We start from the raw sequence: 126,584 nt of genomic DNA, 5'->3' as shown, positions 1-126,584 counted from the left end.
TATCTGAGTGTGGATGTGAGAGCTCGGGAAATAAAGGATTAGCTGGCTCATGAAATAGTGCAATGTTTGATGCTTCAGGATGTATGATCCTATTTTATTAGCACAACCTTGCTAGCTAATTAGAGATAGAGTTTTTCTTTTTAGAAAGGATACCTTATAGGTTCATAAAAAGATATTTACAGGAAGCAAAATAAATCTATTACTACTTTACCCCCTATCTTTAATTTGTATAATTTTTGTACTATATATCTATGTATAAATGTTTAGAATCTTCATTATGAAAATATCAATAAATATTTCATTAATTTACATTTACCTCTTTGTTATAAAATGAAAATTTTTAAAACCAATGAAATGGATGACTGCCCAGTGAAAGTATGTCAACAGTCTTAAGATCATTGCCAGGTTTCATAAAATATTTAATTATTTGGAAAAAGAAACAAAATGACTTCATACTTTAAGGAAATGAATACTCTGTAAGCCTTCTGTATAAATGTTGGTGTTTCATTGTTACACTACGGGGTTTTCCTTTTGCAATGTGACCCATGTTGGGCATTTTTATATAATCAACAGCAACGACATCTTTTGCCAAATGCATGCTTGCCTTTTTATTTTTTAATGTAAGGTAATAAAGAGCAAAACTGGCTAGATTTTTGCATGAAATGGTTCTGAAAGGTAAGAAGAAAGCAGACTTTGGAGGTTGTTTAGTTTTAAACTTGTGACAGATAAAGTAGACTAAAATATCTCATATACTGATAACTCAAGCTTTTCATTTCCTCATACAATTGTACGAATTTGATTGGGACCATCAGTTTTAAACTGTTGTTGAACTAACTAATGTATCATATGCTTTAAGACGCAAGATTCTTAATTAAACTTTATATAGATATAGAAACATCTGTGGTTTCTTTGTATTTCAGGAAAGGTGGTAGTAGTTTTATTTGATACTGATAAAATATTGAATTGATTTTTTTGGTTATTTTTTATCATTTTTCAATGGAGTAGTATAGGACTGTGCTTTGTCCTTTTTATGAATGAAAACAAATTATAAAGAAATAAATGTCTTACTGTTACCCAAAACATAATAACTGTCCTTTCAAATTACCAAGAGTTTAAATTCAGATTTAGAAGGTTTTCATTCTAAGTGCAATAGCATGGAATAAACATTACTTGGTGAAGCAACAATTCAATGTTGATACGGTTCACTGTTAAAAAAAAAAAAAGTATACACACACAGACAAAACCACAGTCAGCTTCATCGTTACAGTGAAATAAGATCACCTGGTAAGTCAGTTCAACTCTTGGAGGTGCCCATGAATGTCACTCAGGCAGCAGCAGAAAATAAGAGACTGGTAAGTCTTGAATGAGCTGAGACACTAGGAGGAATTTGCATGAAAGCATAAACCCAGAGGCAAGGAGTCTAAAACAGGTAGTCTTCCTCTGAGTTCTGAGCAGACTGGACCCAGAATTAGGAATCTCAGGGCTTCCTGAGCTCTGCCTTTTTCATTTTCCCAAGTTTCCCTATTGTGATTTCTCTTTGCCACCCTGACCTCCCTTCCTGATTCATGAAGCTTGCTTCACCGTGGATCCAGGTTTTCCCTTTTAAGCCCTTTGTTTAAGTTCCATTGCTTGACCCTAAGTATTAGGTTACTTCCTAATTCTAATATTTTGCTTCTGGTATTTGACCTTCACCTGACCTCAGCTCAAATTTTTCCCGGCTTTGGGAGATCAAAGCTTTCATTGAGAGTACCTTCCATGTAAGTATTTCTCAAAACTAGTTGCCCATCAGAACTTTCAAATTCTCAAGAAATTGAAAAAACAAAATGGACTCTGTTGCTTCAGTCTGAAATTTCCATATCAGAATCATGGGAGTGAGGTACAAAAAGCTATTTTGGGAGGCAATGTTCAGGACTGTTTGATAGGAGGTCAGGTTTGAGAATCAGATTTTTCATGATTACTATAACTTTGATATTTTTAACTAAAGAACATAGTTCAACATAATATATACATAATTTAACACACCTGAAGAAAAAAATCCATATTAACTTACCTAAAATGCTGATTTGCTTATGACTTGATCTTATCTTTACTTCTACATTATAAATATCAAAATGCTATATGTTTTCCATAACGAAAATATCCCTTAATTTGTTTATACCTGAAACACAGGCAACAAACTGAAATATTTCTCAGATTTCTTTTCTCAAGGAATGTGGATTTTCCTTACATTTTTTTCTTTCTCTTTATTTCCTCAATGATACTTGGATAATTAATTAAAATTTAATAATTTCCTGCGCCTATAATCCTCGGGAGTGTCTTAAAAACAAAAATAATGACAAAAGGTGCCCTATCCCCAACTTCAGAATTTGTTTTTCTCTGAATAGAAACATGGTGATTTTTAATAAGTTGACTTCATAAATTAGTTTATGGCAAGCCAAAATTACATTTCTACATTGTTTATCATATTTTAAAACAGATTCCTCATTTTGGTTACTAAGAATACATTTGATATTTGGGGTAATGTATACCAGTACTTGCAATACCATTACTGATTTGGATTTAGAATTCAGTGTGGCTGATTGTAAGGCAGAACTTTGAAGTAAAGGAACTTGGTCTTCTTCTGTCATATTTGCTCATTCAGACTCATTTGCTTTCCAGGATGCTGCCTTGAAATATTTCTCCTTTCCTCATTTTGAAACCTGTATGTGTGTCATACTCATTAATATGGATAAGATTGAAATGCTGCTCCAAGCACATTTTCAGAAAGCATTTATGTTGATAATGTGCAACAGTGTGGATGAATCTGAAATGTATTATGCCATAAAAGAAGTCAGATGCAATGCTATGTGATTCCATTGATGTGACATCCTGAAAAGGACAGAACTCTGGGGACAGGACAGTGGTTGCCAGGGTTGGATGTGAGAAAAGTATCTGCATATATGCAGCATGATAGTTGATAAAACTTGTGGTGGTGGTGACTCATACCTAAGCATTTGTCAAAAGAATGCACGGATAAGGTGAGCTCACAAAACAAGGCCAAGAAAAGTCAATCTCATCTCTATCTTGCTCACTTTCTCTCTGTGATTCACGGGATTGGCTAGACCTATTATATTATTCTGACTACCATTTATTACCTTACGAATATGAACAAGAAATGTAACATTTTGAGGTTGTTTCCTCTTCCACAAACTAGGGATATCACTTTTTATCCATTCAGGATTCTTTCAATTACATAAGTAATTACATAATAGACATAAGTAGTAAACAATAAGTTTAAGGGGAAATTAGGGAGTTTATTGGCTCAAATAATGGGATCTCCAAGATGGAATGGACATAGGGCTTATATAATATTCTTAGGGAATGACTTTTCAACCCACAGATTTTGCTTCTCTGACAGACTATCTCTTGTGACAGGAGTTATCCTAGTTGATGATCCAAAAGTAATAGATATGCATTCTTACTGATTTAGCACATATACCAAATCTTATCGAAGATTCATTTTATCTTCAAGAGTTTGGTATGTTTTATTTAGCCATCCTGGGTTTCCTGTCCACACTTGTGTAGTTGGAAGGTGGCAGGCATTGTGTTAGAAATCCCCACAAGGACCACATGGAGTAAAGAAGGGATAGTTTCCCCCAAAGAAAGGTGCCTTTTGGCACTGACACCCTCCTATTTCTAAACTTTAAATAAACACCATGCCTGGAGATGAGGGGTGAGGGGAAACCACTGTCAAGCAATCCATCCACACCATTGTCATTCTTTCTAAAAAAAAATTGTCTAAGAAAGAATGACATGAATATCAAGTACAAGTTTTCAAGGGACTTCAGAATTTCATTGGAAAATCTTACAAACATAGATAATCACTCCAATTAACACTGAATATGTTTCAATGTTGAAAACACACATAACATTTTAAGCTACCTGAATTAGCATTTAAGGACAAACAACCACAAAATATAAGTGGCATATTACAATAGACATTAATGACTCACATAGCTGGGCAGTAGTAAATAGATATGTTATTTTGCTACCTGAGCTTGGCTGCCTTATATTTAGAAATTGATGACTGTCAGCTGTTGGAGGCTGCCTTTAGATGGGGTCTTCAGGGCAACTTGGCTTAATTTAGTTTTCTTCCAACCTCCATAAGACTAATCCTGGAATGTTCCCATGGCAAAGACAGAAGTGCAAGAAAGCATGTGGAAACATGTATGCACTCTTTCAAGTCTTTGCTTGCCTCATGTCTGCTAACATTCTGTTGACCAAATTGAATAATATTATAAACACTGGTCCAAGGGCAAAGCAGAATACCCATATACACTGGTGAGCACTTTAAATATACAAACAAAGAATATAGATATATAGGAAAGGTCAAAAATATTGAAGCCAAGTCATTCAAACTATCACAAGTGCTTACCAAATTTCATTGGCTCTCAGAAAATATCAGTTTTCGATTAAAAAAGAAAAAAAATACTCCTAATTAAATTATAACACAATGATTGATTATCATGTAGGATATATATATATATACATATATATATATATATATATAGAGAGAGAGAGAGAAACAATTTCTACTTCAAAGACTCTTTATTATTTATTATTCTTACACATAGACAAAAGTGAAACTATCAATAAAATAATTCTATAAGATAACCCTAAAATTGTCCACATTCAGAATATGACTCTTCTAAATCATTTTAAAACTCTGAATAGTTGGTGCTTATATTTTGATACAAAATATCATTCTTTGGTACTAATGTGTTATTCATGATTTCTCAAAAGGATATTCTAACCTTTTTCTAAGTGACTGATGCCCATTATGCCTGTACTCTCTCAATATTACCAGGCACCAAAAGAAAGTTATTGTGGCCATTAAAAAAATATATGTCCACAAATTTCTCCACTTAATAGTTGGAACCTAATTCTATTCCCCCGAAGTATGTGCTGGATTAAATAACTCTCTCCTACTGAATAGAATAAAACAAGAGTGACATTGGATTACTTTGGAAATGGGGACATGAAAAGCCAAACATTTCCGTCTATCTTGCTTTCTATCATGTTCCTGGGAGAAGAAAGCATTCAGGTAGCCCTGTGGAGATGCCTACATTGCCCAGAACTGAGGCATCCTGCCAGCAACCTAGTGAATGAATCATCTTGCAAGCATATCCCCAAGCCACACCCAAGATTTCAAATGACTATACTCTGGCTAGAAGCTTAACAGCAATCTAATGAAAGGCCTTGAATCAGAACCACAAAATCAAACTGACCAAAGATGCATGACTCTCAGAATCTGTGTGAGATAATAGATATTTTTTGTTGTAAGCCACTATGTCTTGAAGTGATTTGTACTCAGTAACAGACAACTATACAATTAGTATACAGTGAAACTCTTACAGGATTTGTTAACAAGAACTTTAGGCAAATGAAGTCATCTAATCAGTTCAGTAAGAATAACAAATATATCCCTAGATGTCCAGCTAACTTATTTTGATGAATTTCTGTACATTAGAACTTTTTGTCTTCATGCTAAATCAAAAGATACTTTAAAAGCAGTTAAAGTCAACATGTGTTATCTTCCACATACTTCCAAATCAACTGGAATAATGACAATATAAACAGCTATGAACAAGGCCACATATGTGCAGGCAGTAACAACTATGTCATAGTTGTCTCCTTGCTGAGAGTGATTGAAAGACACCATTAATTATAAAATGCATTCTATTTTCCAAGATGTTAAAATGTAAAAAAAAAATGTATACTAGAAATATGATTTTTAACAGCTCCTATGGATGCTTGCAGCATCTAAGAGTAAATTTAGAGTAAAGGAGGTGAGGGTTATATTTAGATTAGGATGTTGAATGGTGTTTGGTTCACTGCGGAGGCAGGACTCCAGCTCAGCTGACTGGGATCCCAGTGGTTAACTGAGAGGAGCAAGGCTGCCAAGGGAAATGGTTTCTGCCTTTACATCTACTGTAAATGTAGCTGCTCAAAGCGTTCCATCTGGCTCACTGTTTCACCACTTCTTTTCATCTTTTCAGAGCAGTACAAGGCCTTGCGTGTAATAAAGAACCAAGTACATATATATCGAATGGATTGCTGAATGAAAAATAAAGCTTTTAGTTGTTTAGTGTTTTAGCACCTTTTCTAGAAATGTTTTTGTATTACTAGATTACTAATGTGCCTATTCCACATATTCTAATATTAGAAGAGCTCTTGAATAAAAGAAAAATATCAGTTCTACATAATGGAGTGTTTATAGGTCTGAGTTTGTAAAACCATTTGGGAAAAGGAATAGGTTCAATGAATAGTGGTCGCTGAAGGGGAAGACGTTTATTTACACTTGTACCTTCAGAAAACAGCCAGTACCTCCTTCTCCTAACATTGTTTCCATAATCCTTTCTTTAAATGTTGCATGTTAGGAACACATAATAAAAAAATACCATATAATTTGTGGTACCTATATATTATGCACAACATATCTTTTGTTTAATGACATATGTATTTATTTACATGTTGTATTGTGTAATTATCCCTTTAATTTCACCTTTGTTATGGTTTAGTTGTGAGGTGTCCCCCACAATCTCCTATATGAAACAATACAGAAAGATTTAAAGGTAAAAAGATTGGGTTATGAGCTTTAACCCAATCAGTGAATTAATTCCCTGATAGAGATTGACTGAGCAGTAACTGAAGGCATGCAGGGTGTGGCTGAGGGAGATGGGTCCCTAGGGGTGTTCTTTTGGGGTATATATTTTGTTCTTGAGGTGTAGAGCTCTCTCAGCTTCCTGATGTAATGTCCTGAGCCACTTTACTCCCTCACAGTGTCCTGTCTCACTTGGGCCTGAGGAATGGAGCCAGCTGTCTGTGGACTGAGACCTCAGAAACCCTGAGCCCCCAAATAAACTTCCTCCCCTAAAATTGTTCTTGTCAGGTCTTTTGGTTACAGCAGTGAAAAGCTCAGTAAAACAGACTTCAATATCATAGATTCCATATTTGTCCCCTAAATTCATCTTATTAATTTTATTTATGACCAAAAATTTGTATCATATGTGGTTTTTATTTACATAAATTGCACATTTTATTCCACATGTCTTATTCTATTTCCTAGCTCTCTCAATTAACTCCCCCCTAATCCACTCAATGTTGTTCTATAAAGACCTGGTTTATTCTTCTGGCTAATTTCATTCCTTTATTCCCATTCTGTTTTTAAATCTCTCCACCAGAGACTATTCCAAGCAAACATCTATTTAAATAATTTTTATGCCCCTCTGTGAGACTATTTCTGAGGTACATTTAGTAACAAAATTACTACTTTACAGTATGCATGTATATTTATTTTTGTTTAGCAAGGTACTTTTCTTGGTGTAGGAATGAACAAAATAAATCCATTCCAATTCGTAAAAGGTGATACCAATTTTCAGTTTGTCCAGCATTTGAAAGTCTTTATTTCCTCATCAAATCTTAATATATAGATTGAAAGTTTGGTCAATAGTCTGTACGAAATGTTTAAATTTACATTTTCTGATTTACTAAGTATCTCTTTGTGTGATACACTATTTGTATTTTTCTCTTCTATGAGTTGACTATTTATAACTAAACATTTTGACATTCCCTTAAAGATATGCATATTTTCTGAAAAAGCAGTTTCAATCCTAGAGAGATATGATAGAAAATTGTATGTATATGTGCACTAGGTATAAAAGTATTCAAGTCAGCATGATTTATAATTGTTCAAATTTAGAATCAACACAAGTTCCAACAATTAGTAGCTTAGCTAATTATACTGTGGCATTGTATTACTCAGCATTCTCAAGAGAAACTGAACCAAGGATTTATGATGAAGAATTATCTTATGTGATAATGGAGGTGGAGAAGTCTCAAGATATGCTATCTACAAACTGGAAGCCCAGGAAAGCAGGTGGTGTGGTTACAGTCCAAGACTAAAGGAGCAAAACCATGAGTGCTGATGTCAGAGGAGAGAAAGAGATAATGTCTCAGCTGAAATAGAGAAAATGAATTTACCCTTCTTCTACCTTCTTCTATTCAGTCCCTTGATTGATTGGATAATTCCATCTACACTAGTAAAAACAGATCTTCTATATTCAATGTATGAATTCAAATATTAATTCAAAAATACTCTCATAGACACACCCAGGAATAATGTTCTATGAGTTATCTGGGCATCTCTTAGCCTAGTCAAATTGAAACATAAACTATCAAAGGTATATTTAATATAATAGAGTATTATGCAGTGATGAATAAGAAAATTGTACTACTAAATATAAGTATAAATCATATTCATAAGATCAATGAGGAAGCAAGATTCAAAAGCCTATATGTTGTAAGTCTTTTTTTTAAGTTCATGAATAAGAGAAACTGATATATTTTGCTAGAAGTCAGAATCTTTGGGAAGATGGGTGCCTGGCAGGGAGCATGAGGATATTTCTATACACAGTAATAAAACTATATAAGAATCCATTAAGATGAAAACTTTAAACTTATATACTTTTCTATATTTATATTATGCTCCAATAAAAATTTAAAATTTTAGTAGCTCGATCTGTGCATAACCTTACATTTCCAATTCTATCCTAAAATAAAATTGCTAGTTTTCTCTCACAATAAACTTATTTTTTTCACTCTTGGTCAACAAGAAATACAGGTAATTAAAGAACAAATTATAATCAAGTGTGATAAATCTATAATAGGGAAATTTGAGATGATATAGGAGTAAAGCAGGCTTTACAATAGCTGTCTGGGAATCCAGAGAAGATTCTCAGAGGAAATAGTGTTTAAGGGGATACCTTGGGGAAAAAACTGGGTGTCACTTGGGGAACAATAAGGAAAAAGAAGGAGCCCAGCAAATGTGAAGGGACAGAAGTAAGAGAAACTGAAGTTGTTTTGTGCTGCTGTAACAGAATACCACAGACTGAGCAAATGGTAAGTTGAAGATTATTTGGTTCATGGTCTCGGAGGCTGGGAAGTCCAAGATAGATGGGCCACATCTTGTAGGGGCCTTCTTGCTACATCATGACATGGAGAGAGATTTCACGTGGTGAGAGAGAGATGGGAGAATGGTGGCCAAGCACCCCCCTTTATAACTAACTCCCTCCCACCATAATCAACTTATTCACTCATGAATGTTTCCATTGGCTTTTTCATTGCTGGGACCAAAATACACAACTAGAACAATTTTAGGGCAGTTTATTTGGCACTCATGGTTTGGGAGCTCTTAGTCCATAGACAGCTAGCTTCATTGCTCTGGAATCAAAGTGAGGCAGAAGATCATGGTAAGAGGGGTATAGTGGAGGAATGCAGCTCAGGAGCTGGCCAATAGGAAGCAGAAAAGAAAACTCCACTCATCAGGTACAAAATAGAAATCCTAAAAGTGCACCCTCGTGACCTATTTCCCCCAGCCACAGCCTACTTATACCACTTAGCACCCAATTAATCCACATAAGTGGATTAATGCACTGACTAGGTTAAAACTCTCATAACCCGATTATTTCACCTCTAAACTTTCTTGCGTTGTTTCACACATGAGCTTTTGTGGGACACTTCATATCTAAACCATAACAATGAGTGTGGACCCCCCATGACCTAGTCACCTCTTCAAGACACTCCGTCACAGTACCATCCAAATGTAATTAAATTTCAGCATTAGTTTTAAAGGAAACTTTCAAACCATAGTACTCAGTGAGGTTTAGAATTTGTGAGAAGGGCAGTATGGCTTGCATGTGACAATAGAGGTTTGGCAATAGCCATTTAGGAATCCAGAGAAAATTCTCAAAGGAAATGGTATTTAAGGGGATAGCTGACAGAAAAAAAAATTGAGTGTCACTCAGGGAACAGTAAGGAAAAAGAAGGTGCCCAGCAAATGGAAAGGCACTGGGAAGGGACAGAAACAAGAGGAAGCTGAAGTCTGCTGTAAACAAAAGTGGATCGTGAGGACCTCGTAATCCCTATTAAGAAAAGTATAATTTATTTTACAAGAACTAGGCCACGTTGGAGGCAGACAGTGATATAATAAGGATGGGCTTTCAGGACTAATTCAGACAAGAGCTTGGAGAAGGGCTTGGAAATGGGTATTGCTGAAGCAAGGAACAGTAGTCTGGGAGCAGTCACTGTGTTCCAGGGAAGAATCCTTTAGGTGGCTTGAAATTCTCTTATGGTTAAGTAAAACAAATTCCATAGACTTTAGAGATATTGCTCCAAAACTCCTGGATTGATTGGACACAGTGGAAAATTAAAAAAAAAATTGAACACCATTTATTGGTTTGTGCCTTGGCTCTTTTTCATAGAAATTAACCAGTACTCAAAACTGACTTCAGGACAAATTTTTGAAACTCCATAAGTATTTGCAGTGAATTTTCATAATTGTATCATTTCAATTATGCTTGTACTATTCATAGCCATGGCTAGGAAAAACAATGCAATGCCAGGAGGGCAGCTTAATGCGCATTAGTCTATAGAAGGAAAGGAAACAGAAGGGAAAGTACAAAATATCTTCCTAAGACTTAGAGAACTTGCTGAGGTAAGCAGAAACAATTCAGGTTGCTCAAAAGTTTCTCCAATGATTTTATAAATGAGATTTCTATTCCTTTTAGAGAACATGGTCACATAGACATTTTAAAAGGGAACAAGTTATATTCCCCTCCTCACTTACCCTGCAGTGCTGGAAACATTGGCTAACTGCTTAAATATTTGCCATTTACAATTATTGGAGAGACAACTGCTGGTATCCAGTGGTTTGAGTATTACCAAAGGGACCATGTGTCTGATACATTTTAATTATCTATATTATTATCTCCATTAGCTTAAAACAGTGTCCCTTAATCTTTTAGAATATGTAGCTAAAACAAAACCAATCAACCAAACAACAAGCTATCCATGCTGATTAAATTATTGTTAAAATGTTATTTAAAGATATTAGATATAAAATAAGTCAAAAACATCTCATTCTTGTGATGCATACATTTTAAAATAAAATAAATCTACAAGGCTAGTAATATTCAAATTAATAATTGATTTAATATGATCATTGAGTTTGTTTGGCTAAAATTAATTTGTTGCTCACAGTCCTATACTAGAAAACTGAACTCTTGTACCACATTCCTCTCTCCTAATTATCACACAATCTTTGGGCAGGCAGTGCTGACATTTGGGTGTCACTTAGTGCAAACTCATCATTCACCCTCAAGTTTACATGCACTTATTTCTTGTAATGTACAACAGAACTTGGCCCCAATGGAATTATAAACATAAACTCTGGGACTAAAATTCCAGAAAAAGCTTTCAATGTTTTTAAAGATATTATCCAAAGATAATCACCAAATGATCAATTGCTTTAAATTCTTCTTGAATTAAAAATACTAATTGGTGGGAAGAAGTTTCTTAGGCCAGAATTAGCTTGAGGAGCACTGAATTGATTTGATAGGCAAAAGTCAAGAGTATACATTATTTGTAAAGAATAGCACACAATTTTTGACACCTAATTCAAAATAATTTGAGTGGAGAAGGGAAGGGCCTTGAAGAAAAGGAAAGACAATCTTCTTTCTGAATGAGTTAAGGAGTTTGGAAGTGGTCAGAACTTTAACCATTTGTAATAATTATATGAATCTTTCAGAAGGTACTAGAAAGTTCTAGAAGGCTCTAGGCAACATAGTCCAATGAGGTTATCATCAGAATAAGAGCATGATGTAAAAGGATTTGAGGGAGAATGTAAAACATTCTTTGAATGTTAAAAAAATTGTTCATAACATTAATACATATTATAGAGGAGTGTCATTATTTTCTTCAGTTCAGCTGTGTTCACCTAGAGTTGTCATTCTCAGAAAAGAAAAGAGGCAGATTTTGAAAATGACATCAGTACTCAAAGGACTATTTACACTACTAACTCATGCAAACAAGCTTTTAGAAAAGATTTATGGACTGAAATTTTTGGCCAATGAGACACTATCATCGGTTCTCTATATTCATCACTTTCTTTCATATGAACAAAAATGTCTGTTATTTTTAAATTATCTCATTCTAGATTGACAGATTATTTACTTTAGAAAAAGTCTCATCTGGCATGAAATATAGTATTTTAACCAATTAAGTTTGGGGAGTGTTTTATGACTTGAAAATTTTGGGGAAACATAACAACTCTTTGAAAAAGTAATTTACTAAGTACATTAAACCATCAATTTGAATTTCAGATCTAGAGATACTGAGCTAGATATGTGATCCCTGTGAGTCTCACTTTTATCTACCATAATAGCAGGGAGTTGGCATCAATAATCATTGGCTCAACCCTCTGTATCATCAAATCATGCAGGAAGCAAAATTTCCTCTAATCTGCATCTTTAAGTATTGCACTACTAACATTAAACAACAATAAAAATGAATTATTTATAATTTTATTATTCACTTTGATCTCTGTTGTATCATATAAAAGGTATTTTCAGCTCACTCTGTATATGTGCATAGTCCTAGGAGCCTGTTAGCTAAGTCTTAACTGATAATCTATTTCTGTGCTTCATCTGCAGAAAGGAAGAAAAATATACTGTATTTTATAATACTTTCTTAAAATATTTATTAGAGTGTGGAGATTCCTCAGAAAACTGGAAATGGAACCACCATTTGATCCGGCAATTCCTCTTCTCAGTTTATATCCAAAGGATTTAAAATCAGCATACTGTAGTGACACAACCACATCAATGTTTATAGCAGCTCAATTCACAATAGCTAAACTATGGAACCAACCTAAGTGTCCCTCAATATATGGATGGATAAAGGAAATGTGGCATATATACTCAATGGAATATTGCTCAGCTTTAATGAAGAGTGAAATTATGACATTCACCAGTAAATGAATGGAATTGGAGAATATCTTGCTAATGGAAAAAAGCCAATCCCACAAAACCAAAGGCCAAATGTTTTCTCTAGTATGTGGATGCTAATTCACAATAAGGTGGGAGGCACTAGGGAAGAATATCATTACCTTAGATTAGATAGACAGAAGTGATGGAATGGGAGGGGAGGGGATGTGGGGATAGAAAAGATAATAGAATGGAACAGACATTATTCCTTTATGTATATATGTGACTACATGACCAATATGATTCTGCAACATGTACACTCAGAAAAATGAGAAATTACATGCCATCTATGTATGATATATCAAAGTGCATAAATGCATGCTACTATCATGTATAACTAAAACAAATATTAATATTAATAAAAAATAAATTATGCAGCTCAAAAATGTTTTTAGAGCATTATAATTACACATAGTATTTATGTTCATTTTGACAAAAATGATACATGCAAGGAATTTGATTTTTAGAATACGTTTTTATAATCTCAATTTCTGGAAAGAATAAATCATTTTAGCATTTCTTTCTACTACACTCAGGAACAGAACCTACCGCTAGGAATTTACAATGAATTTATTTTTCTGTTTCACACAATTACTCATCATCCAGAGAAATACTGCCTCCAGACCGATATATAACTATATGAAATCTCAAAATTTTAATGATCTTTCCAGGTTCCTGAAATGTTTTCTCACTGAGAATCTTGTTTATTATATTTTCCTTCTTCTCCCTGCCCCCTTTTCCTCCATAGTTGATTTTGTTGACTCCTGATTGACATAACAGCTTTCCCTAGTAATGACTCTTCAAGGCAAAAAAAAAAAAAAAAACAACAACCTAGATTTCTTTTCTTTCCATGGCATCCTCTGTTCTCTGGCACTCAGGAAAGCTCAAATTGGGTGGCCATTCTAAAGATACATAAAATGCCATGAGGGTGGGCGAGCCCCAAATCAAAGAGCTGTCTCAGACTTCCATCCCCAAAATAACCACAGGAAGCTCTTCCATCTCCAGCTTGTCTCATGTTTCCCCACCTTCTGCCACTGGGTGCTCCTGTGACATGGGTCCCTGAGCAGTAGCCTCTTTTATGCTCATTCTTCAGAACCTGATAAGGAAAAATGTCCTCAACCATGTCTGACATTGCCTTTATACACCCGAGTCTTCTGATGACACTCTGAAAGAACCCAGCTTTCCAGAAAGTTCTTATCAGATTTCTATAATTTCAAATGTTATTTAAATATGCAGTCTATGAAATAAACCGCACCACAGAAAATATGATAATTACTATTTAGGAAAAAAAATGAAAGATGGGTATTTGGACTCTTCTGGCTTTGAAAAAAATAAACCAGTAAAACAGGGGAAGGTAGAGAGGAGAGTAATGGAAAGCACCTGCTTCTTGTGAGCTGAAGGGCACCTGGCCACATGTGAAAGTCATGATGCAGACCTCTTTAAGGCCATTAAACTCTATTTTTTCAGTAACTATTTAAGGGATGATGATTAAAATCTTGGTTGTCAGTCAACTTGACTGAATTGAGAAAATTTATAACCAAATTTCTGAGAGTGTCTGTAAGGGTGTTTCCAGAGAAGACTGGCATGTGAGTAAATGAACTGAGTGTGGAAGACCCTATCTGAACATGGACCACACTTATTCTGAGATTCCGGATTCCTAGATTGAGCACATACTGGTTTCCACAGCTCCCCACTCCAATGATGACCATTGAGGGACAATCAACTTCTGATCATGTGAGTCAATCCATATATATATATATATATATATATATATATATATATATATGTTCATTCATTCTACTGATTCTGCCCTCTGGAAAACTCTAATACAAAGGGTCTACCAGATTTGACTTGGCTTAGGGTTCTTGTTACTGTCTCTGGGAAGTTGATTCAAAAGGTTTATAACAGATGTGAGTCTAAATATGGATTTACTTGTAATTTCTTAGTAGGTTTCTGCTTATCTTCTCTCACAATAAATGTCACCATAGAATTAAACAATTGTAGATCACATAAAATAAAACAATTCATTAAGTAATTTCTATTGTAGAATTTCTTAGGTGGCAAGTTGCTTTTATATCCCCTTTGATTACTGTATGAGTTTCCTGCGGCTACTGTTAACAAATGACCACAAGTTTGATGGCTTAACGTAGCAGAGCTTGTATTTCCTTACATTTCTGGAGTCCAGAGATCATAAATTGGTATCACTGACCCAACTTCAAAGTGTGGTCAGAGTGGTACTCCCTTGAGGCTTTAGGGGAGAATCAATCCCTGGTCTCTTCTAGATCTGATTGCTGACTTCTTTAGCTTGTCTTGATGATCACATAGCCTTTTACTCTTCCATATATAGTCAAGTCTCCTACCTTCCTCTTAAAAAGATACTTGTCAATGCATTAGGGCCAGCTCTGATAATCCAGGATAATATAGTCCCATCTCAATGTCCTAATACACTTGAAAAGTCTTTGCTGTATATATTAACATTTAAAGGTTCCAAGGATTAGGACCAATTTCTTTGGGGGCCATTATTGAGCCTTCTACAACAAGCCTGACTTCTGACTTATGTTTTACTTCTTGGAGTGATGATATCAATAAATAAATTCTCATAAGCAATTCAATTCCTTGACTGTTAATAAGTTTATGTCAATATTCTGAAAAACAAGGCATTTAAAATATGTACTATAAATTACCTGATAAACTTAAAACAGTTTCCTAGAGGTGTGGTTTTTGGAAACAGGCTTATTAACATCATTTTTTCACACCTGAATCAATATATTTGCCATATGTATTACCACCCCTGTAATTAGCATCAAAGAATATCAAGTGATGAGTATATGAAATTCCTGCTCCCATTTTCTTTTCTAGTTGTCCTGCATTTAGGTGAAAGAAATTACAAAACTTCACCCTTAATTTAATATCTATGAAATAGACATAATGTAATATGTATTTATTATATAAACATTAAATGTCCATATTCTAAGTCTGAAAATTTCCTAGATACTATTCTGAAATCCCATTCATCTCTCCTATACCACCCAAAATTTATCTCTTTCTAGTACCAGTATGCAAAACTTGTGTCTTTGCTCCTGTATGGAAACGTCAATATTTTTTTTATCTGCTACTCCACAAGTTGGTTTTAAATCCCTCTTAGACACATAAATGTTTTCATTGAGATTAGTAACTCCCTTTTCCACAGGGATGATACTCCCAAGGTTCAGTTTGGAGCAACCCCAAACACTCAAATCTGGCTCCAGCTGTGCCTTCCTTCCACTGCCTCTCTTCTTTCTTGCACCCATCCTTAGATATCTCCCTAACACACTCCCCAGAGGGAAACACATCCTACAAACTCTTTTGAAATTCTCAAGAGACAAAAATGAAATTCCTTGACTGAGAAGTCTCCATTTTTTGTCTATTTCCTTTCCATCTGACATGCACACTCTCTCTAAAGCTTTATCTTGTATTTTTCTTTGAGTGTTTTTTCTCCTGAAACAGTCCACTGACTCCATTTCTAAGGCACATGCTTAGTCAGGTGGTGATGACTCTCCAACATCCCTTTTCACACTTTCCTGGGCAAATCACCTCTCTTTGCTTCCCATGAGTCATGTGGGTTAGGTTCAGCTAAACCCACCCTCATTAAAGTAGAATCTGGTTGACTGAAACTAGTTCTATCCTGTTGGTTCTAGAGATTGCCCAGGGGTGCTATATGAATTTAGATATATTTGACTACAGCCAGCATAAAACTCATGAAATCAAACTTTTCATCATTATCTCATCAAAAAGTCCAGATGCGTGGTGTCAAGGTGTCTCAGCTGGTGGATGATTTCAAAAACATAGGCTTTCCTACATTTAAAATATAAGTCCCTTGAATCTTCCAGTTTGAAGAACTATGACAAAAATAAATAAATAAGCCAACATGTAGAACAAATAATATTGCATGTGCTTCACACTTTCAGCACTACCAGAAGACAACTAAATTGTGAAGTCTTCAAACTGATTGTAAATTGAGTAAAAGAAATCCAAATTACCACAGAGCTGCTGAAAACTTCTTGCTGCTGCAATTCTGGGGTGAGAAGAGTAAAGCAAAAGATGTTTAGAGAGGCCATAACTAACAGGAGATGAGAGCAAAGGCCTTAGATGAAGCAAGAACAAAATTACCCCCATGGAGAGAAAGTCAGCATTAAATGCCAAAATAACCAACATGTCAGAACTTGGTCATTCACAGCACTGGCTACAAGAGAGTCCGGAAAGGTACAAAACTAGAATGGCAGCACTGTTTCTATGGTAAAGTCAGGGTAGTCAGAAAACCTTGGCAGTCCAGGTTGCTGAGGTTAGACATGAGAGAAAAGTTAAAGATCTCACAGAGACAAGCAAAAAAAGATACACTTTGTCCTCCACATAAAAGAAACAGAAAACAGAACTGATGGGCACTGTCCTGATGGGTAAAGGTGCTCCCAAATCAGAAACCTTGTTCATGAAATAAAGAGAAATAGGGAAAAGCAAGCCACACTCACTTAAAACCTCTGTGAATAATTCAAAATACATATCAAAGCAATTCCACTGTGAAAGTTTCACCCCACCAAGGGTACCCTGGAATCAGTAGGTATTCTGCTAATATGCTGAATTATATTGATTGATTTTCAAATGTTAAATCAGCTTTCTACTCCTGGGATCATCTATTTTTTATATATTCCTCATTTGATTGATTCATATTTTGAGGGGGAGTTTTAAGTCAATGATCATGAAGAATAGAATAATATATATCATTTTTTTCTCTTTTAATATCTTTACCTGATTTTAGCGTCATGGTAATCCTAACCTCATAAAATGATTTAGGAAATATTTTCTCCTGTTTTATTTTCTAAAAGAATTTGTGTGGGATTGTGTTCCCCTGATTTTGCTTATTAATCCTGGAAAAATGGGGAAAAGAATATCCTCCCCTCCAAAAAATGTAATTAGTTTGAGTCCTTTCTTCTTTTCCACATGAGGATTTAAATTGATGAATATTTCTCTAACTATGTTCTAATTGCATCACAATGTGTAGTTTCACTATTATTCAGGTTAAATTTTTATAACTTGTAATATCTCTTTTGAACCATGTAGATGTATATTGTTCAATTTCCAAATATTTTAGGTTGTCAACTGTATCTTTTAGCTGGTTTTAACTTAATACTCTGGTGGCCTCTATATAATTTTAATTTTCTTTAATTTGAAATTTATTTGATTGTGTGGACAATGGCCCAACTTGGTAATTGTCCATGTGCACTTGAAGTTCATGTGCAGCTGCAGTTTGAGTGAAGATGTGGTATGAATGTCAAAAGTCAAGTTGGTTTATAATCTTCTGGCCTCTTTTATCAACTTTCTGTCATTTATGATTTACCAACAGGGGAGTTGAAATATCTAATAATACTTATGATTTTGCCTATTTTTCTTTTGCTTCTATCAATTTTTATTTTCTGTATTTTGCAGCTCTGTTATTGGGTGCATACAAGATTAGTACTCTTACATGTTCTTGATGAATTGATCCTTTTATTATTATAAACTGTGTCTCAGTATCTCTGGAAATATTTCTTCTCATAAAGTTTACTTTGTCTCTTACTAATATAACCACTCCAGGTTAAAACTGTTGTTCACATTTTAGTGTATCTTGTTGCATCCTTTATTTTTGACCATTTTGTCTTTATATTTAAAGTACATTTCCTGTTCACAGTGTATAGTTTTTTATAGTTTTCCCCAGTCTGTTATTAGCCTCTACCACTACTTTTTTCATTTTCCTGCTTTTGATTATAGAAACCTTCATACAAGTCAAAGAATTAAAGATGTTCTTGCAATTCATAAGAATGAGTAACAGGATTATATGATCTTCATCTCCTTTGAAGGCCTGGCCACAAGCAAAAAAGAACTTCTTAACAAGGATGAAAGATTTTTTGTTACTCAGAAGACATATTACATACGACCTATAATGCTACAGGAGGCAGAAGTTCCCTCAGATTTTTAATTTAGATTTTCCAATTGGCTTCCCAAGATGGAATAAGCTTCATTTGCAGATTTAAATGGTACAGCAATGTATTTCTTGCCCAGTAAAATTCTTAAGATCAAAAGAGGAGGCCTATTTTATAGTTTTTGTTCTGCAAAGTCTTGAAGAACTTGGGCTCATTCAAGGTCACCAATCTGTTACTCCCAAGGTGTGGGTCTTGTCTGTCTTCAAGGTCCAGGAGAGTTCCAGGCAGTGAAATGCAGGAAAGGGCAAAGAAGCAGAGGCAAAGGGCATTTTCTGACTGTTTTTATTGAAAATTTCTGAAATTAACCAGATGAAGTCTGAGCCCCAAGGCAATCTGTGAAATGTAGTCTTTTTTTCTGTAGGGAGCCATATATTCTCAAAATAAGGCTGAGATAAGAGTACTCTGAATTATTATTATTATTATTATTATTACCTTTGACTTACTTTATCCAAACCCAAAGTTGGCTTGCAAACATGCTTTCTTTGACTTGCATTATGTAACTTTTTAACTATTTGTCAATTAATTGCATGTAAAGTATGAGATTTATGGCTTTTCTTGAAAAATCAGACAGATATACTAACAATGGGATATGTGTCTACAAGGAAATAGCTGGAATTAAGAACCGTTCCCTCTGTAAAGGAGGCTTGCACTCTGCAGATGGCTGACCCACTGGCAAGTTTCCTGGCCTCAGAGACATTTGTTGATATTGAGAGTATTTGACACCACTTCCCCAAGGGCAAAGGCTGTCTAGTTACCTTTTTGCTTAACTGTAGAAGGTCACTATGGACATTCTTGAGTTACTGTAAGCAGCTTTGAACACTGAGACTTGCTGTAACTTGGTTTTTATAACATACCATAAATTAATTTCCCTTTCACTAAAAGATACTTGGGCTGCCTCCAATTTTCATTCCATCCAATTTTATATGTACCTTTAAATATATCTTTATACTATATATTTTATACATCCTACTACATGCACACATACTCACTGTGTTTACCTCAAATGGTGTTTCATAGAATACAGCTAGATAAGCCTTGTAAAGCACTTAGAGAGTCTATGATATATATATATATATATATATATATATATATATATATATATATATATATATATATGTGTGTGTGTGTGTGTGTGTTAAATGAAGGAAAATCTGAAAGATCAGTTCTCAGATTTTAAAAAGTATGGCATTACCAAATATCTATAGGTGATTATGATTATTATATGATTAAAACATATTTACAAATTCCAAGCTAAGTATTTTTTCATCTTTTAACATGAAAGATGTTAAAACCCCCAGACGGAATGGGGGTTTGGCTGATAGTTGGTGGTGCTTTATAATCAGTGTTGGACAGAAAGAATTTTTACAGGGGATAATCTTATCTGAGCACCTGAAAACTTGGTCATGATGTCAATATTGTCCTCACCACAGTTAAGAAGATAACACAGCTGGTAACATACATGTTGGATTTAATTATATTAAAACATCCTGATTATTTTATGAATGGATATTTACTGAAAAAGAATAGTGTGTTCAAAAAGTCATCAAAGCAGGCACAGTGCATACATTGTACATTAGTGAAGTAATATATTGAAGAGGGGACTATAAGCACACAAATTGCAGAATGGATGTCAGTAGCTTGAAAGAAAATAACTGAAGCTAAAATTACTTGATTAACCCCCTCATTTGTGACCTAGAGAACTTAAGAACAGTGAGTCAAAACTGGTTAAAGACATAACACCGAGTCAAAGCAATTCACAAAATGTGGAGGATTTAGGCATAACTTGGCCAATTTATTTTACTATTTTTTTTAATTTGCAAGAGTGATACTGTGACCAAAATATATTTCTATGTGCATGTAAGGAGCTCTTTTGCTAAATATTAAAGTGGGTGGGAAGAAAGCATTATCTGGGTAACTGATAACATTTTCTAAGTGATGTACAGTAATGGTGTCTCTTGCATGTATAGCATCTTAGATAAAAATCTAAAAATGGACAATTTCCTAGCATCCCAATATTTTTATATTCTGACTGAGATCAGAATCCAAGGAGAGGGCTTATGTATCCTTGCTTTAATCAGATGCCAATCTTTATCCTGGAAGAAAGAAGAGACACTTGATTAGGAGTTCTGATAGGATTTAATTCAATAAAGATGGGATAGATTTCGTAATAAATATTAAAATCCTATTACAAAAAAGAAAGGGACATTGGGCTGGGGTTGTGGCTTAGTGGTAGAGTGCTTGCCTAGCATGTGTGAGGCACTGGGTTCCATTCTCAGCACCACATAGAAACAAATAAAATAAAAAAATTCATCAACAATTAATACAAAATATTTTTAAAAAAGAAAGGGACATGGATTTCTGTGCAATCAATACAATTGGATAAAAAGAGAGATATCAATTTTGATAATAAGAAAACTGTTAAATAAGGAACAGAAGTAATTTAAATAAAGAAACATGAGAATATGAATTTCTCAACATCTTCAGCAACATGTGATAATGATCATATTCTCTCTCTATTTGATGAAGGATAAAAGATATTTCACAGTTGTCTAAATTTGCATTTTTCTTCTTACTAGATAAAGTAAGCATCCTTTACTTTTTTTTTTTTTGCTATTTGTATTTCCTCTCTTATAGATAACCTACTATGAAATTTGCCGATTTTTCTACTGTTTTGTCATTTTCTTATATACATGATAGAATATCTGATTATTATTGTTTGTTACATGTTGTTACATATGCTATCTCAGTCTTTGATTTTACTTTGGACTTTTATTTACATGATACTGTTTCATGCAGGTAATTGATAATCTAATGTTATGAATCATCCAAATCTCTCAGCTCATGAAGGAAAGGCAGTTAATATGTTGAAAATAACCAGTATAAGGGGGTTCTATGCAGCTCCACAATGGAGGCAGACCCTCCAGAAAAATGAATTAAAAAAAAATAATGATAGCTAAGAGCCTAGAGATCTCACCTTAGGTGCCAACAGAGGTCAGGCTCCCCCTGGGTCTCTGGACCTTCCTCACCTTTCTCCATTACAACCTTTTGTAAATAACGATTCATAAATGACAACCTCCAGTGGGTCCCTCTTGATCCTCAGGGATCCCGTATTTCTGGACAACATGGAATCCTTTCAAGCATCCAGTATTAGGCTAACAGTCCACATGTACTCCCAAATACTTTTGTCCAACACTAACTTGATCCTATTTTTTCCATGAGATATTTGGAAAGAGGGGAGCATGGGCATATGGAAACGAGATTTTTCTATTTGGGTTAATCTTCTATCTCAGCAATAAAGGCATAACCGTGTAAACACAGTATTTATCCAATTACTACTTATTAAATATTTTAAAATGCATGCAGAGGTGGAAATTTTATATATCCAATTTTTCAACTTACAAAATAAGACAAATAATCATCAACCAAATATTTTAACTTGATTTTTAAATATATATGTATATGTATATACATATATATTTATATACATATATATTAATATATATGTATGGTTTCAGGTTTTTTGTAATTTACAGTTGGTTAATGTATTTTAATCTATAGCAAACATTAGGACAAAGAACATAACTCCAGAAATATAATTAGAAGGCCATATTTTCATTCATAAAACAAAGATTAAACTGTATCTTTAGTCTTTAGGCTTCATGTTAGGGATGTGTTTGTGAGCACATAAATAAAAACTCCAAATATCAGGACTTCCCCCTGCAATTAAAGTCTCTCTTATTTGTGTATTTAAGCACTGATGGCCCTGGCTACAAAGTCACACAGCCTGTCTACTAATCCCTGCCAAGAAGCAAGAGAGGTGGGGTGTTGGCCTGGGTGGGTCAGAGTTCCAGCGGCCCTGCTGCTGCCTGGAGCCAGTGCCTAGGGAGTAAAGGCTCCCTGACCTATCAGACCTGTCATCTGCAGCAGCCAGGCCTTGGCACAGCAGGGAGGCCTGCTGCAGAAGCCCATGCCATGCATCACTGCGGCTGGGTCCACAACCTCAACTTCCCACTACTCAACCTCCATTGAGAAAATGGAAGTGGGGCAGACATGAATGAATGGTGGGAATATAGAATTGACCAATAGCATTAGATCATTTCCAAACCTGATTGGCCAAAGTCTGGACCAATAGCATTGGTACATTTTTCAAACCCTAATTAGCATAACTTTGAGCCAATCACAGTAACCCAAGGGCTATATAAGACCCCTTGCCAGACACATTGCTCAGAAGATTGAAGACAGCAGAAGAACACATCGGAAGAGGAGAAGGCAGCGGCAGAGGAGAAGGCAGCGGCAGAGGAGAAGGCAGCGGCAGAGGAGAAGGCAGCGGCGGCGGAGAAGGCAGCGGCGGCGGAGAAGGCAGCGGCGGCGGAGAAGGCAGCGGCGGCGGAGAAGGCAGTGGCGGCGGAGAAGGCAGTGGCGGCGGCGGCTGCGGTGGCGGCGGCGGCTGCGGTGGCAGAGGAGAAGGCAGTGGTGGTGGCGGCGGCGGCAGAGGAGAAGGCGGCGGGAGAGGAGAAAGCAGTGGCAGCGCTGGCAGAGAAGACGAGGGCGGCGGCGGCGGGCGGCGGCAGAGGAGAAGACGATTCTTCGTGTTTGTGGGAGAAGACCTTTAAAAGAAAAACACGTCAAGGGTGAGTTGCTCGGGTGTGCTGCTCTGCACAAAATACCTTATTTTATTTATTTATTTTTATGCGGTGCTGAAGATGGAACCCAGGGCCTAGCACGTGCCAGGTGAGGGCTCTACAGCTGAGCCACAACCCAAGCACCCCCCACCCCAAGTCTTGAACGTTCTTACAGTGAGTTTTTCCTCTTTGTAGTTGTTCTTGTTATTGACAAATCTAAACGATGTTTTTGTCTTGTGAAAATTGTTTTTCCCAAAATCCAGTATATCCATCGTTGAGGTATCTGAAATTAGGCTTCAGGATCCTAATGTAAGATAATATTGGGTAGCTAGTACTAAGTTCAGGAGGAACCAGGAAAAAATATGAAGGGAAGACAAAAAGAACCCCTGAAAAATGTAACCTGTCAGGTCTTGATTTACATGTGCTTGTACACAAAACACCATATGATTAAAATTTAATCCAAATATTTTAAATCTAGTTTTATCAGGATTTTTCCTCACAAGTTAAAGTATATCTTATTTGGCTTTGAACTTAGTCGCTGAATAATTAATGCAATAACTAATTTTGCTAGAAATAATTTAATATTTTCCTCCTTGTTTCATCTATTCATTTCATCATTTTCCGTGTCTTTTCCATTTTCCTTTACCTCATATTTAGTTTATTACTCTGAGAACATGAAGGAATTTTTTTCAAATACTTTATTGAATTATCACATAAGGTTCTCATGAATGGGATATGCCATTCTGACCAAGATTTGATAGTTTCAAAGATAAAATTAACCTGTGGCACTTGAGAAAGGTAGATGTCTATGCAGTTTCTTACTTTCCAGAATCTTGGCCTCTATTGGATAAGATTTAAGTTACTCAGCATTAAAAGAGAATAAAATTATGGCATTTGCATGTGAATGGATGGAGTTGGACAATATCATGCTAAATGAAATAAGTCAATCTCTAAAACCCAAAGGCAGAATATTCTGATAAGTGGATGCTGATCCATAGCGGAGAGGGGTTAGACATGGAAAAAAATGGAGAAATGTATTGTTTTTAACTTTAAAATACAATAATCATTTGTTGGCATTCATTCAATTTCTTTTATATATACAGTAACTTATTTTTGTAGTAGGCATTTTGGTAGATTTTGTCTTTCAAGAAATTATTCTATTTAATCTAGGTTTTCAAATTTCTGATTACATAATTATTCATAATATTACTTTATTATCATTCTAACACTCAAGAGAATATTTAGGAATGGCCTCTTTTTCATTTCCAATATTAGTAATTTATGATTCCTCTCCCCCCCCTCTCCTTTTAGCTACCTTGATTAGATTGTTACCAATTTTATCTTTTCAAAAGACCATTTTTTTTTTTATCAATTTTCTCTTTCGGTATCCTGATCTCAATTTCATTGAGTTCTGCTCTAATTTTAATTATTTCTTTTTTTTTCCTTTTATTTAAGATTTAGTCTGCTTTCCTTTTTCTGGTTTCCTAAGTGAGAAGCTTAGGTTATTGATTTCAGATCTTCTTTAATATACACATTCAACATTACCAATTTTCCTGCTGTTTTTAATGTTCCCCACAAATTTTTATAACTTGTAATTTGATTTTTGATTATTTTGAAATGCTTTTAAATTTCTCTTGATTTCATATTTGTCTCATGTCACTTTAGAAATCTCTCTTTTTTTTTTTTACCCTTCCAGTATTCAGGGCTTTTCACTATCTTCCTATTGCCAGTTTCTAGTTTATTCATTGTGATCTGAGATTAGGCATTGTAATTTCTACTTGTATGTTAAGGTGTATTTTATGGTCCAGAATGTGGTTTGATTTGGTTGGTGTTTCATGTGAGCTGGAGAGAAAAATGTATCATTGTATATATGTGAATTAAATACAGCTAATTAGTATTAGCACAATGGAGTCAGACTAATTAAAAATAAGAAAAAAATTATTTTTGCATTTTTCTTTCACTTTGTCTAATACTCATCATGTCTATATGTAGATATGTTTTCTGAGCTGTGATATTTTCTTTTCCTCTGAGGCATTCCTTTTAATTCTTCTTGCAGGGAAAGGTATACTGTCAAAGAGTACCTCAATTTTTGTTGATAAAGTCTTGATCTCTGCTTCACATTTGAAGGATAATTTTACTGAATACAGAATTTTAAGTGGGTGGTTTTTATATTTCAATGCTTTAAATATGTTGCTGCGTTTTTTTATTTGTAAGGTTTCTTAGCAATGTCTGATAAATTCCATGCTTGCTCCTAAGAGCTAAGGTGTTTGTTATTTTTTAATAGAACTTCTTTCAATTTATTTTTCTTTATATTTGGTTATCCACAGTTTGAATATGGTATGCTTAAGGTATTGATATTTTTTACATTTATACTGATCGATGTTTTATGAGATTTCTATAAAGATCTGATGAACATGGTAAAGAAAATTAAGATTTATAAGTTAGATATAAAGCTATCAAATAGATATGTTCCATGATGGAACATGGACAATATGTAATTTGAAATGTTCCAATTACTACGTGTAAAATGCTGGAAATCATAGTAACTATGAGTGGTAATGGCTATATTAATTAATTTGACCATGGTGATCAATACATGATATATACATGATATGTGCACATATGTGTATACATACAATCGTTTTGCATACTTGAATATATATAGATTTATGTGCTGATTAAACATTTTAAAGTAAATAAATAATAACTATCAACAAATTTAATTTTAATAATGTAATTTGACTCAAATATAAAAATTATTATTTCAGTACATAATCGGTGTTTGATGAGTAACTATATCCCTTCTTTTATATTAATTCTTTGGTACCTGTGGTTTATTTTGCATGTATGGTCCATCTTAACTCATACTAACTAGTCACACTTCAAGCATTCAATTATCATATGTGGCCAGAAGTAACTATATTGAACTGTACAGATCTATGAATTTTTATGTATTAAGAGTTTATAATTGTCATTTTGAAATATTTGTATTAACTGGTATTTTCTTGCTATATTCCCATGTTAAGTCAGGTTTGTGGGTGTTTACCAGAAAAATCTCAGATATAAAGTGTCATTTTCATACATCATATGAGTGGTACATATAGCTTCTTTGGTGTAACAGTATTGTTTTTTAAATCGTAATCCATTATTTAATATTTTGAAGAAAGTCACTGTACACAGTGGGAAGGTTTTGTTTAACTACAGATATGAAACTAATTTGGATTTCTTTCTTGCAACACTTTAGATGTTTCACTGTACTCTTCATTTGCTGGCATATAATTTTAGAGGAAAGAAGAAATAAGTTGAAATAATTCATCTAGTATTTTTTTAGTTATGCTGAGGGTCAAACCCAGGGCCTCAGATATATTAGGCATGTATTCTATACCCCAGTGAGCTATAATTCTTAATTATACTCCAGTCCCTATAATTCTTAACTTTGTTGTCCATATGTGCAGTATTTTTTCCATTAGACTTTTTTCAAGATTTTCTCCTTGTCTTTTGTTTTCTGTAGTTTGAGGTGGATATATGTAGGTGAAAAGTTTTTGATATTGTATCTGGCTGCTGGAGTTTAATCTCTGCTTAGATATAAGAGAGAGAGAGGGAGAATTTTTGAGATCTGATTTAGTCAGCAGTTTTTCAGCTATGACCAAAGGATCTTACAAGAACAATTAGTGGATTTGGGGGCTCACTGTCTCAAAGTACTCAGTCCAGGGGCAGCTGGCTCCATTCCTCAGGTCTTGAGGTGAGGCAGGACATCATAGCAGAAGAGTGTGGCAGAGTGAAGTAGCTCACATGATGAAAGCAGAGAGGAATGTCAGTAGCGATATACAAAATAATATCCCAGACATGTCCCAGGGACCTACCTCCTCCATTCATTCCCTACCTGTCTTCAGTCACCACCCAGTTAATCCCATCAATGGAATTAATCCATGGATTGGGTTAAGGCTCTCATATCCCAATCATTTCCTTCTTGCATTGTCTCACACATGAGCTTTTGGAGGACACCTCACATCCAAACCATAACAATTTCTGAGTTCACATCTCCATGCTCTGTTTTTGCATTTCTGTTCTCTGCGTTTTATACTAGAGGCTTTGATGTATCTGAATCTGGTTCTGCTACTTGCTTCTTCTTCTTCACACTGTAATTTATTTCTTGTCTTTATCCTTATTATACATTTTTTTCATTGAATGATGTAGATTTAAAGTAGGTACTTAGTGTGAACATTGTTGCTAGTCTTTCTCAGGCTTGGAATTTATTGAAGTTTTGTTCGCTGTCCATGCAAGGAGTTTAAGTTACTTCTTGGTTATTACCTTTGTATCCTGTCTTGATTTTGACCTCTTTTGAATATTCTTGTTCAGGGAGTCTGTATCTTTCAATCACTTAAGTTGTAGTCCACTATATTAGAGCTCTGTTTCTGTGATGGTAATGAGTGTGTCCATATCCATGAAATCTGACCTTCACACTATTTTTTCTTCTGTAAAGTGCAATAGTAATGTCAAAGGGGCTGAATGGAGAGAGTGCTCCTCTTCTACCTGAGATTTTGTGGCAAGGACAGTTTTTCCATTTTCTGTTCTGTTCTAACCAACCCCCTGCCATTCCAGTCCCTGAAGAGTAGACTGTTAGGGAGAACACTCTAGGGTAATTTCACAAGGATTTTTTTCAAAATATTTTCCTGTTAGAGCCATGAAGGGATCTTCTTGGATATTTACCATGAGAACCTCATAGAAAACATAGAGGTACAACCCCAAACCTTCAGGCTGCAGCTCCCAGGAGTTAGTCATCTCCTGATAGTTCACACTAAGCCTCTAGCAGTTTCTCAAAGTTGCTACTGAAATCTCTCCACCAGGTTATGGCTATAGTGACCTCTGCTTCAGATCTTGGGCAACAAAGTCTCCGTTGGGACTCTCTGAATCCCTGGCTTTTTCAGATTTGGGGGAGGCAGTTTGCCCTGGAAATTTGTTTTTCTGATGTGTGTAAGAAAAATTATTGGAGTTTATTTGTTAGTTGTAATCTGATTTTCCTCATTGTAAGATAGGGATGACAAAACACAGGATCTTTGTATATAGGAACTGACATCTTTAGATTCATTAAAAAACAAGAAACAAACAAACAAAAAACACTTATCTCCACTACTGAAATTTACTTTGGTGGAAGCATGCAGGGAGGACAGGTTTTTGTTTTTGTTTTTTAATCAAAAATCAAAAACTAATATTTAAGAGGAAGAGATTATTTTCCTTACTCTAATATAATGAGATAGGGAAATTGACAGAATAAGGTTGAATTTTCTCTTATGGAATTTTAATTAAATTCAGGAAGGTACATTCTTCAGATTTTGTAGGTACAAGACAGAATGTGAGTAGAAATTCATTTGACCTAAATTCTTTATATTTAATATAAAATTATGCATCTCTGTGTGTATGATCATTCTTAAGTCAAATGTTCATTACAATTATTTACTACAGTTTAAAATTTTCTAATGATCATTTCACTTTCCAAGTTTGTAATTTCAAATTCAGGGAATTTACATCATTTAGAAATATACTTTATAAAAGTATTCATCAAAATTAATCATAAGTAAATATATTCAAACCCTCACTGTTAAATTCCCTCATTTTTTTCCAAATCAAACAAAAACAAAGAAATTACCTTTGGGCAAAAACTGAAAATGGAAAATTTTAACCAAAGGGGAATTATTTAAAAATTCTCAAGTGTCCTCAAATCAAAGCTTATAGTGGAAACTCTTTCACAAATTTAATTATATTGGTCATCCTCCCCAATGTTTATAATGGGTTAGGATACCTAAACTGGATGCAAAAGCAAAGTAAAAAATCTCAGGCCTAAAACCACATAAAGGCTCTTAATATTTAGGATAATTTCTATTCCCCTTAAGGCATATGTTGTGAAATATGGACATCTTCTGCAAGTAACTGGCACAGCTATGTCCCCAAATCCTGGTAGAATTATATAGAAGTTTCCAGAATTAAAGAATTTCTCCTCTCTTCAATAACTAAAAGAATAAAATCTCGATTTTTCGTAAAAATTGGATGTGATAAATATTATGGGGTGCTTTAGTTTTGGAAATTGGATACTCTTGGGCCCATGCCCATGTATGTAGTAAAGTATATAAATTCAGATTACTTATTAGCCCAAAGAAGAAATGGATGTGAAGTGGGGGAGTATGTTCTTCACTCAACTGTCACCATTCTTGAACCTTCTTGGTTCCAATTCAGATGGATGCTTGAGTGCAGGAATCAGTTTTCAAGCTGCAAGTACATTTGGTTTGCAAAAGAAAGGTTATTGGATTAGTAATCCATAGCCATTTGTCATGCAGCTATTATCTGCCAAACACCAACCTGGTTTTCTTCCCAAAGAGGATACACATTATCCTTCTTCTCTAAATGCTATTATTAACTGGTGGAGTCTTTTAGACTGCTCTTCACTCATTGGGTATCTGTTCTAGTTGGGAGCAGAGATATCTGGGAAAAGAAAATGAGAGGGCTATAAAAAGGGAAATGGCCAATTCCAGGGGATAGAGGGCTCATTCTTCTTCCAGGGTCCCTTTCAAGGGAAGAAGCTGTTCAACCTAACTAGGTAGGCCTGCCTGGGGTTAACTCAGTCACTCAACATAGATTGAAGACAATCATGTGATCACACCAGAACCCTCTTAGGGGTTGCCAGGGCACTATATCCACCCTGAGTCAATTTTAACAAACTCAAGATTGCAATGGTTTTCTGAAGTTTTGAATATATAATATATAATCCTTCCTTTATTTCCTCATTGTTCAATGTTAACACCCTCCAATGGTTAGCACATTTTGAGATTTAGAAAATGTTCTGAAAATTAAATGTGGCCATAAAATTGAAACAGGAAAAGCTACTATGGCCAACTCAAAATATTTGACAGTCAAGAAAAGCATTAGAAAAGCTGAAAATCAATCCTGATTATTTCTGTCAACTAATATAATTTGCCTAAGGTCATTGCAAATTATATGACTTTATCAAAATCTTTGGGCAGTTCTACTACCTGCAATGAAAAATACAGTACACTCCTATAATTCATTCACTCCTGTAAAAACAATTTTGTTCTTAGGAGAGTTCTTCACAATACTCTCCTATTTTTTCTCCTATACACTTTTTAAAATCAACACTTTCCAAATCATCTCTTCCACTCTGGGCCTTTAAATACCAGAGATGTGCTAATCATTCTCAAGTTTACATGGGAGTATCTCACCTCTACCTCAGTGTTCCATACCCACCTTCTTACTGAGTACTTCTCTGGCTTTCAAATAGGCATCCAAATCTAGCAAGTTTCAAACTTCATTCTTGAGTCCAACACAAGCCAGCAGTCCTTGAAGTCCAAACCCACAGAATCACATCTCATCTCTCCTCATAACAAAACTCTTCAAATAAGCACCACCTCTGCCATCTCTCATCTGGACTTTGGCAGTAGTCTCCTGGTTGATTCTGTCTCCTCCACACAGACTGCAGATGCTTTTTGGTTCATGGGTTTATAAAAGAAAGCGAGATGGGAGGTGATGGATATCTTGTTCAGGTTATGCTGAGCCTGACAATTGTCCCATCATTCAGAGCAGAGAGCAACTATCCCATGCCTCAGAGGCCCTCATCTGCTACCTCCAGATTTGCTTTTCCTAAATGAAGAAGGGAGACAGGAGATATCAAAATGACTCTCTTTATTAGCGTTAGTATGTGCTTTGCTAATGGTGACCTCTGTGGGATCACGTTTTCATTTCTTAATTTCCACTTGGCCCTCTTCCCCCATGTGGAAAATGAATTTATTGATACTCCCTTCATGTTGAGGTTGATATGAAGATTAAATGAGATTTCAACTCAGGTTGACTGTATGGTCATTTGTATTCGTGGGATTCTTTTATTTAGGTAAATTCCTTGTAGGTTTGCTGCCTCAAGCATCACGTATAAGTGAGATAGTTTAATTCCCAAGAATAACTTATCACCTCATCTCCAGGTGCTTGTCATTCATCTTTTGTCATGGTTTGGATGTGAGGTGTCCCCCAGCTCACATGTGGAACAATGCAAGAAGGTTCAGAAATGATTGGGTGGTAAGAGTCTTAATCAATGATTTTATCCCCTGCTAGGGATTACCTGAGTGATAACTGAACTGGTAGGGTATGTCTACAGGAGGTGGAATTAGGGCAAGGATTTAGTGTCTATTTATATCTGGAAAGTGGAGTCTGTCTCTTTGCTTTCTGATCACCATGATGTGAGCTGTTTCCCTCTGCCACACTCTTCCATCATGATGTTCAGCTTCACTTTGCCTCCTGGGAAATAGAGCCAGCCTTCTATGAACTAAGACCTTTAAAACCATGAGCTTCTGAATAAGCTTTTCCTCTTCTATAATCGTGTTGGTCAGGTCCTTTAATCACAGCAGCAAAAAAAGCTGAATAAAACATTTTTTCTATTCCGTTGAAATGCTATCTCCACCATGTAAGTGTGACTTAATGACCAAAGTATTGAAAAGACAGTGAAGAAAAGGATATTATTTGTTTCTTAAGGAAGAAGGGACATTATCTCAGAAGAGATGTCAGACTTGAGAATGGAACACATTGGCCTTGCTGTTTCTAGGTTAGGTTACTGCATCTCCTTTGGGTGATATTTCCCAGAATCCATCCAGGGCTATACAGAGCTCAGATTTTTATCTCCTTACATTTCCAAAAATACTTAGACAGAAGACCATCTGGGAAGTTTTATTTTCTTACTTTGGTATCTTCATAAAGACTCAAAGTTGGCTTCCAGCTGAACCAAAGCTGCAGGCATCCATCAATGCCTGGGACCAGAGATTTTTTTCAGAAACAGGAGTTCCCAACAAGTCTCAGGATGAGGGACAAGACACCTGGAAGGTCTAAAAGCAGCAGGAACTTCTCCTCCATTTCTGTTCAGAGATTTCTGCATGGAAGTATTCCAATCATGCATTGTTTTATTGCTTCTCTACCAACTTTCTGTTCTCCAGCTTAATTCATGTGTAAATCACAAGTAAAAGTTGTGTATATTTAAGGCAGGTAACATGATGTTTTGACTTGAGCATAAGTGGGAATGCTGGGTCGTATAATAGGCCTGTTTTTAATTTCTTGAGGAACCTCCATACTGCTTCCCATTATGATTGTACCAATTTACATTTCCACCAACAGGAAGCAAGTGTGAAACTGGTGAAAACAGCTTCCTCATTCTTCTCAAACAGAATACTATAAAGAGGTAGAGAAGGAGGTAAGAATAAAGTCCACACAGACATCTAGCACCATGGTGAAACTCCAGCTGCCTTGCCAGGACACAGTTCCCTCAAAATTTATTTTTTCCCCAAAATTGTATTTTTCCTTTTAAGCAAAGAGAATTATTTTGAGAATTCATGTTTTAACAAAAGAACGTTGTGGATGAAAGCAAGTCAGGGAAACCTGATAATTGGGAGGCACCACCATTGAATAAGAACATGAGGTTCCTGAGTGCTCCCTGTGGAAGCAGCCCCATCCAGCCAGCCTTTTGGACCAGGAAAACAAAGCAGAATGACCAGGCCTAGCCAGGCACAGCACCCTCCACCAGCCATGAGCCAGCCTCGGTGTAGTGCTAGACCTGGATACTTCGTTTAGGGACCATCTGAGGAGCTACTGGGCAGCTTAGCAGGCCCATGCCCTCAACTCCAAATTTTCAGAGGGTAGCAGCAGTCAAGGCCACTGCTACTTTCTTTCCTATCCTGAAGAGGATTTTCTTCTCCTCCTGTCTTTCTTTTTCTTAATGTTTTAAAATTTAGTTTGTGAAAGCATTATTATTACTAATTATCCCATAGTAATTGGACATATGTTGGTGTTATCCAAAGGAGTTAGAGCAGTAGAGTTCAATCAACATGTACAGGGTCAAAGACCTCCACTCTTTGCCTTGGTGTAGGGACTCTTGTAGATGAAACTGTCCTCACAGTACTGGTGGTGATTAAAAAGTCCTCAAAGGATTGGGACAAATTAAAGTGGCCTTACTAGATTAGCATAGATTAACATGTCCTTATTGGATTTGTAAAGATTAATGTGTCTTTATAGGATTGGTTTAGATTAATGTGGCCTCACAGGATTCATATTGATTAAACTGTCCTCACAGGCTTATATATATAAATGATCTTTCTACATTGGTATTGATTAAGCTGTCTTCACAGGGATAAGACTGCATCACTTCTTGCAGTAGCCTTTTGTTTGAAGTGGAATGAGCCCTGTCTGTGTGAAGGGTTGATTCCTAGCCCCTCACAATTCTTACTTTGAAGTCCTAACCGAGTAGCTCATAATATGCCCGTATTTGGAGACAGGGTTTTTTTTTTAGTGATTATTAAATTTCATTATTCAGATGCAAGCAGTGTCCTTAGAGCTGAGAAAACTGGGCACAGATTCCCAGAGGTACCAATATAAGGACATAGGGAGGGAGGCCATCTGCAAGCTCAGAGAGAAGCCTCAGAGGGTACCAGCCCTGACCACACTGGTTGTCAGACTCTGGAAAGCCCTGAGTTGGGGCTACCTACCCCACATGTAGGTGGCTATCCTGCCTGTGTACTGGGAGATCTTTCCATATAATGTGGAGCAAAGTGCAGTGGCAGCTTGACCTTTCTGACCACCTGTCTCTGACTCTCCATAATCCCTCCCCCAGTTTTGTCCCTGAATTTTCCTCACCTCTTCTTCTACCCTCAGCACCTCTTCCTGGCTTTCCAATCAATCCTGAGGACAGCCCCTCTTGGCAACTTCCCTGAAGATGGATAACCCAAAGTGTCATCTGGGAGCTCTGAGTAGCTCTAGTCCTGTCCCATTCTGGTTAGAGTAATGTAACTCCATCTCATCTTCCACACTCTAAGATTACTCAAAGTGATTTCTCCCCAACTCTGCCTAGAATTTTGCATCATATATGATTATATGGGCTGTCAGCAGCCTCTTGCATTACAGCCTGAGTCCCTAGGCTCTGCTCCCTGAGGTGATTATTTGTGCACATGCTGAGTACCTCTGACTTTGGTCAGCTAAAGTGCAAGAGGATGACACTCCACCCCCAATACTGAATTTCCTGAATTTCCATTTCCACTTAGTGAGAATTCAGTTCCACCAATCTGATCTGTTTGACCTTAGATCTTTAAAGCATATCTCAAGGCCTTTTTGAATTTCAAAATTCTAGAGTGACACAAGTACATTTAAATGCCTTTCAGATTTTTTTTAGAAATGTATCCCCTTTAAAGTAGTAGTAAATCTATGAATATGCTTAAATTCTCAGACAGAAGTCTATGTAAATTTTTTCATTAAGCTGAATTTCTGAGAATGAGTCATTGTGATATTTTGTTTTGTCAACCACTTATTTATGAATGTGCAAAATCTGTGCACTCTCAGGAGCTGAGTGGCAGTGATGGAGAAGCACAAACCTCATCTCGGTGTAAGGGTCAAATATTTTGTCAGAGGAAATGACAATTTTTAGAGAATTTGTCTTTTTAGGGTCTTGGGCAGAGTTAGCCCAGCATGCTTTGGTTTCCTGGATAGTGTCTATTCCATGTGGCCATTGAGCTTGTGAATTGTGGCTGGGGAGACTTGGAAATAGACTTTAGGTTTTAATTATTTAGAATGAAAATAATTTCATGTGGCTGATGGCTATTTCATAGGCCTCTGGGGAGTTGAAGAGATTTGGACATCATGGATGCCTGCTTTCCTAAGAGAAGTCCCTGAGGGCCACCCAGGCCCTCATGGGGCAGGGATGCAGAATGGAGACAGATGACTTAGGAGCTGAGAGAAACATGGAAGACAGGACAGGACAGTATATTGTGCTGTGTGTTACCAACCCAAAGCCATCCTCACTGTAGAGGTTGCTCTGTGGGAAAAAGACCAGTCTGTCTGAAGTGGAGGTAGAATAGATGCAGGGGAATGGAGTGCTGGGTGCCCAGGATCTGTGGTCTCAAGGACATGTCAGATCCTCAGCCACTAACAATAGGCCCTTATATGCTAAGGACATTGCCGGTAAGTGGTGTGAGGCCAGAGGCCTCTCAAGAGCAGTGATGGGCACCTTGGTTCCTTGAAAGTATAGCCATCAGGACACCCACCAGCCTCAGAGCTTGGGAGTAAGACCTGAAGAAGCCCCTGGAACGCCTTGCCCCCAGGAAGAATGTCATTCCTCTGATTATCCTGCATCGCTGCTCAGCACTGACAGCAAATTCTCTTCTCAATGTCAATTCCATTAGTGTGCCTGGCACAGCTCCTTGGGGAAGCAACCAGAGGTCAAAAAATAGGTGAACTGGCAGAAGAAATCCCAGGGTAATGTCTGGTGTCCACAGTCATAGAAATAAAGCACAATGGATTCTTCCTCTTATTTCACTTGTAAGAGAAAATGAATGAGGTGGAGGGAAAGGAGGAGGCAGGGGAAGAAGACAAGGAAGAGAAGGAAAGAAAAGTAAAAAGTCATAGGATGGAAGGAACAGAAGAGAAGGAGGAGGAACAGTAAGAGAAAGTGAAAGAAGATAAAAAAAGGAGGAGTGAAGGAGGAGGAGGAGGAGGAGGAGAATTATTCCACATTGTGGACTATAGCAAATCAGAGAGACCCACTCTTTGCAAAGCACAACCATTGCATTAGAATATGGGGTCCCTGAGTACTCCCTGTGAAAGGAGCCCCACCCAGCCTGCCCTTTGGACCAGGAAAAAAAAATGCTTGGAGAGGAGGTTTCATAGGCAGGCCTGGCTAAGCACAGCAACCTTGCCAGCTATGAGCTAGCCAGGGTGTGGGCAGTCCTGTCTCCTTTGCTTAGGGACCATCTGTGTAGCTGCTGACAGTGTAGAAGACAGTTAACTCTGACTTAGTTTTCAGAGGGTGGCAGCAGTCAAGTCCACTGCTGCTATCTGAGATTCTCTTTCCTATTTTGGGGAGGATTGTTTCCCCTTAAGTCTGTTTTTCCTCCCCAGATCTTTAGTTGCAGATGAACACAATACATTTATTTTGTTTAACATTTTTTTAAATGATGTTGATGATCGAACCCAGTGCCTCATGCATGCTAGGCAAGCGCTTTACCACTGAGCCACTACCCCATCCCAAGTTTGTCTTTTTCTTAACATCCTAAGTGAGTTTTTTTTATTTAACTTATAAAAGTAATTTTATTCCTAATTATCACATAGTAATTGAACATATGTTGGTATTATCCTGAGAAGTTAGAGCAGAACAGTTCAACCACGTACAGGGGAAGTGTCCTCCCCATATTGTCTTGATGAAAGGACTCCTGTAAATGGGATTATCCTCCCAGGACTGGTGTTGAGTAAAAAGTCCTCACAGGATTATAGATTCAATTATAGATTAAAGTTGCCTTACCAGATTTGTATTGATTAAAGTGGCCTTACTGGTTTGGTATAGATTAAATTTGCCTTATTGGATTGGTATTGATTAAAATCTCACAGTATTGGCATAATTCAAAATGGCCTTACCATTTTGATATAGATTAAGCAACTTTTAGCCTAGGTGATACATGCCCGTAATCCCAGTGCCTCTAGAGGCTGAGGCAAGAGGATTGCAAGTTCACAGCCAAGAAAAAAAGAAAGAAAAAAGTCACTGCGGTCAAACCAAATGAAAAATACAGATGTAGCTATGGAAAATGTATGATGATGACAAGTGACTTATTGTTTTGATATAAGCCATGTTTTCATAGATGCTACTTCAAATAAAGTAATGATCATAGTTAAGTAGATGTTGATCAAGGAAATTGGGCTGCTTGTTGAGAGCCGCAGAGTTATGGATGGAATGTCCTACTCCCATTTTATTGTAGAATAAGAGCTGAGATATGAAAATACAAGCAAATTCCTTTCTTCAATGAACTTTTGTGTCTCTATCTAATCTTACACTCTTGCCAAGTTGCTACTGTTGTGTCTCCTTTTTCATTCATAAAGGAGACTAGCCTATTAATGTAAAAGTTGTTTTTGAATAAAAAATCATGTTTCTTTATGTAATGTGCAATGTGGATAAGAATGCCAAAGCTGAACCTCCTGCTATTTCCTTTTATCAGTGTTGGAAACAGTGGTTGTTTAATTCATTAAATTCTAAAGTTGCTTTAAAAATCAGGAAATACTACTTAAAGAGAAAGCCATAATGGAAACACAAGTCAGCCTCATAATAGCTGAACTGTCGTTCCTAAGTACGTGATCATCACCTGCCCATCATTGTTTTCTTTTCTTTCTTTCACTACTGGGTGTTGAACCCGAAGTTCTCTACCACTGAGCTGCATCCCCAGACCATTTTATAGTTTATTCAGGGTTTCCATAGTTGCCCAGGCTGACCTCAAACTTGTGATCCTGCTGCCTCAGCCTCCTGAACAGTTGGGTGTGCACCACTGTGCCTTGCCACATCACCTAACTTAAGCTTTCAAAGTTTCTTTAGTTTCCTGTGTCAAATTTAACATGTTGGTAGTCTTACATTTTTCTTAACCTTTTTAATTTGGGGGGTAATTTCATATTTATCAAGAGGTTATGAAGACAGTTGAGATAGGATATGTCAAGAGCTTTGTAAGGTTTTGAACAACTAATAAAAAAATAAAAATAAAAATGCTGCCCATCTTTTCACATAAAAAAAGACAGTTCAGGGTTCCTGTGTACTTTCTACCCATTTTCCTCCAATGTTAATATTATATATAAATATGATGTTTGTCAAGATTAGGCTTAATATCATTACATCACTATAAGTCAAATGGGAATTTATTTAGATTTCCCAACCTTTGCCTCTAATGTTCTCTCTCTTTTTGAGGATCCATCTAAAGATACCACACAGTAGTTAGTTGATGTCTCTTTACTGTCCTTTCATATATATATGGGTTTGTAGTCTTGTTTCTTAGGACTTTAATGGTTTTGCAGAATACTTGTTAATCTCATTTTTTAAGAAGCAAACAGAATCACTACAAGTTTAAAGTTATAGCATCCAACTGGGTATTGAACATTCTGAAACATTCTCTAAATGGCAGTTATAAATTATTTCAGACAGAAACACTCCACGTCCAAACTTAATGGATATAGCAAGTCAAATATTAGATGAGTAATAAAATGATGGGATGCAATTTAGAAGATTGGAGTTCCATCACTAAAAGCAAGGCAATCTGAGATAAAATAAGATTTATTCTTTATTAAATGAAAATGTCACAAGTTAACTAATTTAAAGATATAAGAACTAATGGAAAAATACTAAGATCTGTAAGAACCTCTAGTGAAATTTATCATAAACAATACTTAGTCTATTAAAGAAGATTTTGTTTTTAATTTTATAGATCCAAATTCTTTTTCACAAGAGAAATGTGTTTTTTACATTTGTTTTTGTTTTTTGTTTTTTTTTTTTTTTGGTGGGTTAATTATTTTCTCAGCTATGTTCATTTATCTTCAGGAATGTTTAATTCTCTTCACAAATATACATATAATAGAAGGCAGTTTTCTATTTAAAGTTGTAGAACCCAAGAAATTCTACTCATAAAGAGAAAAAAAGCTGTCTCCTGAAACATAAGTATTTGACAATTGTTAAAGTCTATTCTTAGAAAATAATAAATAGTATTTTAGAATGCTAATAAAAAGAATTTGCATGTGGAGAGCGTCCTGACCCACACATAGTATGTTAGATGGGAGCTCTGGCCAATGGTCTCCTTCATTCGTGGGATGTCTTTAATAAACCTATTAGGATAGCCAGCGTTTTATTACTATTACCTCTTAAACTATAGTCTCCAAAGCTATGGCATTTTTCATAAAATTAAACACCTGACAACCGCAGATGGGCAACATTTTTATTAACATGAAAACCAGTCATTGATTAAGAAATACTCTGTTGGTGATAATGTGGCATTTTTCCCTAAGCAAAAGCACCATCGATTTTCTTAATGTGACCAAGGACTAAATAAAATATAGTCCTGGGTCAGAATCATTCAATAGGCCATGTTTGTTCACATATGATTAAGAGCAAGGATCAATTCAATTTAACATTAATTAAGAAACCAGAGTAACACTTCCCCACATTTTAATAATAAATAAGTTTCTATTTCACATTACTTTAATCTCATTCTTTGATGGGTATATCTAAAGTTTTCATTTGTATGTTCAAATTGATAAAAAAGCTAGAAAATCATGTCTTCAAATATAGTGTATTTTAGGTCCTTAAATTACTTGCTTTCAATTCAACAGAGCCTAGGTCTGATGACTTTGATTTCCCCCTTGTACAAATTTCCTGTTAAGGATGACTATTTTCTTTATGCTATTCCTTGTTCATCCTTAGATATGGGTTTATATTTAGCCAATTAATACCCTGAGTATTCAAGAATTTTAACTAAATACCCACTATTGTATCCTAGAATTCGGTGGGACATGGATAGAACAGGATTTAAAATTACTGGATCTACTCATTGAAGTTGGAAAAGTACTGAGGTAGTCAATAACCTATAGAGGTCACTGATTAGGAAATCTGATGCAAGGGTTTCAGGAATCTCTAATCACAATCCAATTGGTGGTGGGGAATTGCATGAAGTAATATATTGTAGCAAAAAGTTCCAGTTCAATCCCAGGAAATTTTGTGGACAGGGAGCTATCCTTATACTGAAGATTAGTTAAGCAGACAATTTTGTCTATAAAGTCTGTACTTGAACTTAAAGACCTTAGTTATTATTAGTATATTGGGTTATAGTTGTTATCCTGAAAGTGACAACAAAGTACTAAGGCAGAAGTAGTTCAGACATAAGACCTGATGTCCTTAGGAAACAAATGACAAGAAGTTAGGGGTTGACCCCCCAAAAAACCAAAGACTGAATGTTTTCTCTGATATATGGATGCTAACACAAAATAAGGGAGGGTGGTCAGGGAAGCACAGAAGTTCATTGGATTAGACATAGGGGAGTGAAGGAAAGGGAAAGGAGATGGAAATAGGAAAGACAGTTGAATAAACCAGACATAAATTTCTTAGGTTCATATATGAATACACCACCAGTGTAACTCCACATCATGTGCAACCACAAGTATGGGAAGTTATACTCTATGTTTGTATAAAATGTCAAAATGCACTCTACTGTCACGTAGAATTAAAAAGAACAGATTATTTAAAAAAGGAGTTAGGGATTGAGAAGAAGGTAAGAATCCATTTTTCACATTTCACATGTATGCTTAGGACCTCTGAGAGACAGACATCAAGGTGGGGTTTAAAGTTCAAGGATTTTATGAGAAGAAATGTGTGAGAGAAAAATGGGGAGAGAGATGCACAAGTCTGGAATCTGACCCCTGACAGAAGGGGAATGGGAGTGAAGGTTGGTGAGAAGCCCCTTGGGCTGCTGTGCAACCTAGTAAAGGTTCTGCAAAGCTGTTTGGGAATTCCTGAGCCAGTGCCATTCACAAAAAGCCTCCCACTTCTCATAAGATGGGACCTGCTCAGGTATGCTCACAGTGTTCAGTCACTGGTTTGTAGTAGACTTGAGAAGCATGAATTTGGTGTCCATGTGGTAATGGATTTCAGAGCAAAATCAGTGAGACTCTCAGCCTTTTAATCTCTCTTTAGTTGGAAAACTAGTAAATACAATGACCACCTCTATGTATTTCATGAAGAATGATTTGATGTATAGCCCCAAACCATAAAACATTGGCTGTGATCTAAATTAGCTTTAGACACTTGTGATGGAATTGATTCTATAAGCGGGAATCAAGTGATACTGGGAAAAGGCGATTGATATAGATGAACCAGTTTTTAAGTTTGGATGCTACTTAGGGGTATCAAGAATTTCTGAGTTTTGATTTTCTATATGTATATAGACAGTTCACAGGTTAAATGGGTTTTCTATTTTGAAATGTATCATCAGTGTTATTTAAGATATACAAGATCTCCCTTCTTGTTTATTTTCTTCCCATTTTCAATCCAAAGTTTATGTTCTGTATAGTATTTTACGTATGATTACTTTTTTTCTTGTATCTCTTTATAAGATAGTTTCTCTAGATTTGCATTTTTCTATGAAAGCAGACTCAGACTTTTTAAAGTACACAGTGAGAGTAAAATACTCCTATTCTATACAGTGGACTCTTATCAGAAATTTTTCATGATAACTGTGTAACTTAACTGTGCCTATTAATTCTCACATATCATTCTGATGGCTATTACAATAAAATATTTAAGTTAAATATTAATAAAGAAAATCAGTGTTGAGAGAGGTTTTAATATGATTTATTTTAAAGGATATTGACTTTCTTCACCTTGTCACCTTGTATCATATTATATGGGAAGAATATTGAGAAAATGTTGTTTACCAAAATGAAGAAGCAGTCATATTGGCATAATAATACCCAGAACTGGCTTGAATAATAATGATAGCAAATGGCTTCTCTTGGCTTTTGGTTTACAGATTCCAATGTTGCAGTGTGAACTCATAAACTATATGGGATGAAGCTTTGTGAGAACCTGGGATTAGGAAAATATGTCATTTTGCCTTATGGTCCCCACTGACATCCATGACATCCATATTGCTAAATTTATCTTCTTAATATATTTTCTTGTTTAAAACGTTGTTTCTGCTCTTTTTAAATCTGCATAGCTTATTTTCTTCTCTCTCTCTCTCTCTTTTATTTAAATATATAATTGGATTCAATAAAGCAGTAATGAAGTCTAAAAGCTACCTACTTTGTCCTCAGAATGCTTAATTTCAGGTTTTGTTGATGAACTAGCTGCATCTTGGCAGACAGAAAAGACAGATTGGTTAAAAAGGCATGAAAACCAGTTTTTGTAAGCTTAGTTGATACAGGCTCCTTACATAATGTTGTTCTCAGGCTGCCTTTATTTTTCACATCTTTTCCTGTGTACTCTGTCTTTTGACATTCTTCTGTCTTCTAAGTCTGGGTAATAACGATTTTCTACCCACACATTTTTTTTTCCTTTTACCACAAAAGAGCTCCAAAGATTTATTTTACTTCTAGTCAACTTAGAGAAACAGACAAAGGAGATATATAATGATACAGAAATATATTTTAGAATTTTCCTAAATGCAACAGACACTCAATGAAGATGTTTTAATTTATGTTGTGGAAGCTTGAATCCTGGCATATCACTCTGTACTTTAGTTTGAATGGTACAGAATTTCTAACAAATATAGCTATTGAAATATGAATATTGGAAAAGAAGGCAATTTTAACTGTCTATTGCTTGTATTTTTGCCTGGATGCTATTTATCTCATTTGTGATGCAATTAACTCTCATAGTTTTTCTATTTTAAGATATTATTTAAGAATAATTTTTTAGTTATCTGATTATGGACAGTGTTCATAAGAGACCCCGATGACAGCATCCTGGCCTGGTTTTGTTCAGTTCTCTACAGACATAAATGTGACCAGTTCATTTTTGTTGTTGCTAGAAGGAAATTAGTGGTTGCCTGGCAACCGGTTGCCCATCAGTTTCCTAAAGCAGGAGAAGTTGCCAGGTAAGTCATCTGATATTTTGTTTCAGAAAAGATTGGTCTTATCAAAACATAGTCTTGACTTGAAAAAAATTATGGTAGACGACAAAGAAAATAAGGACATGACCTGATCTTTTCTCTTATTCTTCTATCAAAATATGGGCATACTTTATTTATTATTAAATGGCCGTACTTGGATCCACATGAGCGTTCTGTATCCCCAGCTATCTCATTCAATCTCCTGACTTCACACATACCTTCTACATTAACAGAATTAAGATATGAAATGATGAATTCTCCCCTAGGACTCAATTCCAGCTATTAAACATTTTAAGTATCGTCCCTGGAAACGACTATGCCATAGTGTTCAATTTTAGTTTTTATCAGAGTAATTGGTATAAGGACAGATGAAGTATGAAATAATAGAAATAATATGAGTCTATGAATAAGAAAACTGTTGTGTTATAACTTCATGACAAATTAGCTCAGTGTCATTGATATGGTCTATCATGTCCATATCTGGATCAAGAAGGATTGAGTTATGTGATTTATAGAGTCATGGTCAGTTCAAATACCTTAAATGATTTTAGGTGACAGTCTCCATCTTTCAAGTTAAGTTGCTTCAAAACTTACAAAATATGGGCTATTTGGGTAAAATAAAGCTCAAATTGCAGTGTGAGTGGGCAACATAAGAAGCAACAAAATAGACACCTTGATAGCAGAGGTGGCATAAAACTTTGACAGAAAACTTCTGTAGGCAGTAGAATAAAGAGAAAAAAAATGTGAGTGTTAGTTGTTGTAGACTGTTTTTATTGGGACAATATGTCAATCTGATGTGATTTTATAGTTGGACTTATTAAGGACTACTTATGAAATCACAAACTTTGTGGATAATAATTTAATCAAGTAATAGTATTGTAAGTGACTTTCTTCCAGAAGTGTGAATGGTGTATTTAATGATGTCTACATCCTGTCAAGAAACCTAGAAACAGAATAGAATATCTTTTCATTGTAAATGTTTGTTGGATAATATCTCTTGATTAATTGACTTAAACTAATAAAGCTACATTTAAAAAGACAGGAGGCTGTAAATTAGCGAAATGATGAGCTAGAGAGCTTCAAATCCTTGTTTTCCCCATGTAAGCCTAATATAACAGGCTGAATTAGCTCAGTGACAGTCAAAAGCCTAGAGTAACCAAGTATAGGTCCAATAAGAAAAGGTCTCAAAATGGAAGGGAATTTCATGGCAGATTAACTTACTTTGTTCCACCTATTCCCTAGTTTAGCCTGGTCTTGGTCTGGAGGAGGGAGAAAACTGGTTCCTAGATCCTTGACTAGAACAAGAGGAAGTAGAGCAGATATTATCTGCAAAGTTTCAGCATGCCTGGGAACGGCCTGGAGGACTGGTAGTTTTGTTGTTGCTAGAAGGAAATTAGCAATGTTTGACAAATTCAGATCTCAAGTGGGGAAAAGCAGCAGACACTTTTGAAAGCTGCAGTGATACTACAGACCTGCAGACTCTCTGAGACCAAAGATTACAGGTAGAGACACACACCAAACCATCTAAGGCACTAACGAGAAGCTGGGATTATGCTCTTTGGGAAATTAAGACATTCAAGAGTAGTGATGTGTGTAGGGAGTTGAGAAACTACATGTGGGTCCAGACAAGAATGCATACTCAGGGAAAAAACAACAACAACAACTGTGGAGACACTATTCCCTCATCTGGGACTGATCTCTAAGCTCCTAGCAAGTTTAGTGAAGGGTGTCTCTGGTACAGTATAAATCTGCAAACCAAAGAGATGTGACTTTTTCTTCCAAATGTCCTGTTTTCAAGAATAACATCAAGAAGAACAGATTTATGTACAAATCACAAAGTACATAAAATATCATAAAAATAATGGCTCATTCAAAGAAAAACAAAAATAAGTTGGCAGAAACTGTCCCTAAGTGATATTGGACTTACTATGCAAAGAATTTAAAATAGCAGTATTAAATAAACTCAAAGACATAAAAGAAAACATGAATAAAGGACTAATAACCAGGGGCTGGGGTTGTAGCTCATTGGTAGAGTGCTTGCCTGGCATGTCTGAGGCACTGGGTTCAATCCTCAGCACTGCATAAAAATAAAATAAAGGTATAAAAACATAAAACATAAGGGAGTAAAAACCAAGAAAGTGATATATAAATAAAATTAGAATATTAACAAAGAGAAGGAAAGTATACAAAGGAAATTACTGAAAAATACTGTTTGTCGATTGAAAATTTTACTAGAGGAGTTCAATAGCAGATTTGAGCAGGGAAAAGAAAGGATCCACAGCTCAGGGAGAAAACAATTGACATGCTTGAGTCTGATGTGACATCATCAAAGTCAACCAATGTGCACAGTGTAAGAGTCACAGAATGAGCAGACAGGAAGAAGAGAGCAGAGACATGATGGCTAAAACCCACATCTATGATGAACTACATGGAGGCCTAAGTTCAAGAAGCTCAAAGAACTCTGGGATGAATTCTAAGAGACCCATATTGAGTCACATTATAAACTTTGCAAAAAGCAAAAACAGGTTACTTCTCTCTTGTTGCTTTTAATATTCTATCAAGTGTGAAGAATCCTCAATAAGATCAAAAGTGGTTTTCTCATCAGAAAACTTCCAAGCCAGAAAGCAGAGGGAGGTAAAAGAAAAACGCCATTTATTATGTGTGTCGGTGTGTGTGTGTGTGTGTGTCCTTTAGAAATGAAGCCAAAATTAATACATTTCAGGATAAATAAGTGCTGATGTGGGGGAGTCCATCACCATTGGATGTGTTGTATGCAAAAATGCTAGAGAGTTCTTCATTTGATAAGATCTTTTTGTTACTGATTAAAACTTATTATTCATCTATCTCTTCAGAATTTTTATTTCTCCATGCCTCAGTCTTGGTAGGTTGTACATTTTTAGTGATTTACTTTTTCTAAGTTGTCCAATTTATTGGTATATAGTTTTTTATAGTCTCTTAGGACCCTTTGTATTTCTGTGGTATCTTTTATAATAATATTTCTTGTTTTGTTTCTGATTTAATATATTTGAGTCTTTTCCCTTAAGATTTGCCTATTTTATTTATCTCCAAAATCTCAGCTCTTAATTTGGTTGAATCATTTCAGATTGAATGAAAGAATGCTAGATAGTAACTTGAATTTACATGAAGTAAATATACAGGACAATATGACAAGTGCTATTATAATTTTGGTTTATAATAACACTTTCTTTCTAACAGAACTTATAAGGGAAATACATAAAATAATTATAAATCTATTCTAGTGAGCACACAATATGTGAGATGTAATTTCTGACATCACTAATATAAAGAGAAGCAGATGCAGCGTTATAGGAATGGGATTTTTGTATTCAATCAAACCTGAGTTGGTATCAAATAAATTACATTGTTTAAACTTTGAGATATTGTATTATAATCCCCTTGGTAACCACTGAGAAAATAACTATATAGAGTATACGTAAAAGGAATTGAAAGAGGAATCAACACTTGTCATGATTCCACCTCCATAAGGAAATTAGAATAATAAAATCCATAAGACAAAAGATAGGATGGTGATTATGAAGGCTTGAGGGAACAGAGCTATGAGGGCAGAGCTTCATTTTGAGATGATGAAAATGTTCTGGAGTTGTCCAGAGGTGATTGTTGCATACTAATGTGAATGTACTTCATGCCATGATTTTTTGTACTTAACCACAATTAAAACAGGGAGGGGAGAAGAAACAAAAGACAAGAAATGATGAGGGACCTAATTTAAGAGAATTATTTCTTGAACATTCATTATGAGTGCCACTGGGCTGACTACTTTACATATAAATACCTCATTAACTCAATTCAATAACTCCATCTGAGTAAACTAATAACTAAATCAAGACTCAAGAAGTTTAATATTTTGCTTAAAGTTAATGCAGGATAGTGAAAAGGGTGAAATTTATATCTATCGTTTTCGAGTAAGAACATATTCCCTTTGTATTTCATAGGAAAAAAAAAGAAATTAAAGATACTCTTCAGGAATTTTATGATGAAAGATGAGATTTATATATGTTATTGGAATATGTACAGAAATAAAGTTATAGCATGTCTTTAGAAATTCTATTTGTATACGGAATCATATATTCCAGTTTAATGTTCTATAAATAAGAGAAAATAACTTATTAATTTTATTAATAACTTATTAACTTATTAATTTTTTATTTATTTTACTCAAGGCAATGCTAATTCACTATTTGGTTTTAGGGAGTCCATTTCTTACTGAGGCAGAGGATCTCACACAGTCACTCAAATATATCCTCTCTTCTTCCTGTGTGCACAGCTAGACTATCTGCCTAGCTTCTCTTTTCAACAAGGAGTTAGTACGTAATCAAGTTTCTGACTGATGGATTGTAAAATGTACTGAATATTTGCCTGACCTCGAAAGTTTTTCAAGCAATCCTCTCCATTTCTTTATCCCTTTAGTTTTTAAGAATAGACATGATAACCAATGTGATCTTGCAAGTCACAAAAATGGCAGCAGGATAAGGATTTTCTATTTGTTCATTTACCTTATATTTTCAACGACTGATAAATACATTTTTGTTGTGTTTCAGTCTGTATAAACTTGTGGTCTTTTCTGAATAGAAGTCAGGCTATTATAACTAACAGTAATTATAATAATACCAGTAATAATTGGTAGTATTCTATTTGTTATTAGATTATATTCTGTGTTCTGTTTATACTCATAATTTTTTTAAAAAGGTTAGGACATCAGCAAGGTAGCAGAATAAAAGTTTTTAACAATTATGTCCCTATGGAAACTTCCATTTGAATAGCTATCAATGCATAAATGCTACAAATGTATAAATGCATTTGTGAGAGCTAAGGAATCAAAGTGAGAGATTAAAGCACCTGAATGAAGCCCAGAAATAAGAAAAGATGTATTGAAAAGAATGAAAGTTTCACATTAGCTGCATTATCCCTTCCCTGATCCTATGCAACACAGCACAGTGAGATACAACTTCTACATGGAATAAGAGAATGAAGTGAGCACCGAAATTTCTTTGCCATGAAACTAAGGACCAAGTTGGTCTGAATGACTTTTGAGACCAGTCTTTGAGGCCCCAAGTTCCAGATTGACACCTATGTACTAAAGATCTAGAACAGCTCCTGTGAACTTAGGCCTCCATGGGCCTGCTATAGTGCTAGGCTAGGCCCAAGGACCCAATTATTAGGCAAACCTTAGAAAACCAACACATGGGACCCACTTCAGAGCCAGGCAGCCCCTATGAACTCAGGCTTTCATATGATACCAGACTTTAACATGGATACTAGACAGTGACACTCAGTACTGGGGCCAACATCATTGCAACTGCCAGAGTTTGGTCCATTATGTTTTTGCTAAGCTATTCCATGAAGATGTGTTGTGCTTGGAGGTATTGGTGTCTGAAGTTCAGTTATGGCAGTGGTGGCAAAGGCAACTGAGGAGTCTGTAGGTGGCAATGTCAAGCCAGGCATCCAGAGAGTTGCATTCTCATCCTCTGGCAGTGGCAGGAGTCTGGTACCAGTGCAGTGATGGTGGCTGCACATCACTTGTGGCCCTGTGGGGACTCCAGAGGCTTCAGTGTGAAGCTCTGTTAACGGTGATGGTTACAGCTTGGGACAGTAGGCCTCAGAGTCAGAGGGTGACTGGAGGCTGTGATGACCTCTGCAGTGGCTCCTCCAGGCAACTGGTATTGCTCCTTGTAGGGCCTGCCTGCCCACAAAGCAGGGCGCAGGAGCCGATGGTACCCAGCTACCTGCTGAGGACCTTATGCTGCCCATTCCAGCAATGCCTGGCATTGGCCTTGAGTCCACCAGGCTGCTCACCTAATATTTGAGTTCACCCTGCCACTCCCTGAGTTGCAGCCTCTGAGGGATGAGTAGGGGTGCTGCCAGCTGGGGCAACCTTTGGAGAAAGCACCCACCCTCCCCAGGTACATCTCCTCTGTGCTGGGTAGCAGAGTGCAGAGGTGGGAGGTGGGGGGACCTAGAAAATCCTCACCCTCCAAGTGCATCCCTGGGGTGCGACAAGGGTATAGGGCACTGTGGCAGTGGGAGTCTAAGGGCAACGAGTTCTCTGTCTTGGTCTTCTGCCACTCCCAGCCACAGAAATGCACTTTTGGGGTGAAGATGTCCTAGGACCTCTGCTTTCTGCACCCACAGTCCACTCAGGAAGTGGCTGGGGATGGTGAGGTTCTCTCCCAAGACCGCCCCAACCTAGCAGACAACCTAGTTCCTCAGTAGAGAGGCTATACCAGGCGATGGGGTGAGCAGCCACACAGTGGCCTCATGGTTGAGACATGGCAGCTGTGGGAAGCATATGGTCCTGGGCATCTGCCTGGGTACGACTGCCTCCCGCATTCTTCTTCCTGAGAAGGCCAGATGACCAGGCACAAGACCAGGACCTGGAGTTTCCACCAGAGATGACATCCCAGCTACTGGTTACCTTATCACTCTGACACCCACTATCCCATGCCCTTGCTGCCATGCCAGCCTGGAACTCTTCGCTGCAGCCAACCAGAGTCCCCACATGGCCACTGGATGCCACTTTCACTGTCCTGCAGCTGGACCCCAATTAATTCTGCAGGATGAAGATGCTCCCTGCTGGACACTGCCTGTTGTTGCTGCCCCTGCTTCTGAACTCTTATGGTGCCACCACCATTGTGCAGCACTCAAACTTCCAAACTCCAGAAGGACTCCAACAATGCCCACCAAGGCCCCAATGTCATTGTACTTTACACCACACCTGCTGCATGACCCCTATACAGAGGATGGACCCTTGATGCATCTGCATGTTGCTCCTGCACCTGCCAGAGTCTGCAGCTCCACCCTGCTGCCACCAGACTTTAACATGGATACTAGACAGTGACACTCAGTACTGGGGCCAACTTCATTTCAACTGCCAGAGTTTGGTCCATTATGTTTTTGCCAACAAGTCTCTCTGCATAAAATAAAAATGAAAGGCAAAATAACAAGTGCTGATGTAGAAGCTCTTGCAAGTTCTAGAAGGTCTTGCTAAGCTATTCGATGAAGATGTGTTGTGCTTGAAGGTATTGGTGTCTGAAGTTCAGTTATGACAGTGGTGGCAAAGGCAACTGAGGAGTCTGTAGGTGGCAACGTCAAGCCAGGCCTCCAGAGAGTTGCATTCTCATCCTCTGGCAGTGGCAGGAGTCTGGTCCCAGTGCAGTGGTGGTGGCTGCGACATCACTGGTGGCCCTGTGGGGACTCCAGTGGTTTTAGTGTGGAGCTCTGTTAGCGGTGATGGTGACAGCTTGGGACAGCAGGCCTCAGAGTCAGAGGGTGACTGGAGGCTGTGATGGCCTCTGCAGTGGCTCCTCCAGGCACTGGAGGTATTGCTCCTTGTAGGGCCTGCCTGCCCACTAAGCTGAGCGCAGAAGCCGGTGGTACCCAGTCACCTGCTGAGGACCTTATGCTGCCCATTCCAGCAATGCCTGGCATTGGCCTTGAGTCCACCAGGCTGCTCACCTAATCCTTGAGTTCACCCTGCCCCTCACTGAGTTGCACCCTCTGAGGGATGAGTAGGCCTGCTGCCACCTGGGGCAGCCTTGGGAGAAGACACCCATCCTCCCCAGCTACATCTCCCCTGGGCTGTGGTAGCAGAGTGCAGAGGTGGGAGGTAGGGGGGCCTAAAAATCCTCACCCTCCAAGTGCATCCCTGGGGTGGGACAAGGGTGGAGTGCACAGTTGTCAGTGGGAGTCTAAGGGCTACAAGTTCTCTGCCTTGGTCTTCTGCCACTCCCAGCCAAAGAAATGCACTTTGGGGGTTAAGATGTCCTAGGATCTCTGCTTTCTGCACCCACAGTCCACTCAGAAAGTGGCTGGGGATGGTGGGGATCTCTCCCAAGACCACACCAACCTAGCAGACAGCCTAGTTCCTCAGAGAGAGGCTATATCAGGTGATGGGGTGAGCAAACACGCAGTGGGCTCATGGCTAGAGCGAGACATGGAAGCTTTGGGAAGCATAAGGTCCTGGGCAGCTGCCTGGGTACCATCGCCTCCCGCATGCTTCTTCCTGAGTAGGCCAGTCGACCAGGAGCAAGACCAGGGCCTGGAGCCTCCACCACAGAGGACATCCCAGCTACTGGTTAACTTATCACTCTGACACCCACTATCTCATGCCCTTGCTTCCATGCCAGCCTGGAGCTCTTCGCTGCAGCCAACCAGACTCCCCACATGGCCACTGGATGCCACTTTCACTGCCCTGCAGCTGGACCCCAGTTACTTCTGTAGGATTAAGATGCTCACTGCTGGACACTGCCTGCTGTTGCTGCCCCTGCTTCTGAACTCTAATGGTGCCACCACCTTTTTGTGGCACTCAAACTTCCAAACTCCAGATGGACTCCAACACTGCCCACCAAGGCCCCAATGTCATTGCACTTTACCTCACACCTGGTGCCTGACCCCTATACTGAGGCTGGACCCCTGATGCAGCGGTATGTTGGTCCCACCCCTTCCAGAGTCTGGAGCTCCACCCTGCTGCCACCAGACTTTAACATGGATACTAGACAGTGATGGTCAGTACTGGGGCAAACTTCATTGCAACTGCATCCAGACCCTTGTCACTATAACAGATGGAAACACTCATGGCTTGATGCATCTGTTGTTATAACCACTGTTTCTGGATTCTTCCACTGTCACCGCCACCATGAGTAGGATGCAAGGAACTCCCAAATCACAGCTGCATGCTGACACCCTCACAGTCACCCCAACCCCACGCCAATACTCAACTCCTGACTTTGATGCCTGATGCCCTATGCCCAAAACAGCTGGATGCTGCTCTTTTTCCTAAAGTGTTTGTTGAATCCCTACTCATGACAGGCACTGTTCTTATTGCTTGGAGGAAGCAGGCATCAGAACGCAGCTGCAGCCTCACGTGGTAACAATTTTCCAGGATGATTAGAATACCTTGAAAATGGGCTTGCTTACTGTTATAAGGATTCATGATAGTTTTTTTCTGAAAAACTAACAAATTAACACCACAAAATTGTTTTCAGGAAATTCTATGTGTGTATTAGTGTCTGCCATATTTGTTTATTAATTATGTTGATGAAACAATGGTTTAGGTCACTGCTTTGAATCTGCACAGTGACTGAAATGCTGGCCTTCTATACCCATATTTAGGTGGGACTAGGAGCCAGGAGGGACTTGCTGTGTCTGAATGGCAAAGCCACCTGGAGCACTGATCTAGCCAAGGCCCAAGAAGGTCTGCCCAGGTTGTGCAGTTCACAGCCCTTGATATAGGACACCTGCACAGCTCTGGGGGATGTCAGAAGTGCAGTCAGGATCCCTGCATCAAAGATGTTAATGGTCAAGTTTTCGGAATTGAAACACAGCAACCCAAACTAAGCACAAACACCTAAGGTCCATGATGGGAAAAACAATTATTTTCCTACTGGTCTCCTATGAAAGGTATTTGTTCACAGTAAAAGAAAAATGTGTGATGAGAAAATATCATTAGCAAAACCCCCAAATAAATAATTTTTTCCCAAATCTCATGTATCAAGCCAAAGACAAATAAGTAGTAAATTTTTCTGTGTGATGATTGTGCTTGAGAGCTCACTGTGAATGCCTATTGAGCTTCAGAAAGGTTTCACCTCACAAATTGGAAAATAAGTGGTACCCCACAAGTGTACACAATCAAATAAAATTTCAGTTTGTCTCCTGGGAATATTGAGATACAAAATGCTAAGGAAATCAAGGATAATATTTTAGAATAGGGTAGAAAATTTGATGTTCTCCAAACTACCAAAATGATCACTTGTGTCCAGACAATTTCAGAAACCCTGAAAAATTATACTTTCTGATTGTAGATGTTCACTGTCTCTTCCACCATGTAGTAAATGATAAGGAGGAAAAAAAAAGGAAAAAGAAAAAGAAAAAACTCACTGTTTTCCAGGAAAGGACCACAATTGGTGATGTATTAGATTAGCTTTACCAATATAATTGCTAAATTGAACCACACCAAATGTTGCTGGTAATTCAACCAATAACCTGCACTGCAATAAGAGAAACTAAAGCAAAAACAATGCATAGATTGTCCAAAAGAGTATCTATCTCTTCTTTCCCTGCTTTTATAAGGCAAAAACTACATCCAAAACTACATCCGCTCATTCCAAGTTATCAGGAAGTCATTTTATGAGCTAATACCTTCATACTTGTAGAATCTTGCACTAAAAGAAGAACCAGACTTCTCAAGGCCTCTTTCCCAAAGATTCCTTTCTTTTCAGGTCCCCATTAAGTCTTCTGGTACATATGCTGCTCAAAATATTCTACATTTTAAAAATAAAAACTTCACAAGAAAACTCTAAGGTTTCTTTTGGATATAAAGGTATTTATTTTACAAGGTAGAAAGAAGAAAAAAAGGAGACACAACCATGCACTGCAAAAAAAATATCATCTAGTGGAGAAGAGGGATATATATTTTGCAATAGAAACCAAGTGTCTCATTCATTCAATCAGTAGACAACTCATGATAGGCACTGAAGTTTGCCACTAGGATGCTCTTCCTCTCCTGGGCAGAGCTTAATGGTTCATAAGTTTTCAGTAAATGCATCTTGGCTGAAATAGTAGCATGCATATTTTACATTCACAGGGATGCCACTGATCTTTAGTGCTTTCCTGAAACTGAGGTAAGGATTTTTCTTGCCAAATTCCCATTTTATAGGTGTCATGCTGAGAAAGTTAGGTGATTCATTTAATGGTTGCACCTTCTATTTTCAATCTAGAAATATAATGTTTAATTCCATAATTTCAGACATTTAAAAGCCCTGGTTCACTATTAGGCATCACTATCTCCTCTGGTACTGGAGGGGAGGCCACACCTGAAACCTGAGCTTTCAGCACCCACACAAGCTCCAGTGATGATCAGGGAAGGAGGAACTGTGACAAGTGAGGATTCCTACTCGTCAAGTTTCCTGTTCTTTCTATCATACTTGACATGATGGGAGTAGCAATAGGGAGCATGCTGCCTGCCCAGCTCTGACAAAGGCACTGACAGTATGAAACACTCTGTAGAGACTTTTCATGGATCCAGAGCCTATGGAGGGGAAAAAGCTGACATGAAAGAATAATAAGTGAAGGCTCAAAATACCAACCAAGTGACTAAGTTGATTACCTTCAATTAACATAAAATGAGAAAGTAATTTGAATGGATTAATACAGAGCTCTGGAAGTATTTTGCCATTAATTTTTTTTATTTGTAAAAAGAAATGTTGAAAATTTATTCTAATATTTTCATTGCTGAATAAGGTGTATTAAAAATAATAATTGAATATAAATATTGCAGCCATTAATTAAAGATATATTTCCTTTCTTTTGCCTATTGTGCTTAATATCCACTATTGAATTTTGATCCTGAAGGTTTCAGGATCTGTTTAGCTTTCATTGCTTCAGTAAAGGAGATGAAATGAATGGCCTTGGTGTGTACTGCCACCTTCTGGACATTCAGGGAAACAATGCCTTGTAGCTTTGAAGAATCTTTTTTTTTTTTTTTTTTTCAAAGGATGATCATTTTAACAGACTTCATTAAACATGAACCCAGTCCTTTTTCTGGGGCAGGCGCTGGGATTTCCCACATGTCATTGAGTGACAGTTCTTCACTTGGCCATGAGTCAGCAACACAATGAATCAGCAACACAATGAGTCTATGTAAGGGGCAGTTAAATGACCCCTGGGTTTGGGGTCAGATGATAGAAACCAGATTTCCTACTTTGCTCCATCCTGAATATATACCACTGAGATTCATGATTGTGGATGTTGATTATTGGCTAGCTAGTAACTAGCTAAATGGTACCATACTCAATAATTTAACCATCATTAATCATATGGATTCAATAGTAGAGTTTCAACACAGAAAACAACACCTACTAGTAGTATGAGATCAATTAGCAAAATCACATTACTACTGGGAAGTTAACCCTACATCTCTCAATCTTTGATGGAGAAATTAGAGAAAAATTACCTAATCATAAGAGTTTGAATTGAATATGGTACTTACTATATGCACATAAAACTGCATGCAGGTTGAATATTCCTAACAATTCTGAAATCTGAAACTGAAAATGTTTGTTTGGTCAATATGATACCACAACTGGAAAATGAAACTTTTTTATGCCCCCAATTAAAAAAAATATTGTTTAAAATTACATTCAGGTTATGTGTACAATGTGCAAATATCTTAGGTCCATCCCAAAGAAATTTCACCATACCCCAAATCCAAACACTCCTAGTTCCAAATATTTTGAGTAATTTGCATGAAGAATGTTCAATCTTCACTACCAAATTATTACTCATCAGAAGTATTGGCCTACATGAGTCAGAATCTAGAATGTACTGATCATAATACTCTAAAATTATTCAGAGTCAAATGGGCAGGAAAATAGATTTACTCAAAGCCAGCTTTGAAGAAAGATAAAAGAAAACTTTTGTTTTGAATTTACATCTTCAGAAAATTCAAGGGCCAAGAAAGCTTTCATAAGAGGAGAAGGTGTTAAAGTGAGACAAGAGGGAGAGAAATATATATATGAAGGTTTAGCTAGTCCATGTTAGAGAATATGTCAGTGGGGCCTGGCCAGGGCAGGGGTAGTTTCTGTTCTCTACATGAGGAATTTCAGAAGGTGTGACAGTTTGGAGCTTTAATTTCTCTTAATTTTAAATGCATTCCCGTAATTTTGAAGGGAGTCAGTTTCAGATTCTCCTGTTTAGTACAGCCTTTAGTGTTGAGACAATTGGGGCTCCATCTTATCTGGCTGTCTGTCCATCATTGGATCAGTGTGCAGAACCTGAACATAAGGAGTCAGATTCTTATTCCTAAAGGAGGCAAGTTCTGAATTATTTAATAGCTCCAGCTAGGGGAAGGGCTTTACTGTTAGTTTGTGTAATTGCTCCTTCCATGCCTTCACAGATGTTTATTTTGGTGGGGTTTGACAGGTTGCTTCACGTCTCTGTAGTAACTCAATATCAGTAAAGAACAAATCATGTTTATCAATGTAGGAGGTTAGAAAGATTTGCAGGTCTATGAGATCAGTATTAATCAGATTAACTCAGGACAAACTCAAAACTGTAGTGTTTTGTGATCATTATTATTAGGAACCCCCACACCACAACCCTTCCTTTATAGCCTTCATCTTTACTTAATTTTGGTAGGGCTGACATGAGTGTACCTCTTAATTTACATTGAAAAACACAACATTGCTTTCCTTTTAAATGTCTGTGTAAGACTGTGCTTGGACTGTACTCTCCTGGCAGGTGTTTAAAACCAAGTTGGTCCAAAGCAACCTTGTTCCTATCTACTATTAAGAGTCAGCTGAGATTCCACAGAGATAACTTTTGGGAATCCATGTGAAGCCTCTTGGCCCCTTTAGTTTTCCTCTAACAGTGGTGCCATCTGCCAGGATTGGTCAAAATCTTGCTGATCATACGTGGCTTCTGTTAGGATTTGAGTTCTTCTTTTCATATGTGTATCCCTTTAATTTTTTTATTCTGTCTAATTTATCCAGCCAGTGTTTCAAGAACTATGTTAAATAGAAGTTGTGAAAGAGGGCATCCTGTCTTGTTCCAGTTTTTAGAGGGAATGCCTTCAATTTTTTTCCACTCAGAATGATGTTGGCCTGGGCTTAGAATACATAGCCTTTATGTTGTTGAGATATGTTCCTGTTATCCCTAATTTTTATACTGTTTTGAACATGAAGGGGAGCTGTGTTTTGCCAAATGCTTTTTCTGTGTCTATTGAGATGATCACATGATTCTTATCTTTAAGTCTGTTGATGTGAAGAATTACATTTATTGATTTCCATACATTGAACCAACCTTGCATCCCTGGGACAAATCCGACTTGATTATGGTGCATGATCTTTTGATATGCTTTTGTATTCAATTTGCCCTAATTTTATTGACAATTTTTGCATCTGTGTTCATTAGAGATATTGATCTGAAGTTTTCTTTTTTTGATTGTCTTTGCCTGGTTTTGGAATCAGAGTGATATTGGCCTCATAGAATGAATTTGTAAGTACTCCCTTTTTTGTTTGTTTGTTTGTTTTCCAAAATAAGTTGAAGAGTATTGGAATTTGTTCTTCTTTAAAGGTTTTGCAGAACTTGGCTGTTTATCCATCCAGTCCTGGACTTTTCTTGGTTTGTAGACTTCTGATGGCATTCTCTTTTTATCACTTGAAATTTATCAGTTTAAATTGTGTATATCATCCTGGTTCAATTTGGGCAAATTATATGACTCTAGAAATTTGTCAATGCCTTCTATATTTTCTATTTTATTGGAGTACAAGTTTTCAAAATAATTTCTAATTATCTTCTGTATTTTTGTAGTGTCTGTTGTGATATTTCCTTTTTTATCACATATTTAAGTTTTCTCTCTCCTTCTCTTTGTTACCATGGCTAAGGGTTTGTCAATTTTATTTATTTGTTCAAAAAACCAACTGTTTGTTCTATCAATTTTTTTCAATTGTTTCAATTTCTTTGATTTCAGCTCTGATTTAAATTATTTTCTGTCTTCTAACACTTTTTGTATTAATTTGTCCTTCCTTTTCTAGGGCTTTGAAATGTAGCGTCAAGTCATTTATCTGTTGACTTTTTTTCTTTTAAGGAATGAACTCCATGCATTCAACTTTCCTCTTAAAACTGCTTTCATAGTGTCCCAGAGATTTTGATATGTTGTATCTGTGTTCTCATTCACCTCTAAAAGTGAATGACATCTCCTCCTTGATGTCTTCTGCAACCCATTGTTTATTCAGTAGCATATTATTTAGCCCCCAGATGTTGGAGTGGATTTGATTTCTTATTTTATCATTAATATTTAATTTTATTCCATTACGATATGAAAGAATGCAGGGTAGTATCTCTAGGTTTTTATATTTGCTAAGAGTTGATTTGTGGTATAGTATAGGGTTTATTTTAGAGAAGGATCCATGTGCTGGAAGAAAGTATATTCTCTCATTGAAGGATGAAATATTCTATATATGTCAATTGAGTCTGTTATTGATTGTATTATTGAGTTCTATAGTTTCTTTGTTAAACTTTTGTTTGGAAGATCTATTTAGTGATGAAATAGGTGTGTTAAAGTCTCCCCAAATTATTGTATTGTGGTTTATTTGTCTCTTGAACTTAAGAAGTGTTTGTTTGATGATCATAGTCGCTTCATTGTTTTGGGCATATATATTTATATTTTTAAGTCTTGTTGGTGTATGGTTCCCTTGAGTAGTATGTAGTGTCCTTCTTTAATCTTTTTAATTGACTTTAGCTTGATATCTACTTTATTTGATATGAGGATGGAAACCCCTGCTTGATTCTACAGTTTCCATGTGAGTGGTATAATTTTTCCCATTACCTTCAGTCTGTGAATGTCTTTTTCTATGAGTCTCTTGAAGGAAGAATATTATTGGGTATTTTTTTTATCCAATATGCTATTCTATATCTTTTGAATGGTGAGTTTATGCCATTAGCATTTAGGGTTATTATTGAGACATGATTTGTATTCCCAGGCATTTTTATTTATTTTTGGTATTTAATATGACTTGGTTTCTCCTCTGATTAGATTTTTCTTTAGTGTAATCCCTCCCTCTGCTGATTTTCATCATTGTTTTTATTTCCTCATCTTGGAATATTTTGCTGAGCATGTTCTTTTGTGCAAGCTTTCTAGTTGTGAATTCTTTTAACTTTTGTGTGTCATGGAAGGTTTTGTTTCATCATCAAATCTAAAGCTTAGTTTTGCTGGATATAGGGTTCTTGGTTGGCTTCCATTTTCTTTCAGAGCTTGGTATATGTTGTTCCATGATCTCCTGGCTTTGAGGGTCTGGGATGAAAAATCTGAGATACAAATTGGTCTCCCCTGATATGTGATCTGATTTCTCTCTCTTGTGACTTTTAAGATTCTATCTTTATTCTATATGCTCGGCATTTTCATTTTAATGTGGCTTGGTGTATATCTGTTGTAATTTTGTACATTTGGTGTCCTGTAAGTCTCTTGCATTTGGTTTTCCAATTTGTTCTTCATGCTTGGGAAATTTTCTGATATTATCTCATTGAGGAGATTGTGCATTTATTTGGATTGAAACTCTGTGCCTTCTTCTATCCCAATAACTCTTATATTTGGTCTTTTGATGTTGTCTCATTATTCTTGGATGTTCTGTTCTTGGTTTCTTACTGTCTTCACCCTGTGATGAACTTTATTTTCCAGATTGTATACTTTGTATTCATTATCTGACATTCTTTCTTCCAAGTGATGTAGTCTGTTGATTATGCTTTCCATTGAGTTTTTTATTTGATTTCTTGTATCCTTTATTCTAAGGATTTCTGACTGTTTTTTTTTTTTTCAGTCTCTCTCTCTTAAAGTAATCTTTTGCTACTTGTATTTTTTTTTCTTATCTCTTTATTGGAGTGATAAATTTTGTCTATAATTGCTCATTCAGTTCATTTTTTAATTCACAGATCATCTTAATTATGAACTTTCTAAACTCTTCCTCTGATATTTTAGCATCTTTGCTGTCCATGGATTCTGTTATTATAGTATTCTGGTTTGTTTGGGGCATTTTCCTCTCTTGGGAGGAAATGGACATATTGATAGACTCCTCCACTTTGAACTGCTTACACAACTTGCCTGGACTATGTATCACTTGTATGCATTGTGCTCTATTTGTTGATACAGCCAATTGTGGTAGTGCTGAAATATCTTAGCTGATGTGTCACCAGTGTTACTGTTTTTCCTAAGGAGCCATCAATTGACTTGATGTCCTGGCATTTCTGTATCCTCCTCCCTTCTACTAGTGATGGTCTAATTTTGGGGGCCAACTGAGGTGAGGCAAAGAACCTCACCCCCCCACCGGCACCAAGGCCAAATTTGGGGGCCAACAGAGGTGAGGCAAAGAACCTCACCCCCCCACTGGTGCATAGGCCTATTCCACAGGTATGGCTATATACTGGACCGGTAGTCAGTGACAGGTATTGATTCGATTGCAGTGGTATCAACCTAAGCCAGGACGCTGATGCATAGAGGTCAGTTTTCCAATGACGGGTAAGAACCATATGTTGAATTGGACATACCTAACAGGCACGGTCCTTAGCCACATTGCCTGTTGCTTAATTAAACAGAAGGGGACAGATGCTAGGAGCCACAGAAAAAGTATTATAATACATGGCACCTTTGTTTTAGGTGACTGCCAGCTAGCCATTGAGATGATATGATTATGTTAAGATTTACATTCATTTGAAAATTGGACTCCTGCTGTTCACCTTGGCCTGTTACGGGACTCATGTTACGGGACTCCCGGAGAGTTCCCATTGGTTGGGGAAGGATGGTAGGAGGGTATTTCCGGGGAAGGTGGGGGGGGGGCCGGTTCCAGTAGACGAGACACGTGTGTGGACGGGCTCACTAGCAGGACGCACACGGGTCACTGGCGGCCTTTTTTAAATAAAACTTTGTTTCTTCTCCAACGGCTTGTGTTTCTGTGCCCAGCCGAGTTGCGGCATTGCAGGCCAGCACTCGTGAGCAGCGGCAGCACAAGCACCGAGGCGCCCAGCAGGAAGGTGGCGAGGCTGAGGCACGCCTCAGAGCCTGGCGGAGCCCGCGCCGCGCAGTCGCACAGCCTGCGGCATTTTGTTTTTTCGTGTTGTCTATGTGTCTTCCTTTCTTGCAGTGTGGATCTGAGATATTACACTTTATTCCCTATATTCTTGTAGTACCCATGCATATTGCCTGTACCTAACCTTGATTTTGGGCTTCCAGACCCTGCTGGTGTCCCTCAAAGTATGCTACTGCATCTAAAAGTGGTGGTGGCAATAGCTGATGTAAGTTGAGATAATAGTTAAGGTGCCCCAAGATGAAAGTAATGTCTTACACAGATGGCACTGAAGGTGAGAACCCCACAATCCCTTTGAGATGCCTGCTCGAAGATGTAGCTGCTTCTAGGCCCTGTCCATTGACAAAAAGGTAGGGACTACTATGTGGGGAAGGGTATTTTTCAGTTGTGGTGTCATAGTGACCAAAAAAACATTCTCAGATTTTCAAGCATTTTCAGATATCAGATTTGGGGGCTAAATATGCTCAAACTGCATAAAGTTTGATGTATATATAGTAAGTCATATATTCAATTAAATCCTCTTTTGTCTACTTTCTCCATCAAAGATTGAGAGAGGTAGAGTTAACTTTCCAGTTGCAATGTGATTTTGATAATTCTTCTCATAACTAGTAGGTATTATTTTATATGTTGGGACTCTATTATTCAATCCATGTGATTCATGGTAGACAAATTATTAAGTATGGTTTCATTTATCAATATCAAATAATATTTCAACAGGCCCCAGGTTCATCTTATACTCTCGTTTATCAGATGGGTATAATATCAAATAACGACTTTTTAAAACATTTCGTTCCTCCTACAACTTGCAAAGATTTATTTTAAACATTATTTTGAGCATGATTTCAAATTTGCACAGATTTTTTTTATTTTGTAGCATTAATTGGAACTCCTTTTACATTTCTTGCTTTTGTCAAAAGTCAACCATCTTATTTTTTCCTTTTCCAACACTCTTCTATTATTTTTTTAATTTTTCTCTTCTTAAATATTCTTTATTTGCTCTTATTCTAGTGATTATAATTTATACAATAGATAGAATTCTAAATATCTTGTATTTGTATTTAATATTTGTATGTATATCTTCTCAAGTATATTAAGACTAAAAGTATACCATTATGTTGGAATAACTTTCAGTTTACAGCTAGCAGCTAGCAGCTAGCAGCTAGCAGCTATGAGCAGCTCAGAGTGCTTAAAGAATCTACACTCATTCAGGCCTGATAGGAATGCCTGCAAGATGGGATGCTTTTTTGCTCTAGCGATACGTTAGTGAAACCACATCTTTAGCACTTATTTTTAGAGTTGCCAAGCTGCCAGACCAGGAAACCAATAGCTAGGAGCTTCGGGTATGAAACTCTTAACTTAGAAACCCACTCCCTTAGGGACAAAGACCCTTCCTGATGACAGCAATATTTAGAGCATCCTCATAGTGTGGTTACATTAGGCATAAGATATAGTAACTCTGAATGTTAATGGCTTAAACTCTCCAATAAAGCGACATAGGCTGATATCATGGATTAAAAAAACAAATCCAACAATATGCTGCATCCAGGAGACACATCTGATTGGAAAAGACATACACAGGCTGAAGGTGAAAGAATGGGAAAAAATATACCACGCACACGGTCCTCATAAGCAAGCAGGGGTGGCCATCCTCATATCGAATGAAATCGACTTCAAGACTAAGTTAATCAAAAGGGATGAAGAAGGACATTATATACTGTTGAAAGGAACCATTCACCAACAAGACATAACAATTATCAATATTTTTGCACCAAATAATGGCGCTGCGACATTCATAAAACAAATTCTCCTCAAGTTCAAGAATCAAATAGACCACAACACAATAATTATGGGTGACTTCAACACACCTCTCTCACCATTGGACAGATCCTCCAAGCAAAAGTTGAATAAGGAAACTATAGAACTCAATACCACAATCAATAATCTAGACTTAACTGACATATATAGAATATATCAACCATCATCAAATGGATATACTTTTTTTCTCAGCAGCACATGGATCCTTCTCAAAAATAGACCATATATTATACAGGGCAACCCTCAGTAAATATAAAGGGGTGTAGATAATACCATGCATTTTATCTGATCATAATGGAATGAAACTGGAAATCAATGATAAAAGAAGGAAGGAAAAATCCTACATCACATGGAAAATGAACAATATGTTACTGAATGATCAATGGGTTACAGAAGACATAAAGGAGGAAATCAAAAAATTCTTAGAGATAAATGAAAATACAGACACAACATATCGGAATCTATGGGACACAATGAAAGCAGTTTTAAGAGGAAAATTCATCGCCTGGTGGTCATTCCTCAAAAAAAGAAAAAAACCAACAAATAAATGAGCTCACACTTCATCTCAAAGCCCTAGAAAAGGAAGAGCAAAACAACAGCAAATGTTGCAGAAGGCAAGAAATAATTAAAAGCAGAGCGGAAATTAATGAAATTGAAACAAAAGAAACTATTGAAAAAATTAACAAAACTAAAAGTTGGTTCTTTGAAAAAATAAATAAGATCGACAGACCTTTAGCCATGCTAACAAAGAGAAGAAGAGAGAGAACTCAAATTACTAACATACCGGATGAAAAAGGCAATATCACAACAGATGTTACAGAAATACAGAAGACAATTAGGAATTATTTTGAAAACCTATATTCCAATAAAATAGAAGATAGTGAAGACATCGATAAATTTCTTAAGTCATATGACTTGCCCAGACAGAGTCAGGAGGATACACACAATTTGAACAGACCAATATCAATGGATGAAATTGAAGAAGCCATCAAAAGACTACCAACCAAGAAAAGCCCAGGACCGGATGGGTATACAGCGGAGTTTTACAAAACCTTTAAAGAAGAATTAATACCAATACAAAAGTAATTTCAGGAAATAGAAAAAGAGGGAGCTCTTCCAAATTTATTCTATGAGGCCAACATCACCCTGATTCCAAAACCAGACAAAGACACCTCAAAGAAAGAAAACTACAGACCAATATCTCTAATGAACCTAGATGCAAAAATCCTCAATAAAATTCTGGCGAATCGAATACAAAAACACATCAAAAAAATTGTGCACCATGATCAAGTAGGATTCATCCCTGGTATGCAAGGCTGGTTCAATATACGGAAATCAATAAATGTTATTCACCACATCAATAGACTTAAAGATAAGAACCATATGATCATCTCAATAGACGCAGAGAAAGCATTCGACAAAGTACAGCATCCCTTTATGTTCAAAACACTTGAAAAACTAGGGATAACAGGAAGGTACCTTGACATTGTAAAAGCTATCTATGCTAAGCCTCAGGCTAGCATCATTCTGAATGGACAAAAGTTGAAGGCATTCCCTCTAAAATCTGGAACAAGACAGGGATGCCCTCTATCACCACTTCTATTCAATATAGTTCTCAAAACACTGGCCAGAGCAATTAGACAGATGAAAGAAATTAAAGGCATAAAAATAGGAAAAGAAGAACTTAAATTATTACTATTTGCAGATGACATGATTCTATACTTAGAAGACCCAAAAGGGTCTACAAAGAAACTACTAGAACTAATAAATGAATTCAGCAAAGTGGCAGGATATAAAATCAATACGCATAAATCAAAGGCATTTCTGTATATCAGCGACAAAACTTCTGAAACGGAAATGAGGAAAACACTCCATTCACAATATCCTCCAAAAAAATAAAATACTTGGGAATCAACCTAACAAAAGAGGTGAAAGATTCATACAATGAAAACTACAGAACTCTAAAAAGAGAAGTAGAAGAAGATCTTAGAAGATGGAAAAATATACCCTGTTCATGGATAGGCAGAACTAACGTTATCAAAATGGCGATATTACCAAAAGTTCTCTATAGGTTTAATGCAATGCCAATCAAAATCCCAATGGCATTTCTTGTAGAAATAGATAAAGCAATCATGAAATTCATATGGAAAAATAAAAGACCCAGAATAGCAAAAGCAATTTTAAGCAGGAAGTGTGAATCAGGCGGTATAGCGATACCAGATTTCAAACTATATTACAGAGCAATAGTGACAAAAACAGCATGGTACTGGTACCAAGACAGGCGAGTGGACCAATGGTATAGAATAGAGGACACAGAGACTAATCCACAAAGTTACAACTATCTTATATTTGATAAAGGGGCTAAAAGCATGCAATGGAGGAAGGATAGCATCTTCAACAAATGGTGTTGGGAAAACTGGAAATCCATATGCAAAAAAATGAAACTGAATCCCTTCCTCTTGCCATGCACAAAAGTTAACTCTAAATGGATCAAGGAACTTGATATCAAATCAGAGACTCTGCGTCTGATAAAAGTTGGCTCCGATCTACATATTGTGGGGTCGGGCTCCAAATTTCTTAATAGGACACCCATAGCACAAGAGTTAATAACAAGAATCAACAAATGGGACTTACTTAAACTAAAAAGTTTTTTCTCAGCAAGAGAAACAATAAGAGAGGTAAATAGGGAGCCTACATCCTGGGAACAAATTTTTACTCCTCACACTTCAGATAGAGCCCTAATATCCAGAGTATACAAAGAACTCAAAAAATTAGACAATAAGATAACAAATAACCCAATCAACAAATGGGCCAAGGATCTGAACAGACACTTCTCAGAGGAGGACATACAATCAATCAACAAGTACATGAAAAAATGCTCACCATCTCTAGCAGTCAGAGAAATGCAAATAAAAACCACCCTAAGATACCATCTCACTCCAGTAAGATTGGCAGCCACTATGAAGTCAAACAACAACAAGTGCTGGCGAGGATGTGGAGAAAAGGGTACTCTTGTACATTGCTGGTGGGACTGCAAATTGGTTCGACCAATTTGGAAAGCAGTTTGGAGATTCCTGGGAAATCTGGGAATGGAACCACCATTTGACCCTGCTATTGCCCTTCTCGGACTATTCCTTGAAGACCTTAAAAGAGCATGCTACAGGGATGCTGCCATATCGATGTTCATAGCAGCACAATTCACAATAGCTAGACTGTGGAACCAACCCAGATGCCCTTCAATAGATGAATGGATAAAAAAAATGTGGCATCTATACACAATGGAGTACTATGTAGCAATAAAAAATGACAAAATCATAGAATTTGCAGGGAAATGGATGGCACTAGAGCAGATTATGCTTAGTGAAGCTAGTCAATCCCTAAAAAACAAATACCAAATGTCTTCTTTGATATAATGAGAGCAACTATGAACAGAGCAAGGAGGAAGAGCAGGAAGAAAAGACTAACATTAACTAGAGTCATGAGATGGGAGGGAAAGGAAGAGTAAAGGGAAATTGCATGGAAATGAAGGGAGACCCTCATTGCTATACAAAATTACATATAAGAGGTTGTGAGGGGAATGGGAAAATAAACAAGGAGAGTAATGAATTACAGTAGATGGGGTAGAGAGAGAAGATGAGAGGGGAGGGGAGGGGGGATAGTAGGGGATAGGAAAGGTAGCAGAATACAACAATTACTATTTTGGCATTATGTAAAATTGTGGATGTGTAACCTATGTGATTCTGCAATCTGCATTTGGGGTAAAATTGGGAGTTCATAACCCACTTCAATCTAATGTATGAAATATGATATGTCAAGAGCTTTGTAATGTTGTGAACAACCAATAAAAAAATAAAAAATTCAAAAAAAAAAGATGATTGGCTTATGGATACTATCTTGCTTATATATATGATTTATGGGCACACCCCACTCAAACCCTATAAAAATTGCATGTATTCTAAAAATAAACTGAGCTACTGGACAATGACTTGAGGTGGGTATCCAGCCAGTTCTCTCACCAGTTCCTGGAGTCTTTGTGTTGATTTTGTGTGTCTATCCCCCATGACTGAGGTAGCCGAGTAACTAATTGACCACATCAGTGACCAGAACCACAGCACCATTAACTATTTTAAACTGATATACCATGTCTTATAGGCAGCTTTTGATAGTTTACATACTGTTTGTTCTAGTGAAATTCATGGAAAATTGGAAATTTAGCATAAGGACATTAGCCAAACGTCAGAATAATTATGTGCTCATAGATATATACATGTTCTTGACCTAATGTATGTTAATTTTCTCTTCTTTCCAGCCCTCATTTCAGGTTGTCTTTTTTTTTTTTTTGATAGCTATGTTGTTCACAATTCCTTTCATTTAGGGAGGGTGGGTGCCACCTTCTATTGAGGAGTGAAAGGAGAAGTGATGGAACCTTCACGTTTTCATCACATTTTACAGTGTGCAGATGTTTTCACATTTCATTAGCCAGGCTTCACAAAAGTTCTAGATATTGTTGGAAGCCACCCTGAACAGGAGCTATGCACACATCTTTTGAGTCTTGAGTAAAGAGGTACTGAACTGGCATTGCACCCACTGTGATGCATGTGGACTTACCTTAGTGGGCCAGGTGAGGTGTAGCTCTGGGATTGGGTGTCACTCTGTGGGGCTGAGTTACACCCACCTGTTTGTTGTAATATTACCCTTTCCTTTTTTTTTGATGGAACATTCCATCAAATATACCTGCCCCCCCATTGATAAATTGAGCTTCAAAAAGTGCTCTCTCTCGCCCTCTCTCCCATCTCCCTCCCCTGATTTTCTCGCCTGCCTTGTGGGAGCTTACATCTGAAGTGGAAAAGCCTTTTTGCACCACCCATGAAAAACGTACTTTTTGTGTGTGTTTGCATGATTATTTCATGCTAACCCAAATTCACCTGAGTGACCCTGGTTTAGTAGCCCGTGTTGGATGAGGGCTACACAGTTGGCTCCTGAACAGGACACCTCAACATGAATTTGGAGGGTTTGGCTTTGGTTAAGTGCACTTAAAATTTCAGAGTAGTGGGTTGGTTTGTAAAAAAAGAGGTTGCAGCTAAAAAGTAAGGGGACAATAATCAGTAACATGGGGAATCCTTCCTCTTTGGAAGAGGCACTCCATTTTACAATCCTGTAAACCATAATGAGAGGTAGAGAGAAAGAAATTAGAAGAGCCCAGCTCACAACGTGTTTGGGTTTGCATTTATGTGAAAAAAAAAAAAGAGGCCAAGACAAGGACTTGTTCCAGGTAATTTATAGGCAGTTGATGTTAGAAACCTGTATTAGAAAATGAGATAGAAAAGGAGTAAAGGCCAATTCCCAGGGTCTGTGGAAGTTGACTCTGCAGGCAACCATCTAGATTCCTACTCTGACCACATGAAGGAAAGCATTCCATAATTTCCTGTCTGAAAAACATTGTGCTTTGACATTTCTGCTCGACCCTATTTCTGCTGGTTATGAGTTCTCAAGGGGTGTTGTTACCCTTGAAATTCCTCAACACATTTGCCTGCAAGCTGGGGACCTTACCACATAAAAACAGGACTAAGAGCAGAAACATGGAGAGAGGTGTGGTGCAGGGTGGAGAAGGGATGCTGTTGGAATGAGCTCAGCTCACATAGAACTGCCCACCACAGCTTCAACCAAAAGTGGATGTGCACAGAGATGTGACAGCACAACAGCACCTACTTCAGCCCACCCCTCACAAGATGCAGATCCACATATGTTCACTTTAAGTCCACTTGGACAGCTTGAGGGAGAGGCCACTTGTAGTTTCTAGAAAACACAACATGGAGAAGTGTAGAGGTTCAGTGGAACTAGCTGGATCCCATTGTTGATCATGATCATATTTATCTACATGTGTCTTCCGCCATCCTTTCTAGAACTTCCTCATACTTGGCCATTGCTTCAGCTGTACTCTAAGCTGCTTTCTGGTATACTTATCCACACCTTCACTCTGGAGGCCTCAGAGACTTGATTGCAGAGAGACACTGAGTTACTTCTGTGAATTCTCTGCCTATTATACGGCAGTAACCCCAGCCTTCAGGATTACAGGGATGACCAATATTATAACTCCTTTCTCTGCTGCTGTGACACCACTGTGGAAATCCCAAAGTGACTAAGTGGCAGACACTGTTAGATTTCATAGAAAATTGCCTGTATGCCCATGTCTACCTAATCTTCAGGATTCAGGACCTCTAATACATCAGGTCCTAAAGGTGCAGAGACCTAAAGCATAAATTCTGCAAATGAGTTTATGGAAATGATGCTGCGAGAGGCTGGTATTGCTTGGTTCATGGACCTGGGTATTCCAACTTTGGGGAACTGTTCCTGTAGGTTTAATGGAGGTTTCTGCAAACTTATATAAAGTGTCAGCAGATACTTTGGGCTTTGTAGGTGACAATGGTCTTTGTTTCAATGACTTTGCTCTCAAAGGGCAAAAACAGTCACAGCCAATATAAAAGCATCACTCCATGAGGACCTATATCCCAGTGCAGTCGTCCTCAAAGACAACAGGATAATCATTCAGTTTTTGCATGTCATCATTTTACCACCAAGTTTCTAGCTGACCCAGTCTCCTGGAAGGGCATTACCATACTGAAAGCTCAACATCAGCACCTGCTGCTGCCAGCTCAAGCAATAGAAGTGGCCCTCAGTAGATCTACCTTGCCACCAATCTCAGGCATTGTAGGATCCACTGACAAATTCCAGCCTTCCTATCCCCTTGACAATTCTCTTGTAAAGCCATTGAACATACAGTCACCAAAAGACGTTTCAAAAATCAGTATTATGCTTTTCAAATGTATGTAAATGCAATAGACTCTAATAAACTTGAGATCTAAGGTGCATGAGCATGACTTTAAAGTCAGAGAAAGTAGTACATGTACTTCATCTTTAATATCTCTCCAAATTACCAACTTTCCCCCCTTCTCCCTCCCTCCAAAACATATTGAGGAACCTTCCATAGCAGCAGTCTTCTTGCAGTCTTAAATGGTATCCCAAGGGAAATAACTAGAAAATAAATATCAACTGACATTTCATTTATTTCTGCATAATGTATTGGTTCCCTTCCATTATACATTAGTTCTGACATCCAAGGAAATAAAAGTAAATTACATATGTATACATACATGTTCTTAAGTAAATGTCTATAAACTAAAATTTAATTTTTCAGCTTATGAAAAATTAACCCACATTTTGTTAATGTTCCTTCAATTAAAAGGTAACAAGATGATAATTCTATTGTGTGTTTGTTGCCACAATAAAAATACATTAAAAGGCAGTTATAGTGCAAAGAATAAATAAGATATGGTCCCCTTTAATGATTAATAATTTTAAAAGAAGATATTGATAATTTGGGCTGTTTTATAAACTGGCAGGTGTACATTGTATATAAATATGGATATGCATTCTTTTCTGTTTAATGAAATGTGTAATATAGAGAACTGTATTATATAGATAGAGGAAAAATTATACCAAAAATAAAAAAAAATTAATTGACCTTGATATCTACATAATAACCTGGTAAAACAATGTTATAAGATGCATTAGTCTTTTTTTTTATAATAAGTAATTACAATAACAATAGTTTGAGTATGTATTTCTATTAAACTTCAGAGATCCTTGTGTTGAGCAAGGATCAAACATTTACAATGTCATCCCTTTTATCTGATGAGATACTTTAATTGTAACAGAACAAATAGTTCATTCTAACAAAGAGCTTCCATTCAAAATAGAATTGTGCCCTATCAAAGGCTGATGAAATGGTTGAGTCAAGGTGAGATCCAAACAGAAATCTGATAAACCACTGACCCTTGACTATCAAAGATGCCTAGGTCAATAATGCATGAGTATTAACCATAAATAGTGTAAAAATACAATGACACCACGGAATTTCAGTTAAAATGAATTAAGTAATAAATTGTATGACTTTTTGAGTGATAGCTCTTTCAAGTTTCTATTTTTTTTCTCTCAATTTGTGTAAAACAGTACAAGAAAAAGAAATAAAAGTGTAGCCAGAGCTTTAAAGATTGGCTGGGGTTTGATGCTAACATTGGAACTGAACGGAAATACCTAACAGAAAAAATGTATCTGGAAACAAAATTTGATACTAAAATTTGTGAAAGGAATTCTCCTTAAATGGTAAAAGAAATATCTTGTGATTACATGTGTAATACTAAATTATAATTGTTGTTATTGTGAAATTAAAGTTTCCTTGTATAGTTTAAAAAAAAAATTTGTGTATGTATACGTGTGCATAAATATTAATACAGATCCATGAAAGACAAAAAAAAAGATGCATTAGTCAAATTTTATAAAAGTAAATAATATTATTTAAATAAAATATAAACATCAACAGCCATGTCCCTAGATTGACATTGCAGCAGTATGTCAAGGTATTCAGTGGTAACTAAATGATGTTCCAAAACACCACAGTAGCAGGGGTCTACATCTGGCAATTTCTTAGATCCCATCATTCCTATATTTTCTTCTGAAAAGGGGAGCCAGACACATTGTGATATCCTGAATTGGATTCCAGAACAATAAAATAATATTTGTAAAAAAAAATATGGTGTAATCTGAAGCAACTGTGCAGTTTGATCAACAAGGATGTTTCAAGGTTCATTTCTGATCTTTGGTGAAGCTTGGAATATAAAAAGTTAACATTAAAGAAATCTGGGCAAAGGTCACATGTGGAAATTTTCACACTATCTTTGCAGCTTTTCTGTAAATATAAAATTATTTAAATATTAAAAGCTTATTTAAAATGTAATAGAGACTTAAGAATGTGCCTGTGCACAAAAAAAAAAAAAACCACAATCAAACAAACAAATAACCCACAAACCTGAGCAGCAGTGATGTTCTGATAACAAGAGAGGGGAACATACATGGATCATTTCAAAAGCCTGGCCATGGAAAAAAGAGGATGCAGTGACTGGGAAGGTGCATGCGGGGTCTTCTGTGCTGGTCACATTCTAATTCTTGACCTGGACTGATGGCTGCACATGTGCCTTATTTTGATACCAACTCAATGAACTGTACTTTTCTCTTTTACAAAGTTTTAAAGACACATTCATAGTACTGGTAAATAGTTCTCTACTACAAGTAAAGAATTAAGGGAGAAAACTGAAATAAATTCAGTGTGCAAATGTTGGGGAGATCTTGCGTAGATCTCCAAGTTATTAAACCATAAGCATAACATTTTCAGAGCTGAAAGAACATTGGAAAAGGTCACAATATGCCCTGACAAGTTCTTCATGGAGGCACCTCTGCAGGTGCTCCTGTAGTGGGAGGGGCAGGACCTGACATCTGTGTCTTAGCAAAGCTCTCAGGAGATTCTGATGCAGCCAGATTATATACCACTGAGACATGCAAGGAGATGAAGTGAATATTCAGAGGCAGAATGTTCCAGAAATGGCACAAGAGCCTCATCCCCAGACCCTGGCCCTCAATTCCACCTGCAGCCCAAGGGTTCCAGTTAAGATCCCTAAACCTTTACAATTCCACTATAGAATATCTGTAAGTTCCATCACCCTCAGTTACCTTATCCAAGACATGATTTTTTATCATCATGGATTTTTTTTTACTCCACAAGAAGCACTGATTTTCCAGAATAATTCAAGGTTCATACTTCTAATACAACATTTACACATTTTATTTATTTAATGGCAGAACATATAGATTCATAGACTATTAAAACTGGAGGGCTACTAACCTGCCTACTCATTTTGTGCATAGAGAACCTGATGCCAGAGATAATGGAAAGTTGTTATGAGTTTCTAGAGATAAGTTTTTCTTTTTCAGGTCAATAAATTAGCCTGAATTTTTCCTAATACTTACATTCTGGTGAGATAAATTAATACAATATGAAATAGCATTATATTTTGGTTTTTGTTCTTTGACGCATGATTCATTTTGTTGGTTTTTGATTTTCTGTTGAAAATAATTGTTCCTGATCAACAGTGAGATGGAACTGAACAAAAGACAAAAAATTATTAGATACTTAAAGTAAATTAGGATGCTTTTTAAATGTGAAAATAATTAGCAGTAAATAAAAGTGAAATTTAAGAATTTCTTTTAAGGTATAACATTCTTAGGTAGGCAATTATGAGAAAGATAAATATCAGAATATTTAAAGCCACATGATTCCTCCATAAGCCCCAAGGTGAGAGATCCATATCCTGCATTAACAAGAATTCTTCACTAGAACATCTGAAATTAAGCAGAAAATATAACTTTATTCCTGGCATCTGTGAAATTTTGGTCAATTTATTTGCTTTCCTTAAAAAAACCTATGGACTAACAATATTTTCAAAATTATTTCTTCACATACAATAGCTATCAGTCATTGAATGCAGTCATGTTACTTGATACTATGCTAAGCAACTTGCATATGATCTCTTATTTAATCCATAAAATGATCCAAAAAGGTATAGATATCATATTCATTTAAGAGGAGAGGAAGTACACTTAATGGGCTCAGTCAAGTTTACAGTCACAGCCCAAGGGACTTGCTGAATCTCATTGCAGAAAAAGGAAAATCCTTATGACACTGGACACCAACTTACATTACATAGCCAGGACAGTCATTGCCATTTGTTATATTGAGTGTTGGACAGAAGTTTCTTCCCCAAAACTCATTATGCTGCAAATCCTATGTAACACAAAAAGCAAGTCATGATGGTTTTAAATTTCAAAAACTTTTCGAAAAATTGTCACAATTGAATCCTCAAGTTTAGTCTTTATAGTAACTTTTGATTTGTTCTTTTTAGATATACATGACAGTAGAGTGCATTTTGGCATATTATACATACACAGAGTACAGCTTATTCTAATTAGGAGCCTGTTCTTATGGTTGTACATGTTCATAGTTACCTTGGTAATATATTCAAATACAAAGCTAGGAAAGTTATGTTCAATTAATTCTATTGTCCTTTCTATTACCATCTTCTGTCTCTCCTCTTCATTTCCATTTGTGTATTCCAATCGACTTCTATTCTTCACCCCTATTGTCCCTAATAGTGGCTTGCTATCTGCATATTGAACAGAACATTTGGCCTCTGCTTTTCTGGGGTTAGTTTATTAAACTTACTATGATATTTAAAGACAAACCAAGTTTCATTTTGCAGTCTGTCACAACAAAGTGACTGAAGTTGTTAATCAAGAAGTCCAGGGTTGGGATGTTGTTTCCAATTAGCCAAGAAGGAAGAATTCTTGCTAGATAACCTCATAGCCCCTCCATCATGCTCTCTCTGTGTAATCCTACAACCTTATAATTATAATGATACATTGTTGTTCATTAAATACTGAAGACTTGTTGTAATGACATTTCCTGTTCTTTTCATTAAAACCACTTATAATGATAGGTAATAGAATCTTGGTTACAATGTATTAAGGCACCATTTTTTTAGTTGAGTAGCTTGCTAAACAGGGTTGAGTGTTACATAGCCTTTGTTTCTCTTATAATTTCCCTTTCAACATGATCTATGTATTCTAGTCTCCCATCTTCTCATTTCTTTATTGAATAGAAACAATGTTTTGCATCAATCTTTCTGCTTTACTATGAGATTTATTCTCCCCACCCTTTCTTACCCTCAAACAACAAGAAGACAGAAGGAAAACCCCAGATGACTTCCTGACCTTGTGCTAATGAAGGCTATTAGAGATTCTCCATCTATTTCTCCTGAAAGGAAATACTTGGGTGGGAGATGGTCCTAAGTCATACCAGGGAAAGTAAAATGTGTAGGTTTTCTTTTCTCTGTTCCCATCTTGGAGACACACTCATAAGGGCAGAAAAGGACAGCTTACCATAAAGCCATAATAAGGAATGCTGAAGAAGTGAACCCATGAGAATTGAGGTGTCCTGATTCCAAAATACAATGACAGACCCAAAAGAATCTACACAGAGAAAAAGTATGAATTAGAACAGTTCAAGGATTTCAAGAAGAATTGTAAGAAGATGCGTTCCAAGAGCTCTACAATCTTCTAAACATTTCTGCTAGGAACAACTCTTGAAATTTTTGCACTTATTCTACACATTAACCTTCCTTTGCATGTTCAACCTCTGCATGGCTAAGGCTGTTTACTATTTTAAGTTAAGGAAAATATACTATTTTATAAACTATGTTGTATATTTCACTTATTTGGAAGATCCTTAATGGTCAATTCATTGTCCTCAACTTTCTCTGCAACTGTATATAATGGAAGATTAAGAGGTATACTTGTCTCTTGGTTTCTAGAGAGCCCAGGCTCAGAATCCATGCATACAGATACCCCAGCCTATAGATGCTCAAGTCCCTTTATTTTTAAATAGCATAATGCTTGCATGTAATCCCAAGTAAATTGTTTATATTTTAAATATATGTATCCTTTATATTTTAAATCACCTCCACATTTATCATATTGTGTAATAGCATAGAAATGCTATGTGGGTAGTTTTTACCATGTATGTATAACCATATATACTAAGTAGTTCAGAGAATAGTGAATAAAAATAGAAAAATTGTACATATTTAGTACACACACAATTCTTTTTCGTGAGTTTTCTGTTTGTAGTTGATTGCATCTTAGAATGCACAATGCAAGTATTTATGGGCCTTACTGTGCTCACTATTCTAATTATATCCCTACCATGTGTTGCCCCTAATAATCCTGAAAATCTAGGAACATATGAAGAATATTCCTGAGCATCACATACCCCTCTCTACTCCCATATGTTAATAAGTATTGTTATTTACAGTCTTTGCATTTTATATTCATGATGTTAATATTAAATTGGGCTTCAGAATTGCAGGCTTCAGGTTTTTCAAAGGCTAGAATCGATAAACTTAAAAATGCAGTGTAGTACACCAGAAAATATGGTAAATCCCTCTATTTAATGCTAGAAAAAGCAGTATAACAATGCTGACTCAGGAAGGAATGTTGAAGATGAATGAGAGGAAAGGCTGAGTTCCACCTCACTCTTGTCCTAACTGGGTGAGGTGTGCAGGAATATGCAAACCAATGAAAGTGTTGGTGTGCCTGCAAACATCAGACTTAACCTAAAAGTGTCTGATGAATAATATGGCCTCTCTGAATAAAATGTGATTTTATGACTGGCTTTTAAAATTCTACATGGAGACTTTTAAATAAAAAATCAAAGTATCAATAAATCAAACAAAACATCTTTTTTAATTGAAGTACATTTCCTTTACAGTAGATAAAATATAAATAAGACTTATCACTTCTCAATGATATTCATTGGTAGTTGCCAAATTCAGAAACAGAGAACGAAACTTTGGCAAGAGTATGTGCTAAGCCATGCTTGAATGATTATGCCAAAATGAACCCTAATATTATGAATAATTATAACTTAATAATAAGCAGTTTTTAATAGAGAGGATGTGCTTCATAAGTATCATTGGAAGACATCTCCTCCTACTATAATTTGAGCATGTCTCCATAGCTGATGTTGTAGTAGATGGAATGTGGACATTTAAACTGTATATCTGTTGATTCATTTATGTTTGTGCTAATTTTGAAAGCATAAATGATTAAGACTTAGTAATCCATATTTTTATTTTAAAAAGATGAAAGAAAAATATATTGATATAAGAGATTCTCAGGAACCAGAACAATGGATCCTGAGAATCTCTTACATGGACTTTAGAATTTCCAATAATTTTAAAACATTTTTAGCATGCGAGAGCATGGGAACTAGACCATTGTTATACTTCTCATGGAGCTTCACTTTCACCTTGGGGAGTAGTGAATCCAACCAAACCACCTTTGGTGCTTACACAGCCCGCAGTTCTCTAAAACCAGGCTGAAAGGCAGGCAGAGAGCTATGTCTTTGTGAGGGAATCAGCTAATTTTTCTGTTTTTTGAAGTTCTAATTTATCAAGGTTTCATAATATGTCACCAAAAAGTCTCTATTAAAAGAACATTAGTAAGAACATGGTGCCTAAATTAAGTAAGTACATTAGAAACAAGCAAAATAGAAAAGATAAGAGTAGGGAGGAAAGTGTTTTCTTCTCTAATGTAAAGGATATTTCAGTCTGTGGCCTCCTGAAAGTATGAGTCCTACCCACCAAATCCTCAAATATATGTTTACATGACAGGAAGTGCAGAAGAAACAGGGCAAAAATACATCCCAGAGAAGCACAGTACACACTCACCATCATAAATGTAAAATAGAAGTCCATGATACGGATTACTGTACTTCCGTCAGTGTGTCCTGCTACTATGGTCAGGGTCATGGAAATGGATGAAAAAGCCAATGCCAGGAGAGTTAAGAACATGATGAAGAAAGCCTTTACTCCTGGCTAGGATCCTTAAAAAAGAAGGGATTAGTCCAGTGTAGCTCCCTGTGTATTAAGGAATATTTATTGTGCCAATATCAGTATAACATTGAGAAAACAATACTAACAGGACTAAAAAGTCACTCACTATTCCAACACCATAGGTCATCAATTTCATTGCTTCCATCACATAATTGAGAGGGTGTATTATCAGATTTAAGTCCTTATAGACAAATTGCTGTAGGGTTCTATGGTTCAGAATAGGGCTGTTAAGTTTCTTAAACTATTTTATAATTATCATGAGTTAATATTCTGTGTCACATAATCTGAGGATTTGGGAACAGCTACAAGAACACGATGAGGAATCTAGGGCTCTAGATCCCGTGCCTAATTCTTATGCCATACATATTATTTGTTAAACAGAAGGTTGTAAACACCATCATTAGTTCAAATTCTACACTTTGTTGTCAAAGAAATTTCTGGTGTGTGAGAATGTGTGTGTGTGTGGTGGGGGTGGGTATTTATCTGTAAAACATATATAAATGATAATTCAATAAGTCTGGGGTGAAGCCAGAGAATTATGCACAAATGATATTGTCTACTTCATCAAACAAGTAATTTCATTAGATCCATAAACCCCCAAGTTACCATCTTCCTCTCATTTGAAAAGTGAACAGGGAGAGAATATATATGTATAAAGGCTTTTGTCCCTCTCTATATGTATCTACACATACTATAGATGTTACTGCCTATCTATATTTCATATTGATATTGAGATACATGTAGAGAGAGAAAAACAGTAGAAAAAGACAATAAATATTCCAGCTTTCAAATAGTTTTAAAAAGTCAGTCTATGTTTTTGTAAAACACACAGCATCTGTATTGTTTAAATAGTGGCAACAGGTAAATTATAGTTTTATAAGTAGTTTTTAAAGTTCATTTAAAAAAAGTCTAGAAAGGAATGTACATATAACTAGCTGTTTTAGAGAATATACAGTAGAGATGTGCTTTCTCCCTTATAGCTTGTTTTACAGTTCGGGGAACCCAAAACATGTTTGCCAAGCAAAGTTAACTTCTCCACATATCCAAGAGTAAAGACACCTCCTCTTTGTCTTGTTACTTACCGACCATGAAGTATAGTGTACAAATAAATAAAAATCTTGTCAAGAACATCACGAGTAGTAAATCAGACAAAAGACTTCCAAAGAAATAAGATGACACTCTGTAATACCCATTGGTGGACTCATGTCTATAGAATACAAATATATTCCAACACGTCAGGTTAGTTTACAAAGGCAGAGCCCAGAGGAGAGGCTGCTGTGCAGACTCCTGGTGCTACCAGGTCTAACCCTGCAGCTGCCCACAAGCCCTGGGCTGATTTCCCAGGCCCTTCCCCTCTCAGCTCCCATGGGGCATCAGCACCTCTCCTGCTGCTGCTCACTCTGGCCCCATATAACCCTTCTAGCAATGCAGAATCTGCATCTCCTCACTCTCCTCAGAGACTCTGCTTTCCCTCTGAGGCTGGCTCCCCGGGAAGAAAGAACTAATCTCAGTGGTACAAGGGACTATCTTCTCCTCACTTTGCAATGTGACAGTGATGTCCTTACCCTCCAAGCCTCCAATGTAGCTGAAGATCCTCCAAACTCTTTTCAATTCCATTCTCATGTTAAAACATGAATGATTTTCTTCTTTAGTGATCATGCTTTCCAACAATACATCCTTGTCAGATACCAAATCTTAATCTTTGCTCTTCCAAACACCTCTTTTTCCAAATTCCAAACCATTTTATCCCTGTCTTCATTCTTTTCCTTTCTGGTGATTCTTGTACTGGCACGTGGGCATGGGTAAGTCTCTTTCATCTTTGAACAATACAAGGAATAAAACCATCCTGCTCTTTCCTGTAAGGCTGCCCTCTGGCTCTCTCCACTCTGTGACCCACTCAGGGCTGTGCTTGGCTACATACTTTGTCATCTTCATAAGTCATCTCCAATTTGCTGCTTAATGCAACAGTTAAATGTCTACCAAATCTCCTGAATTTTTCTTGAGAGGATCCTTACTTTCTAAAAACAAAAGACACGTCTTTCTCTCTTTATTCCTCACTTTCTCTGCAGAATTGGGATTAGTCAACCACACCTCAACCTTGAAATTTCTTTTTCCTGAGTAGCAGCCCTCACATGTTCTTGATTTTCCACTCCATTTAAGACTGCTTTTCTCAGTTAATATTGGTAATCCTTGTATATACTTCAAAAGCTTGTGTTGTTCACGATAAATAAATACAATTTAAATTTCAATTTTAATAATAAGGAATGGAATAGTAATGAAAAAGAAAGAAAATTTCCAGTAATCCCCATTTTTAAATCCCTGGCCTAGTACAGGATGAAAATAGTTTGCCCACCAGCCAGCATTGCCCTTTCCCTGAATAGAGGCCAACTCACACAAAACGCTTCTTCTGGAGCACAACGTGCTGCACTGTCCATTTGCTGAAGTCACAATGGCAGGGTATTTGGTAGAAGAGCATCAGTGCTCTGTCAGGAGAGAATGGGAATAAAAGCAGCTCAGTCAAGTCACACTGTTAGGTTGGTTTCTTCCCACAGAACTCCTTCCAGAATAGAACTCTTCTGGTTTAAACAGACAGGAAAGCATCATCTCATCAGGTCTCTCCCTGTGTGTCCTCAGTGGTGCCCTAGTTACTCCACATGATAGCACATATTGAAATTTCTGTGTGGATTGCTGTGCACTGACTTGTATTCACTAATTTTTGTTTTTATTTATGTTAAAGAAATAACCCCCAGTACCAGAGTACTGAGAAGTATGTCCTTATGAGAGTATAAGGTTTAGATGAGGTCATGAGATTGGAGTCCCTGTGGTGTGATTGGTGCCCTTGTAAGAGGAAGGAGCCCCAGACACTCGGTGCTATGAGAGATACGGAGGGAAGCAGCCGTCTACAGGCAGAGAGGGACCCTCATGGCAGTCTGACCTGCTGGAAGGGGGCTCTGACCCCAGACTTCCAGACTGTACAATTGAAACAAAATGAAGGTTTCTCATGTAAGTCACTGAGACATCATTTTCTAGTAAAAACAATCAATCTCTAATCATATAATCATTAAAGGAGAGGTAGATGAAGCACACATAAAGGCCATTTTCACATAGTCCAAAATAAAAGAGAATAAAATCATGGCATTTGCAGGTAAAGACATGGATTTGGAGAATGTAATGCTAAGTGAAGTTACCAATCCCCAAAAACAAAATGCTGAATGTTTTTTTCTGATATAAGGAGGCTGATTCATAGTGGGTTAGGGAGGGCTACAAAGGGAGAAATAGATGAAGACTAGATAGGGCAAAGGGTTGAAAGGGTAAAGGAGGGGACATGAGGTTAGAAATGATGGTAGAATGAGATGCATATAATTATTCAAAGTACATGTATGAACACACCACACCGATGGAGTGAATATACTTTTTATACAAGAAGAGATGAATAATTGTGCCCTATATATGTAATATGAATTGTAATACATTCTGCTGTCATATAACAAATTGGAATAAAAATTAAAAAAAACCAATTGGCCTATATCTGGGGTTCACTTTAGGCATTCAGTAGGCATCTGGCTATTCAAAACCAGGGGGGGTATTTAAAAATGATTTTTTTCTTTTCCTTACTCTCTTACTTCTTGCCTTCCCTATCTATGTGGAATCAAGAATAACATTCTTCTTGTCTCAGGCATGGTTATTATGCTCATCAGCTTATTAATAATAAGAAAATCTGTGTCATTAAGATGTTCAGACCTGGGAACCAGTACCAACAGTTCTGACCAAAAGCTACCTCAATCACCATGTGTACATTATGCATACTTTTTAAGGGGCACATAATGAGTCTGTCCCAGAACTTTTCTTTAAAAGCCCTTTGTTTGACCTGTACAGAAGACAATAGCTCTGGAAATATTAGTCTAGTATTTTTCTCATATGATAGCAAAACAGTAAATTGATATCTTTCTTTTTCTCAAATTCTTCTCACTAGGTGTAATGGCCCATGCCAAAATCCCAATGACTCTAGAGACTGAGGAAGAAGGATCACAAATTTGAAACCAGACTCAGCAATTTAATGAGGCCCTAAGCAACCGAGACTCTGTTTCATAATAAAACATAATTAAAACATGGGCAGGGGCTAGGAATGTGACTCAGGGGTTAGGAGTCCCTGGGTTATGTCCCCAGTATAAAAGCAAACAAACAAACAAACAAAAAAAAAACAACAACAAAGCACCATCTCCTCATTATTTGAATTAGCTCCTCAGATAAAGACCAAGCTCACCTATTCTCAACAGTAAAATGGAGATGAGACCATCCACTCCTCTGGCCCTTGGACCTTGGGAGGTAACATAGCCATAATCGTGAAGCAGGGAGCCCAGTATCTAGTGAGGAATGGTTCTCCATACATAAATTATGAGAATCCTGAGGTCTGGGATATTGAGAATCTATTTAGAAATTGAGGCAGCTGTTGAAAATGTCTTCATGGGATAAGTTAAGGGCACATTATGACTGAAATTAGACAGGATCATAACACTGACTAGAGTGCTTTGCATAGGAGAATCAGGAACAACTCATTCCCATCCACACATCCTACACTCGCAAGTCACACAAAAAATGCCAAAATTAAGAAAACTGCCTGATTACCACCAAAGAAAACATATCAACTGGACTATTTTAAAATTAAAAACATCCTTGCACAAAAGCCTTATAATTGAGTAAAAAGAAACCCACAGAATGGTATAAAATATATCTAAACAATATATCTGAAAGGGATGAATAACCCCTAAATATAAAAACTTCAATCAAAACCAAACAAAACAATTTTAAATTTAGCAAAGGACTTAAACCAAACATTTCTCCAAAGACTCTGTGGATCTCTGTCTTTTAAAAAGAAAAAAAATTAGTAAGGTTTTGGTGAGGATGTGAAAAAATTGGAACTCTGTGTGCTGTTGGTAAGAATGAAAAATGCAGTAGAAAAGATTTTGACAGGTCTTCAAAAAATTTTTAAAATTACCAAATGATCCAGCAATTCTACTGCTGGGTATCTGCCTAAGACACAGTTGAAAGAAGGATTCACGTAGGTGTGTGTATACTTATAGCAACATCATTCCAATAGCCAAAAGGTGTAAGCAAGCCAGATTTTCAGCAATGAATGAATGGATAAATAAAATGTAGTTTATACATATATACAATTTTGCCTTAAAAGGAAATGAAATTAGAACATCTGCAACAATTTAGAAGAAAATTGAGGACTTTATGCTCAGGAAAATAAGGCAGTAATAAAAAAGAGAAGTATTGCATGACTTCACATTGGTGAGATTTCAAGAATGGGAACATTCAGAACAAGAAAGTTGCAGATGTGGCAATGATGGATGTGGGTAGTTACTCTAAGGTGGGTTGAAGATTCCACCTGAGAAGATAAAGAAATGGTTGGGAGTTGGATGGTGTTGACCAGTGACAACATGCATGTATTTGATGCCACTAACTCTGCACTCTAAAGTGGTTAGAATGTGCATGTAATGTGTGTAATTTACCACCACACACATATATAAATTTTGAAACTGAAAATTAACTCTTCCATTCAGTTGCAATCCACTAACTAATCTTACCCCATAATAAAACAGAAATGTTTACTCTGTATTGTCATAAATTTGAAATCTTAATGGATGTTCATGGGCTTAAATAAAGTGATGGCATTTTCACAAAATGAGATCCAAATTTATTTACCTATTATGGATTTCAGAACAAGCATCCCTCAGCAAAATGAACATGACACCTGTAACCAGTCCGTCAACAAATGAGGAAATTATCTATTCAAAAAGAAAAGTGAAAAATGAGAGGAAAGAGTTTCAATTACAAGTAAGGATTTATTACCTAATGAAATCTCTCCACTGAAATATACATATTAAAGAGATTGACCATAGTCACTGAGGAATTATCAAACAGTGATTGTTATTAGACACTTTATAAGTTAAATTGAAAATGTAAGGATTCTGTTTTTTGAGTACTGACAGGACAAGGGAGCAGATGACCAGACAAGCTAAAATTCTTCCCAGTGTCCACCAGGCACTGTCCACAAATGTCACATAGGTTAACAGCATGAGAAAGTAATTTGAGGAAGATGTTTTGGGAACAATATAAGACTTTTGACTTGAACTGAATTCTCATGTTTCATGCCAGTGAATGTGAACAGTTTAATATTTCAAGGAGTCCAAATTAAAACTGGATGACTTCACTATAATTGTTAGAAATAAATGAAATTTCAGGGATGGGTATGTAGCTAAGCTACAGAATGCTTGCCTAGCATTTGCCAGACTCAAGATTTGATCCCAATCACTGCAAAATGAAGAGATAAGTAAAATTTTAATGCCACTCAAAAATGTTATCAATGGAATTTTGAATGATAAGTAAGTAGTGATATGCACCTATTCAAACTGTTCTGAATTTCCACCTGAACAGGAAAAGTACATTGTCACAGTCACCAAAGCACATTACCACCTGGGGGCATCCAAGTGCTTCAGTGATTATTTTTTCTGACGTGGCTCATTTTTCAATACCAACCGTTGAGACCTTCAGTTAACATGGCATACCTGACCTGCCAATTCTTTGCCTTTATTTACCATCTTCATCTATTCAGTCTGTGTGAATGTCTCCCAGAGAAAATGGACCAACATTACATTTGCTCTTAGAATAAAAATATCTTAAGGTTGCTTCAGAGGGCATAAGGCCCAGGGCTATATTGGAGTACATGTGAGGCATTATTCTTATACATGGGTTAACTATAATAGTACAGAAGATGGGAAAGTAAAGAAAATAAAACACCCATCCAGTTATCTTGGAAATGTAAAAGTTTTTTAAAAAATCTCAATATTACAACAATGTCAAGCCATGAACTAATTTGTAATGGACAATTGGCAAAATGGCCGCCATGGTGCAAAGAAAAGAACCATGATCTGTAAAGAATAATTTGTAAGAATGAGATTCTGGAGAGAAGATCATTGTAATGTTTCACATATGATATATGCCTAAAGTTCTTTGCTAATAAGACAAATATTAGGGGTAGGTTTGGGAATCCATTCCACTGTCATATTTCCAAAACCCTCAGAATCTGCTCTTTCTTTCAACTAATCAATATTCTAAAATTAATGCTGATGGCTCTACAAGGTTCACATGTGTTGTTTATTCTTGCATGAAGTAAAAGAAAGCCAGCCATTGAGCAAACTGAATATTTCCAAACAGAGTAAATGACACTATCTATGAGATTTGTGCATCTGTCTTCTGGTCTCTGTTCAAGACAGGTAAAATAAAGAAATTATCCAACTACATTATTCTGCTGTTGTTCAGATGTATTCAAATAACATTTATCATGGTGTGTTCTAAGGGATGTTTGTAGCTTGTACTATAACAAATTAATAATTAAATGCATAGTCAAATGTTTAATATGCAAGTAGAAACAATGAAGCTTAGAGATATTAGTGATAATGTTGTCCAAGTAGATATAAATGAACAAAACACCTCACTTTTCAAGTAATCCATTCATTGCTATATCTTCCAACATATCATCTGGTTGAATGTCAAGTCGAAATCATGGCAATAAATAAAATGCAATAAGGCAATAAGTAAAGGATTATCAGCAGGAATTTATTAAAACTTTTAATAACTCCATTTACAAAAACTTAGAAAAATGAAAATTATACAATATTAGAACCCTATGTCAGAGCCAGACTCAGTGGCACATGCCTGTAATCCCAGCAACTTGGAAGGCTGAGGCAGGAGGATTGCAAGTTCAAAGCCAGCCTCAGCAATTTAGCAAGGCCCTTCCAAGTTAGCAAGATCCAGGCTCAAAATAAAATATAAAAGGTCTAGGGATGTGTCTCAGTGGTAAAGCCTCCTGGGTTAAATTCACAGTACCTTAAAAAAACCAAACAAACAAACAAAAAAAAAAAACAACTTACACCAAGATCAGAAAACTATGGCTCACAGACCAAAACCAGTCACTAATTTGGTTAAGCCCACAAGCTAAGGATGCTTTACCAATTTTTTAATACCTGGAGGGTAAAAGGTCAAGAATAATATTTCTTTCAATATGAAATTCAAAATTCAGTCTCCATGAATAAAATTTTAGTGGAATGCTGACATGTTCATTTGCTCACATATTAGCTGTGGTTGCTTTTATAATGAAGTGCAGAGTTGACCTTGTGAGAAAAACACCATGTGTGGTTCTGAAAGCCTAAAATATTTATCTTCTGAGCCTCTACCTAAAAGGGTTTGCCTGCTCCTGAGCTAACATTTCAACATTTAAAATCCTGAACAAGACTTGTTCCACTGAGCTCAGGGATCTACAAGTTTCTTCCCTTACAGTAGACTACTGCTTTGCTGAACATTGCTGGAATTGCTTTTGGAGAACCGAGTTCAATGATGAGACAAGTAGGCTGAATGTGCTACCTGGAGGCTCTGGGCCTACTGTTTGACTCTTAAGGGAGCCTAGGCTCAAAACACGCATACTCTGATGTAAAAACATCTGTGTTCTAATAACATCTTGCCCAGAAATACTGTATGTTTCTTAGATAAGACACTTAAACATCAGTTTTAGAGACAAGTAAGAAAAGCCTAATGAACAAATCATTCCGAAGAATCAAATTATCATAGCATCTTCCTGTTGAACAATGGGCTACCAAAATTAATGCATCTAATTGAACTAACGTTCTTTCAAATGATGTCAAATCTATTATCTAAGAATAATATATTGTCTTTGGACAACAGGACACTAAAGCACTTGAGAGAAATGCCAAATCACATGGACTAAAGAAATCTGAAGCAATAAACATCATCACTGTAATGGGGATGCAGATTCTCATGTACACATAGAAAGCAACAACACTTAAATATGAAAACTGTGCCACTCATGCTGAGAATTCAGTTCATTAAAGCCTGCAATATGTCATATCTTAATACTCCACAGAAATACAATGATTGACCATAAAAATAATAAACCACAATAACCAGCTGAATTGAATTCCCTACAAATATTGGACAAATGAACTAAGAGAACCAGTGTTTTGTGTGAAATAGGGGTTAACACTAACTAAAAACAAAAATAGGCTGAAGATGTAGCCCAATGGCCTAGTGTGTGTGAAGTTCTGTGTTCAATCCCCAGTATTGCAAACAAAACAAAACAAAACAAAATACAAAATTTGAGGATGATGAAAACTACCACAGAGTTGATCAAAAGGAAAATAGAATTTCATTGCATAGTATTTAAGAGAGTTAAAAACCAATGTAAATATCTGTTCAAGTATGGTTACTTTCTGTGCATAAAGTGCACATTCTTTGGTTGTGTATTGTTTTGCCAATGTTAGAATCAATCAATGAGCAGGGTCAATTATAAAGAAGAGCATTCTTCCTACAGTCTCTTCTCTCAGACAGTGGACAGAACAAACTACCATCAGGAAGAAAAAAAATGACACTAGGTTGCTTCAACACCTGATTTCAATGGCAAATCAACCGTCTTCTCCCCACCTCTAGCCCTCTCTTTCCTTCATTCACCTTTTCACTCCTTAAACCTTCTGCATAGTTCATTCTACCATCTCACATGCTCTGTATTTTCTTTATTCAGCTATCATTTCACTTCCTTCATAAGGAAATAAGATGCACACAAGCAGAATTTTTATTTTTAACCCATTTACCCAACTACTGTAGTAGAGTCTTCAAATGCAACACATGATATTGGAATGTATCTTTGGAATGAATAAATAAATGATAATGAACAACTACTAGAAAATGACACAATTGTTGATATTTTCTTGTCCAAACACTTTATAAAAATAAAATTTTGACTAACATTATCCATTAGAATTTGATATATTGCAAACATTTTTGAGTTATGCAGTCCAGGAAGCCACTTAAATTATTTATATGCATAGGAACTTCATTGTTTTTTACCACTGTGACAATATAATTAAGAGAACTAAGAAAGACGGTGTTATGATTTGGATATGAAGTATCCACAAAAGCTCCTATGATAATGCAGAAATATTCAGAGGTGAAATGATTAAGTTGTGAGAGCTGCAACCTAATTATTCAATACCAGCTGGAATTGACTGACTGGGTTTTAGCTGTAGGTAGGTGGGGTGTGGCTAGAGGAGATGAGTCACTGGGGGCAAAGCAGGGGTGACCTGAAAGCATTGTTCTTCCTGTGGTCCCTTCTCCATCTCTTTCTGCTTCTGAACCCCACTATGAGCTGGGCAGCTTTTTGTATTGGGCCCTTCCTCCCTGATGCACTGTCTCACTGTGGGCCAAGAGCAATGCAGTCACTTCTCTATGAATTGAAACTTCTGAAACCATGAGCCCCAAATAAATTTTTCTTCCTCTAAGTTGTTCTTGTCAGTATGTGGGTCATTGCTATGAAAACAAACTACAACAAGAGATAAGCTTTATGTTGGCTCACAGAGTCATATTTCTGTTCATAGTCTGATGGCTGAGTTTTTTTTTTTTTTCGGGGGGAATAAGGTGAAGCAGAACATCATAGCATGTGGATATGGAGGAGGAAAGCTGTTCACCTCATAGCAGCCAGGAAACAGAGCAAGGTAGGGGTCAGGGACAAGATACATCCTTCCATGGCATGCAACAGTGACCTACTTCCTCCCACTAGGCCCTGAGTGGTATAGTTTACATCATCTCCCAATAATGTCATCAAATTGTAAATTCATCAATACATTAATCTTTTGATGATGTCAAATGATATAGCCACTTCCAAAGAGCCCCACATCTCAACATTGCTCAATAGAGATCAGCCTTCAACCATGAACCTTTGGGGGACAATTCATATCCAAGACAATACACTGAATTGATTGGCTGTTTCCAAATTCTAACTGAGTGGGAATGACAAATAAATGGAAGGGTGAGTAGAAGATAAAAGAATCCTGCATAAGTCCATATTAGAAACAAATTGCTCCCACATTGGTATTTCATAGCATAATTGGGAAAACATGTCACTTACCAAAGGTGCCCAGTACTGGGGATTACCCATAAATTTTTGGAATGAACGCCTGATGAGGCCAATGAGCTGATGGCTGAAGGAAGTGACATAGGGAATCTCTTTCCTGATTAAGCATATTTTCTTCTCATCCTTTGAGCGTTCTTCCAATTCAGTTTTTGTGTTATTGTAGAAAGTGGACTTGGAAAAATTAATAGATAATTCTTTTATCTCTGAATCATCTGTCATTGAATGCATTTCAGTCTTGTAAGCTTCGGAATAAAAGTGGATAATAGGCCACAAATTACTAACTCATTATCAACAGATTACTACTGATTTCACAAGTTTTTCTGAGACCTCTTATTTGTGTAACAACTCCCACAAAAAGCTTTCGTACTCAAGCTTTAGAATTAAAGCTTGAGTACAAAAAATAATTCAGATGTTCATTCATAAATTAAATAAAAATACACACAGCACTCAGTTTCAACAAAGTCTATATGTTCATTACAATAACATGTAAATTCACAAAGTCATGTTTTAATAAGTCACCACATTGCTAAAACTCAGCCAAATTAATTGGGAAGAATTATGTTAATTTGAAAGGTTTACATACCTTCATAATTTTCTGAATCCCTTTTTATTACACCATCGGTAATATCCAGAAACAATTCTGCAGGATTATTATAGAATTTACAGGGAAAACCTACAAAATAAGACACCCAAAGAACTCAAGCTGGTAGTCTTGGAAAGTAAAGAAGACTCACATGCAGAGGACATTGGATATGAGGGTAGGGAAGACAGACTGAACAACTTTTTCCTCATCTTTCTGCTCTTTTCTGCCCTCACTAATTTATCCTTTCCTCTTCTTTATTCAATCACACAACATTTAGACAACTATCTGTGTCCCAGGCAAAACAAACAAACAAACAAAAACATTCCAAACCATTTTTGGACTTTTCAGAACATTTTACATTATTCTTTTTCTCTCATGAGTCTTCAAAACCCAAGCAGGTATCAGTATGCTCTGTTGCTTATCAGTACTTCTTCAAAAATGTAAATGTAGCTTCCAAAAAAGATATTAAATTTCTGGGAGCACTGTGCTCTCTGAATTCACCTACAGAATGCTGGAATGTCAGCAGGCAGTCAGCAGATTGCTTTGCAACCTACTAAATTCAGAGATTCAAATGAACACCTCCCAAGCTGTCATAATTGCAAATAGACAACAAATCTCGAGAGCAGCATTATCAAGAGAATGTGACCAGCACAGCACAAGTGACATCTTACCTCAACTTTCTGTGACAGAAGCATCTTAACTTGGTCTGACCTCTGATTATTTTTATTCCTTCTATTTAGTTTTACATGACAGTAGAATTCATTTTGACACATCAAATACATGGAGTATACCTTCTCATTCTTCTGGTTGTACATGATGTAGAGTTGTATCAGGCATGTAATAAGATATGTAAATAGGGCTAATGCCCAATTCATTCTATTATCCTTCATACCCAGTACCCCTTCCCTTTCTTCACTCCCCTCTGTCTAATCCAAAATATCTCTATTCTTCCTAAGCACCTAATCCCTTATTGTGAATTAGTATCTGCATATCAGAGAAAATATCTGATCTTTGCTTCTTTGAGTTTGAGTTATTTGGCTTAGCATTTATTCCATTTACTGGCAAATGCCATAATTTCATTCTTCTCTAAGGCTAAATAATACCCCACTGTGTATATATACAACATTTTCTTTATCCACCAAGCTGTTGAAGGGCATCTAGGTTGGTTTCATAGTTTAGCTACTGCGAATGGAGCTGCTACAAACATTGATGTGGCTGTGTCACTGTAATAGGCTGATTTTTAAGTCCTTTGGGTATAAGTCAAGAAGTAGGATAACTGCATCAAATGGTGGTTTCATTCCAAGTTTTCTAAGGAATCTCTATACTGTTTTCCAGCACCATGCACCAATTTGTAGTCCCACCAGAAATATATGAGTGTACCTTTTTCCCCACAACCTCACCAACATTTATTCTTGTTGGTGTTCTTGAAAATTGCCATTTTGACTGATATGAGATAAAATTATAGGGCAGCTTTGATTTGCATTTCTCCAATTGCTAGAGCTGTTGAACATTTTTTTTCATATATTTATTGACTGATTGTATTTCTTCTTCTGTAAAGTGTCTATTTAGTTCCTATGCCCATTTATTGATTAGGTTTTTTTGTGTTTTGGTGTTTAAGATTTTTGAGTTCTTTGTATATCCTGAAGTTTAGTTGCTCTGAGTTGCATGTGGTAAAGATTTTTTTCCCATTCTTTAGAGTCTCTCTTCACATTATTCATTCTCTCCTTTACTGTGAAAAAGCTTTTTAGTTAGATTTCATTTCATTTATTGGCTCTTAAATTTACTTTCTACGCTTTAGGAATCTCATAAATGAAGTCATTTCCTATGCTGACATTGTAGAGATTTGGGCCTGATTTTTTCTTTTATTTGGTGCATAGTCTTTGTTTTAGAGCCTAAGTCCTTGATCCTCTTTGAGTTGAGTTTTGTGCTGGGTGAGAGATAGGGGGTTAATTTATTTTTGCAACATATGGATTTCCAGTTTTCACAGCACCATTTGTTGAGGGAGTTATTTTTCTTCAATGTATATTTTTGGTGCCTTTGTCTAATAAGAGATAACTGTATTTATGTGTGTTTGTCTCTGTGTCTTCTAGACTGTACCATTGCTCTACATGTCTGTTTGGTGCCAATATCATGCCATTTTTGTTACTATGTCTTTGACGTATAATGTAAGTTCTGATATTGTGATGCCTCCTCTTCACTTCTCTTGCTAAGAATTGCTTTGGCTATTCTGGTTTCCTTATTTTTTCAAATGAATTTTGTGATTGCTTTTTCTACTTCTATGAAGAATGTTATTGGGATTTTAATGGAATTTGAGCTGTGGCTCTTTAGTTCACCTTCCCTGGACTCCCCAGACTCACATGTGTTTTATGTTTTTTTTTTTCCTGCTTTTTAAGTGACAGATATTCAATAAAAAAAAATAAGAAAGAATGATTATTAGAGGTGGACCTGAACCTGCACAGTGGTGCAGAATGCAGAGTCTTTGCTGCAGTCACCAGAATGAGCTCTGGCCACAGCACAAGGTCACCCCAGCATCCCCCACCTCACCAAACACCCAATGCAGAAAACAGATGGAATCCATCTTGGAGAACCATACTTGACATCTATTGGTGGGTGTGGCTACCAGCGCTGTTCTGTGGATAATCAGGTACCTGGTTTCTAACTCCCCCACCTCCAGCTGTGATGACTCAAACTTTTTTCTCACAATGTTTTAGAGGGCATAGCTATCAACACGGAACTGCAACTGTATAGGCATCTGGTTTCCAACTCAGACAGATTAAGAGCAGGGAGGATTCAGGTAGAAGCTCAAGCCCTCTCACACTGGCTACCTCCACCACCCTGAATTCAGAGACTGAGGCTTGCAAGAGACAATGCCACCTACTGGAAGAAAAGAAAACAAAATTCTGAGAGTTTTTTTTTCTTTCTCTCTCTTCTCATCCATTCAACTCTACCCTTCCCTTTTTAGTCCTCACAAACCCCAACATATGTGAAACCAAGAACTTTGCATGAACTGAATCACCAGAATAATATAATATAGAGACATTGCATATGTCCCCCTCCCCTTCTTTTTTCATTATTTACTTTCTCCCTCTCTCTTTATCTTTTCTTTCTTTCTATTTATTTTTTTTCTCTTCCTCCCTCTATCCCACTTTCAACCTCCTAACTTTTACTATTTATACTTCGGGTAATTTTCTAAATATATATAGGAGTTTGAATTTATACATTCTTTCGTAAATTACCCCATGTCTATTTATTAGAGTTCTCCTCCAAAGTTGCTAAGTTAGATTAACCCCATACCCTCACACCCTTCCCCCTTAATATAACATCCTACACCTGACCCTCTGTTCTCTATATGCTACCAGAAATGATATGCCTTTTATGAAACTAATGACTATACTTTAAATAATAATTGAAGCCAACATCTCTAGACATAGAGACTAACTTTAAACATATTAATAATGAAAATTTGCCATAGATAATATATTGTGGATATTGGGAACTGTTAACATTGTCTTTCCCCTCAGAAGAGAGGTTTCGGAACTATACCAGAGCAATATAAATCTATAGGGGAAAAAACATTAACATAACAGTCTAACAGAGCTGTAAGAAACATGAGCAACATGAAACGATAAGGAAAGAAAGGATCACAAACAATGCAAGACAATACAACATTGAAGAGGTAACATCTACAGCAAAAAAAATGTCAGATAAACATTTCAGGATACATACAGCAGATGTTCTGCAGTCTCAGGGAAGACATTAGACAACAAATGCAGATAATGAAAGATGACTTCAACAATGAATCACATAAACAAATCCAACAAGCAAAAGATCAACTCTACAGGAAGATAGAGGTCATAAGAAAACAAACAAACAAAAAAACAGAAATCTTAGGAATAAAAGAAATTATAAACCACATTAAAAACTCAAATAAGAATATCACCAGCAGAGTAGACCACTTAGAAGATAGGACATCAGACAACGAAGACAAAGTATATCATCTCGAAAAGAACATAGACAGCACAAGGAGACAGATAAGAAGCCATGAGCAGAATATCTAAAAAATATGGGATAGCATAAAAGGACCAAATTTAAGAGTTATTGGGATAGTATTGAGGTCCAAACCAAAGGAATGAGCAATCTGTTCAATGAAATAATATTAGAAAACTTTCCAGAATTGAAGAATGAAACAGAAATCCAAATCCTATCAGCCTACAGGAAGCCAAATGTAAAAAATCACAAAAGATCCACACCAAGACACATTATAATGAAAATGCCCAACATACAGAAAAAGGAGAAAATTTTAAAAGCCACAAGAGAAAGGAAGCAGATTACATATAGGGGTAAACCAATTAGATTAATGGCTGATCTTTCAACACAGACCCTGATAGCTAGCGGATCCTGGAACAACATATTTCGAAGGCTGATAGATAATGGGTTCCAAACAAGAATCTTGTATCCAGAAAAATTACTTTTCAAGTTTGAAGATGAAATAAAAACCTTCCACAATAAACAAAAATTAAAAGAACTTGCAGCTAGAAAACCAGAGCTTCAAAACATCCTTGGCAAAACATTTCATGAAGAGGAAATAAAAAATAACAATGAAAACCAACAGTGGGAGGTAGTACAGTAAAGGAAAAACTTACCAAAGAGGAAAATCAAGGGGCTGGGATATGGCTCAAGTGGTAGTGCGCTCGCCTGGCATGCATGCAGCCTGGATTCAATCCTAAGCACCATATTCAAACAAAGATGTTGTGTCTACCGAAAAAACTAAAAAAATAAATAAATACTAAAAAAAATTCTCTCTCTCTCTCTCTCTCTCTCTCTCTCTCTCTCTCTCTCCTAAAAAAAGGGGAAAATCAAGTCAAGTTAAATAACAAAAATAAACAAATATGGCTGGAAATACAAACCATATCTCAATAGTAACCCTAAATGTTAATGGCTTAAACTCACCATTCAAAAGACATAGGCTAGTAGAATGGATTTAATAAGATCCAACAATATTCTGCCTACGGGAGACTCATTTGATAGGAAAATACATATACAGACTGAAGGTGGAAGGTTGGGAGAAATCATATCGCTCACATGGATCTCAGAAGCAAGCAGGGGAAACCATACTCACATCAAATAAAGAAGATTTTAAGACAAAGTTAATCAAAAGGGAAAAGAAGGACACTACATTCTGCTCAAGGGTGCCATACAACAAGAAGACATAACAATTATTAATATATATGCCCCAAGCCATGGTGCAGCTATGTTCATCAAACAAACTCTTCTCAAGTTCAAGAGACAAATAGAGCACAACACAATAATCATGGGTGATTTTAACACCTCTGTCTCACCACTGGACAGATCTTCCAAACAAAAGTTAAATAAAGAAACTATAGAACTCAAAAACACAATTAATAACTTAGACTTAATTGACATATATAGAATATATCATCCAACATCGAGCAGATACACTTTCTTTTCAGCAACACATTGATTCTTCTCAAAAATAGACCATATATTATGCCACAAGGTAACTCTTAGCAAATACAAAGGAGAAGAGATACTACTATTCATTTTATCTGATCATAATGGAATGAAATTGTAAATCAACGATAAAATAAGGATTCTCTACATCACATGGAGAATGAACAATATGCTACTGAGTGATCAATGTATTACAGAAGACATCAAGGAGGAAATTAAAAAATTCTTAATAGTAAATGAGAACACAGACACAACATATGAAAATCTCTGGGACACTATGAAATCAGTACTAAGAGTAAAATTCATTGCATGGAGTTCATTCCTTAAAAGAAGAAAAAGCCAACAAATAAATGATCTCACACTATACCTCAAAGCCCTAGAAAAAGAACAAACCAGCACCACCAAATGCAGTAGTAGGCAAGAAATAATTAAAATTAAAGCTGAAATCAATGAAATCAAAACAAAAGGAACAATTGAAAAAATTGACAAAACTAAAAGTTGGTTCTTTGAAAAAATAAATAAGATTGACAGATTCTTAGCCATGCTAATGAAGAGAAGAAGAGAGAGAACCCAAATTACGAGCATATATGATGAAAAAGGCAATATCACAACAGACACTACAGAAATACAGAAGATAATAAGAAATTATTCCAAAACATTATACTCTAAAAAAATAGAAGATAGTGAAGGCATCGATAAATTTCTAAAGTCATGTGATCTGCCCAGATTGCGTCAGAAAGATACACACAACATAAACACACCAATATCAAGTGAGGAAATAGAAGAAGCCATAAAAATATTGCCAACCAAGAAAAGCTCAGGTCCAGATGGATATAAAGCCAAGTTTCACAAGACTTTTAAAGAAGAACTAATACCAATACTCTTCAGTCTATTTCAGAAAATAGAAAAAGAGGTAGTACTTCCAAATTTATTCTACAAGGCCAGTATCACCCTGATTCCAAAACCAGACAAAGATACCTCAAAGAAAAAAATCTTCAGACCAATATCTCTAATGAACATAGATGCAAAAATCCTCAATAAAATTCTGGAAAATCAGAGAAAAAAACATATCAAAAAGATCGTGCACCATGATCAAGTGGGATTCATCTCAGGGGTGCAAGGATGATTCAACATACAGAAATCCATAAATGTAATTCATCACATCAATAGACTTAAAGATAAGAACCATATTATCATCTTGATAGATGCAGAAAAAGCATTTGACAAAATACAGCATGCCTTTATGTTCAAAACTCTAGAAAAACTAGGGATAACAGGAAGTTATCTCAACATTGTAAAGGCTATCTATACTAAGTCTCAAGCCAACATCATTCTAAATGGAGAAAAACTAAAGTCGTTCCATCTAAAATCTGGAACAAGACAGGAATGCCCTCTCTCATCACTTCTATTCCACATAGTTCTTGAAACACTGGCGAGAGCAATTACCAGATGAAATAAATTAAATGAATAACTATAGGAAAATAAGAACTCAAAGTAGCACTAATTGTTGATGATATGATTCTATACATAGAAGACCCCCAAAAAACTCCACCAGGAAACTTCTAGAACTAGTAAATGAATTCAGCAAAGTGGCAGGATATAAAATCAAGACCCATAAATGAAAGGTATTCCTGTATATCAGTGACAAATCCTCTGAAAATGAATTGAGGAAAACTACCCTATTCACAATATCCTCAAAAAAAGGTTATTGGGAATCAACAAAAGAGGAGAAAGATCTATACAATGAAAACTACAGAACCCTAATGAGAGAAATAGAAGAAGACCTTAGAAGATAGAGCTACCTTGCTCATGGATAGGCAGAGTTAATGTTATTAAAATGATCATATGACCAAAAGCACTATACAGATTCAATGCAATTCTGATCAAAATCCCAATAATATTCCTTATAGAAATGGAAGAAGCAATCATAAAATTCATCTGGAAAAATAAGAGACCCAGAATAGCTAAAGAAATTCTTAACTGGAAGAGTGAAACAGGTAGTATTTCTATATCAGACCTTAAACTATACTACAGAACAACAGTAAAAAAAAAAACAGCATGGTACTGGCACCAAAACAGGCTCAGCTCATAGACCAATGGTACAGATTAAAGGACACAGAGACTAACCCACAAAATTACAACTATCTTATATTAGACAAAGGTTCCAAAAGCATGCACTGGAGAAAGGATAGCATCTTCAACAAATGATGCTGGGAAAACTGGAAATCCATATGCAACACAATGAAACTGAATCTTTATCTCTCACCATGCACAAAAGTTAACTCAAAATGGATCAAGGACCTAGGAATTAGTCCAGAGACTCTGTTTCTAATAGAAGAAAAAGTAGGCCCTAATATACATCAAGTTGGTTTAGACCCCACCTTCCTTAATAAGACTCCTATAGCACAAGAATTAAAACCAAGAATGAACAAATAGGATGGATTCAAACTAAAAAGTTTCTTTTCAGCAAAAGAAATAAGGTGAACAGAGAGTCTACATCCTCGGAATAAATTTTTACCCCTCACACATCAGATAGAGCTTTAATCTCTAATGTATATAAAGAGCTTAACAAAATAAGAACCAAAAAAAAACAAATAATCCAATCAACAAATGGGCCCAGGACCTGAACAGACACTTCTCAGAAGATGAGATACAATCAATCAACGAATATCCGAAAAAATGCTCACCATCTCTAGCAATCAGAGAAATGCAAATCAAAACTACTCTATGATATCATCTCACTCCAGTAAGAATGGCAGCCATTATGAAAACAAACAACAAGTGTTGTTGAGTGTTTGGGGAAAAAGTTACACTCATACACTGCTGTTGGGACTGCAAATTAGTGCAGCCAATATGGAAATTCCTTGGAAAGCTGGGAATGGAATGACCATTTGACCCAGCTATTCCTCTTCTCAGACTATACCCAAAGGACCTAAAAACAGCATACTACAGAGACACAGCCACATCAATGTGTATAGCAGCATGATTCACAATAGCTAAACTGAGGAGCCAACCTAGATGTCCTTCAGTGGATGAATGGATTAAAAAAATGTAGCATTTATATACAATGGAATTTTACTCTGCACTAAAAAAGAATAAGATCATGACATTTTCAGGGAAATGGATGGCATTAGAGAAAATTATGCTAAGTGAAGTTAGCCAATCCCCAAAAAACAAATGTCAAATGTTTTCTCTGATATAAGGGGGATGACTCAAAGTGGGGTAGGGAGAGAGGGCATGAGTGGAAAATTACCTCTAGATAGGGAATAGGGGTGGGAGGGAAAGGAAGGAAAAATGGGAATAGCAAGGATAGTGGAAGTGGACGGTCATCATTATACAAAATTTATGTATGAAGATGTGAGTTTGGTGTCAACATACCTTATATACAAACAGAGATATGATAAATTGTGGTATAAAGGTGTATTAAGAATTGTAATGCAAAAATATGAATGTAATGCACTCCTCTATTGTGATGTATATAAGAAATTAAAAAAAGAATGACTATTTACAACTTTATTTGGGGTCTTGGGGAAGCATCTACAATCATATCCAAAAAGCTCAAAATTTAAGCAGATAGATAAGTTGTTAAAGAAATCATAGTATTCAATCTGAACTAAAAAGAACAAGGCATTCCAGAAATTTTGGCCCATTAAGTCTGATTCAGGACCAGCCTTTCTATTGAGTAATGGTCACTTATACCATTCAAGACATAAATCTTCAATCTAATGTTACTAGAAAATGCAGCAGTATCTCCATGAACCCTCACAAAGGCAGAACAAGACCATGTATCAGGAGAACTACTGGGAAACACAATCTGTTACATGATCTAAAAGACAATATTTTGGCAAATAACCCAAACAATACATGGACTAAGGAACTGAACAGACACTTTGGAGAAAAAAATAAAGTCAACAAATATATGAAAAAAAATGTTCAAGATCTCTAGCAATTAGAGAAATGCAAGTCAAAGCAACTCTAAGATTTTATTTCACTCCAGCCAGAATGGCAGTTATCAAGAATACAAACAACAATAAGTGTTGGTGAGGATGTGGGGGGAAAAGGTGTACTCATATATTTAAAACTAGTGGAACATGCTGGAAATAAGTATGGAAATTCCTTAGAAAACTTGGAATGGAACCACCATTTAACCCAATTCTTGCACTCTTTGTTTTTTACCTAAAGTACTTAAAATAAGCATACTACAGTGACACAGCCACATCAATGTTTGTAGCAGCTCAATTCACAGTAGCATAACTATGGAACCAATTCAGTAGCCTTTCAGCAGATTAATGAATATAGAAAATTTGGTATATATACACAATAAAGTATTACTCAGACTTAAAGAATGAAATCATTGTATTTTCCAGTAAATGGATGGAGTTGGAGAATATCATGCTAAGTAAAATAAGTCATTCCCAAAAAAACAAACTCCAAATGTTTTCTCTGAGATGTAGATGGTGATCCATAAAGGGGTGGGGGCTAGGGAAGAATGGAAGCACTTTGGATTGGGTAGTGGGAAATGAAAGAAGGGTGTGTGGGGAAATAGGAAGGATGATGGAATGAGTCAGATATTATTACCCTAGGTACATGTATGATTGAATGAAGACTTTGAATCTGCATCATGTCCAGCCCGAGAAATGAAAAGTTTTGCTCCATTCATGTACAATGATTTGAAATGCAATTCTGCTGTCATGTACAACTAATTAGAACAAATTGAAAAAAGGCAATGTTTTGAAACTTTTCAAAATCTTCAACTGACAGAATAACTAGCTGTGAGTCCAACATTCTAATTATTGACCTTTCAGGGAAGGTCACCATAACTGGGAAGGAGAACAGATAAAGGCCCATGAGAAATTCACACACACACACACACACACACACACACACACACACACACACACAAAAGCACACACACCATGCATATTCAAACTCGAGAGGAGAAGAAGAGAGATGTGAACAATAAGCAAGTGATGCATAATAAAAAAAGTTCTGGTGCTGAACTGACCAAAGATGTTTTACAGTGTAGTCACCCCAGTTAATTCTATGTAAGATCAAGGAACATTCCTGTAGCACTCCTCTGGACACCTCTGCTCTTCCAGAAGTCTGTGTATGAAGAATCTAGTGCATTAAAAGGTTAATCGCACCTGCTGATTGGAAGTACTACAAAGCCTTCTGGGCAGGACCATGATACATTAGTTCCCCTGAGGCCAATATGGTAAGACTGTCAAACAGCTTAAAGATGGAATAGAAAGGCTGATGGGTGGTAAATATAATTGTTCTCCCCTGCTGAGAAATCCTAAGTGAAAAAGGGAAATAATAAATCATTAAACATCTGGACCTTGCACTTCTTGGTAAAATACTTACTTCTGCCAGTAGAGCTTTTTCTCTCAGTTCAACTTGATTTTCTTTTACAAACTTGTAATCTCAACTCATTACATACTTGGTAGTTGACAAAAATAAAATTCAATGCTTTTATTAAAAGACAAAATATTCTTAAAGTTTGGTGCATCAGCAGTCTAGAATTGTCTATAGAGATTGAGAGAAAGTGCATTTTCCTAGAGTCTAACGAGACAGTGAATTCAGTGAAGTTGGTACACAATCTCTGATTGTTGAAATAGGGAATCCATGTTATTGCCAAGTATCTCACATAATCTCTTGAGTACACCCACTTTCAAAAACTAGTTAATGACCTGTGAGACTACAAATAGTACAGTATGGAAAACTCTACAAATAAAGAGAAAAAAATGTATATTGTTATATTCCATCTTCGTTATGTGTAGATTGTTCAAATTTTAATTCTTATAAGTCATTGTCCTGTCTCATGTTGGTCAATGTCTTGGTAATTTAATCCTTTTAATACAAATTTTAGTGAATACATGAAAAAAAGAACTAGTTAATGATTAAGTATTAAAAAGATGGTCATATAACCAATTTTCATTGATCATTTAATTATGCTGAATCTTTAGTAATTGGTTTTCATCCTACCTTGATAATACATTAATATTATTTAGCACTTAGAATGCCATATAGCACTTAATTAAATGTTTCAGAGATAAATCTTTATTTTTATAGTAAGGCTGTTATGATACTAGTATTTCCTTCTTTTTACAGATAAGGTCTAAATGTTAAGTAACTGGCTAAGCCCTCACAGTTACTCAGGGGCCCTGTTGGGATCTGAGCTCTGGTCAGATTTTATGGTAGAAACAGTTCTAAACTGCCCTTTATAGGAGTTATTACTTAAGGTTAGAAGAAACAAAGGCCAACATCATCACTTTCCCAATTTTTAAAAAGTATTTCAAGAAAAGAACCACTTCAATTTAATAATTTGATAAGCACCTCATAAATCTATTGTATGCAAGGAGGTTCTGCCTCATGGAGAAACAGGAAGTAAGATCTATAATTTTAATCTGGCTCCTTGTAAAAAAAAAAAGGAGAGTGATAACCTGTCTGAAGGTGATATAGGTAGAATATCCAAAATCCCAGTGATGGTGAGCTAAGAAAAGAGATACAGTAAAAGAACAAGGTGAACAAAGTGAACAAGTCTACTCTCAAAATTGTAAGAAGCAGTTCCATGTAACACGACAGGCAGTGTTTATGTGTTTGCTTGTGTTGGTGTTGTTTTGGGTGAAGAAGATAAGTAAGAGAGATGGCAAAACAGGCCTATGGGGAGCACTTCAGAAAAAGATGGGAATTCAGTCAACAGGCAATAGGAGCTGGGAAAGGACTGGAAGATGGACACGTGGTTCCTGAGAGCTCTGACACTCAAAGTGTGCTCTGAGGACTACAAGCATTAGTGTCAGTAATTCTTCAAATCTCCTGTGAAAAATTTTTAACCCTTCCTGAGACCTATAGAAACAGGATCTGCATTTCAACCAGACCCCTGGTGATTAACTTGCACAGCAGTGTTTGGGAAGGACTGATCAGAGCTCTCTGCATTAGGAAAGATGCCTGTGTGCTAAGCAGAGCAAACCACAAAGAAAATTTCTATGAATCTAAATATCATACATGGGTTCTGTATTGGGGCCTGAACTCCAGAGCCATGACTGGGCATCATCACTTATATGTGCAAATGGCATTTTAAATTTGTGATGTCTAACTCATAAATATCTTTCTTTCTTGCTGTTTCCTCTCTTCTAGCATAGAGACTTGCTCATAGGGTTATGAGATCAGAGGAAGCAAGGTTGTGACAGAGAGGGGAAGCCTTGAAGATAGTGTGATTGACACCTTAAAACAATGAGGCAGAGGAGTTTCTAGAGATGGTAAAGGAAGAGACTGGAACTTCTTGGAGACTGGTTCCAATAAACAAATAAATTACATCAGTAAGCAAGTAAGCAAATAGTATGAGATAATGGGAGCCTAAACTCTCCCTGTCTGAAGTCAGAAACATGAAAATAGCAAAGACTAAAAGTAAGACAGAGGTGTTAGTTTGGAGTCAGAAATATTATTATGAATTCATGGGATTTTCAATGTATATACAATAACAAAACAGCAATAGTTATAGATCTCTGTTCGTGCACATATTTTTTTAGTAAATATCTATGTATACATATATGTGTACCACAATTAGATGATAAAGGCTGACATTACCTGTGCAGGTTGCATTCTCAGGTGTGTTGCACTGAGTACTCAGCATCCTTTCATTCTTGAGCATCATGCAACACTCACTGGGATGGACCCTGCAGGGGGTCACACCATGAATTGCTCTAGATTGTAAGAAGACAGGAAAAGTGTATTTCTGGAGAGATATTGACAGACAGGAAACAGTCACAGTATCTCTGATTGTATCCTAGCAACAGATTTGAGTAGCCATGATTGGATCCTGGCAAAGAAAGGCTTATTGACTGGGAATTTAAGATGATGGTGTGTTCTCCTGGATTGGAGTTTTGGTAGGAAGTATTTGGGATGAAAGGGCATGATGGCAGAAGAAACTACATGGGAAGTAGCAGAGAGGAAAGGAGGGGCTACAGATACAGTAAAATGTAACAGAGGGAAATACAGGCGAGAAAAGTAGAATTTCATTTGTATTATTCTTGGATATTTTCTTTCAGTTTGAAATATGTTACTATATTTTTAAAGATGATGTCTAAATCTCAACTATTGAAAAATTTTCTATAAACATCCATTCACATTTTTCTTTCTTTATAAAAAGAAATGCATTTGTCTAATTTCATTCTTCCACTTTTTGAAGCCTCAAATGTCAGCAGTCATTGTCTCAATCCTCCCATGACAGGTGGAAATCCTGAGCTGATCCTGTTGGTTCCCTTGAAAACAGATCTAGAATCCACCCTCTGCTCACCAGGACCATCTTTGTCGAAGCTTCATCATCTTTCATCAGCTCCTTCACTGGATCTTCCCTCATCCTTGCCTAACTGCAGTCTTTCCACAGCCATTGCTATGCTCCAAAACTCTCAAAAACCTCCCCATTTCCTCTAGTGACAGGAAAAGCCATACTTCTTACATGACCTCTGCCACCAGCCCAACTCCACTTAACATCCTAATCCACCTGTGAAGGGCTAAACTGGGTCCTCCTCAAACTCAGATATTGAAGCCCTATCCCCCGGGGCCTCTGAATGTGGCCACATTGAACACAGTGCTTTCAAAGAGGTCTTTTAAAATTTAAATGAGGTATTGATGGTTCTCATCTGACTATGTCCAGTTAGGAGTTGATTAAGACACAGACATACAAAGGGAGAAGGTGACCATCTGCAGCCAATGAGAGGCCAATGAAGAAACAACCCACAACATACAATTTTTCAAATTTCTGCCTTCAGAGTCATGAGAAAATTAATTTTTGTGTTTAAGCCTCCAGTTTGTGGTATTGTGACAGTTCACCAAACGTCACTCCTCATAGTCTCTGGGTCTGTCCCTCTGGACTTGCTAGTTTTCCCCACACATCAGACATGCTGTGCTTCAGAGGCACTTGGCTGCCTTTTCTAACCCGAACTCTCTTCTGAATTATAGCACATCTCACTCATTCTCTCCCAGCGTATGTGTCACATGATTGAGGCCTTTTCTGATCCTTCTAATTAGAAAGCTCCCTGCCTTCACCTTAGCCTTCCTTTCCTATATTCTTGCTTCATCTTTCTTGAACCGCTTCTTGTTTATTGACTGTATCCTGATAATTAAGAAGAAACATTTAAAAAAAAAACTTCTAAATCTCCTGCACCAGAAATACCAGTAAAATAGAAGTGATCAAAGAGTAAATGAATGAAATAAAATGTTGCCATAGTTTTTACCTTTTTAGAAGTGTAAAGACATCATTAGCTGTTCTCCCATCTAAGCCAGTTGTGGGTTCATCCAGGAACAAGATGAGAGGATCAAGGATCAGCTTCATTCCTATACTAGTCTTTTTTCATTCTCCTTTAGATTCCACCTAAAACACGAATTATTATCTTGTTCAAGAATTTCCATGGTCACTGCTATTTGGTGAATTAATCAGTACCATTCCTGTTAGAGTCATTTTACTTCATATTCCTCATCATTCTGGACAGGAAATAAATGACATCTGGGGGAAAAAAGTTTTTCTCTAACCCCATGTGTAAGCTAAGCCTCAATGCAGAGCAGTCACCTGATTTGAATCTCATTCTTTTAATAGTCCTGAGCATGCCTTGACAGTCAAATATTTTAAGAGAGTAAGTTAAAACACTAAAAAATCAAACCAAACCAAAAAGAAAACTATGATGTAGGGAAATATATTTAATAAAGGAGAGCCTGGCACAGTGTAGTATGCCTGTAATCCTAGTGGCTAGGGAGGCTCAGGAATGATGTTCTCAAGGACAAAGCCAGCCTTAGCAACTTAATGAGGCCCTAAGCTACTTAGCGAGAACCAATCTCTAAATAAAATATAAAAAGGGGCTGAAATGTGCCTCAGTGTTTAAGCATGCTTGGTACCAAAAAAAAAAAAAAACAACAACAAAAACAACAACAACAACAAACAAAACAATAAAACACCAAAAAAAAAAGGAAAAGAAATAAAAACTACTTACAATGATCTTTTAGTGTGTTCTGAACATCCCATACAGACACACCACATCTACAAAATATCCCAACTGGACTGAAAAGAAGATAGTCATCTTGGAGCCAGGAGCATATAATTTCCAACATACTATATTAGCATCCTTTAAATTTCATATTTTCCCCCAAATGATTTTTTCTATATGTAACTTACCTCAGAATTGCTCACTCATCTTTTCAGAAAAATCCAGAACAGGGGATATTTCACAAGGTGAATGGCACAATATTTGCAGCCAGTAAATGTGTGGGGAGGGGATAAAGAAGATTTAGGGGAGGTAGGAAGTAGAAAACACACAATCCTTGAATGGTTTCTATAAAGAACTGATCTTTAAAAGACATTTGGGTACCTGATCAAAGTATTATATAAATATATGAGTATGGCACAATGAAATATATTATTTTATACAATTATTATAAGCAGAGAAAAAGGCTTTTGGGAACAATTAGGGACATATTAATAAATATAAACATGTAACAGCTCATAATATAGAGACCTTGTTCCATTTGTTTTATAATGGTATCAGTAAGGTAAGATATGTGCTCATTTCCTTAGGTTATTGTGGGAGAAAAGGGATACAAATGACCATTGAAGGGAATAGTAGTACTCTATAGAGACAGTAATTCAGTGTTAGGTTATCCATCATATCATTTAGGTAACCAGACTATTTGTCTACATTTTTTTTATGTTAAAATATCATAAAGAGCTGAAAAAATTACTTAAATCAATGAGATTATATGATTCTAAGAAGCCAACAATTACCTTTATACATTTCCCCTGGAAATCCAAGAAAGCAACACACTAAAGTGCCTGCTTGGAACTAAGTAAAAGAAACTGTCTCCCTGGAAAGATAAAATCATTTTGAAAAGCAGCCCCAATCTCTCAACAACAACAACAACCAAAGGGGGTAAAAAGTGTCTCCTGTGCCATTGTAACTCAGGAGAGATCCACAGGAAAAAAAATGATGTTTATCTGCTACCTGTCCAAGCCCCATTGATATCCCAACCAAAATTTAACAAGATTTTCCTTCATCTTGGCATGGTTTACTATGAATAACTCTAACATCAACTATGATCATTTACATAACTCTTTAGCATGAATGAGTGTTTTAACCCCAATAGCCAACATTGTCCCTTCAATCCATTTGAATGTATTTTATCTAATGGTTTAAAGTATTATAAGAATAAATCTTCTTATATTTGTTTTCATATCTCTAGTTTATACTTGTTCCTCTTACCCCTGATTCATTCTCTTGCATTATCTGCTACTACCTCACATATCCACTATCCATCAATTTTACCTTTGTACCTTAGTGCAAATTATCTTTTCTCTATCTCTTAATTTTTCTCTTTTCCAATCATTTAGGGCCTACATTCCCCAATTCCCCACCAATCCCTCATTTATGATTACAGTAATTGTACTAAATTTAAAAACTATTATTGGAGCTATTCCAGAACACTTTTAAAGGTTTACATATGTATTTGGGAAACTGTGGAGAAAAATAGCAACAAGTTTTTCTTTCTTATAAGGTTGAATAATACAAGCCTTGGCTCTGGAGTAGTTATAGTAAATAGGATTCAGTGGCATCCTTGAAACTGGTGCTGATATTAGGATCAGCAGAGGTCACACATTGACAAAAATTTAGCATCTGAATAGGAAATCATCCCAGGGCTCTTAAGAAAAAAAAAAACTCATAAGTAGTAATTCTCTTAAAAAAGAAGTGAGAACTATACCAAGAGATGTGCAGGCATAGAATTGCTATGAAAAAAAATCAAGAAAAAAAATCATCCCAAAGTCCCTCCCTAATATTTCAATGACTGACTCCATAGACACTACCATAGAGAAAATGTCAGAAAAAATAATGGAAAGTTAAAAGATAAAATATTATATAACCTAAAAAGTTATAAAATTGAAATCAGAGAAAAAATACAGAAAGTGAAAGATTACTTCAATAAAAATAAAGGAAGTCTAAAAGGGAACCAAATAGGTATCTTGGAAGTTAAAGACTCAGAAACCAAACTAAAAGCTCAATGGAAAGCAACATGAATTGATTATATCACTTTGAAGATAAATCTTTAGGTCTTGAAAACAAAACATATAATCTAGAATAAAGATTGCATAAAGAAAAGATGTTAAGAATGAATAGAAAACTCAAAAAATATAAGATATCACTAAAACACCAAATTTAGTATCTATTGGGCTAGAATAAGGCTCTGAAATATAAGCTAAAGGCATGCACAATTTTTTAAATAAAGTGATATTAGAAAATTTTCCAACCCTTAGGAATGAGAGAGAAATTCAAATCAAAGAAACATATAGGAATCCATGTATACAAAATCACAATAGATTCACACTAAGAAACATTATAATGAAAATGCCTAGCATATAGAGTAAGGATAGAATTGTAAAAGCTACAATAAAAAAGGGCTGGTCACATTTAGAACTAAATCAAAACAGATTCCAACTGATTTCTCAAGTCGGAATCGAAAATCCAGAAGATTTTGGAGTACTATAAACAAGGTTCTGAAAGAAAATGGTATCAACAAAGAATTTCTATACTCAGCATAATTAAGATTCAGAATTAAAGATGAAATAAAAATATTTCATGAAAAACAGAAACAAAAGAATTCATAACTAGTAAGCCTGCATTGTAAGACATATTCAATGAAATTTTCCATAAAGAACAAATGAAGAGTGAAAATGAAAAGAAACATAGGAATGAAGTCCCTGAAATCAAAGTCAATTAAAGGAAAACAAGTCTGCTTTAAACATTAGAAATAGATCAAATGTTTAGAATTATAAACCATCTCTCAATAACAACATTGAATGTAAATAGTCTAAAATCTTCAATCAAATGACAGATTGGCAGACTACATTAAAGAACAAGACCCAACAATAGTTGTCTGCAAGAGACTCACCTCAGAGGTAAATATATCCATAGACATAAGGTAAAAGAATGGGAAAAAATATATCATTAAAGTATAACCATGAACAATCAACCATAATTATTCCAATATCAGATAAAGTAGATGTTAAGACAAAATTAATCAGAAAAGACAAAAAAAGTTACTTCATACTACTAAAGGGAATCATATATCAACAAGATAATGATTGAAAAGATCAATGCCTCAAACAACAGAGCATCTAAATACCTGAAACAAATCCTTAGCAATATTAAGAATCAAATTGACCACAATACAATGACACTGAGTGACTTTAAATTTTCTCTTTCAACACTGGATAGATCAACCAAACATAAGATAAGTAAAGATTCTAGTTCTATAGAGAACTAAAAAATACCATTAATACATGAACCTACAAGACATCAACAGAATATTTTAATTCATCAATGACTGAATTCACTTTCCTCACTAAAGCACATGGAAAATTTTCTGAAACAGACCACCTTTTCAGTCACAAACCAAATCTTTGCAAATACAATAAAATGGAGATAATATTTTGAATTCTACAATAACACAACAGAATGAATTGGAAATCAGCAATAAGGTAAAAAGCAGAAACCACTCTAACACCAGCAGATAAAATAATACACTTTTGAAGATGAATGGATAGAAGAATACCTTGGGAAAAATTTAAAATTTGAGAAGTAAATGAGAAGAGTGATAAAATATATCAAGTTCTCTGTGACAGTATGAAGACAGCTCTAAAAGGAAATGTTCATAGCATTGAGCTAATACATTAACAGAATAGAAAGGTAACAAATAAATATCTAAAATTACATCTCAAGCCCCGAGGAAAACAAAAACCAACAAACCAATGCCCAAATCATTAGACGATAGGACATAATTAAAGTGAGAGCAGAAACCAATAAAATTGCAAATTCAAAAATTTTCTATAAAATCTTAAAGATATTGACATATACCTTTTATAATGTTGAGATAAATTTTTCTATCTGTATTTATATGTGAGCAACGTAAGGCCAACATTATATTAAATGAAGAGAATCTAAAAGCATTTCCTCTATAAACAGGAACAAAACATGCCCTCTTTTCCCACTCCTATTCAACATAGACCTTGAAAGTCAAACCAGAGCAATCAGGCAAGAAAAGGAAATTGAAGACATGCAAATATGAAAGAAGAGCTCAAATTATCTCTGTTTAATGATGTCATAATCCTATATTTAGAAGACCCAAATAACTCTAGCAGAAGACTTCAAGAGTTCATATGTGAATTCAGCAAAATAGCAGGATACAAATCAGCATCCAGGAATTAACCATATTCCTATAATCCAATGATAAATTGGCTAAAAATGCAATTAGAAAAACAACCCATTCACAATAGCTTCAAAAATCAATCTGAAAAAAAGAGACAAAAGAACCTCTACAATGAAAACTACAGAACACTAAAGAAAGAAATTGAAGAAGATCTCAGAAAAATGAGAAGTTATACCCCATTTGATTCAAAGGTATGATATGTCAAAAAAAAAAAAAGAAAATGGAAAGACCTTCCATGTTCTTGGATAATCAAAACTAATATTGTCAAAAATGGCCATTCTACCAAAAGCACTGTTCAGATTCACTGCAATTCTCATCAAAATTTTACTGACACTCTTCAAAGAATTATAAAAGACAGTTATGAAATTCATTTGGAAAAATAAGAGGCACAGAATAGCCCATGAAATCCTGAGAGAGAAAAGCAAAGCACGAGGTATCACCATATTGGACATTAAATAATACTTCAGAGCTATAGTAACAAAAACAGCATGTTACATGCACCAAAACATCTCACTCACAAACTGCATGGGGAGGGAGCGGGTAACTATGAGAGGTGTGGACCAGCTGGAAATAAAAGCTAGGAAAATAATATTAAAGAAATAAAAACAAGAGGTAAGATGGGTGATGGGTGGAACATACCTGATGGGGTCTTATCCTAATAAAGAGAAAAACCTGTGCTTACTTTATGTATAGCGGTAAAGACCAAAGGGCATAGTAAATAATTTCATCAGGAAAAACAGGATAAGTGTGGGGGAAAACAGGTTGTTTAGTGCTTAGGTGGTTAAGCCCACCTCCTGAGGGCTGTGTTTGATCCTATGGCTGTGAGCTAAAGAAGGGCACCAGCATGATCTGGGCTTTCTCGAACTAAGGAATTTCACCCAGGAGTTCCCAGAAAAGCAGCTTCCCTGCCTTATGCTGGCTCAAACAAACACAAAAATTTATCATAATTTATACATGGCTTCCAACAAAATCAGATATAAAGACCAACGGAATAGGAGAGATACAGACAAAGCCACAGAAATACAGTTATCCCATACTAGAAAAAGATGCCATAAACATATATTGGAAAAAATAAAATCTCTTCAACAAGTGGAACCAAGAAGACTGGAAGTCCATAAGGAGTAGAATTAAATTTAGATCCTACCTCTTGCCCTGCACAGATCTCAATTCAAAGTGGATCAAAGACCTAGATGTTAGATTAGAAACCCTTCACTTGCTAGAACAAAATGTTGGCCCAACACTCCAATATATGGCACAGAAAACCTCTTTCTTATTAAGACTCCTAGAGCACAAGAAATAAACTCAACATCAATAAGTGGGATGGCATCAGATTTAAACGTTTCTGCACTGCCAAGAACTAAGAATTTGAAAAGAGAGCCTCAGAAAGGGAGAAAACATTTCTTACCTACTTCTCAGATAGGGCATTAATTTCCAGAAAATACAAATAACCCCCCAAAAACACCAAATAAACAAATGAACCAACCATTAAATGGGCAAAAGAATTAAATAGACACTTCTCAAAAGAAATAATACATGAAAAAATGTTCAATATCTGTAGCAATTAGAGAAATGCATATTAAAACTACACGGAGATTTCATCTCATTCTAGTCAGAAAGATGATTATCAAGAATAAACATAACAATAAATGTTGGCAATGATATGGGGAAAAAGGTGTGCTCATACATTGTTGGTGGAACTCCAAATTAGTTCAACCACTCTGGAGTATGGAGATTTCTCAAACAAACTAAGAATAAAACCACCATATACCAGCTATCTCACTCTTTGTTATATATAAAAAATTAAAATCTGCATATTACTGTGATGCACAGCAATGTTTATAGCAGTATGATAACAATAGCCAAGTTATGGAATGAAACTATAAGCCCAGGCTCTTGCCCAGACAGAAACAGGGGAAACCTAAAAGGCAAAATTGCTAATACCTGGAAATCACTAATACCCTTTAACAATTAATGGGTAAAGAAAAAATAGTATATATATATATATATATATATATATATATATATATATATATATATATATATATATAATGGAGTATTTCTCAGCTATAAAGAGAACAACTTTGTGGCATTTGCCAGTAAATGGATGGAGCTGGAGAATATCAATATTGTACTAAATGAAACAAGCCAACCCCCCAAAAGACAAGGGTTGATTATTTTCTCTAATATGTGGAAGCTAATTCAGAATAAAGGGTGAGGGGATAAAAATATAGAAAAATTCAGTGGAATCAACAAAGTGGAATGAAGTGAAGGGTGGGAAAATTAGATAAGGAAAGGCAATGGAATGAATCTGACCAAACATTTTTTATGTATACACACACACACACACACACACACACACACACACACACACACACAAGAAATAATGTTAAAAATACTGTAAGTAAATAGACAGATCAGCAGAGTAGAGGAATAGGAACAGAGGAAGGAGTGAGGGGAAGAAAAGGGAAGTACCTGGGAATGAACCAAAACAAATTATATTCTCTGCTTTTCTAATTATGTCAAAATTAATCCAGTGTTACATATAACTAAAAAAACAATTAAAAAAAGAATACTTGGATTCTTTTCATTTATAAAATCCAGAAGTATACCTCAAAAAACATGTAACAATATTTCCTGGAGGAAGAGTTGGAGAAGAGCAGCTAAAAGAGGAAAAAGAAGAACAAGAAAAATCAGTGCAAAGACATCAAACAACCTGTGTCTTGAACAATGGGGGTGGGAGGACCATGGAAACGGCCATGTGAGGGGCTCTCTCCACATAGACCTACTCCTTCTTCAGGACTAGACCACAGTTAATATTGTTCCCCACATATTTCCCTCTTCATACTATGTAACTAGTTACCTTTCTCATCACTACAGAAAGCAGCCAGTTTTGACACCATACACATTAGGAAACTTCTGAGCTCCTCTTTCCTGGTTATGACTCTTTTAGATTTTACACATTACCTTGGAATCTGCCACTTCCTCCAGACCTAACTCTTTAATGATGTTGTTGATCCTCTCCTTCTTTTCCTGTTTTGTCATAGTTGTTGGAAGCCGAAGAGCTGCTGAGAACCATAAGTTTTCTCTCACCGACAGTGTGTGCATCACAACATCATCCTGAAGGCAAATGTGATTTCATTGAGAAACACTGAGTTTTTCTAAGACCATCACTTCTGTGTGTATAACTTAAAATATGAAAATAATAAAACCAGGGCTGTGGTTGTGGCTCAGTGTAAAGTGCTCGCATAGCATGTGTGAGACATGGGGTTCAACTCTTAGTACCACGTATAAATAAATAAAATAAAGATTCATCAACAAATAAAAAAATAAATAAGTAAAATAAACCCAAAGGAAAGTTCTAGTTATTGTAAAGTTTCAACTCTAAGGATTTCAGAAATTCTACACAGACAGTTTTAGAGCCCGAGGGAAGCTATTTGCATACTCAGATGGAGCACACATAATTATGATAACTTCTAGACATTTACAAAATGCTTTCTATGAGGAGTTGCTAAAGTCATCCTTTAGGAGAAGAAGAGAGGTGAATGAAGAGCCAAAAAGACAACAGTAGATGGTTTTGGAAATGATATAAAATCTAGAATTGATACTACTGCCTAAAAGTCTAAATTCCAGGTTCTTTCTGCCTCTCCTTTTGACTCCTACCTCAATCTTAAAGGAGATTATGTAAAGGTGGTATAAATAAAGTTGGTACTGAGCATCTTCAGTTGGACGCATGCAAAACTATAAGCCCAGTCTCTTGCACATACAGAAACAGGGGAAACTTAAAAGGCAAAATCACCAATACTTACCTGTACCACATACCCTGTAGTATGTGGTATATTGGAATCCTCAGGTACTTCAAATACCCCAACATCTCCAGATATACCACTTGGATCCTTCCTTGCAGCCAATATATCTAACAACCTATAAAAAGACACACATGTTCAGAGATTTTTCCTTCCTACAAAGGCCACATCTCTTACCTACTCAGAATCCAGATTCTGTTCAAGTTAAAAACTGAACTAGTCAAAAATTCTATGGTTTAACCTATGTGTGTGTTTGTGTATGTGCACGCACACACAGAAATTCTTAGCGTTCTTTTCTTCATGTGCTACAAGACATTCCAAAATCATTAAAGCAAAATATTATTGGCTTATCCAGTATAGACTCCCAGTGACCCTCACCTTCATGTTCCCAACCCAGGCAACAGTCTCCTTTATGTCTGATGCATGATCTCCCTGAGAACTTCAGTTACTTCTGTTCACTTTTAACATTATTCCCTTATCTTCTTTCCACATTAGTTCATAATATGATGGACTGCTATATTGTAATAACTTCATCATGCCATATTGTTAAAGCTGAATTTAATAAGACTTCCTGGTCCTTGGATTAAAATCATATGCTAGTCTAAATTGATTTTATCCATAGTACCTAGCATCAGACAGGAAATGCACAGCAAATTCACGTGATTTTTTTTGTGGGGTGGAGGCCAGATACCAGGGATTGAATTCAGTAGTACTTGACCACTGGGTCACATATGCAGTCAGCTTTTATATTTAATTTAGAGACAGCAACTCACTGAGTTGGTTAGCACCTCACTTTTGCTGAGGATGGTTTGAACACATGATCCTCCTGCCTCATCCTTCCAAGCTGCTGGGATTACAGGAGTGCACCACCATGCACAACCAACACATGTGATTTTCTAAAAAGCATACTAAAATGCAGCCAAAAAGGCTTACTTACACCTTCTTTTGTACTCACAAAGTATTGCCTGAAACTGAGGGTCCCACAAAGGCATTAAGGTCAGGGTTCATGATCCCAGTGTAAACACAAAAATATACTGATTTAGTATTTTACTTTATAAAGAGTTCCATAGGTTTAGGGTCTACACTGAATGCATTTAGGAAAGTTTGATGAAATTACAGATAGATAAAAAGCACCAAATATTAATGTAAAATATCATTGATTACTAGAAGTCTAGTCAGGACCTATTAAAAATGTCTGAGATCCCTCAAATATCTTGAAATCCCTAATCTCTTTGGGGGAAATGACATATTTCATGTTCAGACCACAAAGTAAGTAGCGATTTTTTTATGAATAATCTGCATTACTCTTACTCCTTTTAAAACAGTTTCTAAATCATGGTTAATGATCAGCCTCTTCAAATCCCCTCACCTGCTTCCCAGTCAAGTTAGACACCAGTAATGAACACTGATTTGGAGATTGATCAGCAGTAATGTTCTCACTTTTAAACTCTAGTCAGAACAAAAATTAGCTATCTTCAGTAGAAATCAAATAGTGGAGCGAAGTACTCCAGAGTATGAAAAAATTGCGTGTTCTTCACATTAACAAAAAGATCTTACCAATTAAAAAAAAACCAGGGTAGATGACTCACTGCTTTGTTAAGTATCTGATTAATTGACTGAAAACGTTCTGTTTAGTATTGGGTGACATCCCTGTAGTATGGACATCCTTGTGAGATGCACAGTCAGAAAATGGATATAAGTATGCTTCAATCAAATTAAGTGTATTCCTGAGGGTAGTAAACAATCAGAGTAGAAGAGGATGATTATGGAAGTGTTGACTGTGCTAAGACCCAAGAAGTCAATTTTAGGCTGATTATTATCCTAAACATAAGAGGTGAAACTACTAGGAAGAATTTAGTGGAGGAAGAGAACTAAAGGCAGGGCTACTGCAGGGGCACAGGAGTGCACAAAGCAGTCTGGCTTCAGGCATTCAGAAGTCTGGTGTGTATGCCAGTCTCTCTTTTGAATTGCTAGACACATCAAGATGTGTTCTACAGTGGAATCAGTATCTATTCCAAGCACAGGATCAAAGCCAACAGCTATGTGCCCTCACATACTGATACCCAGGGCGGTTGATCCTATGATTGTATAGGTGTCATGAAATATGAAAGTACCAGCGCAACTGCCCCACAGCACTCATATCTAGAATGATCTCATCTTTCTTAGCCTGTAGCACCTGATCTTTAACAAACGAAACCAGGGCTGCCAGAGGCTGAGGTGATATGTACCATTCACTTTGTTTATTAACTGTGGAAACTCTGAATCACTAGACTATTGAGAGTGTGGTAAACTGGGATTCAGAAAATTCTTAATTCATTTGTTATCCTTCCTCCCCCAATGTAAAGACACACAAATGACTGGGTATATCTGGGGGTGTAGGTCAGTGCAAGTGAGGGTATCTAGCATGCATGAAGTCTTGGGTTCAATCATTAGCAATAACCCAAGTTCACATTGCTTGGGCAAACTCTCAAAGTGCATTTGTCTACAGTTCTTAATGCATCTCCCTTATTAATATCTACCTAGAAACTGCTTCAGAAATGATCAGTAAAATCCTTTTTATTTCCTAAGTTTTTATTGCCTAGAAAATTTCCCATGTTTTCAACATATGTAGTCAAAAAAAAAAAAAAAAAAGAGAGCAAGCCATCCTGAACAATTCAACCAGAAAAACAAATGTGAATATAGTAAGGCAAAGCATTTCAAAAGTCCCTTTGTTGGTTTTTTTGACAATGTTACAGAAAACATCAGAAGGTAGAAACCCAAATGCCACAGTTACTATGTAGGACACTGACTAATTCCACATCCATTCAGGCAACACAATTATGCCGTGTCTACTATGTACGTACAAGATACTATTTTAGGACATGGGATAGAGGTGAGAGCAAATCCAGTAGATAAACAAATGGAAAAACAAAGTCCTAGCCCCCTGAAGTTCACACTCTAGTCAAGGGAATGAGCACCTACAGGTGGTCAACTATTTTCTATTTCCCAAACACCATGAGTAGACAGAGCCATGCTAATTTGTTTCAATAGAGTCTGGAACTACACTCATGTCAAAAATTCAGTTAAGTCCTTCACCTTTTCTGTTCTCCCCATCTTCACCTCCACCTTTCTCTCACCCCTCACAAGCCATTCCCCTCTTATTTCTGCTTTACAGCATATGAATCCCTCTTAAAACTGTAAAACTTTGCCAAGAAGACTGTGTCTTTCTGTAACCTCGTCTCCCTCCTGCCCTTCTGCTGCACCCTGCACTACTATTAATTCAAGTTTCTATACTGGGCGGTGAGGGTATGGATAAAAGACAAACAGACACACAAATAGAGAAAAAACTGGGGCCTGGTAGATCACTGTACATTGATAGATTAATAGTGACCATGAGCAGGCTCAGCAAATTCATTATACAGGTTTAAACAGCAAAAGGAACAATTGTGAGAAAGTTTCTTCAAGAAAAGCAAAACTGGGGCTGGGGTTGTGGCTCAGTGGTAGAGTGCTCACCTAGCATGCACAAGGCACTGGGTTTGAGCCTCAGCACCACATAAATGTAAAATAAAGATACTGTGTGGATCTAAAACTTAAGAATAAATATTTTTAAAAATGAAAAGCAAAACTGAAAATTTGAATATAAACAGCCCAATTAGAACTATCAGCTTACACCCCTAATTCTCTTCCCCCAGGCAGCTGGTATTTGAACCTAGGTGATGAACTGATAAATCCATGGCTAGTATGGAATTTCCCTTTGAACAGATTATCACTAAAGAAGTTCTGTGGTCTCCAATTGGCAACTTAGGCCCCTAGAGTTTCTAGGAGGGGCATCTTTTCTGAATCCGTACAGTTCAAAGACCATAATTCATTTACTGCTCTTGACACCTTCCCTCATTAGACATGGAACACTGAATCCCAAATACTGACTCTACAACATGAAAAGACCTGAAGGATTCCTGTTGGATCTACTACACATTATGAGATTATGGTGCACCCTTTGGTCTTGTTTTGTTTATAGTCAAAGAAGTTAAATGCCATTCTGGGACATGGTCAACCTCCCTGTCTCTCTCTCACTCTGTCTCTTTCTCTCTCTCTCTACATACATACACACACACACACACACACACACACACACAAAGAGTTTTCACTTTCTGTATCTCCATGTGCCCTCCAATGGAGGATGAGGAGGTTCTGTATTGTCTTTGAGTACTTCAATCAATCACAGCAAAAAAAAATGCAGGAAAACTGCTCTAGTTTCATAATTCTTCCATCAGGTTTCTATGAATAAAGGGCATTTCTGTAACTAGCATCTTTAACAACACCAGACACCTACTAGGATCCCTATTTGGTTGAATAAGAGAATATCCATCTTAGTTTATTGAGTGCATAATTAACTAGTTAGAAGGGATAAGTGAGGTAAATGAACACTCATACAGTGTGTGCTTTATAGTTGTTTAACTTGCACATATTCAAAGCATGGTACCTTCTACCTCGTTCATCAAAAAATTTTTAGGGAAAATAATTTCATAATTACTGTGTTTCACAAAATGCTTGTCAGCTTTTCAGTAGTCAATCTATCTAATCATATAGCAAAAGATCAAAGCCTTACATCCACTATTCCTCTCCCTATTCTAGTCAGGATTACTTAACCAACACAAGAGAAAAATTAAAAGTAGGCAAGAGAGCAGGTATTCCTGCATGGACAGAGTTCCAGTCCTGCACAGCAGCCCTTGCCTCAGCCCAGTCAGCCCTTAAAATCTTGCTATTTCTTTACCTTCGATGACTTAAAAATTTCTATGCTATTTTGTCAATTCTTTGATTTCTAAAGGGAGTTGGCTGGCATTAACTGAAAGTGTAAAATCATATAAAAATATCAAGAAAATGGAACAAACATCTACTTCCATATAGATCTGCAGCCACACTGAGTCAAAAAATATTTTGTAGCCACTCTTCAGCCTTGAAAAGCCAGTTGAGGGTGCTTACTTTGACCAGGGATGATTATTTCCCTTATTACAGAAACAAAATTCATAGGCAATGGTATCTGAGCAAAGCCAAATTACATCATGACTCCATAGAAGGGAAGTAGAGCCTCACAAATATTACAAAAACGCTGACACTCCTGAGGCCAGCATCATAGAGGTACCTCATAGAGGTACCTCATAGTAATAGGTTCTATGATAACACTCATCTCCTTTCAGCTCTAGATCTCACTTCAACACCACACTTTGAATTCTGATTATGTTTCTGGATAAAAAGAATAAAAATAAAATTAAAATTATTAGGTACTCTATAAACTACATAACATCAGTGAGATTCTAGGGATCTTATATTTGTATATGTTTCATCTGTCTTCATTATTGTAATAAATAAACTGTTATAGAATGTGAAAAATAATAGACCATTCATTTAAAACAGGTCTATTTAAAAAGAAAAGTACTTTCACAATATATTCTCATTTCAACCTCCTTGTTGTAGAAAATAAAGGACATAAAGTGCACAAGTACCTAAAACCAATATGTTTAGAAAGCTCATTTGAGTAGTGAAATAGAAATATTGGCCTATTTCAATTAAAACATGTGGTTGACTTATGAAAAACTAAAAGGCACATTAATTTGTCAGTTTCTCAAAGATTGATACACATGGTACAATCACTTTTACAAATGGATTGTTAGTTCAGTTCCTTTCAAAGTTAAATATATACACTTAAGAGATCATCTCACTCCTACTTTAGACAAAAGAAATGAAAGCATTTGTTAAATATCTAAAGATTTGAACAGAAATATTCATAGAGTTTATTGGTAATACATAAAAGCTAGAAGTTCATTGTAGGTCAATAAAGTAGTCTTTAAAAGGTCATGCACAAGACAAGTGAGGCTGGAGGTATTTCTGTTCCAGACCTCAAACTATACTACAGAGGAATAGAAACAAAAACAGCATGGTATTGGCACAAAAATAGATCTGTAGGCCAATGTTACAGAATAGAGGACACAGAGTCTAACCCACATAACTACAGTTATCTTATATTAGACAAAGGTGCCAAAAAAATACACTAGAGAAAACATCGCCTCTTCAAAAAATACTGCTGGGAAAACTGGAAATCCACATGTAACAAAATGAAATTAAACTTCTATCTCTTACCATGCTCAAAACTCATCTAACTCAAAGTGGACCAAGGACCTAGTAATTAAACCAGAGTCCCTGCACCTAATGGAAGAAAAAGTAGGCCCAAATCTCCATCATGTCCGATTAGGCCCCAATGTCCTTAGTAAGGCTCATATAGTGCAAGAAACAAAATAAAAAATCAATAAATGGGATGTATTCAAACTTAAAAGGTTCTTCTCTGCAAAAGAAACAATCAGTGAGGTGCATAGAGAGCCTACATCTTGGGAGCAAATCTTTACCACAAGCACATGGGATAGAGCACTAATCTCTAGGATATATAAAGCACTCAAACTCTTAACATCAAAAAAACAAATAACCCAATCAATAAATGGGCCAAGGACCCTCTTCTCAGAAGAGGATATACAACCAATCAACACACATATGAAAAAATATCCAACATCTCTAGCAATTAGAGAAATGCAAATCAAAACTAGTCTTAAGATTTCATCTCACTCTAGTCAGAATGGCAGCTATCAAGAATACAAACAACAATAAGTGTTGACTAGGATGTGTGGGAAAAGGCGCACTCATACATTGCTGGTGGGACTGCAAATTGGTGCAACCACTCTGGAAAGCAGTATGGAGATTTCTTGGAAAACTTGGAATGAAACCAATATTTGACCCAGCTATCCCACTCCTCAGTTTATACCCAAAGGACTTAAAAAAAGCATCTTACAGGGACACAGCCATACCAATGTTTATAGCAGCACAATTCACAATAGCTACATTGTGGAACCAACCCAAATGCCCTTCAGTAGATGAGTGGATAGGAAAACTTTGGTATATATACACAATGTAATATTACTCAGCATTAAAAGAGAATAAAATCATGGCATTTGCAGGTAAGTGGATGGAGTTCGAGAATATATTGCTAAATGAGGCAAGCCAATTCCTAAAATCCAAAGGCCAAATGTTTTCTTTGATATGAGGATGCTGACTCACAATGGCAATGGCTGAGAGCATGGGAGGAATGGAGGAACTTTAAATAGGGTAAAGGGGAGTAAGGGTAAGGGAGGGGGGAAGGGGATAGGAAAGATGGTGAAATGAGTTAGACATCATTACCCTAAGTACATATATGAAGACACGAATGATGTGAAAATAGTTTGTGTACAATCAGTGACTTGAAAAATTGTGCTCTATATGTACAATGTGAAATGAATCACATTTTGCCATCATGTATAACAAATTAGAATAAATAAATAATTTAATTTTTAAAAAAGGTCATGCACATACTTGATATCTGATAGTATCCTTTTCTCAGTTATTTTCTGTTTAAATAGGAAGCCTCTCTTCTCTTTTACATGATTACAGATGTTGTAGAAACATAATACAAGTCCTTTCTGGTCACTGGAGGTGGTCCCAAGGAAGCCATCAGAGTTTATTGGGAGTAAGTCTATTGAAAGTGAGTCCTTATTGGCAGATATCTGCAGAGTTCTGTTTTTCTGTAGAGGGAAAACCAATAGTAAGTTGATAGTTCAAGTAATCAAGATTTTAAACACCAGATAAGAACCTAAACTGTGCTGCAGTGAGTAGGTTCTTTCCCAAAGAACAGCCCACATGATTGTGATAAGAACAGCATTAGAATCTATAAACAGAGGCAGATACAAATTAGAATACTGGCATTCCAGTTAGATATCACATTCCCCAATTCAGGGGTCCTAAAAAGTAAAAATTATGAAAATTATGCAAAACCCAGAAAGGAAGTAAAAGGCAGATGATAGTTATATCTTGTCTGACTTGAAATTCACACTATGATACAACTTGGTGTGCAGCGCTCCCACCTGCACCCAGGTTGCAGGGGTCACCCCTGGATGGGAGAGTGCCCTTCACCCTGGTTGCGGTGGCTTGTGGAGTTCCCCCTGGCACCCAGTGTTGATGGGTCTCCTCCCTGGAGGAAGGAGTTTCCTGGAGCCTGAGTGAAGCCATGTGTGGAGCTCCCCTGGCACCCAGATTAGAGGAGTCTCCCCATTGGAAGGGGGAGTGTCCTGGATCCTGGCTGCAGTGGTGTGCAGAGCTCCCCCCTGGCACCCAGGTTAAAGGGATCTCGCCCGTGGAGTGGGGAGTGCCCTGGACCCTGGCTGAGGCCGCTTGCAGAGCTGCCTCAGGCACCCAGGTTAGAGGGGTATTGCCCCTGGAGAAGGGAGTTCAGATCAACCGTGGCTGAAGAGGTGTGTTGAGCTCCCTCTGGCACCCAGGTTGGAGGGGTCTCGCCCCTGGAACGTGGTTGCAGCAGTGTTCTGGTGTGCGGAGTTCCCACTGGCACCCAAGGTGCCGGGGGTGGGGGTGGGGGGCTTGCGCCTGTAGGGAGGAGTCCCCTCCATCCTTGTGAGGAGGTGTGTAGAGCTCCCTCAGACACACAGGTTGGAGGGAATCTCTCACCTGGAGACGGAGTATCCTTGACCCTGCCTGGGGCAGCATATGGACCTCTCCCTGGCAACCAGGATGGAGGCTTTCTGCCCTGGAGGAGGGAGTCCTCTCGACCCTGGCTGCAGCAGGGTGAGCACCCAGGATGGAGGGGTCGCCCCTGGAGGAGGGAGTCCCCTTGACCCTGGCTGCAGTGGTGTGCGGAGCTCCCCAGGTACCCAGGGTGGAGGGGTCTGGCTCCTGGAGGGAGGAGACCCCTCAACTCTGCCTGCGGTGTGGCGTGCAGAGCTCCCGAGGTACACAACGGTAAAGGAGTCCCACCCCTGTATGGGGAGTCCACTCAACTCTGGCTGCAGCAGCATGAGGAGCTCCCCCTTACACCCAGGGTGGAGGGGTCTCGTCCCTGGAGGAAGGAATCACCTCGACATTGGCTGCAGTGGTTTGCAGAGCTCCCACAGGGACCCTGGGTGGAGGGGTCTCCCCCTGGAGGGGGGAGTCCCCTCGAGCCTGAGTGCGGTGGAGGTGGTGTGCCGAGCACACCCTGGCACCCAGGTTGGAGGGGTCTCCATTTTGGAGGGAGTAGAACACTGAGCCTGGCTGCAGTGGCTTGGGGAGCTACCTCTGGAACCCAGGTTGAGGTGTCACTCTCCTAGAGGGTGGAGTATACTTGGCCCTGGCTTTAGCTGCATGTGGAGCACCCCTGGTCACCCAGATAGGGGGAGTCTCACCCCTGAGAAGGGAGTGCCCTCGAGCCTGGCTGTGGCAGCGTGGTGTGTTACCCCTGGCACCCAGCATGAAGGGGTCCTACCTCTGGAGAAGGCAGTCCCCTGGAGTCTGGCTGCAGCAACGTGCTGAGCTTCCCCTGGCACCCAGGTTGTAGGGGGTCCTGCCATTGAAGGGGGAGTCCCCTAGACCTTGGCTGCAGCAGCAAGTGGAGCTCCCTCACCCCCGCACCTAGGGTAGAGGGGTCCCACCCTGGAGGGAGCTATCCCTGAAACCCAGGGTGGAGAGGCCTCCCACCTGGAGAGGGTAGTCCCCTTGAAACAGGCTGCAGCAGCATGGGGACAACCTGGCAACCCCTCGCCCCTGGAGGGGAAAGTCCCCTGGAGCTTGTCTATAGCAGCAAGCAGAGCTTGCCCTGGCACCCAGGGTTTAGGGGCCTCCCTCCTGGAGTGGGGAAGTCTCCTAAGGCTGGGTGCAGTGGCCTGTGGAGCTCCCCCAATCACCCAGGATAAAGGGGTCTCACCCCTGGAGAAGGGAGTCTCCTCCAGTCTGGCTACCCCAGCATGCACAGATTCTCTGGGCATGAACGGGTCTCACCCATGGAGGGTGGATTGCCCTCTATCCTGGGTGCAGCAGCATGCAGACCTTACCTGGCATTCAGGGTGAAGGGGTCTCACCACTGGAGGAGGAAGTACCATTGACCCTGATGCACCCAGAGTGGAGAGGACCCGACCCAGGAGGGAGGAGTACCCTCGACCCTGGATTCTGTGGCCTGTGGAACTCCCCCTGGGACCCAGGTTGGAGGGGTCTTGCCCCTGGAGAAGGGAATGCCCTCCACCCTGGCTTCAGCAGCATGCTGAGCTCCCCCTGACACTCAGGGTGGAGGAGTCCTGCCCCTGGAGAAAGGCGTCCCATGGAGTCTGGCTGCAGCAACTTGAGAAGCTAGCCCTGGCACCCAGGGTATAGGGGCCTCGTGCCTGGAGTGGGGAAGTCTCCTGGAGGCTGGGCGCAGTGGCCCGTGGAGCTCCCTCAGTCACCCAGGGTGAGGGCTGTCATCCGTGGAGGGGGGAGTCCACTGAGCCAGGGTGCAGAATCATGCAGAACTCTCCCCTGGCACCCAGGGTGAAGGGGTCCCATCCCTGGAGGACAGAGTCTCCTCCAGTCTGGTTAGGGCAGCATGGAGAGATTCCCTAGGCACTTATGTCGGAGGGGACCCACACCTGGAGGAGGATGTCCCCTTGACATGGCTGCAGCAGTGTGCGGAGCTCCCTCTGGCACCCAGGTTGGAGGGGTCTCACTCTTAGAGGCAGGAGTCTCCTCAACCCTGGCTGCAGTGGCATTTGGAGCTTCCCCTGACACACAGGGTGCAGGGATCTCACCCCTTGAGGGAGGAGTCTCCTCTAGCCTGTGTGCCACAGCCTGAGGAACTCCCCCTGCCACCCAGGGTGGAGGGGTCCCACCCATGTAGAAGGTAGTCTCCTGGAGTCTGGCTGCTGCAGCATGCAGATTTCCCCAGGGTACCTAGGGTGAAGGGGTCTGCCCCTGGATGGGAAGTCCCTTCCACCCTGGCTGAGGCAGCATGCTGAGCTCCCCCTGGCACCCATGGTGGAGAGGCCTCGCCCCTGGAGGGGGGAGTGACCTGGACACTGGGTGCATCAGCCTGCAGACCTCACCTGGCATTCAGGGTGGAGGAGTTTAGCCCCTGAAGAGGGAAGTGCACTCCACCCTGGCTGGGGCGGCATAATAACCTCCCTCAGGCACCCAGGGTGGAGGGTTCTCGCCCCTGGATGAGGGAATCCCCTTGTGCCTGGATGCAGCAGCATGTGGAGCTCTCTCTGGCACCCAGGTTAAAGGGTTATCTCACCTGGAGGGGGGAGTCCCCTTGACCCTGACTACTGCAGCATGTGGAGCTCCTTCCTGCACCTAGGGTGGAGGGGACCCCCCGTGGAGAGAGGAGTACCCTGGACCCTGGCTTCTGTGGCTTGTGGACCTCCTCCTGGGACCCAGGTTGAGGGGGTCTCGCCCCTGGAGAAGGGAGTGCCCTCGACTTGACCCTGGCTTCAGCAGAGTCCTGAGCTCTCCCTGTCACCCAGGTAGAGGAGCCCCGCCCCTGGAGAAGGGTGTCCCCTGGAGTCTGGCTATAGCAGCATGTAGAGCTTCCCCCAGCACCCAAGATCAAGAGGTTTCACCCATGGAGGGGGGAGTCCAGTCGAACCTGGGTGCAGCGGCTTGCAGAGATCCCCCTGGCACCCAGGGTGAAGGGTTCTGGCTCCTGGAATGGGAAGTGCCCTCAAGACTGGCTGCTGTGGTGTGCAGGGCTTCCCCACCACCTAGGGTGGAGGGGTCTTGCCCCTGAAGGGGGGAGTCCTCTGGATCATGGCTGAGCTGAGTGCAGAGCACCCCCTACACCCAAGGTGGGGGTGTCTCCCCCTGGAGGGGAAAGTGCATTCAACCAGGCTTGCAGTGGCGTGTGGAGCTCCCCCTGTCACCTAGGCTTTAGGGGTCTCCCCCTGGATGGGGGATTGCCCTAGATCCTGGCTGCAGCAGCGTGTTGCAGAGCTCCTTCTGGCAGAGTGGCAGGGTCCCGTCCCTTGAGAAGGGAGTCCCCTGGAGTCTGGCTGCTGCAGCAGCATACAGAGCTCCTCCCTGCACCTAGGGTGGAGGGGTCCCACCCCTTGATGGAGACGTTCCCTAGACCAGGACTGCAGCAGCATGTAGAGGTCTGCCCCTGGAGGAAAAAGTCCCCTCGAGCCTGTCTGCAGCAGCATGCAGAGCTCACCCTGGCATCCAGGGTATAGGGGCCTCGCCCCTGGAGTAGGGAAGTCTCCTGGAGGCTGGGTGCAGTGTCCTAGGAAGCTCCCCCACTTACCCAGGGTGGAAGGGTTCTGCCCCTGGAGAAGGGAGTCTCCTCCAGTCTGGCTAGGGCATCATGCACAGATTCCCTGGACACTTAGGTTGAAGGGGTACAATGCTTGGAGGGTGAAGTCCCCTCACCCGTGGCTGCAGTGGCATGTGAAGATTCCCCTGGCACCCAGGTTGGAGGGATCTCGCCTCTGGAGGCAGGAGTCCACTCAACCCTGGATGCACAGGAGTTTGGAGCTTCCCCTGACACCCAGGGTGAAGGGATCTCACCCGTTGAGGGAGGTATCTCCTAGAGCCTGTGTGCCACAGCCTGAGGAGCTCCCCCTGACACCCAGGGTGGAGAAGTCCCGCCCCTGTAGAAGGGAATCTCCTGGAGTCTGGCTGCAGCAGCATGCAGAGCTCCCCCTGGCACGTAGGATGAAGGGATCCCGCCCCTTGAGGGGGAAGTCCCTTTGGCCCTGGCTGCAGCAGAGTGCTGAGCTACCCCTGGCACCCAGGGTCGAGGGGTCTCGCCCCTGGAGGTGGGGAGTGCTCAGGACCCTAAGTGTAGCAGCCTGCAGTCCTCACCTGGTATTCAGGGTGGAGAGGTCTTGCCCCTTGTGGGAGGAAGTGCCATCGACCCTGGTTGCAACATGCAGAGCTCCCAAGGTGAAGGGGTCTTGCCCCTGGAGCAGAGAGTGCACTCCACCCTGGCGGGGCGGTTTAAGAAGCTCCCTCAGGCACACAGGGTGGAGGGGTCTAGCCCCTGGAAGAGGGAGTCCCCTTGAGCCTGGGGGCAGTGGCATGCAGAGCTCTCCCAGATACCCAGGTTGGAGGGGTATCTCACCTGAAGTGGGGAGTCCCTTGACCCCGGATGCTGCAGCCAGTGGAGCTCCTTGCTGCACCCAGGCTGGGGGGGGGTCACCCCTGGAGAGAGGAGTACCCTGGAACCTGGCTTTTGTGGCTTGTGTATCTCCCCCTGGGACCCAGGTTGGAGGAGTCTCGCCCCTGGAGAAGGGAGTGCCCTTGACCCTGGCTTCAGCAGCATGCTGAGCTCCCCCTGGCACCCAGGTGGAGGAGTCCCTCCCCTGAAGAAGAGTATACCCTGGAGTCTGGCTGCAGCAGCATGCAGAGCTCCCCCCAGCACCCAGGATGGAGAAGTTTGGCCCATGGAGGTGGGAGTCCCATCGAGCTGGAGTGCAGAGCTCCCCCTGGCACCCAGGGTGAAGGGGTCTTGCCCTTGGAGAAGGAAGTCTTGTGGAGTCTGGCTAAAGCAGCATATATTGCTCCCTCCTGCACCTAGGGTGGAGGGGTCCCACCCTTGGATGGAAGAGTACCCTAGACTCTGGTTGCAGCAGAGTTCAGAGCTCCACCTGGCACTCAGGGTGAAGGGGTCTCGCCCCTGGAGTGGGGAGTGCCCTAGACACTGGGTGCAGAGGTTTAGGAGCTCCCCCAGGCACCCAAGTTAGAGGGGTCTCTTCCCTGAAGGGCAAAGTGCGCTCACCCTTGACTGCAGTAGAGTGTGCAGCTCCTTCTGGCACCCAGGGTGGAAGGGTCCTGCCCCTGGAAAAGGGAATCTTCTGGAGACTGGCTGCAGCAGCATGCTGAGCTCCCCCCTGCCCCTAGGGTGTAGGGATTCTGCCCCTGGCTGGAGATGGAGTGCTGTTGACCCTGGCTGCAGCATGCAGAGCTCCCCTGGCTACTACAGCAGAGGGGTCTCCCCCTTGGAGAGGTAAGTACCCTCTACCTTGGCTGCAGTGGCATGCTAAGCTACCCCAGGCACCTAGGGTGGAAAGGTCTCCCCCCTGAAGCAGGGCGTGCCCTTGACCCTGGCTGCAGCAGTGTGTTGAGCTCCCCCTGGCTCCCAGGGTGGAGGTGTTTGGCCCCTAAAGTGGGAAGTGCCCTTGACCCTGGCTGCAGCAGCATAAAGAGCTCCTGCAGGCTCCCAGGGTGAAGGGTCTTTTCCCTAGAGGGGTAGTGCCCTCAGTCCTGGCTGGGGCAGCATATGGAGCTCCCCCTGGTACCCAGGGTGGAGGAGTCTTGCCTCTGGAGAGGGGAGTGCCCTCGACCCTAGCTAGGGCAGAATAAGGAGCTCCTCCTGGCATCCAGGGTGGAGAGGTATCACCCCTGGAGGCCGGAGTCCCCTCGACCCTGGCTTCATGGTTGTGCGGAGTTACTCACAGAACCCAGGGTGGAGGGATCTTGCCCATGGAGGGGGAAGTCCCATCGACCCTGTCTGTGAAGGCTTGCGGAGTTCCCCTGGCTCCTGCACCCGGGGTGAAGGGGTCCCGTCCCTGGAGATGGGAATCCCGTCAAGTCTGGCTGAGACTTTGTGAAGAGCTCCCGCCCCCCTGCACCTAGGGTGGAGGGGTCTTGCACCTGGATGGGGGAGTCTCCTCAAAACTGGATGCAGCTGGATGCAGCTCCCCTGGACCTAGGGTGGAGGGGTCTTGTCCCTGGAGGGGGGAATCTCTTCAAGCATGCCTGCAGCAGCATGCAGAGCTTGCCCTAGCACCCAAGGTATAGGGGCCTCATCCTGCAGTGGGGAAGCCTCCTGGAGCATGGGTATTGCATCCTTCGGAGCTTCCCCAGTCACCCAGTGTGAAGGGGTCACGTCCCTGGAGGGTGGAGTCCACTTGAGCCTGGGTGCAGCATCTTGAGTAGCTCCTTGCTGCAGCCAGGGTGGAGGGGTCATGCCCCTGGAGAAAGGATTCTCCTCCAGTCTGGCTGTAGCAGC

General features: G+C 37.8%; 1 long non-coding RNA gene across 2 annotated transcripts; it reads left to right on the top strand.

Moving 5' to 3' along the window:
• Positions 1-23,343: 23,343 nt before the first annotated feature.
• LOC144366778 (uncharacterized) lies at positions 23,344-111,319 on the top strand. Of its 2 annotated transcripts, XR_013425923.1 has the most exons (3): positions 23,344-23,487; positions 90,650-90,900; positions 111,020-111,319. It is a non-coding gene; the product is annotated as an uncharacterized LOC144366778 (long non-coding RNA). The 2 variants fall into 2 exon arrangements; XR_013425922.1 differs by lacking the exon at positions 90,650-90,900.
• The last annotated feature ends 15,265 nt before the right edge of the window (positions 111,320-126,584 follow it).

Source organism: Ictidomys tridecemlineatus, chromosome 9 (genome assembly GCF_052094955.1).
Source record: "Ictidomys tridecemlineatus isolate mIctTri1 chromosome 9, mIctTri1.hap1, whole genome shotgun sequence".
NCBI classification, from domain to species: domain Eukaryota; kingdom Metazoa; phylum Chordata; class Mammalia; order Rodentia; family Sciuridae; genus Ictidomys; species Ictidomys tridecemlineatus.
This window is presented reverse-complemented; position numbering and strand designations above follow the sequence as displayed.